General features: G+C 39.6%; 1 protein-coding gene across 3 annotated transcripts; it reads right to left on the bottom strand.

The window, feature by feature from the left end:
- Nucleotides 1-18651: 18651 nt before the first annotated feature.
- On the bottom strand, nt 18652-126787 carry WARS2 (tryptophanyl tRNA synthetase 2, mitochondrial). Of its 3 annotated transcripts, none has more exons than XM_049879961.1 (6): nt 126647-126769; nt 84661-84914; nt 40846-40926; nt 37007-37092; nt 23660-23778; nt 18652-21805 (listed from the first exon to the last, which is right to left on the bottom strand). In XM_049879961.1, exons 2-6 carry the CDS (start codon nt 84724-84726, stop codon nt 21357-21359), a joined length of 801 nt encoding a protein of 266 aa, XP_049735918.1. In that variant the 5' UTR covers nt 84727-84914; nt 126647-126769; the 3' UTR covers nt 18652-21356. The 3 variants fall into 3 exon arrangements, with proteins under 3 accessions (XP_049735918.1, XP_049735917.1, XP_049735915.1); XM_049879958.1 differs by having other exon boundaries at nt 18653-21805; nt 84661-84918; nt 126647-126786; XM_049879960.1 differs by lacking the exon at nt 40846-40926 and having other exon boundaries at nt 84661-84918; nt 126647-126787.
- Nucleotides 126788-139148: the final 12361 nt, after the last annotated feature.

Here is a 139148-nt window from a genome sequence, read left to right as displayed (position 1 = left end):
CTCCATCAATTTACGTGGATACTAACGAAGTCATCACAAAGGTTTCATCCACTTGGACACTAGTTTGGCCTTATTCCAGGCACATCCATGATCCCACATCCATGATAGCCTTTCCTAAATAAATGTGTGTTATTTGACCAAAGGAAACTTAATATATACTTATAATAGGTTTTTGAAAAAGTTATGCCAGTTAATTGGATTTTCCCATAGGAATCAAGGTATCATATAAGCTTATGTGCCTGTATCAGACTATATAATGAATAAGATACATAATATAATACACAAAATATAAAAGACTATATGATAAATAACCCACTTTCAAGGAGATTTCTGTTTTTCCCCTCTTTTTGTATTTTTTCATTGAAAATTTCCCCATAGCAAACATAGGCACTGGAAATCAGGTTGTCCGTCATTCCTTGTGAATTTCCAAACAGAAAGACTTTCTGCTTTTTTTGAGTTTCCATCTTTTTTGTATCTTGCACCCTCATGTAAAGCACCATACACCAGACTTTAAAATGCTGGCCTTCCTAGCAATGCATAGGTTGTTCATACTTTGATTCCTCATTACATTTTTGCTTTAGCATGTAAAAAAGGCTCAAATATTTGAACTGAATGTTTTGGCTAAATTAGAAGGCAGACAGTTCTGGGTTTGATTTACCAAATCAGAGGTATTTTCTATATCAGCCACACATCCTGCCTGTTATAATGGTGAATTGCAACTGTCAGGAGTCTTTTCTTTGATCAGTTAAAAATGTTTAAAGAATTCTAAAGGATCGAAAGCTGAGTGACTAGAAAGTAATGGGGCTGATATTTAAAAAACAAACATACCAGAATTTATTCAAATGAGAGTTGTCTCTCAAAGAAATTCCATGGAGTTCTATATCTTATTCAAATGATCACTCAAAACATTTTTGGAATACCTCTTTTGGAAATGCCTTCAGGGGCAGTTTACCATAAGAGATTCTGCATCACCACTAAGTTCAATCTTTTTTCCCCCTTTGCTGGCTAGTATGGGTGCATTGCCAGAAATCAAAGCTCTGCAATTGAAACTCCAGTTAACTCCAAAATTAACTCTAAAAGCCAGGAGTGTCCGGTGCAGAGCAGCATCTCCACCTAGAGAAATGGTGTCACTTCAGTGGTGTTGCCTTGACAGAATACATAGCAAGCAACCTAGTAGCCTAAAGCAACCACTGTGGGCTAGTCCCAACCATATCCAGCCACTCCAGACCTCAGGAACAAAGCTGACCCAGGAAATCAGAGGAGGTTCCTGGAGGGAGTACTTCTGCCCAGGGAGTCCCAGATATCCTGGGCCCCCTTATTTGAGACAGTGCTTGTTTCAGGATAGCACCCCTATCTAGAAGTTTCTGAGATATCCTAGGAAGGTCTCAGAGGAATTAGACTAAATGTCCCCTCACCTTCCCAGCCCCTCCAAACAAAAACAAACAAAATAAACAACAGAAACAAATACTTTAGAGTAATCAGACTTGTAGGGCCAAACAGTGAAATTGTAAAGGTTTGCTGATGGCTTAAATAATGACAGAGCATCTATAGATTGAGAAAAAACAGCCCAGTGGCCAGCCACATAATGCTCCGAACATAATCTTCCCAAGTGCAGACCAAGGAAAACTCCATACTCACTACCAGCACCAGCACAGGCCTGGCATAGTAGTCTTTATGGTCATATTGAAGTAAATGATCTTTATAATAGCCTAACCTCCTTGATCTTCTCTCCTTCAGAGACCATATTTTCCATCCTCCATCAGCAATCATTACTTGGGCCGTATTGCAAACTTTGTCATTATCAAGAATTATACTCCCATAGCCTTGAATTCAAAGAGTTCCTGGGTGGGGCAAACAATTAAGCACTGGGCTTCTAAACAAAATGTTGGCAGTTTGAGTCCCCCTCCCCCCCCAAGGTGCCTTGGAAGAAAGGCCTGGCAATCTACTTTTGAAAAATCAGCCATTGAAAACCCTATGGAGCACAGTTCTCTCACACATGTGGGGTCACCATGAGTCAGAATCGGCAGCAACTGGGTGGTTTTAAATCTTGAATTCAAGCACCCCACTCTCTGACCAACATTTTCTCTTTCTAGTTCACTCTCAATTCTTTGACACTACTGGAACCTTCAATCACTTTTCACTGCCTCCACACCACTCATATCCTCACTGCCCCCTCTTAGCCTGTTTGGATATCATGGCTCATTGACATACTCACATCCTAGATACACACTCAGGTCTTTTACCTCTTTGCTCTTTGTTGCAATCACCTGGCAAAACCGAGCTCTATTAAATACAACTTTGCCCACACTTTGCCTAAACTCACACAGCAGCCTGTGGCTGGAGCAAAACAATCAACCATGCTGACTGCTGTCATTTTAAATTCACGATCCCTAACCTCAGGAGAGCCCTAATGCTGCCTGGCAGTTCTACTACATTTCCACCCAGTTCATCCCCTTTCTCTCTTTCCTGGATGACTATTTCATACCTTCTCCTTCTTGCTCCTCAAACTCCAACACCACCCTCCTCCTAATTCTCTGCCAAGGACCTTGCTTCCTATTTCACTAAGAAATGGAAGCAATGAAGGGAGCTTCCACCTGCTTTTCTACCACGTGTAAAAATCTACCTGCATTTGTGTTCCTTCTCTCTTCTCCACGTTCCCATCTAAGTCCAACCTGTCCACATGTGCCCTGGATCCCAACCCTTCTCACAGATTCAGTAATACCTCCCATTCCTGCATCATCCAATTTCCCTCTCTACTGGACCACTCCTAACAGCACACAAACATGCAATTATTTTTCCCATCTTAAAGACCTCTCTTGATTCTATATCACTGTCATGCTTCTCTGCTTCCTTCACAGTAATGCTCCTTGGAAGGGTTGTCAAGGACACTGTCTCCAATTTCTCTCCTTCCATTCTCTTTTGAATCTATTCAATCCAACTTAATAATCCGCCCAAACTTCTTTGATCAAGATCACTAAACGCCCCACATTGTTAAATCCAACGGTTCTTTTTCTGTCATCACCTGACTTGACACGGATTAGTCTTTTCCCTGAAAATGGCTTTTTCAATTGGCTTCCAAGACACCACTCTCTCCTGGCTTTCCTTCTGTCGCTTTAGCCTTTCTTTCTCAGTCTCATTGCTGGATATTTCCCTATCTCCTTCTACCTCTAAAGAGGATCAGTCTTTGGCTACCACTTCTCTCTCTCTGTCACACTCACTCTTTTGGAAGTTTCATCAAGTCTCCTGGCTTTAAATGCTATCTATATATTGATGACACCCAAATTAGTATCTCTAGACTGGACCTTTCCCTGACCTCTAGCTTTAAATATTCAGTTGCTCACCCAACATGTCCACATGTTTAAAGGCAAACTCCTGATCTTTCCAAATTTGCTTCTCCTGTAGCCTTTCCTATCTTACTAAATATCAACTCCATCTTTCTAAATTTTCAGGTCAAAAAGCTTGGAGTTACACTTGACTTCTTTCTTTCTCCTAAGTATCATAACCAATCATCAGCAAATCCTATCATTTCTACCTCCAAAATGTATCCCAAATCTGACCACGTCTCAGCATTTTACCACTTCCACTGTTACCCTAGTCCAAGCCTCTTCTCTTGCATGGATGATTGACATACTCTCCTCATTGCTCTTCCCACCTTCCATCTCTGACCCCTATAGTCTATTTTCCAACACAATAGCCAGCATGAACCTTTTATAACTTAAGGCTACAATGGCTTCCCAATCCCATCACCCTAGAGTAAAAGCTCGAATTCTTTCAATGGCTTCTAAGGCCTGACTCCACTATCTTCCCAGCCTCATCTTTTACCACTCTCCCTCTCATTCACCCCACTCTAGCCACACTGACCTCCTTGCTATTCTTTACACAAGCCAAGCATACTCCTTCTTCAAGGCCTTTGTGCTCGATATGCCCTTAGTCTAGACTGGTTTTCCTCCAGATAGTGCATTGCTGGCTCCCTCACCTCATTCAGGTTTCTGCTTAAATTTCACCTCAGTAGAACCATCCTTTACAACCCTATTTAAAACAAGCACCCTGTTATGGATTGAATTGTGTCCCCCCAAAATATGTGTTGTAAATCTTAACCCCTATACCCATGGTTATAATCCCACATGGGAATGGGTTTTCTTTTTTATGTTAATGAGATAGCATTAGTGTAGGCTGTGCTTTAAGTCAATCTCAATCTCTTCTGAGATATAAAGAGATTAAACAAGCAAGTAAACAAGCAAGTAAGCAAGCAGAGGTGGGGGAAGAGAGATGCCAAGCCACATGAACATCGCTCAGTAGCAGAAGCTCAAAAGAGAGAAGGACCTTCCTCCAGAGCTGACAGGGAGAGAAAGCCTTCCCCTAGAGCCAGCACCCTGAATTCAGACTTTTAGGCTCTTAAACTGTGAGAAAATAAATTTGTTTTTTAAAATCATCTATTTGTGGTATTTCTGTTACAGCAGCGCTAGGAAACTAAGACACACCCCATTCCCATTTTCTTTATATTTCTACATAGCACTCATCACTTTGTGACCTATCATTTACTTCCCTTGTTTATTTGATTGCCTATCTCTCCTTACTACAGTGTCAATTCAAAGAGGGCAGGGATTTTTGTCTATTTTGCTCCTTGTTGTACCCCAGTGCCTAGAACAAAGCCTGGCACATAGTAAACACTGAATAAATATTCGTTAGATGATTTAATGAATTTATATACTTACCTGTCCTCTGAATCCACTTGAATTTACAACCCCTAGCCTCGCCCTCCTCTCAGAATTGTCCAGGCAGTAAGCATCTATTTAGCATCTACTCTGTAACCAGTATTATTCTCCAGACTATGAGTAATTTACAAATCCTAAAAACCTCCATCTTTTTGCAATAATTTATACTCAAAGGTACTTACAAAAAATATAAGGTAAAAAATAATAGTCATTTCTGATACAAACTGCAAGTGTAATAAACAGATTAGTTGGTGCCAAAGTACTCAGGGAAACATCTGTAAAATGGGTTTGTGAGGATGAAGCATGGTTACAACTTACCAAACACTTCTTCACATGTTAAATTAGGAAAAGATTTGAAAGTTATGAGAAGAAAGACAGGGGCCCCTGGGGGCCATATAAATTCCCTCATGGAATGCTCCTGAGGATTAAGAAGCAGTTAACCTGTCAGGCAGTGCCCAAGGTGTTGGGCCTGGTCAGCCAACACAAGCAGATCACAGTGATGTCATTCCTGTAACACGAATCCTTGCTGGGGGGTGGTGGTGGGGTTTGCTGGAGTCTCACAGAAGAGCACCTCTCCAGCCTGCCCACACAGCTCAATTTACTCTCAATAAAAATGCAATAAAAATCTCACTGGCCTCCAGGCTGTTGAACACTTTTGACTCCAAATTATTTGGCATAGAAATCTTGACTGACAATATTTTCAGAAAGAAGATGGAGGAAGTATCCTTAAAGGGAAAAAGGAGGGAAAGAAGGAAATAAAATGGCTATTTTCTTTTTTAAATCAACCCAAATGGTTGTTTAAAGATACTGCAAGATTTTAAAAATGTATGAACCGAGGCTCAAATAGTTTCTGGGAGAAAATGGCAGGCATGCAGAATGAATTCTGTGTTCCTAACAGTTGGCAGGTGAATTAAACCAAACATTTCTTCTAAATATTCACATAACTTTGGGGAAGGCAGGCAGCGCTGTTACCTCTTCATTATCACAGAGCCTGGATTCACTGCAGTCTCAAATTTGGCTAGTTTTTGGATGCACTAATGCTTCTACTATATGTTGGAGCTATCCACAAAGTGTTCAGCTCCTATGCCAAACACCTTCTATCAGTTTGCTATGTCTCGTTATTGTTAGTTGCTGTTCATGGCAACCGTATGCATAACAGAGCCACATGTTGCCGGGTCATGCACAATATTCACGATCTTTGATATATCTGAGCCCGTTGTTGAGGCTATTGTGTCAATCCATCTCATTGAGGGTTTTACTCCTTTTCACTGACCTTCCACTTTACCAAACATGATGTCCCTTTCTAGCAATTGTTCTTTCCTGATGATGTATCCAGAGTAAGCAAGACAAAGTCTAGTAAAAATACTTTATTTAGGTTTTGGATTATCTACACTTCTCAATTATCTGGGTTGTCTCATTAATAAGAATAATGGTGAACTGGCTTTAATATGGAATCCTAACAAATTCTTTTATGAATTGCATTCATTGTCTCCCTTATTTCCTCTACTTTTATCATCTATTAACTCTGGAGTGTGGAGAGGTCTTAAACAAAACACTCTAGTACAAGAGTCTTCCTTCAAAGGCAGCCTATTTTCCAGTCTATCACTGATACCACATTAGTCTAGTCTGGTCTAATCTACTGCTCTGAACACAGAAGATTATGATAATCAGGATGGTGACAGCAAAGATAGTATTTTCCTTCTATGATATTGATGTCAGAACTTTGAGAAATAATTTAAACATTCCTAACCTGTGGTTAGTACAATTTTATGACTTTCTCACTCATAAATTTAATCTGCCCTCAGCCGTTTTTATTTCTAGGCCATATAACCCTTTACAGTGTAATAAGTACTATAATTTTACTACCCACTGTGTAAAATAACTCACATTCTTATTTGTCTATCTTGGCTTCAGGAGCTCCTCATTAATCCTAATGTTGGCAATCAAATCTCTGTTCATTCTATCTACAAAAGTAACATCAATTCTTTCTCCTTTAAGGATTTACGTAGACCCAAATGACCAAAATTTTTAGGCTGTCTATAAATATTCATACTTGGAGCTCTGGTGGCATTGTGGTTAAGAGCTCGGCTTCTAACCAAAAGGTCAGCCGTTCGAATCCACCAGCCACTTCTTGGAAACCCTACAGGGCAATTCTACCCTGTGCTATAGGGTGGCTACGAGTCAGAATAGATTCAACGGCAACACTTTTTTTTTTCTGCATAAATTATCACATATATAAACAAAAACAATCTAAGCTAAATTATTTTAAATTAGTCTGATGAAAAAGCAGAGCAGACAGGAAATAACAGAAAGTCGAGACGCCAAGTATGTTTTCATGACTGATTATTTGCATCTCTGTCTCTCTCTCTGTCACTAAAAATGTAAACTTCTTGAGAGCAGAGGCTGGGCTTTATTCATTTTTTTTTATCCCTCCAAAAACAGTGTTTCTAAGACAGGGAACAGAGGGACCCCCAAATCTGTAAAGTAACAGGAAATGGGCCAGGGCACAGAAACAAAGCCATTCCCCAGAACAGTGGGGCACGGTATCAGAAAACAGCCCACGAACTTCTTTAAAAGTTGTCTTTCAGAATCAGCTCGATAAAACCAGCCCGAGGGACATGTGCAGAACATCTACCTGTGACCGCTGTGTGACCTTCCATCAGGGGCAGTGAGGGGCTGCAGCTGCAGCTGGGGAATTGAACCTGGGGAGCAAGAGACTGTGCAGGCGTGACACCCCATAATAAGTCCTGGTATGAATCCCAGAGGACAGGAACCATCTTAGAGAGCTGCCACGTGCACACTGTAGTTAACATATCCCCACCTGTGCCAATGAATAAACATGAATCTTTTCCCACCCAAGAACTTTTAAAAATCCAGGCAAGTCTTTTGTTCTGTGAGACAGGGGTAAGTGTAGCTTAGGCCCTCCTCATCTGTGCTTGCAAGCCTCTTCAATAAAGCTTTGCTCTTGTGGAAAACTCTTTGTCCCTTACCTGCTCATTCCTGACCAGTGAGAAGCAAGAACCTTATTTAATTAAAGGCGTAGAGATTGCGGCAACAGCTCTCAAACAGTGTATATCAGAATCACCAGAAAGGCTTGTTAAAACACCGATTACTAATCCCTACCTAGAGTTTCACATTCAGAGGAGTCCATGGATTTGCATTCTACCAAGTTCCCAGATGAAGTTTTTGCTGCTGGTCTGGGGATCATATATACATATATATATTTTAATTTTTATTGTGCTTTAAGTGAAAGTTTACAAATCAAGTCAGTCTCTCACACAAAAAACCATATTCATACTCCCAATTTCTCTCCCCCTAATGAGACAGCCTGCTCCCTCCCTCCACTCTCTTTTTTTGTGTCCATTTTGCCAGCTTCTAACTCCCTCTACCCTCTCATCTCCCCTCCAGGGAGGAGATGCCAACATAGTCTCATGTCCCCCCGATCCAAGAAGCTCACTCCTCACAAGCATCCCTCTCCAACCCATTGTCCAGTCCAATCCCTGTCTGAAGAGTTGGCTTTGGGAATGGTTCCTGTCCTGGGCCAACAGAAGGTCTGGGGCCATGACCACCGAGGTCCTTCTAGTCTCAGTCAGATCATTAAGTCCGGTCTTTTTACGAGAATTTGGGGTCTGCATCCCACTGCTCTCCTGCTCTTTCAGGGTTTGTCTGTTGTGTTCTCTGTCAGGGCAGTCATTGCTTGTAGCTGAGCACCATCTAGTTCTTCTGGTTTCAGGCTGATGTAGTCTTTGGTTTATGTGGCCCTTTCTGTCTCTTGGGCTCATCATTACTCTGTGTCCCTGGTGTTCTTCATTCTCCTTTGATCCAGGTGGGTTGAGATCAATTGATGCATCTTAGATGGCTGCTTGCTTGTGTTTAAGACCCCAGATTCCACTCTCCAAAGTAGGATGTAGAATATTTTCTTAGTAGATTTTATTATGCCAATTGACTTAGGTGTAGGGGGCCGTATTTTGGAAACCACTGCCTCAGCACATAGAAGGCTCTCACTAAATGTTGGTTGAATTGCATTGAAGTAAACTGATTGGAGGGAGGACATTAGACAATGAGGCTAATAACATTAGTGTGTCAGTTGGTATCTAAGGTACTGTAACAATGAGATCCCAAGATAAAGTGGCTTAAATATGATAAAGTTCATTTCTCACACAATAGTCCAGAGGTAAGTGGACAGTCCTGGGTAAAAAAGGCAGCTCTGCTTTCTGGGACAAGGAAGGTTGGCTCTGCCCTTCTTTCACTTGTGGTTTCCATCATGCATCCAATATGGCTATTCCAGGAAGTGGGAAGACAGCATCTTCCTTTAAAAAATATGTGACCTGGAAATTATACACAGTGCTTTAGCACATATCCCAGGGGCTGGAACTGATTCAGAGGCTTATACCTCACTGCAGGGGAGACTGAGAAATGTAGTCTCTATCTGGCACTACGTGCTCACTAACATTCAGAATAAGACTTCCATTACCAAAAAAGAAGGAAAGACTGGGCACTGGGTAACAGTAGTCTCTACCACTATAACTTTCATGACAACTCATGTATAGAGTGAATAAATGCATACAATAAATACAATAAGGGTTCTCTGTATGTTCCCGGGTGGTATAAATGGTTAAGTGCTTGACTACTAACCAAAAGGTTGGAGGTTCGAATCTACCCAGAGGCATCTTGGAAGAAAGGTCTGGCAATCTACTTCCAAAAGATCACAACCATTGAAAACCCTAAGGAGTGCAATTCTATTCTGAAACACACGGGGTCACCATGAATCAGAATTGACTTGATGGCAACTGGTTTTGTTTGGTGTGTTTGTACATATTGTTGTTTTGGGGGTGGGTGGGTTGGGGAAGCAATTATGGTCAATACAGAGGTTGTTAATTTGGTATTAAGACGGGTCAAAAGTCAAAAACCCTTCCTTTCACCTGGACATGTCAACATGCCAGTATGGCAAAGGGGCATCTGAATGTGCTTTCTACAATAAAGAAATATAGAGGAACTTGTCGGCTGATGAATAAAAAGTTGTAGAAGGTGTGAGAAATGGCATGGAAGTCGTGATAGTGGCAGAGGCAGAAAGGACAACGGTGCTGTGTGTGGATGGGACCGAGGCACGCGACACAGGGGGAGTTACTGCATAATAACCAGTTGCTGTCAAGTCCATTCTGATTTATGGTGAGCCCGTGTCAGAGTAGAACTGTGCCCCACATGGTTCTTGGTGGCTGATTTTTTGGGAAATAGATCACCAGGGCTTTCTTCTGAGGTGCCTCTGGGTGGATATAAACCTCCAATCTTTTGGTTAACTCTATTTTAGAATAGTGGGGAGGAAATAAAGAGGAGTACATGGAAGCTTGGACACAATATCAGTGAACAAATGGAGGTAGTTTAGGTAGTGTTAGACACCAAGGGAGACTGTGGAAGAGAGTAATAAAACTTACACAGGAGTCGGGGAAGATCTTGACAGGAGCATTTTATATGGTAATAAACAGTGTGCGTGGGAGTTATGAAACACTGAACTAGAAGAGTGCCAAACTTAAAGAGGTCTTAGGAAGAGATGTGTTTTGTTTGTTCCTTTAGCAACTAAGTAGAAAAATCAATAGACAAGAGAACTAGCCGCAGTGCCTGAATTGGGCATCAACTTAGATACGTAGGGAGAGGAGAGGAGAGCTGAGTCCCCAGTGCCCCAGAGGCAAAAGCACATAAATGTTCTGAATAAATGTGTATGCACACTAATCATCAGGGAATCCCTTATCTTTGTACTGAGTCTGGGGGAGCTTTAAAGATGACTAGCAAATACCAAGTAGAAAAGACAGGCACAAAAACACTGAAAAATAAAATTCACTGGGAATTAGCAATTTTAGAAATTCCACTGTTAGTTAATTTTTCCATAAGGAGCCCAGGAGAGGAAACCATCATAAAACAACTTGTGGCCTTGCATTCCTGTCAGTACTCACCTTCCTTTCTATTGCAAAAACTTTCTCCTGGAATACTGCTAAAGAACAATACCTTTTTACTAACCAGCTGTCTGGTTCGTGGTGGGAACACTTGGCTTCCAGGTCTGGTTTTCATGGTCATGTTTGGACAAACCACACCACGTTTTGGTTTTTTTTTAATCATCATGGGTATCCCACTGTTTTTTGGAGGGGAGGTTACTGCAAACTTAGGGTACTCTCTGGATAACCCATTTATTTAAACTGAAAATTGCTTTCAACGGGCTTCCCTGTGGGACAGACTAGTGCAGGTTGATGTGGTAGTAAATTCCAGGCCCAGCAGCACTTCTTTATCACCACACTCAGATACTTGAAGTGGGGCATGGCTTGGTTCCCAGGAAGAGTCAGTCTTTTAAAATCTTATTCTTAAAAGACATCAAGGTGGATAGGAGGAGTAAGACCTGAAACCTTTGCTGTTGAGTCAATTCCAAGTCCTAGCGACTATATAGGGCAGAGTAGAACTGCCCCCATAGGGTTTCTAAGGAGTGGCTGGTGGATTCAAACTGCTGACCTTCTTTTTTGGTTAGCAGCCGTAGCTCTTACCCACCGCACCACCAGGGCTCCAATGAGTAAGGCAGTAACTATGTGAAATGAGACCAGTTTATTTCAGATAAAGTCATATAAAAAGTGACATTATCTGCTTTTTGGAAACATTTTTTTTTTTTTAATGACTGTGGGCCTTGTTTGCCATGTGTGCACGTGTGTGAGGGTAGGGAAGGGATTAAAAAAATGAGCTTGTCTTCCATAGTCAACAGTTCTATAGCAAATATTAAATATTCTGTTTATTTGAGGGCCACTAAATGAGTGTGATGTCTTAAGTTCAAATAATTAAGAGTGAATGTCACAGCTGACGGACCCAGGACAGGTACAAGGCAACAACGCCTGGTGCTCTGCCCACACCGAGAATGCGTCAGAGTGGGAACAGGGTCACTGAATGTTTGGAAAATGATTCTGAGTTTGTGTAGTGTGCCCAAGTAAAATTTGTAAGGAAATACCCAGAGCTAAAGCATGTTTTTTTTCTCATAATTTGAGGCTTATAATGTGGCCATTTTCTAACAGAACACCTAGGAGACTTTGGGATACCTGGTCAGAAGACTGTGGTTCTACTTTCTATTCCAGCACTCACTGGCTCTCCATGTCCATCTCCTCATGGAAAAAAGCCTCATGGTAGACACTGTGTCTCTTTTCTAACTCTCAGCACCTAGAAGGTGCCTGGAAAACAGGCACTTCATAAATGCTTGTTGACTGAGTATTTTAGGCCGCTCCATCTGGAACTGCTACTTTTCTAGTTAAAAAAGATAATCCAATACAATTCATTGACAATTTCATATGGCTCAACTTAATATTTCCATTCTCATTTTGCCCACATACTGTATGGATTCACTTTTCCCTACATGCTTTCATATCTCTGCATCCTAGCTTTTGATTGAAAGCCCTTCTATTTTATTTCTATCGTATTTTTTCCCTGATCATCCTGGTTAATCACTCCTTCCCAGGCTCACCCAGCATTTGCTAGCTAAAATCTCCATGTGTCCTCCTCTAAATTGTAGGAATATTGTATTTTCCCAGTGCCTTTCACAAAGTAGGCCCGACATAAGCATTTTTCATAACCTTGAATTACATATTGGAGGACAAGTCACTAATGCTCTACACCCATTTTCTTCCTGGAGTAGGAAGATAATCTCTGCCTAGCCAATATAATATCATTGTTCAGAGTTAACAGATGAGAATTTAAAGTGATTTACAATAAAGCCTCTAGTTGTTTCTGCCTGTGGGGTATTTATAAATGGGATATGCCAGTGACAGATTATGCATTTTTAGCTCAATTTCATGGAGGGATTGACTCTTCCCACCCAAAGAAGTTGCAAAAGACTCATGCATTTGATTACACAGGGAGAATGCATAGTCAAGGAGAAAGCAGAGTACTTATGTTAAACAGAAACATGAGTACTAGTTTAACTATTAACACAACACTTGACAGAGCAAACTGGAGGAAAAACAAAACCTAAAAAGTAGAAAGTAACCTAAAGACTGTGCTGTGTGCACAAACTAAGAACTTTTGGGGAATAATTATAACACCATTAAAACAAGGGGGAGGGGGAAGAAGATGTAAAGGAGAGAGAGAGAGAGAGAGAGAGTGAGGAGGGCCAGGAGTATTATGAGACACACAGGAGAGGGTCACATATACTGAGAGAAGAATCTAGACTAGTCAGCAACAGAAGCAAAAACTCCCTTGGGCACATTGGTTAAGGGTATCACTCGGTTCTTCATCAGGAAAAATTAGAAACTGATAGTAAATGTGAGACTTTTGGCAAGTTGTTGAACCTTAGTTTTCTTATTTGAAAAACTGACATAATAGTTCCTATCTTACAGGACGGAAACCCTGGTGGTGTAGTGGTTAAGTGCTACGGCCGCTAAGCAAAGCGTCGGCAGTTCAAATCCACCAGGCGCTCCTTGGAAACTCTAATGGGCAGTTCTACTCTGTCCTATAGGGTTGCTATGAGTTGAAATCGACTCGACGGCACTGGGTTTGGTTTTGGTTTTTTTACAGAGCTGACAGAAATATTAAATGAAATACTGCATATAAACATACTTAGCAAAATGCCCAGTGTATAAACTCATTGCCATCCAGTCGGTTCTGACTCGTAGAGATCTTATAGGACAGAGTAGAACTGCCTCCATAGGGTTTTCAAGGAGTGCCTGGTGGATTTGAACTGCGGACCTTTTGGTTAGCAGCCATTGCTCTTAACCACTATGCACCAGGGTTTCCAATAGCAAGTACTTTAATACAATGGCAGCTCTTACTATTAAAGTATTGTTTGGGAAACTATACATAATTCTCATTTACAGTGTGATCTGTCATTCTCAACTAATCTTTTTGCTATCTTCATGAAATCACCAGTTCAAAAACTCTCTAGGGAGAAATCCTGAACTGTATGTACTTGGCTTATTACAGGCAAACCAGTAAACTGAGTGCCTTAAAGTGTCCAATGCCATTTCTGTGATGATGGAAATGTTCTATATATACACTGTCCAATATGGTAGCCACTAGCCATATGTGGCTATTGGGCACTGAAGATGGCTGTTGTTGTTAGCCGCCATCAAGTCGGTTTTGACTCATAGTGGCCCATGTACAACAGAATGAAACACTGCCCGGTCCTGCTCCATCCTGGCAATCATTGCTATGCTTAAACCCATCGTTGCAGCCACTGTGTCAATCCGTCTCATTGATGGTCTTCCTCTTTTTCACTGACTCTCTACTTTATCAAGCATGATGCCCTCCTCCAGGGACTGATTGCTCCTAACAACATCCAAAGTTATGTGAGATGTAGTTTCGTCATCCTTGCTTCTTAGGACCATTCTGGTTGTACTTCTTCCAAGACAGATTTGTTCGTTCTTTTGGCAGTCCATGGTATATTCAATATTCTTCTCCAACACCACAATTCAAAGGTATCAATTCTACGGTCTTCTCTATTCATTGTTCAGCTTTCCCATGCATAGGAGGCGATTGAAAACACCATGGCTTGGGTCAGGTGTACCTTAGTCTTCAAGGTGACATCTTGGCTTTTCAACACATTAAAGAGGTCTTTTGCAGCAGACTTGCCCAATGCAATGTGTCTTTTGATTTCTTGACTGCTGCTTCCGTGGGTGTTGATTGTGGATCCAAGTAAAATGAAATCCTTGATGACTTTAATCTTCTCCATTTACCATGATGTTGCTTACTGTTCTAGTTGTGAGGATTTTTGTTTTCTTTATGCTGAGGTGTAATCCATTCTGAAGGCTGTGGTCTTTGATCTTTATCAGTAAGTGCTTCAAGTCCTCTTCACTTGCAGCAAGCAACGTTGTGTCATCTGCATATTGCAGGGTGTTAACGAGTCTTCCTCCAATCTTAATGCCCTGTTGTTTTTCATACAGTCCAGCTTCTTGGATTATTTTCTCAGCATACAGATTGAATAGGTATGGTGAAAAGATACAACCCTGACACACACCTTTCCTGACTTTAAATCATGAAGTATTCCCTTGTCCTGTTGGAACGAATGCCTCTTGATCTACGTACAGGTTCCTCATGAGCACAATTAAATGTTCTGAAATTGCCATTCTTCCCAATGTTATTCATCACGTGTTATGATCCGCACAGTCAAATGCCTTGGCATAGTCAATAAAACACAGATAAACATCTTTCCAATATTCTCTGCTTTCAGCCAGGATCCATCCGACATCACCAATGATATCTTTTGCTACATGTCCTCTTCTGAATCCAGCCTGAATTTCTGGCAGTTTCCTGTTGATGTACCACTGCAGCTGCTTTTGAATGATCTTCAGCAAAATTTTACTCGTGTGTGATATTACTGCTATTATTCAATAATCTCTGCATTTGGTTGGATCACCTTTCTTGGGAACAGGCATAAATATGGATCTCTTCCAGTTGCCTGGCCAGGTAGCTGCCTTCCAAATTTCTTGGCATAGACGAGTGAGCACTTCAAGCACTGCATCTGTTTGGTGAAACATCTCAATTGATATTCAATTAATTCCTGGAGCCTTGTTTTTGCTAATGCCTTTAGTGTTGCTTTGAGCTCTTCTTTCAGTACCATCAGTTCCTGATCATATGCTACCTCCTGAAATGGCTGAACATCAACCATTTCTTTTTGGTATAGTGGCTCTGTGTATTCCTTCTATCTTCTTTTGATGCTTCCTGTGTCATTTATTATTTTCCTGTAGAATCCTTCAATACTGCAACTAGAGACTTGAATTTTTTCTTCACTTCTTTTAGCTTGACAAATGCCAGGCATGTTCTTCCCTTTGGGTTTTCTAACTCCGGGTCTTTGCACATGTCATTATAATACTTTGTCTTCTCAAGCCACCCTTTGAAATCTTCTGTTCAGCTCTTTTACTTCATTTCTTCAGTTTGCTTTAGCTACTTGACATTCAAGAGTAAGTTTCAGAGGCTCTTCTGACATCCATTTTGGTCTTTCTTTCCTGTCTTTTTAATGACCTCTTGCTTTCTTCACGTATGATGTCCTTGATGTCATTCCACAACTCATCTGGTCTTTGGGCATTAGTGTTCCACGTGTCAAATCTATTCTTGAGATGGTCTCTAAATTCAGGTGGGATATACTCAAGTTCGTACTTTGGCTCTCGTGGACTTGTTCTAATTTTCTCCAGGTTCAACTTGAATTGCATATGAGCAATTGATGGTCTGCTCTGAAGTTGGCCCCTGGCCTTGTTCTGACTGATGATATTGAGTTTTTTCACCATCTCTTTCTACAGATGTAGTTGATTTGATTCCTGTGTATTTCATCTGGTGAGGTCCATGTGTATAGCCGCTGTTCATATTGTTGAAAAAAGGTATTTGCAATAAGGAAGTCATTGGTCTTGCAAAATTCCATCATGGGATCTCCATCATCATTTCATAAAGATGAACAGTGTTAGTTATTACTTAATGATAGGCGTCTTTATGGTGTACAGCAGGAGGGTTTCTGGAAAAAAAATCACACTCTATTATGAATCTCTAGCTCATTTTTCTGACATTATTTTGATAAATTTTTATGAGGGATTACAAAGGGCAAGACATCACCACTGTGTACTCAGTGATCAGTCCTCCAAAGTGGACTTGAAGTAGGGTTTGTCAGTAGATGGAGCTACAGAGCACCAAACTACCTGACCATTATTATTACCATTTGAAATATTTTTCGCTATTTCAACTCTTTACAAAACATATGGAAAATAACGATTAAAACCACCTTATCAGACTAATAATATTACATGTGGACCTTGCCAGGTGGAACACACAGGAATCAAATCAACTCCATCTGTAGAAAAAGACAACGAAAAAGCTCAATATCACCAGTCAGAACAGGGCCAGGGGCCAACTGCGGAACAGACCATCAATTGCTCACACGCAAGTTCAAGTTGAAACTGAAAAAAATTAGAACAAGTCCATGAGAACCAAAGTACAACCTTGAGTATATCCCACCTGAATTTAGAGACCATCTCAAGAACAGATTTGATGCATTGAATACTAATGATTGAAGACTAGACGAGTTGCGGAATGACATCAATGTCATTATACATGAAAAAAGCAAGAAGTCATTAAAAAGACAGGAAAGAAAGAAAAGACTAAAATGGATGTCAGAAGAGACTCTGAAATTTGCTCTTGAACGTCGAGTAGCTAAAGTGAAAGGAAGAAACGATGAAGCAAAAGAGTTGAACAGGAGATTTCAAAAGAAGACTCTAGAAGAAGTAGTAAAGTATTATAATGACATGTGCAAAGACCTGGAGATAGAAAACCAAAAGGGAAGAACACAGTCAGCATTTGTCAAGCTGAAAGAAGAAAAAATTCAAGCCTCTAGTTACAATATGGAAACCCTGGTGGCATAATGGTTAAAAGCTACGGCTGCTAACCAAAAGGCTGGCAGTCCAAATACACCAGGCGCTCCTTGGAAACTCTATGGGGCGGTTCTACTCTGTCCTATAGGGTAACTAAGAGTCCAAATTGACTCGATGGCAATTGGTTTGGTTTTTGGTTAGTTGCAATACTGAAGGATTCTATGGGAAAATATTAAATGACACAGGAAACATCAGAAGAAGATGGAAGGAATACAGAGAGTCACAATACCAAAAAGAATTGATGTTCAATCATTTCAAGAGGTAGCATATGATCAAGAACCTATGGTATTGAACGAAGAAGTCCAAGCTGTACTGAAGCCATTGGAAAAAACAAGGCTCCAGGAATTGATAGAATATCAACTGAGATGTTTCAACAAACACATGCAGTGCTGGAAGTGCTCACTCGTCTATGAAAAGAAATTTGGAAGACAGCTACCTGACCAACCGACTGGAAGAGATCCATATTTATGCCTATTCCCAAGAAAGGTGATCCAATCAAATGCAAAAACTATACACCAGTATCATTAATATCACACACAAGTAAAATTTTGCTGAAGATCAATATTCAAAAGCAGCTGCAGCAGTATATTGACAGGGACTGCCAGAAATTCAAACTGGATTCAGAAGAGGACATGTAACAAGGGATGTCACTGGTGATGTCAGATGGATCATGGCTGAAAGCAGAAAATACCAGAAGGATGTTTACCTGTGTTTTATTGACTATGCAAAGGCATTTGTGTGGATCACAACACATTATGGATAACATTGCGAAGAACGGGAATTCCAGAACACTTAATTGTGCTCATGAAGAACCTATACACACATCAAGAGGCTGTTGTTCAAATGGAACAAGGGATATTTTGTGGTTTAAAGTCAGGAAAGGTGTGTGTTAGGATTGCATCTTTTCACCATACTTATTCAATCTGTATGCCAAGGAAATAATCCAAGAAGCTAGACTACATGAAGAAGAATGTGGCATATAAGGATTGGAGGATGACTCATTAACAACCTGCATTATGCAGATGACACAACTTGCTTACTCAAAGTGAAGAGGACTTGAAGCACTTACTGATGAAGATCAAAGATCACAGCCTTCAGAATGGATTACACCTCAACATAAAGAAAACAAAAATACTTACAAATAGATGAATAAGCAATATCATGATAAACAGAGAAAAGATGAAAGTTGTCAGGGATTTCACTTTATGTGGGTCCATAATCAACACCCATGGAAGCAGCAGTCAAGCAATCAAAAGATACACTGCATTGGGCAAATCTGCTGCAAAAGACCACTTTAATGTGTTGAAAAGCAAAGATGTCACCTTGAAGGCTAAGGTGCACCTGACTCAAGCCATGGTGTTTTCAATCACCTCCTGTGCATGGGAAAGCTGGACAATGAATAAGGAACACCTAAGAAGACGACTTGAAGCCTTTGAATTGTGGCACTGTTGAAGAATATGGAGTATACCATGGACTGCCAAAAGAACGAATGAATTTGTCTTAGAAGAAGTACAACCAGAATGCCCCCTGGAAGCAAAGATGGTGAGGTTATGTCTCACGTACTTGGGACATGTTATCAGAAGGCATCAGTTCCTGGAGAAGGATATCATTCTCGGTAAAGTAGAGGGTCAGTGAAAAAGAGTAAGACCTTCCAGAAGATGGAATGACACAGTGGCTGCAACAATGGGGTCAAGCATAACAACTGTAAGGATGGCACAGGACCAGGCAGTGTTTTGTTCTGTTGTATATAGGGTTGCTATGAGTCGAAACCGACTCAACGGCACCTAACAACAACAACATTAGATTAAAACCACAAGTTAGATTTTTCTCCAATTCTTCATTTCAATTAGAAAGATTGTACTGAAGCCTGTAAATGGTAAGTGGAAGGAATATGAAGATAGATTTAGGTTCTAGCCGTGGCTCTTTTATCAACTTCCTAAAGTCACCAGGCAAGTCTCTCAATCATGGGCTGATTTTGGACTCAGTGAGCCCTAAGGTCACTTTTGAGGAACATGATGTGTACAAGTCCAGCCTCATATCAGAATAGGCTTTGCTCCTTGAAGTTACTACAGTCATCTTGTTTTTCTTTTCTGATTTTTTCCATGGTGTCTTTGGTTCCCTAGAGAAAAGGTGTTACAAGGGGATAAAAAACACACAGTTGATTCGATAAAGCCATCTTTAATTTTGTCATTTTCCAGTAGTCATAACAGGGCTCCTTTGAAAGAAAAAAGAGGTTTGGAAGAAAGAGCTCAGGGAGACTCTAAAACTATAGACACCTCATACCAAGAAAGGATCCAAAAGGCAAAATGTTTCTTTTTCTGTAAGACAGGCTAGCTCCAAAATTTCTAAAAAGGGTCTTTTAATTTGGATCGTGTGATGCAGTGTTTTGTGAATTTCTATCTGATTTAATACAAGAATCATTCTTCTACTTGCTTCTCTTAAGAAACATGGGTAAAAACTCTTTGCCCAACACACTAATCTCTTATGTATAAATGGTGATCATGGTGCTCATTGGCAAAAAACCACACAAGCAATTTCTGTTTCAAAGTCAATTTTGTTAACAGGTACGGTAGGTCAGGATTATAATTTCCATCTTCAGGTGTGGGGAATGGAAGTGTAGGTTTCATGAAACTTGTCATTAGAGAGAATGAGGTAGAGTGAGATGAGAAGCTTCCACTCACCACTGGGAAAAACTGATTTGTCGGGCTCCACTTTAAAAAAAAAAAATTTTTTTTTTACTGTACTTTAGACAAAGGTTTACAGAACAAACTAGTTTCTCATTAAACAGTTAGTACACATATTGTTTTTGATATTGGTTAACAACCCGGTGATGGGTCAACATTACCCCTTCTCAACCTTAGGTTCCCTATTACCAGCTTTCCTGTTCCCTCCTGTACTCTAGTCCTTGCCACTGGGCTTGTGTGCCCCTTTAATCTCATTTTGTTTTATGGGCCTGTCCAACCTCGGGGTGACTTCATAGCTGAGCTGAAAGGGTGTCCAGGGGCCATACTCTCAGGGTTTCTTCAGTCTCTGTCAGGCCAGCAAGTCTGGTCTTTCTTTCTGAGTTAGAATTTTGTTTTATATTTTTCTCCACCGCTGTCTGGGAGCCTCAACTGTGATCCTCAGGCCTCACTTTTATTGTTGCCTGGCAGAATATGTTTTGAAGTATTTCCACAAAAAGGAGAGAGAATTTGGCATCTATCTTGGAGATTTTCAAAAGCAAATGAGATCAAGGTTAGCCAAATCCAGATTTAAAGCAGGCAGCTATTGGCCGAGTTGCAGATATAAACAGCATCAGTAGTTCAAGTTCTGTATTTTAGGGCCCAGCTTCAAAGTCAGAAAGTTTGGAGTCTCAAACACACTGCCTCTCAGGATTTTGTGCTATCTGCTGAAAAAAGCACTCCTCTTAGGAATAAGCAATAAAGGTTCTAATCTTGGATTTGCTTTTTACTTAGTGAGTGATACTGTACAAGCTAATTGTACTCTCTGAGGCTCACTTTCTTCACATTTAAAATGGCAATTCCTCTCATATATTTCACAGGGAGCTGGTAAGACTAAACTGTAAGACAAATGCAAGGAATTGTTAAGGAAATAATCCAGGATCTTGGCCTTCTGTGTAATTAACAAATCAAGCTGAAATGATGCAATCTTCTCAGAAGTTCATATCATGTATCTCTGAATAATAATAATAAACAAGTAATACTCGCTGGAGCAGTCAGTGTGGCCACAAGGAACACAACTTAAGCAGTTTACATAAAACGAGGCAGGCACCATCTCAGTGATAAAGGAACTATAATAATCAACTTATTTTCTTGAGATTTGAATACAAATTGGTCCAAATGGCAACCTGAGGATTACTAGTCTAAGACTTGTACCTATTATTTTTAAAAAGGGTTGGGATAAAGTGAGGATCTGTGAGAGAAAGTACTCCAGAGAGAAACAAAATGATTATCAGCATTTGCCAAATTACTGCTCACCTCCCTCACATTTGTGTAGATAAATTCAGGCTAAGGAGCGTGCCTCAAATAATCGGGGTTTCAGACAGCTTTCCCTCGCCCCGCCCGCCACCCATTCACAGCATTTTGTTGAGGGTATTTAGAACGTTGCTCTATTTGAAGGCTACAACGCATTATTCACCAAAAGAAGCCAATACTCAGGTATACCAAATTAAACGTCCCAACTAGAATATTTTGCTTGTGAGGAAAGCTGCCGTTATTGGCGTGTACAGACCACAAGATACAAACGCCTTTCAGTGGTTAGTTGAAAGTTCCTATAGAAACCCCACAAGTTTCTTCACCTCCTGGCACACGGGGTATGCTAACTCTTTGGCTTTTGCTGCCCCAAGGCGTAAAACCTTCTCTAAGTGGTCCTTGTCCATCTTCAGTTTTTCAATTTCATTCTTAATTGGAGCAAATTTCTCAATCACGGCATCTGCCACCACCAGTTTGTAGCGAGCCGTGTCGATCCCAGCACTCCGGCGGACAACATCGTCCACGGTGAGTCCGGTCACCGCGGCATGAATGGCAACCATGTTGGAGACACCCCCTCGGCTGGCTGGGTCGTAGGTGACCTCTGAGGTGAAGTCCGTCACAGCCTTGCGGAATTTCTGCACTATCTCCTCTGGGCTGTCTGTTATTCTGACTGTGGCCAGTTTGTCAGGGTCTGATTTCGACATTTTGGCAGCAGGGTCGCGGAGGGATTTTACCTTCTTCATTGACGCTAAGTGAAAATACGGAGACACACACACCAAAAAACAAAAAAACCCACCAGGAATGTCAGTGTCTAGATCTTAAAAATGTCAAGCACACTGAATGACTTATTATTTTTATCTGATTATGTAAATACCAAATCCTCCTTGTGGAAAATTCAAGCACTTTATATAAACATGAAAATAAAGGTCATCTGAAATAGCTCCACCTTATGAGTCAGAATCGACTGGACGGCAACGGGTTTGGTTTTTGGTTTGTGATAACTATTGTTAACACTTTGTTGACTGTATTTTCATGCATATATATATATATACATAAAAATTTATAATCTTACACAGATGAAACTATCAATCATGCTGTTTTTGCTGTGTACGCCCTTTAAAAAGTATGGTCTTTTTCTCTCCTCTGCTTCCCTTCTAGCTAATTATCCCTACTACCCTTAAGCTCTTCCTGCCCCCAAACCAATTTTAACAATCTGTGGCAGTCCTTCCATTCCTTTATCTATGATTATATGAGTATATGGCAGTACACACACACACACAGAGGTGAAGTGACTTGTTTAATGTTCTCACAGAATCAAGACGTTAAGCTGTGTGTGTCTCATCAACCAGTGTTATAATTACCTGAATATTTTATGGCTGTTTGAGAAATGTTTCTGTAATAGCCATAAAATAGGGTGAAATAGGCAAAATAATAATAGGCCAAAACATTAAAATATAACTTACTGCTAAAAGAAGACTGATTTCAATGCATGGGGTGCCCTAAATTTATTTGTATGAATGGTTGGAATAACTCAGAAATTCATACTTGTCTTATGTTTCTAAATTGATACTAGGCACATGTTATACTTTTTAAAAATGCTGTCAGCTTAATAAAGATGGACAGTGCTTAGGTTCAGTGATCTCTGCCGCTGCCATAAGTCTGCATTGCTACCAAAATGTTGATAGAGATTTACAGCTTCTTTCCTCAAGAAGATTCCAGACTAGCACAGCCTTGCAAGCTACAGTTGAGGTTTCAGATTCAGTAGGTGGACCGAACATTCCATTTCTGTTGTAGGTTTAAGAAGGTAGAATGTGAAGACTATCGATTCGTTCTTGTTTTATCCAGATATGATTCAGCAGTTTTCACTCTTATGGCTTTTGTTTTATTGTGAATACGGAAGGCAAGGTACACTGGCTTTGGAATCAGAACACGTGAGTTTAGGGCCCAGCTTTGCTACTAACTAGCCACATAACCTGGAAATAAAGTTAGCCTTGACAAGCCTTAGTCTCCTCATACACAAAATAGGGAAAAATATCTGCTCCACCAAATGAGATATGTTATGTTTTTTGTAAATCACATTAATATTTTATAAATGAAAATTATTATTACTATTATTACATATCTTTTTTTTTTTTTAAAGAGCCCTGATGGTGCAATGGTTCAGTGCTTGGCTGCTAACCAAAAGGTCAGTGGTTTTTTGAACCCACCAGTGGCTCCAGGGGAGAAAAGACCTGGTACTCTGCTCTCGTAAAGATTACAGTCTAGGAAACTCTACGGGGCAGTTTTACGGGGCAGTTCTGCCCTGTCACACAGGGGTGCTATGAGTTGGAATTGATCTGACAGCACACAACAACAAAATTATGGTTTTTGGGCTCCTCCATGCTTTTCAGACTTTTTCTGTTATTTTTTTCAATAACATAACCAGGTCTACTAATCTTACATTGCAAAAAAAAAAAAAAGATGGGGATTCTAGTTACAAATCCTGAAGACCTGTCCACGCAAAAGTCAAGTTTAGCCCCAAGAAAGTTCTAAGCTTCCACCTATTATTCAATCCTCTCTTCAAAATATGCCCTAATTTAACAATCGTACGGTTGGTACTTACTTAGGATGGACTTGGGCACTGGAAAGAACTCCCCATACTTCTTGTTAAAAGCTTGTGCTAGATCCTGAACTAGTTCCATGTGCTGGACTTGATCCTCCCCAACAGGAACGTGTGTGGACCTTTAATAAAAGACAGAATAACTCAGCAAGGCTCCCGCTTATACTGAAATGATATTGCAAGCAGCTGCGTTTCCTGTGCCTATTTCACTGTTGGTGTTCAACAAATGTTCACCAACTACAGAAGGAATGTTGAGACTCAAGTCTTTATCTGTATCTTCAGATAAATACCAGAGACATTTGTCTACTCTAGTTCTGCTTCTTCCACAGCAGAGGAATACAGCCATCAACACCACAGTGACAGGCTCTTGCTGGGAGAGAGGAATAGTATCTTAAATAGCATATGCCCTAAGCATAATTGTATTTTAAAACTACACCTCATTCTCTCACCTAGTCAGCACATATTCACCCAGCGCTTGACTAGATGCTTTTAACCTCAGAGCTCACACTCACATTTCAAAGACACCTCCAGCCCACTCTCACATCAAAGATGGTTGAAAGCTCTTCAGGCAAGTTCTTCTGCTCTGTCAGAGAGCTGTGGCAACTCAAGATTTGTTTGGAATATGTTACTTCATTTTCAAGTAAATTTTAATCACAGGGCAACTGATACGCTGCAGGGAACTTAAATGAATGAAATCTTAAGCACAACGTAGATATATCTCCAACAAAACAATGTGAGTGAAAAAAGCAAGTTGGGGAAGACATGTAGAGTATGCTGACATGTATGTATATTTTAAAAGTACACATGAAAATACTATATATTATTTATAGATATGTATATCTGTAGTAATAAGTATAAAAACATATACTGGAAGACTCCCCTTCTCCCAAATTCATGATAGTAACTGCCTCTAGAAAGGAAGGGAAGAGGAGGGGAGGGAAAAGTAGGGGAGGGGAGGGAAGGGAATGGGTCTGGGAAAAGGAACAAAGGGTACATCGATTTTATCTGTAATATTTTATTTTATTAAAAAATTAAAATCAACAGATGAATCGCTAAACAAAATGTGGTATATTCACACAATGGAATATCATGTAGCCATAAAGAGAAAGAAAGCTCTAATGTATGCCATAACAGAGATGACCTTTGAAAATGTTAATGCTGAGCAAAATCAGTTGCAAAAGGAAAAATACTATATGATTTCACTTATATGAAATAAGCAAACAGAAACCAAAGCTTATCAGTAGTTACCAGGGGTGGGAGAAAGGTAGAAAGGGGGAGTTTTAGTTTGGGGTGCATTGAGTTTATGTTAATGTGGTAGAATATTCTGGAAAAGGGCAGTAAGAATGGTGGCACAATGTGAAAAATGTAATCAATGTCATTGAATTGTATATGTGGAAGTTGTGTTGGCTAAAACAAGAAATTATCAGGATATAGAAACTCTATAATTGCATATATAAAATTGACAGTATTAGATCATATGAGGAACATCAAAAGGAGAGAGGAATGAACCACTATACGGAAGCCTTGATGGGAAAACATTATATTGAAGTGTTACTGGGGAAGGAGACATATGACTGAGAGTCTTTAATGCTTGGCTGGGGAATTTAGATTTGATAACACACTTAATAAAGTGCTACAGTTTCTTGAGGAAGGAAGTTTAATATTTGTCCTCTGAAAGAAGTAGCCTTAAACTAAACTTGTATAGCTAAATGATAATTGTACTTTTTGAGTGAAAAAATAACAGCTTTTCAAAAACAGTCACAGGAAAGGAAAAATGCTTGGAAACTACTTCACTTTGTCATAGGGAGGGGAGCCTACCCACAGCAGAAGTTAATTAATGGTTCTTGAAAAACTGGCAGAGACCTAATTACTTTCCTCGTGAATTACTGTCTACAGGCTGACTACTGGTCTATTTAACCTACTTGTCTAGAGCATGAAGTCAAGGACGTTTTGACCACCATAAAGACTAACACAGAACAATAGTTAAGAACATTAAATGTTTTTGAAAAATGTTTTTTTTGACTTTGAGTAAATCACAAAATTTCTATAATATACAGTTTTCTTGACTATGGGATTAAAATATTTAAATTATTACTAAAATCAAATATTATTATTTAAATTTATAATTTCTTGACTATATGATTAATAATATTTAAATCTTACTAATGGGATTAATATTTACCCCATGGTATTGCTGTAAAGGTTAGATGAGACAATGCCTATAAAGCATTCAGCACAGTGACTTAAACTTGTTAAGCTTTCAACAAACGGTAGCTATGTAGAGGACAGAAATTCCAAAAGGATATATTAATTTCAGAAAGCTCTTCAAGACACATCCAATAAACAACTAGAGGTTCACTTATTACCTGACTCTGATTCTAACTTCTGTCCAGGTTGGCCAGAAATTGGGACAGTTTGTGAGAAAAAACCCAGGGTCATCATGCGTCTTTAGCAAAATGGATAACGAGGACTTGGCTTAATATTTATTTGTTTACTTATATGTAAATTTAAATAGGAGAGTGAAAGGAAAATGGAGTCAATGGAGAACAATGTATTAGCTTGTTCTCCCCTTTTTGTACCCCAAAATTTGACATTTCTAAAAACTTAGTTTTGGCCTCTAATTCTCTCCCATCTTTGAAGAACTTATCAACTTTCATGCAAGTATCCACATATATCTTCTATTTTGTTTCTAGCCCCGTCATATCTTGGAAGAGTTAGGACCGTATCTCTGCCTTCCTACTAGATTTTGACATTAAACGCCCCATATCTTCTCCCAAACTGAACATTAAAGAATTGATGTTCCAGGTTTAAAATGATGTTGGCATTGTAGTCCAAGAGAATCTGTTTCAATTTCCTAGTAAAGTATCCATAAAGACAGAGGAGGAAAATTACTGAAAACTAGCATTAAGAGTTAAAACTAATAACAGAATTTGGGAATAATTTTCATTAACTATCTTATTGCTGCCGAGTTACTTCCGACTCATAGCGACCCTGTAGGACAGACTAGAACTGCCCCATAGGGTTTCCAAGGCTGTAATCTTTATGAAGCGGACTGCCACACCTTTCTCCCGTGGAGTCGCTCGCTGGTGAGTTCGAACCACCAACCTTTCTGGTAGCAACTGAGCACTTAACCACTGCTCTACCAGGGCTCCCAATAATTCAGAGTAAAAAGAAAAAGAGAGAGAGAGAAAAAAAATGATATGTTAGAGAACAGTCCAGTCAAAGATGATATACTACTAAGGAGGAAATCAGAAGCATTTAAACAGAAACAATGACCTACAACTACAGCTTTACTGAATTAAAAACAAACAACTAAATAAACAGATAAAACGGAGTATGTACACCGAAGGTGCTCAGCAAGTTCCAGGAAAAAATAATACAAGAGACTCACGCCTAAACACAACCCAGAAAAAAAATGTTTTTTGAATTACAAAGCTAAAGGAAAGACCCTATATGCTACAGTCTGGAAAAAAAAAAAAAGAAAAATGAGGTTGATAATACAATGAGACAGAGATTATAGGGCTGAGAGAAAAAGTATTAAAAAATTAGCTAAACTGTCTTTCATGTGTGAAACATAACAATAATTATAACAAAGTAGCTAACAGCTATTGAATGCTTCTTAAATGCCATATACTTTGTTAAGCATTTTATGGTTTATTGTAATTATATTTAATCCCATTTTACAGATGAGGCAGATGGAACAGAAATTGATCCTTGGGCATGCAAAGGAATGGGAAAATTTACCTGCTGACTAATTTTGACTACCTGAAGGATGAATCAAAACTCCCAACCCCAAACCCAGTGCCGTCGAGGCCATTCCGACTCATAGTGCCTGGTGGATTTGAACTGCCGACCCTTTGGTTAGCAGCCGTAGCACTTAACCACTATGCCACCAGGGTTTCCGAATCAAACCTAAGAACTCAAAAACAGAGATACTGAGGAAAGACTAGCTGTAAACACTAGAAATACAGTTAAGTCTAAATTTTGGTTACAACTCCACGGAAAAACTCAAACTTTCTTGAAGCAGTCGAAAAGTGTGATCCATAACCTGTTTTACTGCATGATATAATTTTTTACTTGGAATGATTAACAAAAGAATCAAAGAATATATTTTAAAAGTGAGAGGCTGAATATATGAACAGACAATGGTCAGACCATACATGACAAAAGAACTCTGGCCCAAAACCTCTGCAGCAACCAGCCCAGGAAGCCAAATCACAACTTCTGTAGCAATTGGACTAGAACGGTCAAGACTTGGTCAATGACTGCCAACTCCCTATTCTTTGCCTTTGTTTCCAACTCAGGACCAACTGGAAGTCAAATATGCTCCCCAAACCCATCACCCAAGATGCTCCACCTCATGTGAGCCTACCTCCAGCTTCCCCATGGCAATGACCTCTAATGAGAACATACCTAATGCCTTCCTTTTTTCACTATAAAGCTTCCCCACTTTGCTGCCTGCCTTTGAGTCTCTGCCAGACATGGCTGATAATGGCTGAACTCCCTTGCTATAGCAAGCTCTGAATAAATAGCCTCTGTTTGTTTTCATTTGGGTGGTCTTCATTTATTTCCACAAACATTTAAAGACAACCACTAGTAGAATTAAAAAAAAGAAAGTTCACCTTCCAAATCATTAGAATAGATAAAAGCAAATGCAGTTTCTGTAGCAAAAAACAGAAGATAAGAAAGCATGCAAAACAGAAATCATTTGATGTGGAAAAATATAAGACAAAAAACCAGGATGCAAAATATTTGGAAAATATAGTGCACATAAAATATAAATTCACACAAACCACCGCTCATCTGTCAGGTTGTCATACTGTGGTGGCTTGCTTGTTGCTAAGATGCTGGCAGCTATGCCACCAGTATTCTAATGCTAGCGCAGTGACCCATGGTGAACAGGTTTCAGGAGAGCTTCCAGACAAAGACAGAGCAGGCCGGAAGGCCTGGCAATCTACTTCCAAAAATTAACCGATGAAAACCTTATGGACCACAACAGATCAATGCTTTGGACACATTATCAGGAGGGATCAATCACTAGAGGGCATCATGGTTGGTGAATTGGAGAGCCAACAAGGGTGTGGGAGGCTCTCGGTGGGATGGATTGGCACAATAGCTGAAATGATGAACTCGAAAACGCTGTAAGGATGATGCAGAATGTTTTGTTCTGTTGTACGTAAGGTAGCCCTTAGCTGGAGTTGACTCAGCAACTAATGAGAACAATTCACACAGAGAGGAAGCCACTGTGGTTAGGGTGGGAAGTTTGGTATTGAGCAGCCCAGGGTCAGATCTCTGCTGTGCCACCTTCCAGCTGGTTGTTGCTGAGCAAGTTATTTAACCTCTTCAAGTTCGTGTTTTTTTTTTTTTTAATTTAAAAAAATTAGTTAATAATAGTTCCTACTCATGGGGTTATTTGAGGAGTAAAATAATGCATACAAAGCCCTTGGCCTAGAGCCCCCTACATCATATGCAAATAAGAAACACTAACTCAAACAACTAGTTTGAAGGAAATGCACCAATATGTTAAAAAGAATATTAATGGCAACAGTAATTTCGATTTTTTTTCCCTGTTGAATATAAGAAAAAACATTTAAACTATATTCCAAACCCGCTGCCGTTGGGTTGATTCCGACTCATGGCGACCATTGAAATCGGCTATTGAGAGACCGTTGACCTTCCTACTGCTAAAACCTAAAAGGTAGAAAAGCGAATCATGTACCCTGGTTTAGAATTCAAATGACTAAAGCAGGGCACTGGTGAACATACTGCTTCCCTATCCTACTAGAATGTGCTTCCCTTAGCTCTTGGCATGGCTGGCTCCTTTATTTCAGGTCTGAGCTTAAATGTCACCTCCTTAGAGATGCCTTCCCTATCCCCACTATCCCAGATTGGTTCCCCTCTTATTCCTTTTCATAATACCCTATTTATTTTCTTTATAATATTAATCCCAATCTAATTATTTTATTTCATTGTATATTCTTTTCTCTACAGCTAGAAAATAAACTCTTTGAGAGCTTGTCTATTTCTTTCTCAATGTATTTCCAACACCTGGTAGAGTTGCCTGATATGTATTAGGAGCTCAATAAATTATTTATTGAACAAATGAATACTCTTAAGAGGATGTTACTATTATCTAGTTTCATACCAAGGGAAAAATTGTAATAAAATCAGTTCACGGTCAGTATAGTGGATAAGAGCATGGACCTCAAAGCCAGATTGCCTGAGTTTAAATCATGGCTCCACCACCTACTAGACAAGTTTCTTTTTATCCTCCTTTCCAATTTATTTTATTATTATTATTTTAATTTTAATGTGCTTTAGGTGAAAGTGTACAGCTCAAGTTATTTTCTCTTTCAAAATTTATACACAGATTCTTTTGTGACACTGGTTGCAATCCCCACAATGTGACAGCACTAGACAAGCTTCTTACTCTTTTGGAGCCTCCATTTCCTCTGTAAAATGAGGATCCTAATGATGCTTATCTCACAGGATTGCTTCAAGGGTTAAATGAGGTTACCAAACATAGTAATTGATACTAAGAACTCAATAAATGATATTCATAATATGTATAATGATAATATATGTTCATTAGTATTTGACCTAATGAAAGACAGAATGGTGAAAGAAAGATGCTATAAGGGACCTTAATGTGGGTCCCTTTTTTCAAAGCAGGATTATTTTCTTTTCTGATAGGTGACTCACACCAACAAACATAAATGCCAACATATAATCCCAGATACAGTCACAGACCTGGTCACAGACCTGGGCAGCAATCCTGATATGGGTAGGAAACATACCTGAAACTGACAGTTCACATATCTGGTTAGGTAATCTCAAACTATAAATGGTATGTTACAGGAATTCTGAGAAGGCTTTTAATTTAGGTAGAACAGGGACAGAACAAGGAACGGAAAGACGAAATGCAAGGGCCATGACAAGGGATCAGGAAGTGGTGTCTCTCCTTCTAAGGGCAGTAAATGGATTTAGGAACGTCTACAAATCTGATTGTTAGGGCCATGTTCATTGCTTTCTTCCACACAGCCTGGAGTAGAAAGTCTCTGGCTCGGTGAGTGGTAAAAACGAAGTGTCTCTTTTTCTGTTTCCCTCTGTGCCCATGGTGGTGTAGCAGTTAAGAGCTACGGCTGCTAACCAAAAGGTCAGCAGTTCAAATCTACCAAGCGCTCATTGGAAACACTATGGGACAGTTCTACTCTGTCCTATAGGGTCACTATGAGTTGGAATCGACTCAACGGTGATGGGTTTGGTGTTTTTTTCCCTGTGCCCATAACCCTGCATGGTCCTCCTCTCTGAGGTGTCTGTGCACATGCCCCACCTCTGAACTTTTCTTTCCCTTGACTGGACTCTGCTACTTCTGTCTTGTAATTATGGTGAGGCCGACATGCAGAGGTCACCTCAATTCCCCCAAACCAAATTAGACAACAGGGCAGGTTAAAAAGCAATTACAGTAGCCCATAGGAAATCACAATGGACTGCAACTAACACAGAAAAAACAATTACCATAATCAATACACTTTAAGCACATCAAAATGAATATTTCCACATGTCAAAATGGTTCCAGATTCACAAAGCAACCAAACTAAACAGAAAACACATTTAGTTTTCATAATGACTCGGCATGCCTCTTTGCCTAACGTCGGATCCTTGCCTCTTTTCTGACAATTCTGTGGGGGTTTTGCTTTTTAAAAAGGATTAGAAAAATTTTAATTTTTTTCACCTGGCCCTCTTGCTCAACTTGGCTTTTGCATCTGATTTGAGTTTGTTTGTTTCCAGCCTTTCCTCCCTCTGCTTCTGCTGCTCCTTTCACCTCCTATAATTTATCTTGGCCCCTTTACTTCTTATCCATTGAGTTTACACTTTACATTAATTCAGCCTGTCTTTGATTCTGCTCACTGATGGGGCTTATTCTCTTCACATTTCCAACCTCTCTTCTCATAGTCCTCCTTTCATTTCAAATAATTTAGCGCCGTTCTTTTAAAATTTATACCCTACATAATGATATCCATATTATTTCTTCTTTTTTTCTCCACTTCCTTTTTTTTTTTTTTAACTTTCCCTGACTATACTTTCTTCAGACACAACATAAAACAAAAGTCTTTCACAATTTTGATTGTTATAACTTCTGTCATACAATAATGCGTCTGATCTTCTTCTTCGGTGACTAAACCATTTTTCTTTCGTTTAGTTCCTGGTTGCATCTACGTTTACTTGGGATCTACCCCACCCTTCTGCCAGAATTAGTGTCCAGATGAATAATCACTGCCTACATATATCTGCTCACAGATCTGTTCTCTTATTTTTTTCTACTTCTTTGGCTGTTTGTGAGTTTTCAATGCTGTTGCCTTTATCAGCCTTGCTAGCACAGGAGTTTGGTGCTGTTTTTCCTTTTGTACGGGATTAATTTACCATCCCTGGTGCTTGTTGGATATGCTGCAATGACTGGAAGGCTCCAAAATAGTTTTAGAGAGTGGATTATCTCAACAGTCCTCAATGGCAATAGTTTTATCCTCAGACATCATGGTGACTCAGCTCTTTTCTGGCTCTACCATGCGTGAAGTTTTCAATCAATCATCTAACTCTCTGTATACACTTTAGTTTTTGATTTGTTTGCTCAGAACTTCTGCCTACTCACAGTTCCTTGATACCTCTGTTTTCTCATTCTCCTATGTCATTTCAGCTTTTGTTCTAATTATCTTCTGATCCTCTCCCTATACTTCTCTGTTCAGATTCTTGAGAATGATAACCTGATTGGACAAATAATCACTCTCATCTCTATTTGGGTGGGCTTAGTGGTACCTCTCTAAGTCATTACTTCTTGATCTGTAAAATGGGGATAATGCCACTTACTTATTTTCCAGGGTTGTTGTGAGAATTGAATAGATAATGTGTATGTAACAGCTGGTATGGTGCCTGGAAAATAGTGTTCAACGCCTGTTAATTCCTTCCATGTCCCCAAGGCCACAGATAGTGCCTTTTTCTGGCTAAGTGGCATTACAGGTTCTTAACAAGTATTCGTTGTACAACAATACAAATTATGTGTGTGCATGTAGAAGGAAAACAGACACACACACATACACACACACAGAGAAAAATATTTACTCAATATATATTCAGATAGTTCAAGTGAGATTTTCAGGAAAATAATGACAAAAATTATGAATAGTTGCTATTTTGGGGATTTCTTCTCTCCTGAAATATCTGCTATTTTATTACACTTTTGAGCTTAAGATGGTTTCTGCTCTCCATTCCTGGGTTCCTTATCAAGTTCTGACCAAACAGTTACATACATTTTTCATACACTTATCTGGCAGGCTCCTCTCCCAGTCCCTTTCCATACATTTGTACTCCGCCCACCAGGTGCCACTCATTTTAATGTTGATTTTAACAAAAACAAAGACGAAATCTATACTAGACTTGCTTTGATGAAGAGAACACACAGATTTGCTGGTAGGAGAAACACAAATATTTTATCTGTCTGTCTATCTATCTATATTTATAATGTAAACACTCAGACATTCTGGCTATGAACTTTTTTAAAATCTGGAAATATCTGAAACAAAACAAGAATACCCCAGGTTTTTTTTAACTCTGCTACAGGGAAAACAATGGTACAGGCTAGAATTCAGAACAAAGCTCTAGTCCTGCCTTGAAACTTATCATTATCAAGCAATTGGGAGTTTCTAAACTTGAGAGGAAGCGTAATGAGACAGGTGAGACATGTATGTTAGCAGGGTAATTGCTGCAGCAAACTAGAGCTGATTTTATTGTACTTGACTGTGTACTTTTCAGAGGCCGAAATGCCACTCACACTCAAGATGTGGGATATATGTAGTGTGGCAACAGCACCCATGGGAACAGTCTGAAGGAAGATGGCAGGAGAAAAGAAGCCAAAGGTAAGGATGGAGTCTATGAGCTGGAGTGTGAGTGGCCAGCTGCAGCAGGCCCACCACGAGACCAGATGGGAGGGAAACATATTGCTGTGCCTCTCAAGGAGCATGCGGATGTTGGCACCTCATCTGTGATCTAATTTGGCATTACTGATAGATAGTTTCTGGACAGTCACCTTGGAAATAATTACCTAGTTTTATAGAAAAGAAACTTTTATCTGTTTCTTTTTAACAGAATATACATAAAATTGGAAAACATAAAATATCAGGGTAGATAAGAATCTGCCACTATTCTCTTTTAGTAAACAGAGAAAAGAAAGGCATCGTCTTATATCCTCCTTAGTGTATGTTGTAACCACCAATTAGGTCAGTAAGAGTTAAAGAAGGGATGTTTACAGTTGGGGAAACTCTTTGCTATTGGGAGTAGAATGTGGGACAAATGAGGCTGAAAAAGAATACCTTCTTGGATTAAATATCTTTATGTAAGAAGCCTGCTAGCTTGGATTAAATATCTTTATGTAAGAAGCCTCTCAGCAGGGAGAGGGAGACAAGCAAGAAACTATTAGGAAACTCTTAAGTCTACCTGTCCACATCTGAAATAAACAGACAGCAACAGTAATTATTGCTTTTGTAATAAAAGATGGCATTCACAGCCTCAGCCTATGCTCTAACCATGCCAGAGCATATTACAGATTTGGGGATCTTAAGAAGTTATTTTTGCCAATGTCAGCCTTTTTAATATACTCCTCTTGAACACTTAAAATTTTTAAATTGAGTATACTAAGTGATATAACTTCATATATAATTCATTTCTAATCTTCTGACTTATGCCCATTAACCAACTTTATAGATGAAAGAAACTGTAGTATTTGATCATTCTAACTATTTACACCATGTACTTTGGGCAACTGATAAAAATATATCCATCATTACCGTGGCATATATGACCTTATATTGTTCTGATTGTTTCAAGTGATAATCCTGCCTCCTAACATAACTACTGGCTCTTTTAAGAAGGACCAGCACCAGATTTGGGAAACCCATAATCGTGCCACGAAGCTCCACTGACCACTGACCAGCTAACAACTTTGAGCAAGTTGTTTCACTTCACAGGGCCTCAGGTAGAAAGCAAGAGAATAGAGGCAGAGGCTCTTTAAACTGTTCCTTCCTACTCTCTGGTCCATGGGTATCTCCAGAAGGGCAATCATTCTTGTTAAATTTTACAGCCCTGAACTCAGAGGACTCTCCCACTATGGCTCTTGAAGAGTTCAGGGATTCTACCGTGCTCACGTGCTTCCATATTCTGCTGCTGAAAAATCTCAGCCTTTGATTCTACAAAGAAGTAGGCCTTGAAAACAGAATTAAACATAAGGTTATAATCACCAAAGACAGAATTATCATCAATCATGACCAAGGGACAGCTCCCAGTCACAAGCACTGCCCACATTTCATTTCATTCCTTTAATAATTCTGTGCAGGATAATTAAATCCCTATTTTACACAGTTCAAATCCGACAGGCACTCCTTGGAAACTCTATGGGGCAGTTCTAATCTGTCCTATAGTGTCGCTATGAGTCAGAATCGACTCGACGGCACTGGGTTATTTTACACGTGAGAAAATTAAGGTTCTTCATAGGTTTGCTTTCTATAAATATACTACTTTGCTAGGAAATGTAATAGGGGACTTTGATCATACTTTCATTTGCCACATCTTGAAGAAAAGCATTCTAGACTTTCCCAGGAAAAGTAAAAAATCACCTATAAATTAGTCCAGGAGCCCTGGTGGTACAATAGCTAAGTGCTCAGCTGCTAACCAAAAAGTCTAAGGTTTGAACCTACCAGCTGCTCAGCAGGAGAAAAGACCTAGTGATCTGCTCTGCAAAGATTTACAGTCTAGGAAGCCCTACGGGGCAGTTCTACTCTGTCCTATACAGTCACTATGAGTCAGATTCAACTCAGTGGCACACAACAGGAAAAGTCCAGCATTCAAGTTAAGAAAACAAACAGAAACATAATCCCTATATATAAGTTTTAATCAGTATTAAAGATAGCCTGCATGTACTCAGGGGCATACCTGATTTGGAAAGCTAAGCTGCTAACCTGAAACAAATAATGTCATCTCCATGCCATTATCATTCTGCATGTAAAGAATTATAGTTTCTTTTTGGGAAGAATCCCTCTTGCTGGGCCAAGGATTTAGGCGAAAGGGTGAAAGAAGATTCATGGAGTGTCTCTTTTTCTTCAGAAGCTTTTATAGCTGCAAGGCTTAGGTTATGAGTGCCATCTGACTGGGAGAGTTTAGCTCTAGAAGAACAAATGAGCCCCAGGAAGGCTGGTGTGAGGAGACGGGGTAAGAGTTGGAAGAGGAGTGGGGTCAGAAGCCCCAGCCACCAAAAAGCACAGGGGTCGGCATCCTCTGGTGGTTTATTTTTGAGACCTTTAAATGGCACTAGTAGCTGACTAGATGGATATGGGTCCAGGAAAAGGGAGGGTATCCTACAGCATACTCTCGACCTGCAGTTCCAATATGAGGCGCAGTAGGTACAAGCTAAGGCATGGTACGGCTGCTAACCAAAAGGTCGGCAGTTCAAATCTACCAGTTGCTCCTTAGAAATCTTATGGAGCAGTTCTACTCTGTCCTACAGGGTTGGAATCGACTGGACAGCAATGGGGTTAGCCACATTTGGCTACTTAAATTTAAATTAACGCAAATCCAATAAAATTTAAAATTCGTTTCTTCCATTGCACTAGCCACATGTCAAGCGCTCAACAGCCACTTGTGGAAAGTGGCTACCGCACTGGGAAGCACAGCTATGGAACACTTCTGTAACTGGACAGCATTGCTATAGAGTCTAGGCTGTGTAAGAAACAGGGCTTCCAACTGGTTTGTTCTGGTTCGAGCCCCTGCTGAGAATTTGAATTTCTAACAAATTCCCAGGGAGTGATACATAAGAATCAGCTGGGGATCTTGTTAAACTGTAAGTTCTAATTCAGTACACATAGGGTGGAAACGCAAATTCTCAGCAGGGAACTTGTTAGAAATGCAAATTCTCAAAAGGGTTCAAACTGGAAAAAACTGGTAAGAAATTATCATTTAAAACATTTGCTATTAAAAAAATAAAAATTAAAAAACCAACAAACAAAACACTTGGAGTTTAATATTACTAGGAAACTAATAGTATAGGTTGTATAACGTTGTTGGGAGCACTTATAATGGTGACCAGCACACACAGGAAGAGGTATTTAAGTGTTAGCTCTCAACAGTATTACTTTCACACTGAAACATATCCCTATAATTTAGTAGGGGAATAGATGCAAACTGATTCACTTGTCTGATCGCTTCTGTGTCCTGCATCCTCGTGAGCCAAGTCTTTTTCTGGTAGGTTACGACAGTCTCTTGTCCTCATGAGTATGTATGAGGCTGTGGGTGAGCTCTGCTCCTTACTTGTACAGCAGAATGTCAGCCGCCTGAAGTACTGGGTACGTGAGCAGGCCCGCAGTTCCATCGTGTTTCTGCTTGGCAGTCTTTGCCTGGGGTGAGAGGGCAGTGAAAAAAGAGGAGGGGAAGAAATCAGACATGAACCTAGTTATACTGCTAAGGACAGGCAGTTTTAAAGCCAGCAAAATGTGATCTAAAGCTACCTATACATCTCCATTAATTTTAGCAATTTTAACCATCCTCTAGGAGTCCCTGGTTGGTACAAATGGTTAAAGTGCTTGGCTGCTAACTGAAAGGTTGGTGGGTCAAGCCTACTCAGAGGTACCTTGGAAGAAAGGCCTGGTGATCTACTTCCAAAACAAATCAGCCATTGAAAACCTATGGGGCACAGCTCTACTCGGATACACATGGGTTTGCCGTGAGTCAGAATCAGCTTGCTGGTAACTGGTGATGGTGATGGAACCATCCTCTGGGGGCTTGTCTTCTTTCTCCAGGCTTAGACAGGAACAAGGTCAATCCATTTCATCACTATCCCTTTAAAGGAGCCTGCACTGCTACTATTTCTCTCTTTTTTTTTTTTTTCTTAGAGTAAGGGGATAAAGGATTCCCAGGTTCTAAATCAGACATATACCAGTATTTCCCAGATAAGGTCAAAAAATATCAGCCTTTAGAAATCAATAAGAATTAACATCAAAAGCCATGTTGTTTCTCTTTGGAAGCCTCCCAGAAAGTCTCACACTCGTGCTTTTGATAAAATTGGAATGTTCTCTTAAAATCTCCTTTAAAAAAAAAAAAAAAAAACATAGTAATTAAAAAATAAAACTGAAGACAGAAAAATTTTGATCTAAAACCAAAACACCAAACCTGTTGCCATTTAGTTGATTCTGACTCATAGAGACCCTATACTCGAAAACCACATACATTGCCGTCGAGTCGATTCTGACTCATGGCGACCCTACAGGACAGAGTAGAACTGCCCCCATAGAGTTTCCAAGGAGCGCCTGGCAGATTTGCACTGCTGACCTCTTGGTTAGCAGCTGTAGTACTTAACCACTATGCCACCAGGGTTTCCAGACCCTATAGGACACAGTAAAACTGCCCCAAAGGGGTTCCTAGGAGCAGCTGGTGGATTCAAACCATTCACCTTTTGGTTAGCAGCTGAATGCTTAACAACTATGCTATCTTGATGTTTAGGTGATAAAGAATGCTGAAGCAGTGACGGTAAAGTAATTCTAATGAATAGTACAGGTTGTGTAGACCAAAATATTTCCTGAGTGGAGAAGTTAATAGAAAACCAGAGGTGATGTTATACAAATATTAAATAACCTGGTGAGCAATGGGTACCAATATAAACTACTAGTGTGTACCTAGTGAGCATGAGCTCTAGTGATACTACCTCCCTTCTGCAGATAAGCATTGCTGACACGTAATATGGTTTTCTGAGTAGAGCTACTTATTAGAAGGGAACGCTTTACTTCACTGGTAATTGCTTCCAAAGCCTGGGTATATCATCTCTTGTAATATAATAAGTAGATATTTTGGTGAGTCAATAAATCTGATTGGTTTAGTTAGTATGAATTACTTCCCTGAAGTCTGATTATTTCTCAATGAGCTGAACAACTGAATTTTACAAACCTGCACAATTCCAAGGACTAAACTCATGAGATCGTAACTCAGGCTTCACCCACGAACATGCAGACATATCCTTTGAGGCTGGGTCTGAAAAAGCAACAGCTTCTCTCTTTAACCATCTTAATTTCCATGTTCTATAATTTAGTTACAAATTTAACTTTTCTGGTTATATCTCAAGTAGTTTCTGGCTTATAGCAACTAATGTTATAGGCCATTCAAAGGAAATATGCATGTTTCAAGATACAACTCCTTCAGTATATTCCCTTATTATAATGTCCATGTGAAGGGCTATTTTGCCATTATTACTGGGTAAAGATTGTGAAGGTTTATTTTGGAAATAATCAAATTTTTAATAATCAACTTAAAAAAGTTGCTACCGTGTTAGATTTATATCTTTTATTATTAGACTACTGGGCCTTGAAATAACAAGAGAGGGGAGGGGATGTAGAGAACACTAATATTTAGCTAGTGCCTATTCTGTGCCTCAGATGTTTTGCATATGGTGGGGTCTCATTAATCTTCCAAACAACCTTGACCTCAACAAGTCTAGGCCCACCATTCTACCCTGTTGTTTCTGCTTCAATCAAAACCAAGCTAAGTGCTCTTATCAGATTCTCCCATAGCACTGGGATTCTTCCATCAAAGCACTTTTCACACTTTCTTGTTGCCTGTTTTATTGTGTTTTCCCAAATAGACTACAAGCTTCAAGGGAGTTAACCTCTGTCTTACACACCTGTAGGTCTATGGCCTCTCCCATGATGTAAGATTTCCAGAAGGCATCATTGTTATTTGTTAATGAGGGAATCACCCTGCAAAGCATTACTTGCCCAAGGATGAGGCTGGGACTTGAAATCCATGCATTTTCTACAAATACCACACCAAATCATGGACAAGTGGGAAGGTTTCCCCAGAATACCAGTGGATTCACTAGTCAGGTGTTATCAGGAGGCCCTGAGACACCACCTTTAAGTGGGAAACCAAAAAATAAACCAAACCTGTTGCCGTAGAGTCGATCCTGACTCACAGTGACCCTATAGGACAGAGTAGAACTGCCCCACAAGGTTTTCAAGGAGCAGCTGGCGCATTAGAACTGCCAACTTTTTGGTTAGCACCCTGAGCTCTTAACCACTGTGCAACCAGGGCTCCTAAAGTGGGAACCAAATCCCAAACCAAACCCACTGCTGTAGAGTTGATTACTGACTCATAGCAACCCTACAGGACAGAGTAGACCTGCCCCATAGAGTTTCCAAGAAGTACCTGATAGATGCAAACTGCCGACCTTTCGGTTAGCAGCCGTAGCTCTTAACCACTACGCCACCAGTGTTTCCAAAGTGGGAACGGTTCTCATTAAATTTGTATTCAGTTCCTACAAGGAAGGATTTCAGCATTGAACTTAGTGTTAGATTATGGTAAAATGGAAAGTCTTGCCTAAAACCAAAATTACGGTAGAGAACATTATAGAATTTTGCATTTAATTCCTGCCAAGTAATGACTCTGCAGCATTACTGATGCCCCTCTGCCACATTAAAGTTCAGTTTGTTTCTCTACAGCATATGCCAAGGCTTTAAAGCTTTTAAGGAATCCAATGGCCCTGAAAATATTTTCGAAAGAAGCCTGAAACTGAAATTAGTGTTGATGTAGTTATGGCTGCCTACCCTCAGGTTATCAAATTGCAAAAATAAATGCAAGTACTATGACTTATCCAATTTATCTTTCTCAGTTGCACTTCCTAGAAAACGTACAGCCTTCATTTTTCTGTGGGTTTGAACTGTTGCTTGGACTTAAATTGTTTAAATGTTAAATAAAATATGTTCTCTCTCCCAACAATGAAAAGATTCTTGCCTCACTGCCAGTTAATTCCAGCGCAGACAGGAGGCAACTTCAGGGTCCTGTGATCCGGAAATTGGGGACTGTTCGTTAATTATGATGTGGTAGGTTCAAAGTCATTAAGGAGACTATCCAAAGATAACTCTGATTCAACCATACACAGATCAAAACCATTTGTAAGATTTTAGAGCTGGAAGGAATCCTGGAGAACTCTTTTGACTTTCTGTCCCATACCTGGAAGTAGAGAGGTTAAAGCACTGTTCCAGGCCACTAAGTGAGTAGCAGACTGGGGGTAGTGGGGAGGACACAAAAACAGAAAAGGAAAAATAGCTATAATGGGGAACTTAGACTCCTTTCTGTTTATTAATCAGACCACCGGCATTTACCTTCCACTGGTGTAAGTGTTGTAATCGGGGTAGTCTGACCATGCAGGTAAGGATCCAACTTAATTGCGTGTGTTCAGACACCTAAAGAAATAAGGTAGAACGGTAACAAAGGCAGTCATGGTTTCATGCATACAAGACAAAACTAAACAGACAACAGGTATTATCTGAAATGGCTGAAAAATATCCCAAATCAAGGTAATTCAAAGGGGAAGGGAGCCTGGTTCTGATCAATGATGCATAGACTCTTACAGGTTATTATAGGGAATCTTAAAAGTTAACTAATCCAATTACTAGTCTCATGTTTAAATCTTCCTCACAACATCCCTAGCAAATGGATGGCCAGACTCTGCTTCAACATCTTCAGTGAGAGGGTTTCATTATGTTTTATGTTATTTTAAAAAAAAGCTGAGGTTATTAAGAAAACACATACACACATGCGTAATTTCTCCTTGCTTATTCCAACTCCTCTCTAAACAACTTCTAAATAAATGAAAACAGGTATCACACCTTACAAGTAAATGCTAGAGAAAGGTGTTGGACTTAAAAATTAAAGGTTAAATCCTTTAGTGATTTGAAATATAGGAATTACTTTATCATCTCAAAAGATTTTTTTTATAGTTTCTAGCTTCTCTGCTAAATCTAACAAAATGACCAAGTAAAGGAGAAAATGTCTTTTTTTTTTTTTTTTAAGAAATTTAGTCAACAAGAAAATATAAACTTTCCCTAACTTGTTTTTGTTTTAACCAAATTTAATCAAGTAATCAAATCTGGCAACAATTGGGATGACTCTTGGGCCCAGGCCAAATCCTAACTGATGACCTAGAATGTCAGACCTATACATCCCATTTTGGGGCCCTGGGGATTCCTAGCCCTCATTGATCGCAGCTTTGTGTGTCCATATGATTTCCTTAAAAAGCAGAGACTGCTGCCAACTCTGCAAAGTAGCCCCAAATGTGTTCTTTGTGGGTTTGGCAAAAGGAACCCAAAGGCACGGGGCTGAGTCAGCCCAGGCCTATTTTACTAGCAAGGAATCGCCATCTGGCATGAGATAGTTTCTCATTTTTTCCCTCAAGTCACAGAGAGGGAATAGTTGTTATTCACGTGTTTGACAAGGGATCGATTTTTAGAGTTTTGCAAGTCGCTGGGCTAAATCTGTCATCTTTCTTCCAAGAGGCATTGTGTTTCATTGAGGGCAATGGCTTTGACAGCGCTGCCCATGCAAATTGCTAACCGCTGCTGTAAACAGCTATCAGACAAAAACAGTAACTCTAGATGTAAGTAAGCAAGTGGATTATAGTTGCTTCCAATCATCAAGCAAAACACATTCCCATTAGAACTAATAAAACAAGAGTTGTTTTTTGGCATGAAGAAGTAAGAGAGGTTTTTTTTTTCCTTCTTTACTGAATTGGGGGGAAAGGAATGAAAACACAGCATAACCATGGACATATGGAAAGAAAAAAGATGACTCCTATTCTCGCTCAAGTGCTTAGCTTTGGTGATACGCAAAAGGCTACCACCATGTCTCTATGAAGTCAAGTATTTTCCTTGGAGTAGCTTTTTATTTGGACATATGGAATGAAACGGATTTAATATTCTGCAGAGATCTTCCTGGTGTTTCCAAAAGATGTGGCATGAAATTAATTCAAATTTTCCTCACACTGAGAAAAATAGGTAAAAGGTAATTACTTTTCACATTTCATTTTTAATAATTATATAAAAAAAAGAAGTACAGTTCAGAATTCGGTTCTCCTCATTCATTCCTATTCACGACAACTGCTTGCAAAGGTTCAGATTTCTATTCTGGGAAAAGTTAAAGAATTATATCCAAATATAATATTTGCTGACTTATGTTGTGAAACCACACAAAAACATTAACAATATGACCCTGTTTTAGCCACGAAGAAACAAAAGCATACAATCATAAAGTGGTCTGTTGGTCCTCCACAAACAAGTCAGCAATGATGAGTGGAAAATAACTGAATACTTGGTTAAGAGCTTAACTGCTAACCAAAAGGTTGGCAGTTCTAATCGACCAGCCACTCCTTGTGAACTCTATGGGGCACTTCTACTCTGTTCTATAGGGTTGCTTTGAGTCGGAAGTGACTCCGTGGCAACAGTTTTAATGCTAACAAGATTTGTGCATTCTTCAGTTATAGCAGTTTAATTTGCTATAAATGAACACACTGCTGTAAAACAAAGCTTGACACACTGTAGGTGCTCAATAAATACATGTTGAGTGTATGAACAATATGAAAGGCTAGAGAAAGAATGGTAAGGACCAAAAGGAATCCATTAGGTTTGGCAAGTGACTTTTTGGTGATCCAGGTAAAAGCAGTTTCAGAGGAGTGATCACAGAGGATTCAAAAGTGACGAGGAGGGAGGATATGAAGACAGACAAGATGCATAGCACAATGACTGAAGGCTCTATCTTTGGAGTGATGCTGCTTAGGTACGAATGATAGTTCCACTATTTATTAGTTCGGTGACCCTGGGTAAGTGACTTAGCATCTCTATGCCTCAATTTCTTTACCTATAAAATGTGGTTAACAATAGCATTCACCTGACAGTGCTTAGAATAGCACCTGAGCCACAGTAAGCAACCAATAAATGGTTATTATTACCATGGATAGCTTTTAGACTGACATTTGTTTTAATTTTTTATCTTGAGATAATTGCTGATTCCCATGCAGTTATAACAAATAACAGAGAGAGGTCCTGTGTGCCCTTCACCAAGTTTTCCCCAACAGTAAAACCTTGGATAAACATATAACAATATCACAACCAGGAAACTGAATGTGATGCAATCCATCCACCTATTTAAGATTTACCAGTTTTACATATTCTCATTGTGTGTGTGTATTTAGTTCTATATAGTTTTATCACATGTGTAAAATGTTTGTATTTTTAAGGAAGGATAAAAAAATAAAAGGAAGGATAGAGAGGGATAATTACCTGTGGATAGAGAGTCAAATTTTTGTTTTATTTTGTTTTGTTTGTAAAGGTGGTACCTACAGTCTATGTGCTAAGCAGGAGAAGAACCACTGAACTATATGAGAAGAGACAATTTACAGAACAATATTCCTGAAGAAGGAGATGGAATAAATCTAACATAGGTTAAAAGAACCTATGACTGAAACATCTTCCATTGAAACAATAGGAAGGTAAGTTAAGTATCTTGAGAGCTAGGAGTGGAGTACAGAAAGTTAGAGGACTTCACATTCTAATGGGCTCTCTTATCTCTGAAAATAGAAGACAGTCTGATTAGAAACAAATGGGGTAAGAAAAACACTCAGCAGAATTTCTGGGTTTCATAGGAAGGAACAAAAGATCTTCTGGAATAGAATTATCTGCAGTTTGAAGTTTTGTATATGGCATTGTGAAAAAAACAGGACAACGATTCTTAAAATATACACTTGGGGAAATACTGATATTTTTCAAGGGAGACTAAAATGCTTTGCCTAAATAATAATAATAGGTCCTTTAAAAATTTTTTGGAAAAAATTAAATCAGTTGATTGCATTTTCAATTTCCTTTGGTCAGTAGAATTTTTAACAGAATCCAAAAAAAAAAAAAAAAAAACTGCTAAACATAAAGCAAAAGCCCTTGGTAAATTAATCTACATTATAACTAAGAACTCTTTATGAAACATCACCACTTAAAGAGTAGTGAAATCACAAGCCACAGAGTGGGAAAAGATACTTGCAATACCAAAACAGAATATATTGGTACACAGACTATGTAAAGAACTACAAACTGATAAGAAGAAAACTCTATGAGAATTCGTAAAAAAAAAAAGAATATGCAATTTACACAAAATAAGATATCCAAATGGCAAATTAGTACATGAAGAAATACTAAACTTCATTAACCATCAGGGAAGTACAAAATAAATACATTAGATGCAACTTAAAGCTCAATGTGATACCTACCGCTACACACTTTACCAGAATGATTAATGTGAAAAAGCAAAAGAATGTCGAGTAGAGCAAAAATGTTGAGTAAATGGAACTCTCAGTTGAGTAAATGGAAATCTGCAGGTAGTAACTGGAAAGGGACACGAAAGGCATTCTGGTTACTAGTTATATGAGTGTGTTCAGTTTATGAAAATTGATTGAGTTATACACCTAAGCTTTTGCACTATTCTCTGTGTTTGTATACTTAATAAAAAGTTAACATCAAAAACAATTTAAGAAATATGAACATAAAAATTTATCCATGAAATAAAGAACTCTATATATGTGACAAATACTAGATTGGAGGTAGCTGAAGAGAGAACCAGAGAATTAGAAGACAGAATGAAAAAATTACTGAGAATGCGGTACAGAAAGACAAAGGGATAGAAAATTTGAAAGAGAAGCTAGGAGTCCTGGAGACTAGACCAAGAAGCACCAACTTACATCTAACAGGATTATCAGAGGAGAAAAAAAAGAAAATGGAAGAGAGGCAACACTGAAAGAGATAATAGCGAAGAATTTTCCAGAACTGAAGGAAATCATGAGTGTTCACTTTACAAAATATCACTAAATGCCATGTAATATGCTTTTCAAAAATCCCACTCAGTCATATGGTAATGAAACTGTGGAATATGAAGAAAAAAAGCTACTGAGAGAAAATACAATTAACTTACAAAATACTGAGAAACAGATTGATATCAGTCTTTCCATCAGTTAACAACTGATATCAAAAGAAAAGGAACATTTATTTAGAGTACTGAATTCCAAATGATTTCATTCTGGAGCTTCATTCCAAATGAAATCATTCTGGATTTCAGTGAGGGCAAAATGAAGACATTTTCAGGCTAATTAATATTAACAAACTTTATTACCCACTGTGATGGTTAACGTTGTGTGTCAACATGGCTGGGACATGATTCTCAGTAGTTTGGGAGTTATGATGTAGTTTGGCAGCTATGTAATGATGTGATCGCATCCATAATGAGATCTGATATAATGTAATCACATCCATGATGCGATATGCTGAGTAGCCAATCAGTACAAAGGGAGTTTTCTTCAGGGTGTGGCCTGAATCCAATGTGTGGACTTTCTGGCAAAGCTTGCTGGCTTTTGCTCATTCTGGATCCTTATCTGACCTCCAGTTCTTGGAACTTGAGCTAGCAGCTCACCTGCTGATCTTGGGATTCTTCAGCCTCTGCAGCCTGTGAGCCAGAGGCCTGCGTCTGACCTGCTGGTCTTGGGTTCGCCAGCCCGTACAACTACATGAGTCAGGCAGGAGAAGCCTCTAGGCTGATGCATGAACTTGGGACTTTCCAGCCTCTACAACCTTGACAGCCATTTCCTCGATATAAATCTCTCCCTCTCTCTCTCTACATATATACATATGTATACACGCTTCACTGGTTTTGCTTTCTAGAGAACCCAGCCTATGACATTTGGTGCCGAGAGTGGTTCTAGAGAAAATTATAAGGATGAGTTTTCTAAATGGTTCTCAAGTCTAGTTAGTCTTAAAGATGGTGAAGACTCTGCTTCCAGTAATAAAGAGGGCACTGCTAATCCATGGCTTGAGGTGGAAAGAGAAACATGTAAAGTATCATCACCAACAGATCAAGTGTTGGTGAGAGGCAAGGCTCTGGGTGATTGCATGCTTGATACATTTCTACAATTTTGTCAGAATAAAAAGTATAAGGAAGCTGGTTGGTTGGTCCTACTTTTGCTAGACAAAGTGGTGACAGAAAGAGATGAGCTCAGGGCTTCAGAGTCACAGCTCAAGGGCCACACTAATGACTTCAAAGTTTCCACTTGTGCCTTGAAAGAAAGCCTTATTTCTTGTAGTAACAGAGCTGATATTGCCAAAAACCAAACCCAGAGTCTTACTATAAAAGTGGCTGAATTACAATGCCAACTGAATTCCCAACATCAAATGGTATCTGAAATTAAAGTGAGGGCATCGATTAGGAAGAAATGGGATCCTGAAACTTGGGATGGGGACATATGGGCAGATAATCAGGAAGCTGGGGACGCTGAGCCCCTAAATTCCATTGAATCACTCCTGCCAACAGAACCAGCCTTCTCACTCCCATCTGAAGAGATTATTCCATCTTTCTCTGCTAAGCCACTTGTCTTAGTTATCTAGTACCGCTATAACAAAAATACCTAAGTGGATGGCTTTAAAAAAGAGAAATTTACTCTCTCACAGTATGGGAGGCTAGAAGCCTGAATTCAGGGTGCCAGCTCCTGGGGAGCTGGGGGAATGTCCTTGTCATCAATCTCCCCCTGTCAAGAAGCTTCTCAGCGTAGGGACTCTGGATCCAAAGGATGTGCTATCCTCCTAGCTCTTGTTTCTTGGTGGTATGAAGTCCTGATGTCTCTCTGCTTGCTTCTCTCTTTTACACCTCAAAAGAGATTGGCTTAAGACACAACCTAATCCTATTGACTGAATCCTGCCTCCTTAACACGTTGTTGCTGTTATTAGGTGCCATTGAGTTAGTTCCGACTCATAGCGACTCTATGTGCAACAGAACAAAACACTGCCCAGTCCTGCATCATCCTTACAATCGTGTTATGCTTGAGCTCATTGTTGCAGCCACTGTGTCAATCCACCTCGCTGAGGGTCTTCCTCTTTTCCGCTGACCCTGTACTTTGCCAAGCATGATGTCCTTCTTCAGGGACTAATCCCTCCTGACATGTTCAAAGTATGTAAGACACAGTCTCGCCATCCTTGCTTCTAAGGACCATTCTGGTTGTACTTCTTCCAAGATAGATTTGTTTATTCTTTTGGGAGTCCATGGTATCTTCAATATTCTCCAACATCACAATTCAAAGGCGCCAATTCTTTTTCAGTCTTCCTTGTTCATTTTCCAGCTTTCACATGATGTGACTGAAAATACCATGGCTTGGGTCAGGCACACCTTAGTCGTCAAGGTGACATCTTTGCTTTCCTACACTTTAAAGAGGTCCTTTGCAGGACCTTTGCAAATTTACTCAATGCAATGCGTCTTTTGATTTCTTGACCGCTGCTTCCATGGCTGTTGATTGTGGATCCAAGTAAAATGAAATCCTTGACAACTTCAATCTTTTCTCTGTTTATCATGATGTTGCTCATTAGTCCAGTTGTCCAACTGGTCCAATCCATACTGAAGGCTGTGTGGTCTTTGATCTTCATTAGTAAGTGCTTCAAGTCCTTTTCACTTTCAGCAAGCAAGGTTGTATCATCTGCATAATGCAGATTGTTAATGAGTCTTCCTCCAATCCTGATGCCCCATTCTTCTTTGTATACTCCAGCTTCTTGGATTATTTGCTCAGCATACAGATTGAACAAAAAAAAGGTAAAAGGATACAACCCTGATGTACACCTTTCCTGACTTTAAACCAATCAGTATCCCTTTGTTCTGTATGAACAAGTGCCTCTTGATCTATGTAAACATTCCTCATGAGCACAATTAAGTGTTCTGGAACTCCCATTATTCGCAATGTTATCCATAATTTGTAATGATCCACACAGTCGAATGCCTTTGCATAGTCAATAAAACACAGGTAAACATCCTCTGGTATTCTCTGCTTTCAGCCAGGATCCATCTGACATCAGCAATGATATCCCTGGTTCCACGTCCTCTTCTGAAACCAGCCTGAATTTCTGGCATTCCCTGTCGATATACTGTCGCAGCCGTTTTTGAATGATCTTCAGCAAAATTTCGCTTGTGTATGATATTAATGATATTGTTCTATAATGTCTGTATTTGGTTGGATCACCTTTCTTGGGAATAAGCATAAATATGGATCTTTCCCAGTCAGTTGGCCAGGAAGCTGTCTTCCATATTTGTTGGCATAGATGAGTGAGCACCTCCAGTGCTGCATCTGTTTGTTGAAACATCTCAGTTGATATTCCATCAATTCCTGGAGCCTTGTTTTTTGCCAATGCCTTCAGTGCAGCTTGGGCTCATTAACATAACTGCCGCTAATCCTGTCTCATTAACATCATAGGGGTAAAGTGTACAACACATGGGAAAATCACATCAGATGACAAAATGGTGGACAATCACACACACTGAGAATCATGGCCGAGCCAAGCTGACAGACATTCAATCCATGACACCACTCTCCCCAGTAAAACCATTAGCCCCTCGACACCACTCTCCCCAGTAAAACCATTAGCCCCTCCACACCTCTCTGATGAGATTAACCTAGCTGTTGTCTTAAGGGCCTTTGTCTGAGTCATCCCCTGGAGAGGCATCGGAGTCATTGCCTGGGGCATTACCTGAGGCAGATGCCTTATGAGACCTTGTTGAATGTTCTCAGAATACATACTACTACCATTTTTGCTTCTAGACACATAACTAGACTTAAGTCCCAGCGAGCCCCAAAAGGTGAAGTACAAAGCATAGCCCAGGAGGAGGTACTCTATACTTCAAAAGAACTGCTTGACTTTTCTAATATGTACAAACAGAAACCTGGGGAATATGTGTGGGAATGGCTATTAAGGGTGTGGGATAATGGTGCAAGGAACATAGAGTTGGATCAGTCTGAATTTAGTGATACTGGCCTACTAAGCACAGATTCTGCATTCAGTGTTTCAGCTTGTGAAGTTAGGAAAGGATCTAATGGTTTATTCGGTTGGTTTGCTGAGGCATGGATTATGTGGTAGCATACACTAAATCAAGTTGAAGTGCCAGGCCTATCTTGGTGTACTATAGAAGAAGGAATCCAAAAGCTTAGGGAAATTGAAATATTAGAGTAGATTTATCATGTTAGAACCACAGACCCACCCACGGAATGCCCAGAGGACAAACCTTTTACCACAACAGTGAGGAACAAATTTATGAAGGGAGCCCCGGCATCCTTGAAGACTTCTGTGATTGCTCTTTTATGTAACTCAGATTTGACAATGGGAATTGCCGTAACTGAATTAAGACACCTAACTACGATGGGGCTGATTGGACCTGGTGGTGGTAGGGGACAAGGGGCTGCACTCAATCGGCAAAGACAAGGTGGGCGTGGTTACAGTAATGGACAGTGGAGTCAAAGCTGTAATCAGAATAGTCCAACTTGTATGGACTTATAGTGTTGGTTACTTATTCATGGTGCCCCTGGGAGTGAAATAGATCAGAAATGTACTAAATGTTTGCTTGATCTGTACAAGCAGAAGAGTTCTGGGTCAAGTGAATGGCAATCTAACTCAAATTGCCAGAATAGTCATGGCTCCACAATCAATTCACAGACCTGAGCCAGTTTACAGACCCACAACCCCCTGAATGATGGGGAGGTAAGGTCCTCTTGATGAAGGACCCAACTACACTGCTAAAAATTTATACTGTTAATCTTTCTCCCAGCCTTACCCAAAAGGGTCTATTTTTGGCCTTTTATGAGAATGACTGTTCACTGAGGAAAAGGAAATAATCAGACTTTTCCGGGATTATTGGATACTGGCTCTGAACTGACATTAATTCTAAGAGACCCAGAACATCACTGTGACCCACCAGTCAGAGTGGGGGTGTATGGAGATGAGATTATTATTGGACACTTAGCTCAGGTTTGTCTCACAGTGGGTCCAGTGGGTTCCCAAACCATCCTGTAGTGATCTCCCCAGTTCCAGAATGCATTATTGGAATAGATATACTCAGCAACTTGCAGAACCCCCACACTGGATCCCTGACAAGTGGAGTAAGAGCTATTATGGTAGGAAAAGTCAAGTGGAAGCCATTAGAACTGCCCGATTACTGCCACCATCAAGGACTTGAAGGATGCATGGGTGGTGATTCTCACCACATTCCCATTCAACTCACCCATGTGGACTGTGCAAAAAACAGATGGATCTTGGATAATGACAGTGGATTATCATAAAATTAACCAGGTGGCTACTCCAGTTGCAGCTGCTTTTCCAGACGTGGTTTCACTGCTTGAAAAAATTAGTACATCTGATACCTGGTTTGCAGCTGTTGAGCTGGCCAGTGCCTTTTTCTCAATTCCAGTTTCAAAGGAACACCAGAATCAGCTTGCCTTCAGCTGGCAAGGTCAGCAATACAACTTCACTGACCTACATCAAAATCCAAAAAACTCATTGCACTGAGTCAATTCCAACCCATAGTGACCACCAGGAGCAAGGTCAGCAATACATTTTAAGGGTCCTACCTCAGAGCTATATCAACGCTGCAGCCCTATGCCATAATTTAGTCCACAGGGCACTTAATCGCTTTTCCTTTCCACAAGATGTCACATTGGTCCATTGCATTGATGACATTATGTTGATTGAACCTTGTAAGGATGAAGTGTCAATGACTCTGGACTTACTGGTAAAATATTTACATGCTAGAGGATGGGAAATTAATTTGACAAAAATTCAGGCACCTCCCGCCTCAGTGAAATTTCTAGGGGTCCAGTGGTGTGGCACGTGTCGAGATATTACTTCTAAAATGAAGGATAATTTATTGTATCTGGTCCTTCCCACAACCAAAAGGGAGGCACAACTCCTGGTAGGCCTCTATGGATTTTGGGGGCAACATATCCCTCATCTGGGTGTGCTTTTCCAGCCTATTTATCAAATGACTTGAAAAGCTCCTAGTTTTGAGTGAGGCCCAGAACAATAGATGTCTCTGCAACAGGTTCAGACTGTTGTGCAAGCCACTCTGCCCCGTGGGCCATATGATCCAGTCAACCCAATGGTGTCCCAAGTGTCAGTGTCAGACAGAGATATTGTTTGGAGTCTTCGGAAGGCCCCTATTAGTGAATCATAGTGCAGACTCTTAGGATTTTGGAGCAAAGCCCTGCCATCCTCTCCGGATAACTACTCTCCTTCTGAGAAACAGCTTTTGGCTTGCTACTGGGCCTTAGTAGAGACTGAACCATGGACCACCATGTCACCATGTAGGCTGAGCTGCCCGTCATGAACTGTGTGTTGTCTGATCCATAGAGTCATAAAGTCGGAACATGCACAGCAGCACTCCATCATTAAATGGAAGTGGTATATATGAGATTGGGCCTGAGCAAGACCTGAAGGCACAAATAAGTTACATGAGGAAGTGGCCCAAATGCTCATGGTATCCACTTATGTCACATTATCTGCTCTCTCCCAGTCTGCACCTGTGGCCTTATGGGGAGTTCCTTATGGTCAACTGACTAAGAGAAAATTTGTGCCTGGTTTAGAGATGGTTCTGCAGGATACTCAGGCACCACTCGAAAGTGGACAGCAGCAATACTACAGCCCCTTGCTGGGACCTCCCTGAAGGACAGTGGTGAAGGAAAATCCTCCCAGCGGACAGAACTTCAAGCAATCCACCTGGTTGTTCACTTTGCTTGGAAAGACAAATGGCCAGATGTGTGACTATACACTGATACCTGGGCTGTAGTCAGTTGTTTGGATGGATGGTTAGGGGCTTGGAAGGAATATGATTGGAAAATTGGTGACAAGCAGGTATGGGGAAAAGGCACGTGGATAGACTTCTCTGAATGGGCCAAAGAAGTAAAGATATTTGTGTCTCATGTGTGAATGCTCACCAAAAGGTGACTTTGGCAGAGAAAGATTTTAACAGTCAAGTGGATAGGATGACGTGTTCTATGGAAACCAATCATCCTCTTTCCCCAGCTGCTCCCATCATTGCCCAATGGACTCACAGACAAAGTGGCCATGGTGGCAGGGATGGTGGGTATGCATGGGCTCCACAACATGAACTTCCACTCACCAAGGCTGACTTGGCTATAGCCACTGCTGAGTGTCCAATCTGCCAGCAATGAAAACCAACACTGAGTCCCCAATATGTCACCACTCCTTGAGGTGATCAGCCAGCAATCTGGTATCAGGTTCATTACACTGGCTTGCTTCCATCGTGGAAAGCGCAGTGTTTTGTTCTTACTAGAATAGACACTTACTCTGGATATGGATTTGCCTCCCCTGCATGCAATGCTTCTGCCCAAACTACCATCCATGGACTTATATAATGCCTTATCTACCATCATGGTAGATCAGAACCACCTCAATTCAAGGGACTCATTTCACAGCAAATGAAGAGTGGCAATAGGCTCAAGCTCATGGAATTCACTTTTTTTTTTTTTTTTTACCATGTTCCCCATCATCTTGAAGCAGCTGGCTTGATAGAATGATGGAATGGCCTTCTACAGACACAATTATGGTGCCACTTAAGCAGCAATACCTTGCAGGGTTGAGGCAATGTTCTCCAGGAGGCCATATATGCTCTAAACCAGCATCCATTATATGGTGGTATTTATCCCTTAAGCCAGGATTCATGGGTCCAGGAATCAATGAGTAGAAATGCAAGTGACACTACTCACTATTACCCCTAGTGACTCACTTGCAAAATTTTTGCTTCCTGACCCCCAACCCCATGCTCTGTAGGTCTGGAGGTCTTAGTTCTAGAGGAAGAAATGCTCCCACCTGGAGACATATCACTGGTTCCACTGAACTAGAAGTTAAGAAGGTCACTCGACCACTTTGGGCTCCTCATGCCTCCAGATCAACAGACGAAGAGATTTACTGTCTTGGCTGGTGTGATTGATCCTGATTACCAAGAGGAAATCAGATTGATATTACATAATGGAGGTAATGAAGAGTATGTCTGTAATACAGGTATCCTCAGGACATCTTTTAGTACTATGATGCCCTGTGATTAAAGTCAATGGAAAACTATAGCAACCCAATTCTGATATGACCGATAATGGCCCAAACCCTTTGGGAATGAAGGTTGGGATCACCTGACTAGGCAAAGAATCATGACCAGCTGAGGTGCTCACTGTGGATAAAGAGAATATGGAATGGGTGTTGGAAGAAGATAGTTCAAAATATCAGCTATGATAACATGCCCAGTTGTATGTGTGCATCAAATATTTTTTTCTTCACTTATAAAATATAAGATGTAAACAGGGTTAGTGCATTTTCAGTTCTATGCATGTTAGTTGTGTCATATCAGGCACAAGTATGGCTTTATAATCGTCTTTATTTAGAGACTGTGTATGGCTTGGGGAGATGTGTACAGGTGGCAAGGTGACAAGGGGCGGACTTGATGATTAAGGTTGTGCGTTAACATGGTTGTGGTTTGGTAGTTATAATGCACTTTGGCAGGTATGTAATGATGTAATCACTTCCATAATGAGATCTGATATAATATAATCACCTCCATGATGAGATATACTAGAGCAGCCAATCAGCTTAAAGGGAATTTCTTTTGGGGTGTGGTCTGAATCCAATATACGTGGATTTTCTGGTGAAGCTTGCTGGCTTTTGCTCATTCTAGATCCTCATCTGACCTCCAGTTCTTGGGATCTGAGCTAGCAGCATACCTGCTGATCTTTGGATTCATCTGCCTCAGCAGCTTGTGAGCCAGTGGCTACCATCTTACCTGCCAATTTTGGGATTTATCAGCCTCTGCAGCCTGTGATCCAGTGGATTACTGTCTTATCGGCCAATTTGGGGATTCGCTGGCCACCGCAGCCTGTGAGCCATAAGTCTGCTGCCTGACCTGTGGATCTTGGGTTCACCAGCCCCTACAGCTACATGAGTCAGGCAGGAGAAGCCTCCAGGCTGACCCATGGACTTCAGACTGTCCACCCTCTACAACCATGTGAGCCATTTCCTTGATATAAATCTCTCTTTCTCTATATATACATACACATTTCACTGGTTTTGCTTCTCTAGAGAACCCAGACTAAGACACCCACAGAATCTCTATGAAAGAAGAGGTTTTTTTTTTTTCTATCAAGAAGAAATATTAACCAAAAAAAAGGGGAGGGGGGGGACCTGCAGTTATAAAGCAATATTACGTGAAGGAATAGGTAAAAAGGTTAATAAATCTAGCTATATTTGGTCTTGAATAAAATGGAATTAAAACTTTTTTTGGTGTTTAAAATAAGGTAGAGGGAACTGCAATGTTGTAGTAATGACCTCCAAAAATCTGCTCCTTCGTAAAGGCAATGAGAACACTAGAAAAATTATCAAAATCAACTTTTTCATAACTCTGGAAATTAGCCATAATCCAAAGATGTTTATTTGAGGGAGAAAAAAAAAAAAGAATTTCAGTAAAAACAGAGTTTTATGGCATTTTAACTTGCCTTATTCTCATGGTCCTCTCTCTAGATCTGTGGTATCCTTAAAAATTAGCAGCCTATTGGCCACTAGAAGGAGCATAAGGACTTTGGAGCTCTTCAGAAAGCTACACCCCCAAAGAACTGTCACTATTTTACCTGTCTGACAGCTCCCTGGAAAACCTGCATTTCCACGGGTTGTTGTTATTTGACCTGAGAGCTCACACAGTGAGAAAAGCCCAGTCCTCAGGATGTTTGTAAAAAAAAAAATGTCAGCAGCAATCATTTAACACTGCAGCTGGCTGAGGTGGTGATAACACTACGGGTAAACAAGCAGCTGGGGAATGAGATGTCTATAGGAGCTTTGAAAAGATCTGATATATTCATGGGGATCTATGTGCATGTCCAGGAAATACCTGAGAAGATCCTAATCTTTCACCTCTAAACCTGAGGTCATGTGAAAGCAGGAAGTGAAAGCTAAGGCCGAGTTGTACATACTTAAAGCACTGAAGTCATGCCCCAACATATATACAAAGCCCCTCAGCAAAGGGTTGAAGACTTATAGGATAAAGGCATTTGGAAAGTTCTGTTTAATTATTAGCTTACCATTAAGCTAACCTAGCACAGACTGCTGTGCCTACACGTAACAGTGAATACAGGCTTTACAGGATTACTCCAGGGAAGTCATTAAACAAGCAAAAGCAACAACAAATTCTCAGGGCAGGGTAGCAGGATTCTGATTTCCTGAATTACCACATTACATTATTTAATCAAAAACAAGAGAGAGAATTCACTCAAGAGGCTCAACAACAGATTTGAGTTGACAGAAAAATGAGCAAACTTGAAGATAGGTCAATTAAGATTGTGCAGTCTGGGGATCAGAAAGAAAAAAATAATGAAGAAAATGAACAGGAGAGAGAAAACAATGTAGAAATAATATTTAGAGAATAATGGCCAAAATCTTTCCAAACTTGTTTAAAAACATTAATCTACACATCTAAGAAGCTCAATGAATTCCAAGTGTGATTTCCAAAGAGATCCACAAAAAGACACATCATATTCAAACTGTTGAAAGCCAAGGACATAAAGAGAATCCTGAAAGCAGCAAGAGGAAAATGACTCATCGTGTACACTGGATTCTCAATGAGATTAACAAATGACTTACCCTCATAAACCACAGAGGCCTGTGACAGTAGAATGGTATATTCAAAGTGGTGAAAGAAAAAGAATGTCAACCAAAAAATTCTATATTCAGCAAAACCTTCCTTCAAAAATGAAGGAGATAAAAAAACTAAGAGAATTTGTTGCTACCAGAGCTTCCCTAAAGAAATATTAATGGGAATCATTTAGGCTAAAATGAAAGGACACTAGACAGTAACTTGAATCCAAAAGAAGAAATAAAGAGCACCACCAAAGGTAACAAGATAGGTAAACACAGAAAGCAGTATAAATGTATATTTCTGTATACCTCTTTTCTTCTCCTATCTGAGTTAAAAGACAACTGCATAAGGCAAAAAATATAAAACAGTATTGGTGGGCTAATAATGAATAAAGATGTGACTTGACTGACAAAAGTAGCACTAAAGCAAAGGGAGAGAAAGAAACTACACTGGAGCAAATTTTTTGTGTACTATTGAAATTAAGCTGGCATTAATTGAAACTAGATTATTTTTAATAAAGATGTTAATTGTAACCCCCAGAGCAGGCTCTAAGAAAATAACTAAAACAACATAGTAAAAGAGAAAAGGAAATTTAAATGGTACGTGAGAAAAGATTTATTTTAACATAAAAGAAGGAAGTAACAAAGGAAGAAAAGAACAAAAAAGACATAACACATACAGAAACGAATAGCAAAATGACAGGTGTAAATTCTACCTTTTCAGTAATTATATTAAAAAGTAAATGAATTTGAATTCAGCAAAGTTTCAGTATACAAGGTCAACACATAAAAATCAGTTGGGTCTCTATACACCAGCAATGAGCAATCGTGCAAGAAATTAAGAAAACAATTCCATTTATAACAGAATCTAAAAGAATAAAATACCTAGGAATAAACTTAACTAGGGAGGTGGAAGACTTGAACACTGAAAACTACAAAACATTGCTGAAAGAAAGTAAATAAATGAAAATACATTCCATGTTCATGGATTGGAAAACAGGATATTAAGATGTCAATACTACCCAATGTAATCTGTAGATTCAATGCAATCCCTATCAAAATTCCAACAGCCTTCTTTACAGAAATGGAAAAGGCAATCCTCAAATTTATATGGAATTTCAAGGGCCCCAAATAGCCAAAGCAATCTTGAAAAAGAAGAATAAAGTAGGAGGGCTCACACTTCCTGATTTCAAAACACACTATAAAGCTACAGTAATTAAACAGTCTGAAAGAAAAGAAAATCCACAAACAAAAGGAACTCAGCATAGGAAAGTAAGACGAACAAAGAAAATGTCAGCACCACAAAAAATTGCACAACAATATGACAGCAACAAACTCATATCTATTGATAATCACACTGAATGTAAATGGCTTGAATGCACCCATAAAGAGATGGAGAGTGGCAGAATGGATTAAAAACAAAATGACCCATCCATAAGCTATCTACAAGAGACACACCTTAGACACAAAGATGTAAATATATTAAAAATCAAAGGATGGAAAAAATATATCAAGCAAACAGTAACCAAAAAAGAACAGGAGTGGCAATACTAATCTCAGACAAGATAGAAGTTAAGGCAAAATTCACCATAAAAGACAAGGAAGGACATTATATAATGATTAAAGGGACAATCCACCAAGAAGACATAACTGTAATAAATATCTACACACCCAATGATGGGGCTCCAAAATATATAAAACAAACTCCAAAAGCACTGAAAAGAGAAATAGTTCCACAGTAATAGTAGGAGACTGCAACACACCACTCTTGGCAAAGGACAGAACATCTGGAAAGAAACTCAACAAGGATACAGAAGATCTAAAGGCCACAAGCAACCAACCTAACCTGATAGACATATATAAAAAACATCACATAACAGCAGAAAAGTATACATTCTTTTCCAATGCACCTGGAACATTCTACAGAACAGACCACATTTTAGGTCACAAATCAATGCTTAATAAAATCCAAAACTTTGAAATGATACAAAGCATTCTCTTTGATCACAACACCATAAAGCAGAAATCAATAACTGAAAGATCAAGGAAAAAAAATAATAATAAAGTACTTCAAAATGGAATAACACCTTGCTTAAAAACAACTGGGCAATAGAAAAAATCAAAGAGGGAATCAAAAAATTCCTAGAATCAAATGAGAATAAAAACACATCATACCAAAACCTTTGGGACACACCAAAAGTAGTGCTCAGAAGGCAATTTACAGCAATCTATGTTTTCTTAGTTTTTTTATGCACACATCAAAAATGAAGAAAGGGCCAAAATCAAAATGTTAGCCCTATAACTTGGACAATAGAAAGACAGCAGCAAAAGAAGCCCACAGGCTACAGAAGAAAGGAAATAGTAAAGATTAGAACAGAAATAAATGAAATAAAGAACAGAAAAACAATAGAAAGAATCAATAAGACCGTTGAAAAGGTCAACAAAATCAACAAACCACTGGCCAAGATGACAAAAGAAAAACAGAAGAGGAAGAAAATAAACAAATGAGGTGGGGAACAGTACAACAAATCCAACCAAAATAAAAAGGATCACAGCAGGATACTGTGAAAAAGTGTACTTCACATAACAGAGTTTATAAAGAAAATGTTTTACATTTTACTTTGGTGAATAGTGTCTGGAGTCTTAAAAGCCTGTGAGTGGCCACCTAGGATACTCCACTGGTCTCACCCCTTCAGGAGCGAGAAAGAATGAAGAAAACTAAAGACAGAAGGGAAAAATTAGTCTAAAGGACTAATGGACCACATCTAACACGGCCTCCACCAGACTGAGTCCAGTACAACTAGATGGTGCCCAGCTACCACCACTGACTGCTCTGACAGGGATCACAATAGAGGGTACTGGACAGAGCTGGAGAAAAATGTAGAACAAAATTGTGACTTAAAAAGAAAGTCCAGACTTGCTGGCCTGACAGAGACTGGAGAAACCCTGAGAGTTTGGCCCCTGGACAGCCTTTCAGCTCAGTAACGAGGCCACCCCTGAGGTTCACCCTGCAGCCAAAGACTGAACAGGCCCATGGAACAAAACAAGACTAAAGGGGTACACCAGCCCTGGGGCAGGGACTGGAAGATAGGAGGGAACAGGAAAGCTAGTAATAGGGAACCCAGGGTTGAGAAGGGAGAGTGTTAACACGTTGTGGGGTTGTTAACCAGTGTCATACAACAATGTGTGTACTAACTGTTTGATGAGAAACTAGTTTGTTCTGTAAATCTTCATCTAAAGTTCAATTAAAAAAAAAAAAAAGAGAGAGGAAAAACAAAAAGTTTAACCAGAGATTTTCATAATGAGCACACTCAAGTCATCTTATCTCTAGAGTCATTCTGAAACCTGGAGGTACAAATTAAACACTTGGTTCTTCACCACCCCCAAGCCCTCATCATGGGAGGGCAGGCCACAGCCAGGTAGCACATTTTGGCTTTGAGTAATGATGGAGTTTTGAGTGGAACTAGTTCTGGTGGGCAGTGAGCTGCTGGAAGCCCAAAATAAATATGGTTGCTACACTCATTTAAAACAAAAAAAAGCATACCCCAACAAATACGAAAACCTAGAGGAAATGGAGAAATTTCTAGAAACATCTTAGATACCTAAACTAACACAAACTGAGATAGAATCTGAACAGACCCATAGCAAGAGACTGAAGAGGCAACTAAAAAATAAAAACTGGCAACAACAACAACAAAAAACCCCGGCCTGAATGGCTTCACTGGAGAATTCTACTAAACATTCAGAGAACAGTTCACACCAATACTACTCAAACTATTTCAGAGCACAGAAAAGGAAAGAATATTCCTGAATTCATTCTGTGAAGCCAGCATAAACCTGATACGAAAGCTAGGCAAAAACACCACAAAAAAAAAAAAATTACAGACCAGTATCTCTTATGAATATAGGTGCAAAAATTCTCAACAAAATTTTAGCCAATAGTTAGTGGTCTCTGGGTACATCTAGCTCAATATGTATAATATAGTTTATAAAAAAAAATGTTCTACATGCTACTTTGGTGAGTAGCATCTGGGGTTCTAGAAGCTTGTGAGCAGCCATCTAAGATAGGTCTACTGGTCCTACCCATCTGGAGCAAGGGAGAATGAAGAAAACCAAAGACACAAGGGAAAGATTAGTCCAAAGAACTAATGGACCACAATTATCACAGGCTCCACCAGACTGAGTCCAGCACCACAAGACTGCTCTGACAGGGATCACAATGCAGGGTCCCAGACAGCTAGAAAAAGGTACAAAACAAGATTAAAACTCACACACACACACAAAAAAAAGACCAGATTTACTGGTCTGACAGAGAGTGGAAAAACCCTGAGAGTATGGGCCCCGGACTCCCTTTTACCTCAGTACTGAAATCACTCCTGGGGTTCACCCTTAGCCAAAGATTAGACAGGCCTATAAATCAAACAACACATGTAATTCAACCATGTATACAAGATTGAATGGGCAAACCAGCCCAGGGACAAGGATAAGAAGGCAGGAGGAGACACGAAAGCTGGATAAGTAGAAATGGGGAAGCCAAAGTTGAGACGGGCAGAGTGTTTTCTCTGTAAACTTTCACAGAAAGCACAATTAAAAAAAATTCTAACCGACAGAATTCTGCATCATATAAAAAGAATAATACACCAGGGCCAAGCGGTATTCATCTACTAGGTATGTAAGGACAGTTCAGCATCAGAAAACCAATCAACATAATCCACCACATACATAGAACAAAAGAAAAAAAATCACATGATCATCTCAACTGACACAGAAAAGGTATCTGATGAACTCCAACACCTATTCCTGATAAAAACTATCAATAAAATAGGAACAGAAGGGAAATTCCTCAACATAAAAAAGGGCATCTGTACAAAATCAACAGCCAACATCATTCGCAATGGGAAGAGGCTGAAAGCATACTCCCTGAGAATGGGAATCACCACTCCTATTCAACATTGTGCTAGAAGTCCTAGATACAGCAGCAATAGGGCAAGAAAAATAAATAAAGGACATCCAAATTGGAATGGAAGAGGTAAAACTATCCCCATTCACAGATGATATGATACTATACATAGGAACCCCAAAGATTCCACAAGAAAACTACTGGAGCTAACAAAGATTCAGCAGAGTAGCAGGACACAAGGTCAAAATACAAAAATCTGTTGGATTCCTATATACCAACAAAGAGAACTTTGAAAAGGAAATTAGGAAAACAATACCATTTATAATAGCCCCTAAAAAGATAAAATACTTAGGAATATTTCTAACCAGGGACGTAAAAGACCTATAAAAAGAAAACTACAACATTTTTGTCAAAAACTGAAAGAGACATACATAAATGGAAAAACACACATGTGCATGGACAGAAAGACTCAACATTGTGAAAATGTCAATTCTACCCAAAGCAATCTACAGATACAATGCAATCCCAATCAAAATACCAGCAGCAATCTTTAGTGAGATGGAGAAAACTAATCACCAATTTTATACGGAACAGAAAAGACACACCAGATAAGGAAAACATTATTGGAGAAAAAAAGAAAGAACAAAGGGAGGCCTTACACTACCTGATCTCAAAACCTACTATATAGCCATGGTAGACAAAATAGACTGGTACTGGCACAATGACAGACACATAGACCAATGGAACAGGATTGAGAACCCAGATGTAAATCTATCCATCTATGGTCACAGGCTCCACCAGACTGAGTCCAGCACCACAAGACTGCTCTGACAGGGATCACAATGCAGAGTCCCAGACAGAGGTGGAAAAAGGTGCAAAACAAGAATAAAACTCACAAAAAAAAAGACCAGACTTACTGGTCTGACAGAGACTGGAGAAACCCTGAGAGTATGGGTCCCGGACTGGACTTTGGGTTCCCTATTTCCATTTGTCCAGCTTTTGTGTCCCCTCCTGCCTTCTCGTCCTTGTCCCTGGGCTGGTTTGCCCATTCAATTCTTTGACAAAGGACCAAACCCCATTTAATGAGGGAAAAACAGTCTTTTTGCAAAATGGTGCTGGCAAAACTGGATATCAATCTGTAAAAAAATTAAACAGGACCCATACCTCACACCATACACAAAAACTAAATCAAAATGGATCAAAGACCTAAATATAACACATAAAATGATAAAGATCATGGAAGAAAAAATAAGGACAATGGTCGGGGCCCTAACACATGGCATAAATGTATGGTACACAAACCATAACTAACAATGCATAAACACTAGAAGAGAAACTAGATAACTAGGAGCTCCTAAAATTAAAACACTTACGCTCATCAAAAGACTTTACCAAAAGAGAACCTGCAGACTGGGAAAAAATTTTCAGCTATGACATATCCGACAAGGGTCTAATCTCTAAAATGTATAGACTATTTTAGTACCTCAACAACAAAAAGGCAAATAATCCAATTAAAAATGCGCAAAGGACATGAACAGACACTTCACCAAAGAAGACATTCACGCGGTTAACAGACACAAGAGGAAATGCTCACGATGATCAGCCATTAGAGAAATGCAAATCAAAACTAGAATGAGATACTATCTCACCCTGACATTACCGGCACTAAGAAAAAAAACAAAACAGAAAATAACAAATGTTGGATAGGATGCAAGGATACTGGAACTCTTCTGCACTGCTGGTGGGAGTGCAAAATGGTACAACCACTACAGAAAACAATATGGCGTCTCCTTGAAAAGCTAGAAATAGAAATACCTTAACAATATAGCAATCCCACTACTAGGAATATATCCTAGAGAAATAAGAGCCATTACATGAATAGACATACGCACATCCACGTTCACTGCAGCATTATTCACAATATCAAAAAATGGAAACAACCTAAGTGCCCATCAACAGATGAATGGGTAAGAAAATTATGGCGCATATACACAACAGAATAATACACAATGATACAGAACAATGATGAGTTCATGAAACATCTCACAACATGGATGAATCTTGAGGGCATTATGCTGAGTGAAATAAGTCAATCGTGAAAGGACAAATATGGCATGAAATCACTATTATAAAAACCCAAGAAAAGGTTTAAACACAGAAAAAAAAATCTTTGATGGTTACGAGGGTGGGGAAATCACTAACTAGATAGTAGACAAATGTTAACTTCGGTGAAGGGAAAGGCAACACGCAATGTAAGGGAAGTCAGCACAGCTTGACCAAGGCAAAGCATAGACCTTTGCTAGACACATGCAAAAACCTTGAGGTACCAAGTTACTGGGGCTGTGGGCTGGGAGCCATAGTCCCAGGGGACATCTAGGTCAACTGGTATAATACAGTTCATAAAGAAAATGTTCTACATTCTGCTTTGGCGAGTAGCGTCTGGGATCTTAAAAGCTTGTGAGCAGCCATCAACGATAGAAAGATTGGTCCTGTTCCATCTGGAGCAAAAGGGAATGAAGAAAACCAAAGACGCAAGGAAAATATTAGTCCAAAGGACTAATGGACCACGTGAACCACAGCCTCCACCAGCCTGAACCTAGAACTAGATAGTGCCTGGCTACCATCACTGACCGCTCTGACAGGCATCACGTAGAGGATTCTGGCCCAAGTGGGAGAAAAATGTAGAAAAAAATTCAAATTCACATGCACACACACAAAAAGACCAAACTTACTGGTCTGACAGAGGCTATAGGAACCCTCCAGAGTATGGCCCTTGGACACCCTGCTAACTCAGAACTAAAGCCACTCTTTTTTTTTTTTTTTTTTTTTAGCCAAAGATTAGTCAGGCCTATAAAACAGTAACATACGTGAGGAATGTGCTTCTTAGTTCAATCAAGTATACGAGACCAAGTGGGCACCACCTGTCCAAAAGCAAAGACAAGAAGGCAGGAAGGGACAGGAAAACTTGACGAATGGACACTGGGAACCCAGCTTGGAAAGGGAAAGGGAGAGAGTGCTGACACAATGCAGGGATTGCAACCAACGTCACAAAAAAAACTGTGTATAAATTTTTGAAAGGGAAACTAATTTGCACTGTAAAATTTCACCGAAACCACAATAAAATTTTTAAAAAATGGGCAAAGGACTTGAACAACCATTTAACTAAACCCCTCCCCAAAAAAACCCCAAACCCGTTGTCGTTGAGTCAATTCCAACTCATAGCGATCCTATAGGGCAGAGTAGAACTGCCCCACAGGGTTTCCAAGGAGCAGCTGGTGGATTTGAACTGCCAACATTTTGGTTGCGGCCATAGCTCTTAACCACTGCACCACTAAACAAAACGCCACTGAGTTGATTCTGACTCATAGCGACCCTACGGGAAGGAGTAGAACTGGCCCGTAGACTTTCCAAGGAGTGCCTTGTGGACTCAAACTGCAGACCTTTCGGTCAGCAGCCATAGCTCTTAACCACTACATCACCAGGGTTTCCACTGCACCACCAGAAGATATAAAATGGTCAGTAAGCACATGAAAAGATGCTCAACCTCATTAGTCATTAGAGAAGTACAAGTCAAAACTACAGTGAGATAACACTTCTCCCCCGCTAAAATGGCTATTAATAGAGAAATAGAAACTAGGTGTTGGTGAGGATGTGGAGAAATTGGAGCCCTCGTGGCATAGTGGTTAAGAGCGCATAGAGTGTATAGAGACCAAATGTATAGTGGTTACCAGCGGTGGAGGGGGATGGGAGAGTCATTGCTTAGGGGGCATTGAATTTCTCTTAAGGGTGATAGAAATTTTCAGAAATGGATGGTGGTAATGGTTGCACAACAAGCTAATGATTACGATGAAGCTGTCATCTTACTTGACATATTTAGCAGCATTTGACACAAGCAGTTATTTCTTCTACCTTGATACATTTTCTTTACTTGGCTTCCCAGACACAGCATTGTTACAGTTTTTCCCATCTCAACAGTTTCTTCTGCTCTGGCTCGTTTTGTAGGTTCCTCCATTTTCCCCCTGATCTCTCAGTATTGCTGATGACCAGGTTTGAGCCCTTGTTTATCTACTTCTATTCTTTTCTACACTCACCCCTTTTGCAACTTCATCTCATTTCATTGGTTTAAATACAATCCATATAATGGGTGACTTCTAAATTTATAACTCCAGCCAGATCTCTCTGCAGAACTTCAGACTCATATATCCAACTCTCTATCCATCACCTTTATTTGGATATCCAATGGACATCTGAAGCTCAACACATCCAAAACTGAACTCATGATCTTCCCTCCAAACCTGCTCCGTCCATAGTTGTCCCATGTCTCTTGATGGCAACTCCATCCTTGTAGATGCTTAAGGCAACTTGGAGTTATTTTTGACTCCACTCTCTCATACGGCAATCTAATCTCTCTGCAAATCTTGTTACCTCTGCCTTCAAAATATATTCAGAATCTCACCACTTTCACTACCTTTACTGATACTACTCTGGTCTAAAGCACTATCAACTTTCACCAGGATAACTACAATAACCTCCTAACTGCTATAGTCTATTCTCAAAACAGCAGCCAAAGTGACCCTTTAAAAACAAATCATGTCATTTCTCTGCTCAGAATCCTGCAGTGGCTTCTCATTTCCTCAGAGTAAAAGTCAAAGTCCTTATACATGTAGTCCTCAACTTATGGTGTATTCAAGTTAACACAAACCGTACTTACGACGGTCTCTCTTTTTTTTTTTTTTACATTTTATAGTTAGTAATATGTGCTACGTACAATGCTGCGGCGTGTAATTTGCTGATGTTATCATTCTCAGATGTTCACCTGCAGATGTTCAAAAACTGGATTTATAAAGATTCTGATAATAAAAGGCAATAGTAATGAAAACTAAAAAAAAAAAAAAATTATTCAACTTACATCAAAACCAACTAATGACAGAGTCGTTGGAATGGAGCCCTGTCCTAAGCTGGGGACTATCTGTGATGGTCTAAAAGAGCAGGCATGATCATATGATAGCATCTCTGGTAAACCTACCCCCCATTCAACCTGTAACCTCTGTTATGCAAATCCTACTCCTCTTCCTCTTTGTTTCCTCTTCTCTAGCCATGGTGGCCTCTCTGTGTTCCCTGAGCACACACGGCACACTTCTGCCTTGGGGGCTCTGCACTGGCTCTTTTCTCTGACAGGAACTCTCTCTCCACATATTCGCCGGGCTAAGTCCCTCACCTTAGTCTGTGCTCAAATATTACCTTACCAACGGGGCTTACCCAGACCACACTGTTTAAAAACAGCAATCTGTTCCCCTCATCTCCAATCCCAATTCCCCTTACTTTTTCCCATAGCACTTATCACCTTCTAACATACTTTATGTTTGACTTATTTATTATGGTTATTACTTATTGCCTGTCTTACTCCAACAGAATGTAAGCAGCACAATGGCAAAGAGTTTTGACTGTTTTATTCATTGATATGAGTACCTAGTACACCACCTAGGACATTGCGTTCAATAAATATTTGTTAAATGAATATATGAATGAAATTAAAGATGTCCCACTAATAGGGGGACATGTAAATAAACGTGACATGTTTATATAGTGGCATACTATACAACAAATATGGGAGTCCTGGTGGCGCAGCGGTTAAACATTCAGCTGCTAACCACAAAATTGGCAGTTTGAATTCATCAACCACTCCTTGGAAACCCTGTGGGGCAGTTCTACTCTGTCATACAGGGCTCCTGTGAGTTGGAATCGACTCGATGGCAACAGGTCTGTTTGGTTTTTTTTAACACAACAAATAAAAGAAAAATGAGCTAGATTTATACATATCAACAAGGGTAGATGACAAAAACATACTGTTGTATGAAAAAAGAACACTGCAGGAAAGCACTACAATATGATGCTGTTTATGTAAAACAATTTTAAACCACATAAACAAAAATATTTGATATTTGTTCATGGATATTATAGCTGAAAACAAGTATGGAAAATGGATTATATTGATACATAAGAAATCGAAGATTTTTGGTTGCCTGTGAATAGAGGAAAGGGGTGCAGGCAGTAGAAGGAAGGGAAGGGGAGTAGGCAAGGGAAAGGATGAAAGGGACCTTCAATTTTATAATTGTTTAGTATAAGAAAGTCAAAGCAAATACAATAAAATGCTAACAATATTTATCCTGTGGTAGAAACGTGAATGTTTATTATATTTTTCCCTGCATATTGCTGTTTTAAAATTTTTTTCCAAAATATACAATTAAAAAAATAAGTACAGAATAACATGATTCCAAAAGATATAGTTAATAGGTATCAATCAAACTCATTCAAGCAATCAGCTGGTTCAACAAATCCTTAATCAAATCGCTAAAATATCCTTAGTGTCCTTCGGATTTTACTGTTTCCCGTGCAAATGTATCTTCCCAGGAATCAGGTTCTATAAGGTTTGGTTAGGACACTTGGAAGACTATTCAGGCTCACAAATTCCCATTTATTGCTTCCTCTTGGAAACTAGCAATTTCATGCTAGTTATTTTTTATTAGACTCTTACCATCCCCATGACAAATCCCCTTTAACAGGAATCTTAATAGGAACCTGGTTTTAATTAAAGGATCTCTGTATCAATGATAAACTCTTGCTCTCTTCAGCTGGTCTGCCTCCTGTCTGTACTTGCTTTTGCCAGTGAACATCCGTCTGTACACATTTGGACTCCCCTACGCTTTCTCAGTCTACTACTTTCAAAGCTAAATCAGTAGCCTCTATCAGTACATCCACTGATGTGGGTCTTATCATTTGCAGGTGAGCTGTCACCTGGAGGGAAAATGGTTCTTGGACCGTATGGGTACTGCTAATGTGGACTGCGTGGTAAGGACTCCCGCTTAAAGGAGCTGCCTTGCTGGCAAGTTGAGGTTCTTGTCCCTTACCCTTCTAAGAGGCTGGGGGCAAGTTTGGTGTGTAGTAGTCTTGTGATTCTAAATATTTATTTAAGCCTAAGAAGACACCCTGGTAGCTGTTAGAGACCAACAATTAAAACAGTGGTCTCTGAAATGGAATTTATGAACCTCTGAGGATGTACATTGGAGCACAGTGAGAAAATATTAGAACCTTTATTTATATTCATTTAAAAAAATTTCATCCTGTTTATTTTTACTTCATATGTAAGTTTTCTGATGTGCATCATACACATATCTTAGGGTTAAGTTCTCCAAAACATTCTACCCATAGATGTGGGCAATCCACTCCCAATGCCCACTTTTCAGAAAAAGATTAGACAGCCCTATAAAACAAAAATAACACACATGAGGAACGTGCTTCTTAGTTCAATCAAATATATGAGAGAAAATGGGCAACTCCTGCCCAAAAACAAGACAAGAGGGCAGGAAGGGATGTAAAAGAGGAGAGTGCTGTCACATTTTGGGGATTGCAACCAATGTCACAAAACAGTATGTGTATAAATTTTTGAATGAGAAACTAACTTGAACTGTAAACTTTTACCTAAGCCACAGTTAAAAAAAAAGGGGGGGAGCTCACTGAATTAGAAAATACAAATTATTTTCAAGCATACGTAGAACATTTATAAAAACTGGCCACTTACTAAGGTCAATCTTAAAAAATACCAAATAAACCACAGATCAAAGAAAAAATAATAATGGAAATTATAGATAATGAAAATATTGCGTATTACAATTTTGTGGATGCAAACGAACAGAAAAAAGAAAGAAACTTATTGACTTGAATGTCCATATTAGAAGAGAAGGTTGAAAATTACCGAGGTCAGTTTAAGAAGTTTGAAAAAGAACAACAAAGTAATTTCAAAGAAAACAGAAGAAATAACGCAAGTAATAAAATAGAAAACAAAGATAAAATAGAAAAGCTCACAAAACCAAACGTTTGTTCTCTAAAAAGATTAATAGCATAGCCTCTAGCAGAACTAACTCATCAAGGGGAAAAACAGGAAGGGCACTTAAGGAAAACAACCCACAGAATGTATTGCTAATGATAACATTTGATCGAAGATTAGAATTTTGAAAAATGTATGCCCATCACCGTGTGCTAGACAGCTTCTCAATACTTAAAGACTTTCTGATGAGATCTGTAGTGATATTAATTTTTTTATATTATAAAATCAAATGTGCCAAAATTTATAAGATCTACGTAACTCAGTGAATCTCAGTGTAATAAAGTAATGCATGTGTAAAAAATGCATTCAATAGATTCTAACGTAACAGAATATAAAAAGTTCACTGACCTGGTTTTAGATCCCACATTGTGACTAAACTTTAAGAAACTATACTTTGTAGATTTTGGCGTGGCATCAAACAAGAATATCCACAATTAATCGAAAAGATTACTATAATAATACTTCTTCCTTTGCCAACTACGTATCTGTGTGATCCTGAATTTTCTTCACATACAGTAAGTCCTCAGGTTATGAATTTCCAACTTACAGACAACTTCGCCTTATGTAAATTTGCCCTCACTTTAAAAGGACTGAACCAGCGCCTACTCACAACAAAGTCTTCATCACAATCACCTTCGCTTGCTGCACTCGCATCTTTTACCTCATTACAAAGTCTTCGGAGCCTTTTCTTTGCACTGAAGTAAGGCTAAATAAGGACCATATGCACTTGTTCCGACTTACCTACAAATATGACTTAAAGACATGAATGGATCTTGTTCATAACCCGTGGACTGTCTATGGTTCAACCAAAGCAACATTTCTCAACAGACTGAATGCAGAAGCATATATGAGAATCCACCTGTCTGCTATAAAGCCAGACATTAAAGAGATTTGTAAAAATGTAAAATCATGCTTTTCTTCTCTCTGAATTGTTTTTGTTTGGCGAAATATAGTTGTTTTGTTTTTTCCTCATGAAGATGTTCTATTAATATGTAACAAGTTTATTGTTTTAAAATGAATTAATAAATACTTGAAACATTTCTTAGTTTTAATTTCTAATATGGTAAAAACATCAATAGATAAAACCTACATAAACAAAGCTCTGGTGGTGCAGTGGTTAAGAGTTCAGCTGCTAACCCAAAGGTGGGCAGTTCAAATCCACCAGCTGCTCCTTGGAAACCCAATGGGGCAGTTCTACTCTGTCCTATAGGGTCACTGTGAGTCGGAATTGACTTGATAGCAATGAGTATTTTTGGTGTGTGTGTAGGGCGGGGGGAGAAGGGGTTGAGAGCTCACCCTAGCAGATATCAAGACTTTTACAAAGTTATGAAAATTAAGAAAACGTCGTACTGACACAGAAATAAACAAACGACCAATAGAAAATAGAGCCCAGAAATAGACACATGCTGACATAGAAACTTGATGTATGACAGTGGTAGCATTACAGACCACTGGGAAAAGATGTACCATTATGCAAATGGTCTTGTTATAATTGTTTACCAGTGGGAAAAAATGTAAAATTTTCACTCCTCACCCCATCCCCAAATACAAATGCCAAGGGAATTAAAGTCTTAAATGTAAAAAGCAAAACTTAAAAACATCTAGGAGATCATAAAGAAGAACTACTTTATGATGCAAGACCAGAGAAGAATATGTTTAAAAACACACCCAATAAACACAAAACCATAAAGGAAAAGATTAAATTGAATTTCATTAAGATGAAAGCTTCTGTACCACAAAAGATAGCCTTTAAAAATTGAAAAGACAAGCCACGGACTAAAAAAAGATAATTTATAATAAAGGATTAGTAATCAGGATATGCAAAGAACTTCTACGAATCAGTAAGAAAATATAAATAATAAAGAAGATACAAGCAAGCGATTCACAGAAGAAAACAAAAAGGTTAAAACGTAAAACCATTTTTATGGTTTATTTTACCAGTTATCAAGGAAATGCAAATAAAGGCAAAAAAAAAAAAAAGCTAACATATTCTATCCTTTACAATGACAATAAAATGTCTAATAACACTAAACATTGCCAAAGACATGGACCAAAAGGAACTTTCCTGCTGGTGGGAATGCAATTTGGAATACTAATTTGGACAGCAACCTGGCAAAATCCACTAAGGTAGATGATGTATTTATTACATCTTCATAATTCCACTCTTAAGTACTTCCAAAAAAAACCCCAAACCTGTTGCTATCAAGTCGATTCTGACTCATAGCGAACCTATAGGACAGAGTAGAACTCCCCCATAGGGTTTCCAAGGAGTGGCTGGTGGATTTGAACTACTGACCTTTTGGTTAGCAACCCTTTCTCTTAACCACTGCACCACCAGGGTTCCCTTAAGTACATACCCCTAGAGAAGTTCCTTCATATGCTTACATAAGGCATATACAAGTGTGCTCACTACAGTATTGTCTGTAGTGACAAAAAGTTGGAAATAAAAATCTAAATATCCTTTTCCAGAAAAATAAATACATTGTCACAGAATTACACAATGGAAGACTGTACAGAAGACAAAATGAATAAATCTCAACTACATAATGTTGCACAAGAAATCAAAGATGCCAGAAAGTATGTGCCATATAATACCATTTATATAAAGTAAAAAAAAAAAAAAAAAAATTTTTTTTTTATATAAAGTTATCAAACATTCCAAACAATACGGATTGTTTATAGCCACTTTATATGTAACAGAAGTATAAACGCATAAATGGGAATGATAAATATGAAATTCAGTATAACTAAACAGGAAGTTTCTAATATACCTACAATGTTTTATTTCTTAACAATAAAAACTATACGAAGAAAACACACCAAAAGGTTAACATTTAAAAAAGTTAGGTGGGTAATTTGTCTTCATACTTTTCTGAAAGTCTGAAATATTCCTTAAAGATCTCCAAAAACTTTCAGTAATGAATATACTCTGAAAACCCTACTGAGGATAAAGAGAGGCATCATCATTAATTTGGTCTCCCTTAGAATCCCACTCTACCTTTACACAAATCCTCTACAATATCAAGGAGCCTGGAGTGTGGGAGTGTGTGTGATAGGATAAGGCAAGACAATGTTAACATTTGCCAAGCATTATGTTGTTGTAGCCATTAGCTGCTGTTGAGTCAGCCCCTGACCCATGGCTAACCCATGCAAATGGGATCTGATTATTGCGGTCCATAGGGTTTCCACTAGGTGATTTTCAGAAGCAGATCACCAGGTCTTTCTTCCTAGTACATCTTAGTCTGGAAGCTCTGCTGAAACCTGTTCAGTGTCATAGCAACACACAAGCTTCATTGACAGATGGGTGGTGGCTGTGCTTGAGTGCAATGGCCAGGAATTGAACTCAGATCTCCCACATTAGGCAAGAATCCATTCACCCAATTCCTGTTGTTTCCTGCCTTTTCGTCTTGCTTTTGGACAGGAGCTGCTCATTCGATTTCACGTGTTTGTTTGAACTGGGAAGCACTTTCCTCACATGTGTTATTTTATAGGCCTACCTATAATCTCTGTTTGAAAAGTGGGCTTTGGGAATGGTTTCAGTTCTGAGTTAACCGTGTCCGGGGGGTCATGGCCTTGGGGGTTGCTTCAGTCTCTGTCAGACCAGTAAGTCTGGTCTTTTTTCTTTCTTCTGACCTCAGGCTGGTGGAGTCTCTGGTTCATGCAGTCCTCTAGTCTTTTGGGATAACGTTTTCCCTGTGCCTTTGGTTTTCTTCACTCTCCTTTGCTCCTTTCAGGATGGGACCAACAATTGTTTCTTAGATGGCCACTCGTAAGCTGTTAAGACCCCAGATGCTGCTCACTAAAGTGGGATGTAGAACATTTTCTTTATGAACTATGTTATGCCAATTGACCTAGATGTCTCCCGAGACTATGGCCCACAGCCCCCAGCCCCAGGTGTTTGGTCCCTCAAAGTGTTTGGATGTGTCTAGGAAACTTCTATGCTCTTGCTTCGGTCCAGTTGTGTGCTGTCTTTCCTTTCACCAAAGTTGGCACTTATCTACTATCTAGTTAGTGACTTCCCCTTCCCATTCCTCCCCACCCTCATAACTATCAAAGAATGTTTTCTTCTGTGTGTACACCTTTTCTTGAGCTTTTATAATAGTGGTCTCATACAATATGTCCTTTTGTGACTGACTTATTTCACTTGCATAATGCCCTCCAGATAAGAGTTCCAATCTCCCCACAACCTCTTCAACATTTGTTACTTTGTGTTTTTTGGATTACTGCCAGTATTATCAGGGTGAGATGGTATCTCATTGTAGTTTTGATTTGCATTTCTCTAATGGCTAATGATCTCCTCATGTGTCTATTGGCCATCTGAATGTCTTATTTAGTGAAGTGTCTGTTCCTATCCTCTGCCCATTTTTTAATTGGATTATTTGCTTTTTGTTATTGAGGTGTTGAAGTACCTTGTAGATTTTAGAGATTAGACCCTTGTTGGATATGTCACGGTCAAAATTTTCTTCACAGTCTGTAGGATCTCTTTTTATTGTTTTGGTGATGTCTTTTGATGAGCACAAGTGTTTAATTTTTAGGAGCTCCCAATTATCTAGTTTCTCTTCTGGAGTTTGTGCATTGCTAGTTATGGCTTGTATACTATTTATGCCATGTATTAGGACCCTAGCATTGTCCCTATTTTTTCTTCCATGATCTTTATCGTTCTAGATTTTATATTTAGGCCTTTGACCCATTTTGAGTTAGTTTTTGTGTATGGTGTGAGGTATGGATCTTGTTTCATATTTACACAGATGACATTCAGTTATGCCAGCATCATTTGTTAAAGAGACTGTGTTTTCCCCATTTAACAGACTTTGACCTGCTGTCAAATATCAACTACTCATAAATGGTTGGACTTATGTCTGGGTTCTCAATTCTGCTCTATTGGTCTATGAATCTTTTGTTGTACCAGTACCAGGCTGTTTTGACTACCACGGCTGTATATAGGTTCTAAAATTAGGTAGTGTGAAGCCTCCCACTTTGGTCTTCTTCTATGTAATGCTTTACTTATCTGGGGCCTCTTCCCTTTCCATATAAAGTGGTGATTTGTTTCTCCATCCCGTTAAAGAATGCTATTGGAATTTGGATCGGGATTGCATTGTATTTGTAGATTGCTTTGGGTAGAATTGGCATTTTCACAAGGTTGAGTCTACCTATCCATGAGCATGGTATGTTTTTTCCACTTAGGTGGGTCTCTTCTGGTTTATTGTAGTAGTGTTTTGTAGTTTTTGTTGTTTTTTTTTTTTTTTGTATAGGTTTTTTATGTCCCTAGTTAAATTTACTCCTAAGTACTTGATCTTCTTGGGAGCTATTATAAATGGTGCTGATTTGGTGATTTCCTTTTCGAAGTTCTCTTTGTTGGTGTAGATGAATCAAATTGATTTTTATATGTTAACCTTGTATACTGCTACTTTGCTGAAATCTTCTATTAGTTCCAGTAGCTTTCTTGTGAATTCTTTGGGGTTTTCCATGTATAAGATCATACCACCTGCAAAGAGGGGTAGTTTTACCTCCTCCTTACCAATTTGGATGCCCTTTATTTCTTTTTCTTGCCTTATTGCTCTGGCTAGGACTTCCAGCACAATGTTGAATAAGAGTGGGGATAAAGGGCATCCCTGTTTGGCTCCTGTTCTCAAGGTGGATGCTTTCAGTCTCTCTCCATTGAGAATAATGTTGGCTGTTGGCTCTGTATAAATGCCCTCTATTATATCAAGGAATTTCCCTTCTATTCCTACTTTGCTGAGACCTTTTATCAGGAATGCACGTTGAACTTTGTCAAATGCCTTTTCTGTGTCGATTGAGATGATCGTGTGATTATTTTCTTTTATTTATATGGTGGATTATATTGATTGATCTTCTAATGTTGAACCATCCCTGCATACCTGGTATGAATCCCACTTGGTCATGATGTATTATTTTTTTGATATGCTGTTGAATTCTATTAGCTAGAATTTTATTGAGAATTTTTGCATCTATGTTCATGAGAGATATTGGTCTATAATTTCTTTTTTCTGTGGTGTCTTTACCTGGTTTTCGTATCAGGGTTATGCTGGCTTCTTAGAATGAGTTCAGGAGTATTCCTTCCTTTTCTATGCTTTGAAATAGCTTCAGTAGTATTGGTGTTAGCTCTTCTCTGAAAGTTTGGTAGAATTCTCCAGTAAAGCTGTCTGGGCCAGGGTTTTTTTTTTTTTTTTTGGTACACATTGTTTTATGACATTGGTTAACAGCCCCATAACATGTCAACACTCTGCCTTCTCAAACTTGGGTTCCCCATTATCAGCTTTTCCTGTTCCCTTCTGCCTCCTAGTCCTTGCCCAGGGCTGGTATGCCCCTCTAGTCTTGTTTTGTTTTATGGGCCTGTCCAATTTTTGGCTGAAGGGTGAACCTCAGGAGTGACATCATTACTGACCTGATAAGGTATCCAGCAGCCATACTCTTAGGGTTTCTCCAGTCTCTGTCAGGCCAGCAAGTCTGGTCTTTCTTTTTGAGTTAGAATTTTGTTCTACATATTTCTCCAGCTCTGTCCAGAACCTCTATTGTGATCCCTGCCAGAGTAGTCAGTGATGGTAGCCGGGCACCATTTAGTTGTATTGGACTCGGTCTGGTGGAGGCCGTGGTAGATGTGGTCCATTAGTCCTTTGAACTAATCTTTCCCTTGTATCTTTAGTTTTCTTCATTCTTCCCTGCTCCCAAAGGGGTGAGACTAGTGGAGTATCCTAGCTGGCTGTTCATAGGCTTTAAGACCCCAGATGCTACTCACCACAGTAGAATGTAGAACATTTTCTTTATTAACTATGTTATACCAATTGAGCTAGATGTTCCCAGAGATCAGGGTCCCCACAGCCCTCAGCCTAGCAATTCAGTCCCTGAGGGAGTTTAGATGCATCTACGGAACATCCATGACCTTGTGGACCCAGGCTTTTTTTTGTTGGGAGTTTTGTTTGTTTTTTTACTACCTCTTCAATATTTTCTTCTGTTATGTGTCTGTTTAGTTTAAAAGAACTCTTCTTAAAGGTATAATTAAGACATAACCTGCTGTTATGGTCCAGGATGCAGGTAGCACAAATATGTCGACTTGTTCATCAAGTCACATAGAATTTTAGATCTAGGCAAGGAAATGATATTTGTGGAAACTTTTTAAAGAAGAAAATACAGGAGGGGTTTGATTATACATTGATTTTCTTGACTTCTTGTTATTTATAAAATAGGTCATTTAAGTCCTTTACCTCCTTCTAGAGACTCTGAAGGTGATACCAACTGTATGAATAAATTCTCCAAGTCTTTAATTTATACAGATGTTTGCTCTCTTCCCATTATGAGTTAAATGTACACTTGTAGCCAGTAGCCTAACAACTCTGAGAATTCAATAAACATAAATACATGCTCGAATACATTTCCAAAAACTACCAGGATAAATGTAAACACCAGACACTGTCCAATTTTAGTCTTTGGTTTTACACCTCTAAGATAAGGGACAACGGCCAGGTATAATTTTGTTTGCACACAGTTAGCCAAGATTCATGTAGTCAGTTCCTTTAGCCTTAATTCAGAAACCACTTTCCCCTTAGCCTGCTTTCCTTTATTATTATTGTTGATTTTCGTTTCCTGGGAAACAGAATGTAACTTTAATTAGAGAGCGAGGCCACATTCCAAAGCTGCAGATTCCATTCCCCTCCCTCGACTTTTCCCTGAACTGTTTTGGACCCTTTGTAACATGATGTCTGATGGTCTAAACCATCCTTTTCCCCCGGTCTCGGCAGAAAGCCAGTGTCTAAAGTTATGTCCTCCACCTTTTATCTTCCATCTGCACGGTGATTAGATCGTAGGGAAAGTAACAACTAAAGATGTGGAGACATGCACTTCAGAGACAGCTGTGGGAATCAGCTTGGATCTACACTCAGGCCTGCTGGAAATAAAAGACCATTGACTTTGGCACTGGGATGGAAACCTCTGCCAAACACACACACCGGTGCGCTCACACACACATTCACACACATACACACACACACACACGCACACATGTACCTTTCAGAGGAGAGGTTCTGTAAAATTCCCCACATATGGCAAACATATTTTAGGGGAAGCACCATGACTAGAGGCCAGTGGGAGAGAAAGAAAGAAAATAATGAGAAAAATCTTCAATAAGTCTAAATTGTTCCAGTCAGACTGCTGAGAAAGAATGCAAAGGATTGGACATGAAAATTATTGGTAAAATCAGCATTATAACATAGCTAAACTCCCTATTTCAGATGATTACTAGGACCTAGTCTGAGGTACAACACTAGCACATGGGGAAACAAACAGTCTTTAAAGTTCAGTTGTAGTACTTCACTAAAAACAATAAATATACATGAAAAGAACATATTATATAACATAAAAAAAAAACTTTTTTCTTTAATTCACATTTACAAAAACCAAAAAGTTTTACTTGTGAATAATTGTGGCTCGGGGGCAGGTGCTAGTAATTTTAACTGGCATGGATTACCAACATGTTTGTTAAGTGTTTTCTAAACTCTAATCTGCTCAGTTACATACTTAATGTTCAGTTCGGCACTTAAATGCCCTACAAAACTCCTAGTATAAAGGAATGAACAAAAAATCTTTTCAAATGTAGATAACTGATCTCTAAATTAGCTCTTTCATAAGAATGGATTTATCAATTTTTCTCAAAAAGAAAAAAGGGAAATAGTGCTTCAACTTTTGCCTTGAAGACTTATCAGTGAAAGCTAATCAGATCATCTGAACACAAAATAAGCCGACAATAAAAAGCCTACATAACTGAGTGGTGTTGTGGAAAAAATACTAGCCTGATGTTCTCAGGGGTCTCACGCATGAAGGACTTTCTGGCTACAGTGAGTTTAGATTTTTAGCCTGATGGCTGATGTATTTTAAGTAGAAAGATGAACTGGAGCTGCAATGTGGGGAATGGGCTGGTAATGGGTAAGAATGAGGCAGGAGTTAAAGGGTAATTTAATTGTCCAAGCAAGAAATAATGAGGGCCTTGAGGTCAGCTCAGGCCTCTGGGTGGCGCAGTTTGTTCTCAATTACTAACCTAACACTTGGCGGTTCAAACTCACAGCTGTGCCACAGAAGAAAGGCCTGGCGATCTACTTCTGAAAAGAATACACCCAAGAAAACCCTACGGAGAAGTTCTACTCTGCAACACATGGAATCACCATGAGTTGGAATCAACTCCGTGGCAATGGGTTTTGGGGTCTCCCCATAGCCCTGAGGCAAAGCATGAGGGGAGGGGTGGCAGACAGGCAAGGGAAAGAATAGGGTCTCTCCCCATGAGTATATCTTCCAAATGTGATACCTTAAAAAAAAAAAAAAAAGAGTCCTGGCTTTGCCATCTGCAAGCTATATGGTTTCAGGCAGATAATTAAGAAGTTACATTTGTTGAGCATTTACAAAATACCAGGCATTTACCAGGGATGGTTTTCAGTATATTTTCTAACTTACCTAATCTTTTCATACCTTAGCTTCTTATCTGTAAAAGAATGATAACTGTAATGCCAATCTCATATGGCTGTTTTCAGGAATAAAAGAGAGGTCATATACGTGAAAGCACTTCAAGCCAGAAAACCCACTGCCCGGTCAAGTTGATTCCGACGCACAGTGACATTATAGAACTGCCCCATAAGCTTTCCAAGGCTGTAATCTTTACATAAGCAGGCTGCCACATCCATCTACCCTGGAGCAGTCGGTGGGTTCATACCACTGACCTTTCAGTCAGTGGCTAGGTGCTTAACCAGTGTACCACCCAGGCTGCTTATAAGAGGGCTTAGTAAACTTTAAATAATAAATACTAGTTTTCTAATAAACATGGCTTGCAATTTTTTTTTGAGATTTAAAAATGCCGTGACTTCTTTTCAACCCTCATCTATTGAAGTTGATAAATACGGTTGTTAATGATTGATTTTGTACCGCAAAACAAAATAAGAACACTTAGATGATTCTTTCACCAACTCAAAACACAAATATGGGGTTCTGTGTTTCAAATAGTAACTGTTTCTGAGAGACTAGCTTCTTTAATTGCACTTCTATTTGAGCATGGGTCTAAGAAGCAAAACCAGCACAGGCCTTTCCGCTTTCAAGATAAAACCTGTGGAGAAACTTCCCATCACCATCCACGAACCAAACCAAACCAAACCAAACCCAGTGCCATCCTGTCGATTCCGACTCATAGCGACCCTATAGGACAGAGTAGAACTGCCCCGTAGAGTTTCCAAGGAGCGCCTGGTGGATTTGAACTGCCGACCCTTGGGTTAGCAGCTGTAGCACTTAACAACTACACCACCAGGGTTTCCCTCTATGATCAAGCGCAGTTTCTATTCAAACTAGTGAAAATGGCGATGAGCAACTTTGTGGGACAGCAGTTATAGCCACTAAACCTCAGCTAGCACAGATGAGCACAGGGAAACAAGGAAAAATTAAGGTTTTTGTTTTATGTTCTGGAGATTAACTTTATAGCAAATAAAAGAAAGCTTGACCAACATATCAAAGACATAAAAAAGGAGCATAAAATCAAATTTTTTATTCTTTTTCAGCATCGAAGAACCAACTTTATTATAAAAGTTGGTCAACAAATCATAAAGCATTAAACAAAAAAAGACACAGAGAGAGAAACTTCAGAGCCATAATCAAATGTAATGTGTGGATCTTAGGGTCCTAATTCAAACAAGTCAAGTATAAAAGACATCTTTGGGATAATTAGTGTAATTTGAATATGGGCTGGGTATTAGAAGATAGGCTTGCTGAAAGCGAAGAGGACTCGAAGCACTTACTGATGAAGATCAAAGACTACAGCCTTCAGTATGGATTATACCTCAACATAAAGAAAACAAAAAATTCTCACAAATGGATCAATAAGCAACATCACAATAAATGGAGAAAATAATGAAGTTGTCAAAGATTTCATTTTACTTGACTCCACAATCAACACCCATAAAAGCAGTAGACAAGACATCAAATGACATATTACGTTGGGCAAATCTGCTGCAAAAGACCTCTTTCAAGTGTTAAAAAGAAAAGATGTCATTTTGAGGACTAAGGTATGCCTGACTCAAGCCACGGCATTTTCAACTGCCTCATACGCGTGTGACGGCTGGACAATAAGTAAGGAAGACTGAAGGATAATTGATACATTTGAATCATTGTGTTGGCGAGAATATTGAATATACCACGCCAGAAGAACAAATAAATCTGTCTTGGATGAAGTACAGCCAGAATGCTCCTTAGAAGCATGGATGGCAAGGTTTCTTCTCACATACTTTGGACGTGTTATCAGGAGGGACCAGTCCCTGGAGAAGGACATCATACTTGGTAAAGCAGAGGATCGGCAAAAAAGAAGACCCTCATAGATGGTGCCCGGCTACAACCAAGGGCTGCCCTGACAGGGAGCACAACAGAGAACCCCTGAGGGAGCAGGTGAGCAGTGGGATGCAGACCTCAAATTCTCATAAAAAGACCAGACTTAATGGTCTGACTGAGACTAGAAGGACTCCAGTGGTCATGGCCCCAGACCTTCTGTTGGCCCAGGACAGGAACCATTCCCAAAGCCAACTCTTCAGACAGGGATTGGACTGGACAAAGGGTTGGAGAGGGATGCTGGTGAGGAGTGAGCTTCTTGGGTCAGGTGGACACTTGAGACTATGTTGGCATCTCCTCCCTAGAGGGGAGATGAGAGGGTAGAGGGGGTTAGAAGCTGGCGAAATGGACACGAAAAGAGAAAGTGGAGGGAGGGAGCAGGCTGTCTCATTAGGAGGAGAGCAATTGGGAGTACGTACCAAGGTGTATATAAGTTTTTGTGTGAGAGACTGACTTGATCTGTAAACATTCACTTAAAGCACAATAAAAATTAAAAAAAAAAAAAAAGAAGACCCTCAATGAGATGGATTGACACAGTGGCTGCAACAATGGGCTCAAATATAGCAACAACTGTGAGGATGGCCCAGGACCAGGAAGTATCTCATTCTGTTGTACATAGGGTAACTCTGAGTCAGAACCAACTCGTTGGCACCTAACAACAACAACAACATTAGAAGATAGTTTGGAATTGCCATGGATTTTGTTAGGTGTGATGACACTGTGTTTATGTAAGAAAATTTCCTTAGTTTATAGAGCTGCACACTGAAATATTATGGGTGTGAAATGTCATGCTGTATGGTATCTACTTTAAAATATTTCAACAAAGAAATCAACACTGATGAGATAAATCATCAAATATTGAATCTAGGTGATGGACAGTTGAAGAATAGCGTACTGTTCTCTCTACTTGTATATATTTTTTAAATTTTTTCTTTATTAAATATATTAAAAGGAAAAAAATCTGATAAAATATCCAGTGCATTCATGGAGTCATAATAAGGTTGGTTACCTGAGTCAAAGAGTGTTCTGGTGGCACAGTAGTTAAGTGCTCGGCTGCTAACTGATAGGGTAGCAGTTTAAACCCACTCAGCGGCTCCGCGAGAGAAAGACCTGATGATCTGCTCCTGTAAAGATTATAGCCTAGAAAACCCTATGGGACAGTTCTACTCTGTCACATGCGGTCACTATGAGTGGAAAATTGATTTGACATACCTAACAACAACACCCGAGTCAAAGAAGGAAGTGGCCCAGATCGAGATGTCTTGAGGTCAGAAAGACAACTGAGGAAATATTTCATATTGTCTTTGTGGGACACGTTGTAGAATGCAGGACAGATGAGGACCTCTCCCAAATTTTATTGGCAAACCATCAAAATTCCTCACAACGGAGCTGACATCAGGTCAGGGAGGAAGGGAATTGTGAGACAGCTGTGGAGATGCACTGAGGCCACTGGGGAGCCGGGCATAAGCCAGTCAACACTGGTGACCTCTTTTCTCTGACCTAGACCCACAGCCACCTGGGGAACCAATGAGCTTGTTAGATACTGGAAAAAATCAAAGGGAAGGTGACTTTTACCATCCCTTACTTATAAAGGAGTCCTTATAAAGTCTCCCATATTGTGGGTTACTCTTTCAATTGCTATTTCAAACAACAAAGTATCATACAGGAGAAGATACTAGTCTTTCAGACTAACGACAATCATTGCAAATTTTGGATGTTTATGGAGGTCATTGCCAAAAATCCTTTACAAAGAAGAAAAAAATGTATAAAACTGTAATCGGTCCTAGAGTTATGAGCTCAAAGTGGAAGTATCAGATGTGGTTTTAAATAAGTCTTTAATGTTAAAGATCATTAAAAAAGCAATCTGGTAAGTGGTTGCTTTGCGGCGATTGGACACACTCACTGACAAGAGGCATGGAAATAGGCGCTCGTAGCTGAGGATAAAATTTTTAGAACAGTATCACATAAGGATCTGTAAAAGTGGCACAACGTCAGAGGTCCTCTAACTTCACAAGGAGGGGAAGACAATCATCCTCAACATCAGCCCAAGGCTGATTCCCGTGAGGCAAAGGTCAGACATACCTCCACTCTCCAACCTTTTTTTTTTTTAAACCAATTCTGACACCAGTCTTCCCTCCCATGGCACTCTCTCCTTCTCTCCTGGGTTTGATAAATCATCGCAATGGCCACACAGAACTCACAGACTACACTCACAGTTACAGGGTTTATTAGGAAAGTAACAGGGTACAGTTCAGGATCAGGAACAACTGAGGATATAGTTCTTCAATCAGGACAGCTTCTTCTCGATAGTGCCCGCGGGCAGGCCTCTCTCTCCACCCTCAGCCTGGCCACTGCCCTGCTTGGGGAAGTGTTACAGCTTTTTAGCTCTGCCAACAAGTGCCTAGAGACACCCTACTTGACCAAAAAGCCTCCTGCCTGAAGGCACTCAGCTCTCTCACTCCAGGGGTTGGTATCCCACTGTAGCCACCTCGCTGTATGGGCCAGGAAGCCCATCTAACTGTCTTGTGCCAGTCTCCTGGTTCTTGCTGCTCATGCCACTGCTGCTCTTACCATGCCATCTCTCATGGCCTTTAGTGTTACAGCTCTCTCTGTGTCTTGGGTCTAGGAGGTTCTCAGTTCAGGGACCCCCAGTCCAAAGGACACACTCCACTCCCAGCTCTTCTTCTTTATGGTAGTGAACTCCCCCTTTCTAGCCTCTGGGATTGGCTCTCTTTAAACCTAGAGGGATGTCAAAACTGACCAATCCCCTGGTTAGGGCTCCATACACCTTATTTGCATGGTCTCACCACACCCCCGCAAGGGTTCCAGACACCTTATTTGCATTATCAGCAAGGTGTCTAATCTCTTCGGTAGGCCAAAAGCACCATTTTTGCATAGCCCCGCCAAATCATTTTATGGGAGTCACAAGACCATAGCTAAAAGGGCCATATTAATAATTTGCTGCACTGCAGGATCTAAAGAGATCTTGTATTAAAAACAGTTTAGATGGAGTGAACATTTAGATGGAGTGAACATTTAGGTGGAGTGAACGTTATCTTGTATCAAAAACAGGTTAGATGGAGTGAACACCACAGAATCTAAAGAGATTTTGTATCAAATCAGTTTAGATGGAGTGAACATTGATGCCTATGTAATTCAAAAAGTGACACTAATGATGACCAGCACTCCAATGTCAAAGATGGATATAAAGAGTATGAATAAAAACTGCTTCAAAAAATAGGAGAGGCACGTTCCCTTCAGAGAGTAGGTGAAACCTATAGGGTAAGGATCTGTTAGGTGAGGACGGTGTATAATAAATCCCTCCACGTATTTGAAGAGCAGTTGTGTGGAAGACAGAATTGACTTATTGTGTATTTTTAGAGTGCAGAAGTTAAATCAATGGGTGGAAATTATAGGGAGGCAGATTTTTGTTCAATATAAGCAAAGACTTTGTAACAATTAGATCTGTCTAACATTGAACTTGAAAAGTCTTGTGTAAGTAAACCTTCCTGACCAACCATAAGGAAAGGGAGGTAAATTCCCTTTATGGTCATTTTAATGATCAGGTTCTATTATTTTAGCAAATTATGCCAAGCTAGCAACAAGCTCAAGTTTATAACTCCATTTATTTTTTGAAGACACCCTTTTCATTTACTAAATATTTATTAAGTGGTTGCTCTGTGTGAATCATTACATTTGGGGCTGTGTGTATGAAAACATATAAAATCTAACCTCTGATCATCATCAGGTAAGATAATGTGTCATGCATAATAATATATACACGTTGGCATGTACCATAGTATGTAAAACATACCTTTCCTTGGCTGAAGCTTTGTCACATGGTTAAAGCAGGAATGTAACGAGGGCATGATCCAGTTAAAATTTTCATCTGCTTTGCTAGGGCGTCTCTTAATTGCCCTGTCTCTGGGTCAGGCTATCTGCCTGTCCAAGAGTAAATTGATTCATCCATAGTAAAAACATGAGTCAAATATCTTGGCTTTGCTCTGAAGCCTTTCTTGGCTTGAACACAAGACAATGGGACTTTGTCTTCCAGTTTCCCAGCTAGTTCTCTCAAATCTTCTCAAAAGCTATTATACAAAGACTGAACAATGGGAATTATCCAATTGGCCTTAAAAATATCATACTCAGTAAAGCAACATTGGAATTACATACGACCATTGGTTACTAAATTTCTTCTATCCTTGATCACAAGGAGATTAGTCAACGGCATGAATTCATCAGTTAAATGCAATCCACTATAGAAAAACAATTTCAGAACTAGAAATACTAATGAGATACAACTGGTTGGTACATCGAGGACTATAAACTCACCAAGTATAGTAAAGACATTAATGCATTGAATACGAATACGGAGAAAACATTAAAACAAAACAATTGCTTTTGATGAAGTCACCCTTGAACAAATAAAAAAAATTACCAAGAGGGGCTGTATGAACCATTTCAATTTTTCTTCGAATATTCTGAAAATAAAATGCTCTCAGTTCCAATCTAAGAAGCTGACCTGAGACTGTTGAAAAAGGATGCTCTTCTCTGGGTTTATGCCACAGGCCAGAAGAGCAGCAGTCATGTCCAGAATGCTCTGCCGAAGGGTGGCTGGGTCTTGTGGGACAGTGATGGAGTGGAGGTCAACAATGCTATACAGCACAGAGCCATACTCGTCCTGTAATCTCACCCAGCTCTCAATGGCTCCCAGGTAATTGCCCAGGTGGGGGATTCCTGTGGGCTGAATGCCAGAAAATATTCTCTCCACGCCATCTTTCTGGAACAAAGGAAAACAAACATATTTGCCTTTGAGGCTGAATTGATGAATCCTATTGCCCATATTACTGTAGCTATTTTTTTTATGATAACTAGTCCTATTCTTTTAAATTGCAATTTGACAGTCATCATCAGTATACTTTTATTTTATGCCTGCTCTGTCTAAAGCACTATGCTAGGTGCAGAAAGGGATATTAAAAAAAAAAAAAAAAATTTTTTTTTTTTGTACCCAAAAGTTTACAAAGTCATGTAGAAAAAGGTCTTGCACCCTTAGGAGAATATAATCTAATTGGAGATAGAAGACATATTTATGAAAGGGTAAGTCATACAATGCAGCAATATGACCATGACCCATCTGGAAATATAAACACGGGAATGGGCAGGAATTCCCAAGAGAAAAAGATGACTGTGGTCCGGCGGTTGGTGAGAAAGACTTCAGACAAAGAATCAAATTTCATTTGTGATTAAAGGGGTCTCAAAAGTTTTTCATGTGATTTCATTCATTTTATAGTTAAGGACATGAACCCCATCACAATAGGACCAGAAGTTACTATTATTTATGTAATTCAGTTTTTAAAAAATTGCTGGTATTATAATTTAATGTGCAAGATTTGGGGCTAGAAATTAGAAAACCTAAACTCTATTCCTAATATTACTTCTTGATCAAGTCATTTAACTTTTTCGTGCTTCAGTTTCCTTTTACTTTTAATGAATTCATATTTGGTTTTTCTTTTTTTTTAACAAGGAATAAAGAATGCATAATTTTTTTAATTATAAAATCATTTGGTGCCTACTCATTTATATATATACATATATATTCTTTAAAGTTTTATCTCTTAACATTCAGGTCTGTATCCACTAAGAGTTTTTCACATATGGTGTGAGGTAGAGAAATAGTTTTGTTTTTTCTATACGGATTCTGGTTGCTCCAGCGCCATTTATTGAAAATGCTCTTTCTCCACTGCTCTGGAATTCCATCTCTGTCATAAATCAAGTATCCATATATATGTTTGGGTCTATATCTGGGCTTTCTAATCTGTCCTATTGGCCCATTTGTCTATACCTGCACCAGGAAAACACTCTTTTTAGTAAATCCTGGGACATGGTATATTTTTTTCTACCTTCTTTTTCTTCAAAAGTGTTTTAGCTATCCTTGGCCCTCTACACTTCCCAAAACACTTTAGAAGTGTCTTGTCAAGTTCCAAAAACACTCAGAAAACGAAAAACCTATCGGTTTTTTTTTTTTAAGTGGGATTACATTGGCTCTATAGATTGCTTTGAGGAGAACAGCTGTCTTATAATATTGGGTTCTCCAATCCTCAACCATACAGCATATTAAGTCGTTTACCTTTACATCTCAGGCTAGCTCCTGACAGCGAATCTACTTTAGATATGTGACCACCAAAGCTACTTAGGATTTGCCCTTCTCTTTCCCCTAAAATTCCAAATCCTATAAATACAGTGCCTATTTGTCCCATATCTGTTCATTTTCCTCTCTACTCTTAAGAAAACCAAAAAAACCTCTTAAGAGGATAGCTTTAAAATGGGCTGCTACCTCATAAACCCATGGAACAAAATTACAAGTGATCCAAGCAACCAGGATACCCCAAAGATTTGTGGTTTTGAGGATATGGAAAATGTCTTTTAAATAACTCAGAATATAATCTTAGCATTTAAAATCGCTCACACACACACATATTGGCCTTCAAATGACTAACTTCCAAACAATTTAGATATAACATTTAAAAAGCATTTTCTAGTTGAGAAGCTGAGGCAAGTGGGGGTGGGCAGGAGGGAGAGAGGGAGAGGGAGAAAAAGGAGAGAGAGACACAAAGAGAGAGAGAGTGAGAACCAGAATGAGTACATATTTAGTGAGCCTTCCTCCAGGACCTAGAGGCTTCAACCAGCTTTGGGCTCCTGATATGGGAATAAGCGAAGGAGCTTTCAGTGCAGTAAAAAATGATTAATGGGCTTTAGGGACTGATTGATGAAGAGAGAAAGCAAAGCAGAAAAACAAACTCTGAACTTAATAAATGGAAGAGAAAAAACATCCAGAAATCCTTGACCTAGAAAGAAGAGGGGCTGTTTATGGTAATGTAAAGCATTATGAAGACTAGCAACATTAAGCTAAAAAAAAAGAATGTGAATATTTCCACATAAGATCAGGAAATTCCTCCATGGTCAAACTAAGGAATTATTCCCCTGGAGAAATGGAGGAAACTAATTCTTGAGAAAACTAGAAGAAAAAAGCACTAGAGGACAGACTAGGGGATGGGGGAGGAGGGTGGGAGCAGTGGGAATGGACGAGACATGATCTAATATATCTTTTCCATGCTCTAGTTTCTGTGATTCTATACATTAGTGCGAGGGGATGATGCTATCAAGAAATAAGAGCAACAAAAAATGTATTCGTCTATTTTCAAGGAGCTGTTAAAAAAATACAACCTCTAAATGAGAACTGGATTTCTGGTCTTAAAAATATACAAAGAGTCCCGGTTTTCTGTGGTGAGTTTACGTTCCTGTCTGTTCCCCCTGCAAGAGTCAGCAGGCGACATGAAGGCATGGCAGGGGAGATATGCCTGGTACCATGAAATCACAGGGCTGGAATGTGGCGTTTGGGTGATGGAGGATGGGGGTTCTATGTTCAAAAGCGCTAGATTTGGAAAAGAATGAAAATGAAAGGAGCAAGAGCTTCCCAGTAGGCAGGAGGCAAACCACAAAGAAAATAGCTTCAAGGCTAGCCCACTGGCATTCACTCCATTGGGAACTCTGCAGCGTCAACCTAGAATTCTATCACTGTGTACAAAGGATAAAACGGAGTATTTTACAAAGTAGGCCTTGGTTTTTATTTCAGGTGTATTTCTCTAACAAATGCTACGTCCAATTAATACATTTCTTGGCTCATTTTGTAACAGAACCAGCCCTACCAATGGGCAACATTAGCCCTGGGATTTGATATATTCCAGAAGAGAGGGTGGGTGTTGGAATCAAAGGTAGAATATACTTACCAATTTAATGGACGTAGCTGAAACTACTTCCTGGGCTAAGGCAGTGAGCATATCCAAAATTCCTAGTTATCGTAATTTTAATAACTGCATTCAAAAACTATGAAAAAATCCCAAAGTGCTAACTGTGGCAAAAGACAATTTTTATGCTTAGCTAAAGAGAACTCCTGTCCCTGATCTCAAGTGAATAAAATATGTAACAGAAAGCTACTGACTGGAAAATACATCAAAGAAAACACATCAAACCTACTAGCTTTGAAACATTTCTAATTTTGGTACAGTGGTAGGAATAAAAGATTTGAAAATTTTAAAACTCCTATTACAAAGTCTCGTTTGGAGTAAGCTGTACCATCAATTGTTCATTCATCACATCTATTTTTTTTTTTATTTTTATTAGTCAAAGTTAAACAAAAAATTTTGGCTAAACTATGGTTCTGTGAATGGCATTTTATCACAGATTGTCAATAAAAAAGTAATCACCAACAACATTACCAGCTAATTGGAAAGGAAATCTCAGTAAGTCTGTTTATCTTTCTGAGTATATATTAAAAATATATTTTAAAACTCTTATTCTTATTTCTCTAATAAACCAAACAAACCCCATTGCTGTCGACTGGATTCCGACTCATAGCGACACCATAGGACAGAGCAGAACTGGGTTTCCATTGGGTTTCCAAGGAGTGGCTGGTAGATTCAAACTGCCGACATTTTGGTTAGCAACCGAGCCCTTAAACCACTGCACCACCAAGGCTCCATTTCAATCCTAGGCTCCTCAAATATACCTCCAAAAATTTCTCAAAAATACCTCTACTACCAATTAATGATTGAGGAGCTGAAACAGAACAGACCCATCATAGAGGAACAGCATTTAGCCCCGGCTGGGGGGTTTGGGGGGGAGCCAGGTTCTTCTCCAAAGGCTCTGAACAAGTGCAGCCTTGTTCTGCCAGAGTCAGCAATTTCTTCCAGAAAGCACCCAGAACTCTGGCTCTGGAGAGAGAATGCTGACTCAGCACCAAAAAAATGGGTCCAATTCTATTTAGAAATGAAACCAGATGCTCAGACCTGGGAACCACTACAAAAAAAACAAAACCAAGCCCATTTCTGTTGAGTCAATTCTGACTCACAGCAATCCTATAGGACAAAGTAGAACTGCCCCATAGGGTCTCCAAGGTTATAATCTTTCCAGAAGCAGACTGCCACATCTTTCTGCCACAGAGCAGCTGGTGTGCTCAAACCACCAACCTTTCAGTTAGCAGCCAAGCTCTTAACCACTGTGCCACCAAAACTCCCTGGTACCAATACCAAACCAAACCCAAAACACACTGCTGTCTGGTCAATTCCAACGGATAGCAATCCTACAGGACAGGGTAGAACTGCCCCACAGGGTTTCCAAGGCTGTAATCTTTACAGCTGTGGACTGCCCCATCTTTCTCCCACTGAGCGGCTCGTGAGTTTGAACAGCTGACCTTTCCGTTAGCAGCCAAGTGCTTAACCACTGCATGATAAGCACTTAATACATATTGTTAGGCCAGTGCAAGAGTTTAAAGGGAACAAACCTGATTTTTTAAAAAGTTTCCTGCAACCTTATTTAAGCCACTTCCAAATTTTGAGAGCTATGCATCTACTTTCCCTAAGTGCACCATGTTATGCTTTTTATCATATGATGGAATGCCTTTGCAGATGTATTTTGCTTCTTACGGTGAACCCGGCACTTTACATACCTCGTCTCATCTAATGGAGGTAAGAATTATTGGCATCACTTTTCAGGGGAGAAAACTGCAAGGTTAAATAACCTGCTCAAGGTCACAGGCAGGTGTGCCAGATGCAGATCTGAGCTCTTGCAACTGGACTCAAGTTCTGTGCTCCTCCCTTATACTGTGCTATTTCCAACTTAGAACTCTTTGACTTCAAGTTTGGCTTGGCCTTTAAGCACCCCCACAGTCCCCAACATCACCCCTCAAGCACATCTGTCAGAAGAGGAAACTGTGCCGCAGAGGTATTCACTAAAAAGCCAACGGCCCTAGGCTAATGGCAGACCATAATTCACAACTCCAGAGCTCTGCCCATTGTTGTTGTTAGGTGCTGTAGAGTCGATTCCGACTCATAGCAACCCTATGTACAATAGAATGAAACACTGCCTGGTCCTGCACCATCCTCACAATCACTGTTATTCTTGAGCCCATTGTTGAGGCCACCATGTTACTCCATCTCCTTGAGGGTCTCCTCTCTTTCACTGACCCTCTACTTTACCAAGTATGATGTCCTTCTCCAGGGACTGATCCCTCCTGATAATGTGTCCAAAGTATGTGAGATGTAGTCTCGCCATTCTTCCTTCTTAGGGCATTCTGATTGTACCTTTTCCAAGATAGGTCGGCCCACTAGACCACATAATTTTCTAACCAGGTTATACGCTTATCATGTTCTGTTCTTCTGACAAATGTCCCTTTTTTTTTGTACCTAACTCTTTGTTGCTTATTTTCTTTAGGCTTTTGTTTGCCGTCTCCCACATCAAACAGTACCTCAAACCAACCCACCTACCCACCCACCTACCTCAACCAGCCAACCAATCAACCAACCAACCAACCAACCAGCCCCCATCAGAGTTGATAAAATATGAAGTCATGGGTCTTCAGTTCCCAGACGACTGTATCATCACTTCAGGGCAGCTAAGCTACATTTAAATGCAAAGGGTATATGTACAGGTAAACACTGAATAAACTGACAAGTCACTTGAGTTTTTATTGGAAAGGGGATAAAAACTAAATTAACATATCATCTAAACATAACACAAATAAGTACAACATGATTGTACTTCTACTGATTGTCTGAGAACATTTATCCTTTCATCAACAGCTGAGAGATTTGGCTACCCACCCCAAAGTCCTCAGTACAACGTAAGACATAGTTTTAATTCTTGAAGATAACACTGCTTGCTAATCCAGATCAGCAAGGGTCACATTCTTGACATAAACATCTTCAACCATCACCACTGCATAATTTATTTTTACATTGAATGGGATAGTCAATACAGGCAAGAAGTCAAGAAATACTAAAATTTTAAAAATACCTCATCTCATCTGTTGGTGAAGAATAATCTGAGATGTTTAAGAAAAGATTTGTTTCTCCTCATAAGGAAATGCTAACACTGACCTTTAGAGAGATGAGCTGGGAAGATACGATTTTACCATTACCTCTTGTAGCCAAGCAAAGGCTCATCCTATCAGCCGTTATCACTGTTCACACATTATCACTGTATCAATGCCTGTCTGATGTCCCATCTTCCACTGATTGTCTGAGAACATTTATCCTTTCATCAGCAGCTGAGAGATTTGGCTACCCACCCCAAAGTCCTCAGTCTGCTATTAAGTGTGTGAGGGTTAGACTACACTGATTTCAAAGTTTTTTTTTTTTTTTTTTAAAGTCAGCGGCCCTTAACAAATTAAATATTCTTACTAGACATTCCCAGTATGTATAAGAGTTCAAAGAAGGGCTTGGTAGGTGGATGGAAAATGGGAGAGGTCGGAGAGGGGACCCCCAGTCAGCTCGTCTGCCCTCATCCCAGCCAGTCTGAGGAGGCTTCCCAGAGCACAGTATGAAAACCACTTAACTAAAGATACATTCAAGTGTTAATATTTTTATGAAAATTAGAATTATTTTCCTAAGGGTAATGGGAAACACAGAGAAAAAAGTTCTTAAAAAAGAAAGTCTGGGATAAAAGTGCAAACACCATATAGAGCAACATAACTCTATGTATAACTCTTCATTTCTTCCTCTGGGGTAAGTTCCAGACTTCATGTGATAGTTAATGTCCTTCCCAGCTGTCCTCCATCAACCTATACAAAGAGCCAATCTGGTTACTTGCCATTTTTGTCTAGCTTACTCACCTTTTCATTCAAACTGTTCCATTTTCCCAGAAGGTCCTACACCTCTTCTCTTGGCTTTTAAGGCCTAACGATGTGTCCCCGATTCAAACGTCTTAAACACACCCCTTCTGCTTATCAAACATGCACGGGCTCTTACTTTCACCTCGCTACTTCCCTCCCAGTAGAACAGATCCACCTTTCATCAGTTCTTCGTTATTGCATATTTCTCATTGGCAACATAGTAAATATTCTCTTATTTGCTTATTAAATATTTTCCCACCTGGCATATGAGCTCCTCTAGGACAGGGGCTGTCTCTTTCATCTTTATACCCCCAGTATATAACTCAGTGCTGGGTACATTGTAGGCACCTAATGATTTCATTTTACTTGGATCCACAATCAATACCCATGGAAGCAGCAGTCAAGAAATCAAAAGAGGCATTGCACTGGGCAAATAGACTGCAAAAGATCTCTTTAAAGTGTTGAAAAGCAAGGACTAAGGTGCTCCTGGCTCAAGCCATGGTGTTTCCAATCACCTCATACGCATGCAAAAGCTGGACAATGAATAAGGAAGACTTTTTAAGAAGAATTGATGCTTTTGAATTGTGGTGCTGGTGAAGAATATTGAATATGCCATGGACCACCAAAAGAACAAAAAAATCCAGCTTAGAAGTACAACCAGAGCGCTCCTTAGAAGGGAGGATCAAGAGACTACGTCTCACATACTTCAGACATGTTATCAGGAGGGATCAGTCCCTGGAGAAGGATGTCATGCTTAGTAGAGGGTCAGCGAAAAACAGGAAGACTCTCAAGGAGATGGACTAACACAATGGCTTCAACAGTGGGTTCAAGCATAGCAACAATTGTGAGGATGGCGCAGGACTGGGCAGTGATTCATTCTGTTGTGCACAGGGTCGTTATGAGTCGGAACCAACTTAACAACAACGTTAACTGAGGAGCCCTGGTGTCATAGTGGTTAAAGTGCTCGGCTGTTAATCCAAAGGTCGCAGTTTGAACCCACCAGCTGCTCCTCAGGAGAAAGATGTGGCAGTCTGCTTCTGTAAAGATTACAGCTTAGGAAACCCTATGGGGGCAGTTTTACTCTGTCCTGTAGGATCACTATGAGTCAGAATTGAATCGGCAATGGGTTTGGTTTTTGGTAATGTTGACGGAATGCGTGACAAATCTTTTCTTCCCTACTTTGGCTCCAAATGTAAAGGGAAAAATGATTATAAACAAAATGAATCAATGTTCTAATTATAGCCAGTCTCTAAACAAGTTATGTTTGAGTTTGGCTGAAACTGGTTTCCTGAAATTCAGAAACCCAATTCTTTAAATGGCGGTTAGGCTCCTGGAGGACAGCCACCAAAGCCTCATCAAGCCCACAGTGTTCCTAAAGAATGGTTTTAACAGCAAGATTTCAGCTGTACCTAAAAACCATTCATAAAATTGCTTCTGTAGGAAAGCTAAATCCAAACTCCATTTTAGGACACCAGCAATCTACCCAGTGGTGGCTCCAATTTTGAAGTAGAAGGGGCCTCAGGTATCTGTTATGAAGAGGTGGCTGAACTGACATATAGAATAAGCTGTTTTTAATTAGGTTGCATAATTACTTGGAGGTAGGACAATATGCTAAAGCTTCCCCCAGCATTCATTAGCTTTTCTAACACTGATATTGTGAGTACAGCCTGCCCTGGAGGCAGTTGCCACAGCCACCACTAAACCAAAACTCAAACCTGTTGCCATCGAGTCGATTCCAACTCATAGTGACCCTATATGAGAGAGTAGAATTGCTCCATAGGGTTTCCAAGGAGCGGCTGGTGGATTCCATCTGCCAACATTTTGGTCAGCAGCTGAGCTCTTAACCACTGAACCACCAGGGCACCACTGGTGGGAAAGAAAAAAGAGTAGAAGGAAGATGAAAGAAAGGGACTAGAGCAGAGGTTCTCAAAGTGTGTTTTGTGTACCAGCAACACCACTATAACTTGGGAACTTCTTAGAAATTCAATGTCTTGGGTCCCAACCCAGGCCTGCTGAATCAGAAACCCTAAGGATGAAGAAATGAGAAGAGTTATGTAAACTGTGATTTAATGAGCCTTGTAGGTGATGTTGATGAAGCTAAAGTTTGAAAATCAGTGGATTAGGGGTTTTTTGGGCATTAATAACCTATTCAACTATAAAAAATGAGGTGCAGATAAAAAAAAAAAAACCACCACCACCACCACGAATGAAAAAGAGAATATAACTTCTAAGCCAATAGTTCTCACTCTTAGTTGCTCGTTACTTACCTGAGATCTTTAACAAAATACCTATGTCTGAGTCTCGTCCATAGAGATTCTGATTTAATCAGTCTAGGACTGGCCTGAACATCAGGAGTTTTAAAAGCTCCCCAGGTAACTCTAATGTGTAGCCAACACTGAGAAACCACTGTTCTAAGCCAACTACAACATAATTACAGGCAGTCCCCAGGTTATGAATGAGTTCTTCCTGAAACTCTGCCTTTAAGTTGAATTTGTAGGTAAGTCCAAACAGGTGTAGACCGTTCTTATTTATCATTGCTTTAGTGCAAGAAGGAGCCCTGGTTGCACAGGGGTTAAGAGCTACACCTGCTAACAAAAGGGTCAGCAGTTTGAATTCATCAGCTGATCCTTGGAAATCCTACAGAGCAGTCCTACTCTGTTCTGTGGGGCCACTATGAGTCCGAACTGACTCAACAGCAATGGGTTAGTGCAAGAAAAGGCTCAAAGCCTTTTCAGTGATTTAAAAGCTGCACATGCAGCAAGCGAAGGAGATTGTGATGAAGAATTTGTTGGCAGTAGGCAGTTGGTTCAATTGTTTTAAAATTAGGGCAAATTTACATAACATTAAAGGGCAAGGTGAAGTTGTCCCTAAATCGAACATTCATAACACAGGGGTTTACTGTGTTCTCCAAAGCTGCCAACCTAGGAATCATGAACACACACACACACACACACGCAAATAAAGGGGCTGAAGAAATGTGAAGAGTAAGTTTACTTGTTTACAATTTCCACTCTGAGGGAATAAAATCCCTGGGACATTTATTTATTAATGTATAGTCAGAGGTCCCTTTTGGCTCCAGACAGTTTTGATATTAAATTTGCAGCCACAAAGGTTAAGCAGATTATGCGAGTGTGGTTATGGCCTCGTAGTTGATGAGAAAAGATATGTATGACAACAAATAAGCATACCATCTTTGATAATCTGGTAGATTTACCTGGCAATGTCTAGTTCCACAAATCCTGAAGGCTCAGGGATTCAGGAAGTATATGAAGCCTGAACTTCACCAGGAAAATAATCCCACTAAGAAGTTTTTGTCATCAGCATGAACAGAATACAAAATTGTCTGTGCCTAGAAGGCACTTTTCCATTAATGTCCCTGCCTGGCCCACTCCCTCTGATCCTTACCACAGAGTTTGGATTCAAACATCAAGCAGCTGCCGGTGGGGTGCATAGTTAGCTGAGTTGGTTGACTGAAACCTGCACTCACAGTTGCAAGGTAGGAATGAACTCCACGTCTACCAGAAGTGTTCTGAATCTTTGAAAGAGATACGGTATAAATGTCTTACAAGGTTTTTACACTACTATTTCTTAAACTACAAACAGAAAAAAGAGAAACTAACCAAGTTATGTTACTGGCATAAAGACAGTTCACAGAAGAAGCATTTCTTTGGCTGCCCTGAGCACTAATAGGTGAAGTAAGTAAAATTTCCAGAAGCCCACGGCTCCCTTCCTCATCGTTAACTTGTATGCAGGCTGATACAATCACTGGGGTCATTTCAACAACCTTTGGATCAGTTCAGCCCTCTTGTCATCTCATATTGTTAACTTTACAGTAAGTTAGAAAAATGACAAAGTCAAGCAGTAACGTATGATTATAATGAGTTTTTGGTTATTAATCATGGTTAAAAATCTGGCCTAGAGCCAGACTGCCCGGGTTCAAATCCTCTATTACTTATGTGGCCTTGGGCCTCTGCAAAATGGGAATGATAACAGCATCTGGTGGTGCAGTGGTTAAGAGCTCAGCCGCTAACCAAAAGGTCGGCAGTTTGAATCCACCAGCCGCTCCTTGGCAACCCTATGGGGTAGAGTTCTATTCTGTCCTATAAGGTTGTTATGAGTCAGAATTGACTCAGAGTCAATGAGTTTCCAAGTTTTCATATGTGGTTAGAAGGACTGTGATGCGTTTATTAGTACAAAGTGCTCCGTGCCTGGCGTGTAATAAGTTCTTTGCCCATTTACAGAGGTCAAAATTCTAAATGCTTCTATATTTTGACCCAACCGCTCAAGCAGAGACATCTGTCCTACAGAAATAGATACATGAGAATGAAAGGCTGCATGGATTATTTAATGACAAAGAATCACAAGCAACTAAGTGTCTGTCATTGGGGAAAACAATGGAAACATTAAGTAAGTCATCATATTATTTTATACTATGCAACACTACAGAGCAGATAAAAAGAATGGGGATACTTAGGTAAGTAGTGAGAGACAGCAGAGAGGGAAGGTGAAGAACCAGGCTTTAGAACCAGAATCTACAAGTCCAATACCAGCTGTACCGCATGCTAGTTGTGTTTCCTTGTCTAAGACACTAAACCTCCTCATCTGTAAAATGGGAATGACAGCACCCCTTCAAGGGCAAAGAACAACACTTAGCCCACAATAAACACTATGTACGTTTGTTATATAGGTAAATGCTGACAAGGAAGGGAGGACACACAGCTCACTTAAGAGTGGTTACCCCAGAATATGAGAGTAAGGACTCACTTTTTGAAGCTTTTGTATTAGATTTTTTTAAGGGTATGAATTATTTCTATAGCCAAATTTTAAAATTATGCCTAGTTTTCCCACATGCGGCCTGATTGTGTTAATTGACTTACAAGAGTCTCATACTAATAGTTATTAGCATTTCATTTTATATAATGGGAAATAAAGACAAAGTTATTTATTATGCTCACAGGTGAAATTATTTATAAAACTGGACCTGAACAATATATTGTAATAAAAAGGGCATGAGTTTTGGGGATCAGACAGTGCTCGATTCAAACTCCTTCTACACCTACTAGTGCCTTGGACAAATTATTTAACATCTCTAAACCTCCGATTTATTCTTTGAAATAGGAGGTTAATAATACCAAAAGCCAAACTCACTGCCGTTGAGTTGACTCTGACCATAGCGACCCCATGGGTTACAGAGTAGAACTGCTCCACAGGGTCTTCTTGGCTGTAATCTTCTTCCACGGCACTATTCCACGGCACTACCGAGTAGACTTGAACCACCAACCTTTTTAGTTTAGTAGCTGAGCACAAACCACTCGTGCCACCCAGGGACCTTTATAATAATAATTGACATTTATTGAGCACTTACAACGTGCTGGAAACTCTGGTGATGTACTGGTTAAATGCTACAGCTGTTACCCAAAAGGTTAGCAGCTCGAATCCACCAGGCGCTCCTTGGAAACTCTATGGAGCAGTTCTACTCTCTCCTATAGGGTCGCCATGAGTCGGAATCGACTCGATGGCAACAGGTTTGTTGTAATTTGTTTTGTTTTTGGTACAATGTGCTAAGCACTATAGCGAAACCTATGCATATCTCATCTCATTTAATCCTCACAAGAACTGTGAGGTAGGCAGTACTATCATCCTTGCTTTTCAGATGAGGAAAATGAGGCACAGAGCGGGTAGGAGAGGTACATAGCTAGTAAACAAAGGAGCCAGGACTTGAACTCAGGTAGATCAACTGCAGCCATACAGATTTCAGAGGATTCAATGAGAACATAGTAAGACACAAAAGAAATAATTTTGCTTTTATCCATTTGAACTACCTAATGATGCTACCTTCTGGTATGTATGAAATCTCTTTTAATTTCATGTTATAATAAACTTCCAAGGGGACATGTGATTCTCTCTGTTGTACCGCTCATAATAAAGATAACTGCCCTATGTATTTGTTTTCATTTAGAAGTGGTGGCCCATACCAGGGCAGGTGACAAGGACAGTGGCTCTTATTCATCTGGGCAGCAGCTTCAGTGCTAATTCTAAACACAGGTGGTGAGAAAGACAGCCAACAGGAAGGGGGAAGGAATCACTGCTGACATGTGCAACCAGGAAGATTGATGGTTTCCCCCTCTCTTTTTCCCCAATGCGCCGGCCTGGGGGCAGAGACGCAGGAGCCGCTGTGCTGGGGACAGAAAAATACACAGCACAGTGTCTACCTCACTGCAACACTGATTAATGAGACTGAAATGACACAGAAAACAGGCAGTGCTGCGCAGACAGAATTCACAGGCATTTCTTTCTTTAATGATTTCAACAAAAGCAGTTCCCATAAACTGCCAGGTTTGAACTGGAATACCCCGTGGTTAGAACAAGGCAGAGGTATATTTGGTGGAATGCAAGGAGCAAAGGGTAGTGTGAGGGAGCTTGTAATGAAGTTCATCTATGATTGGGTGGGTACAAATTCTTCATGGATTCCTGTCCTCTATTCGCTTGACCAAAAAATTTCACAAAGTTCCAGGTAACACAGTTATTTACCTACCTAATGTAAAAAAAAAAAAATCTGTTGCCATTGAGTCGATTCGACTCATAAAAGAACACGAGACTACATCATCACAAAGAATTTCACCCTTTAAAAAGCACTCTTGTTTTTTAAGACTAATAGATACAATGACTAATTTTTCATGTTTGACCATAGCTGCATAATATGTCAAGACAACACTCTCTCTATTGAGAAAAGATGACTTTCAACACCAGATATTCTCCGTAGTACCTACTATCAACTATCCATTTGGTTTTCCACTGGCAGCTCCTCAAACTGAATACTACAGTGAAACCTGTGAGAGCTGGAGCTCAACAGGGCTGCCTTGTTTTTTCCCAGACTCAAGAGTTTTTCGCCTGCTACAGGGTGCAGTCCTGTCACTTTTCTATCACTTGTTTAAGGGGAAAATATTTTACTTTTCCTTTTCTGACAGGTTTCTGTCTTACACAGGTTCCAGTTTTTACAGATTTTATTGTATATCTAAAACTAAAACTTCTGACCCATGACCTCCTCCTAGTCAACTTCCCCCAAACCTGCTCTGTTTCTATGTTCTCAATCCTGATTAATGGCCCGACCATCTACCCAGTCTCCCGATATTAGGAAAAACAAAAAACAAAAGAGTTGCCATCAAATCAATTCTAACTCATGGCGACCCTATGTGAGAGTTATCCTCAAATCCTTACTTTCCTTCATCAGGCTCCATGGGTTCGAATCCTGTCTCGTCCAGTTACTAGCTATATGATCTTTGGCAAATATTCATGCCTCAGTTTCTTCATCCAAAATCATGATTTTAATAGTGCTACTAGATAAGATTACTGCAAGAATTAATAGAGCTGGTACATAAAAGGTGTTTAGGACTGTACCTGGCACATACTAAGTGCTCAATAAATACCTGCTATTCTTATTCTTTTATTCTTATTATCATCATCTAATCAATTAAGAAATCATCAGAGCTATAACCCAATACAATTTTACTTCTCTATTTCCACCAGTGTAGCCTAAACCTAATTGTCTTACCTGTGCTGTTTCAATAGCTTCTATCTGACTTTTATGTCTTCTACACAAGCACATGAAATATCTTTTTAAAATGATGAATCCCCACTAGTTCTTCCTTTCCTACAGGGTCAAGTACAAATGCCTTAATTTAGTAATTAAAATCCTTCATAATCTGTCCTTACACACATACAGATTACCTAGACCTGATAGGAATAAGTCTCTCCATGAATAAACCTTAATTAAGCAAATGAGAAGTCTTATAAGAAATTTGGGGTAAACATTTTACATTTAACAACATACTATTTTTCTTGAATCATCCTAGCACTACCAAAATCATATCCAACTAAAACCAGAAGAGCAATCTTTAGAATCTATAATGTTCAAAATGTAAAAAATATTTATATACCAACTGACCAGGTAAAATTATTTTCATTGACTGGCTAATGCAGTAAACCTCAGGATCCATAATTTGGTTACCATTCCTGCCAGTGAATCGACAGCCAGGCCACTGACCCTGTCGTCCAGGGTTACACAGGCCCGTGTTGGGTCCATACGGGAAGAACCCAGGCATTCCGCATTGGCTATCGTGACTGGCCAAACCACAGTCCTACGGAGGTAGTGGTGCTGAAACGCAAGAAGTATTATTGGGTAGACCACGTCAAACAAACAAACAGCCAAGATCGACTAATCATAGATGTAATCATAGATGAAGTCACTGTTACTTTGTTCTGGGAAGAATCAAGTACGAGGATCATATATGCGCTGATTACATAAAACCGTTGCACATGGTTGGCTGTATTTCATTTCTTATTCCATTTAAACAGTAGCTCTGAAATTTTTACTATGCTACAATCACTCAGAAAAACGTAAATTTAAATTTAGCAAATATAGTGTTTCCTTTAGCAAAAAAAAATTAATGATATTTCATTTTATTGATGAAGTAGTACAACATGCACTATTTGAACTGCCATGATCTACTGTTGTTCTCCTCTGAAAGGACATGCTTTTTCCTTTGGAACCTTAAGAGATTTTTTTTTTTTTTAGCATAAGTATCCCAGCCCAAATGGTCTTGAGATGCAGTTTTTCTTAAATAATAAATGGTGAACTATTTCTTTTAATTTTAATAACAGATGGCCCGACCATCTACCCAGTCTCCCGATATTAGGAAAAACAATTGAAATTCTTTAGAAATAATTCTTGTGACATTGTGTATGTCACAAACAAACTTGAAAAAGAAAAATTCAAATTTGGAAACCAATCTCAACTAAACAGTAATTCACTGTCCCTCTTTATACCTGAAAGATTATTTTAAGTTCTCAATCACACAGCTCATAATAAAACCAAAAACCAAACCCACTGCTGTCAAGCTGATTCCGACTCATAGGGACTCAATAGGACAGAGTAGAATGACCCGATAGAGTTTCTAAGGAGCAGCTGGTGGATTTGAACTGCCCACCTTTTGGTTAGCAGCCATAGCTCTTAATCACTGCACCATGAGGGCTCTATATATATTACATTCATTATCTAACTTAATTTTATGTTTTATTATATTTTTGGTGAGTTTACACAGCAAGTTATGTTCCCATTTGACAATCTCCACACAAATTGTTCAGTGACATTAGTCACACTTACCACAATGTGTCAACATCCTCTTTGTGTCCTTGTTGTTCCATTTCCAGTACTCTAGTTTCCCTGCCCCCAGTCCAATATGTTTTTGACATGCTACCTAGCTTCCTGCATGTTACATCTTTGAGTCTCTGATACAAGTTTTGAAAAAAGTAGCAATCTATGTGCAGAAGCACAGATGGTTGTTGTTAGTAGCTGCTGAGTGGATTCAGATTCATGGCGACCCCACATGTGCTGGGTACCAATGTGCCGCACAGGGTTTTCAAGGCTGTGATCTTTCGGAAGCAGATCACCAGAGCTGTCTTCCGAGGCACCCCTGGGTGGGTTTGAACCGCCAACCTTTTGGCTGGTAGTCAAATATTTAACCATTTGTGCCACCTGATCTTGGCTGTTGCACAGGGGGTGTTGTCAAAGAACTGTCAATACTAGAGGCGTTTCAGAGTCTTCAGTTCCTCAAATTTATCAATAAACCTTAAAAGTTTACACAATCCTCAGCTCTCCCTCTAAAATTCTACCACCACACTCAATTTTCTACTCATGTTTGGTGGTGCCATCATGATTCTGACTTCTACTTGCTGCAGTGTGTGTGTGGCGCGCGCCTGTGTGTACGAGCATAAAATAACAACTTTACGTAGTCAGTTGTCTCATTGAGCCTAATAAAGCCCAAGAACATTTCTTAAATTGAGAGCCTTTCCTGATTTACACAAATTGACAATTTTTTCAGTGTTCTTGTCTCGTCACGTATTGCTGAGTAAGCTAAAGAAACATTTATTTCATTTATAAGGCGATCGGCATCTTACCTTAGTTTCCCTAATTTCAGTGACTTCATCTGGAATTTGTACATTCTTGTAGTGATTAACTTGTTAATGTATACATCAAAATAACTATTTTATATTTCAATTTGATTTGTAATTCCAAACACCTGCCTTTATTCGCCAATGAAATACTTATGCCCCCTCTGCAGTAAACACTGCTTTTCAATAAACCACTTTCAACTCTAATGTTCAAGTATATTCTATTTTTGTAAATATGTTTTGAGCCAAAAATAATTTTTCAACAATAGTTTCACCCCAAAATTAGCACATAATCTCAATATGTAATGATTTTAAATGTAATTTACTTCTGAGTTTTCAGGAACCCTCAACCCCAACTGGAAATTCTTTATCTTGTACATGATTCTCCTCCAAGAGTAAATTTTAGTAGGCAAAATTAGCATAAATAATAGAATATTGCTCTTATTTTCAACACTTCCATACACATTTGAAAGTGCATGATTTCTCACCCACTTAGATGACACATTTGGAGCCCTGGTGGTACAGTGGTTAAGAGCTTGGCTGCTAACCAAAAGGTCAGTAGTTGGAATCCACCAGCTGCTCCTTGGAAACCCTATGGGGCAGTTCTACTCTGTCCTGTAGGGTCACCATGAGTCAAAATCGACTTGATGGCAACTGGTTACATCACACATTACTGTACACTGAATAATTATTGACAAAATACTTGGTACCACAAGTGACAGCACTGCTTGCCTCAACAGGCGAACTCTTAGATGTTTTTTGTGAAAAAGGACACTGACTTTTACTTATTTTTTTAAATTGTACTTTAGATGAAGGTTTACAGAACTAGCTTCTCATTAAACAATTAATATACATATTGTTTTGTGATACTGGTTACTAGCCCCACGACATGTCAACACTTTCCCCTTCTTGACCTTGGGTTTCCTATTGCCAGCTTTCCTGTTTTCTCCTGCCTTCTAGCCCTTGCCCCTGGGCTGGTGTGCCCATTTAGCCTCATTTTTTTTTTTATGGGCCTGTCTAATCTTTGGCTGAAGGGCGAACCTCAGGAATGACTTCATGACTGAGCTAAAAGGGTATAGGGGGGCCATACTCTCGGGGTTTCTCCAGTCTCTGTCAGGCCGGTAAGCCTGGTCTTTTTTTGTGAGTTAGAATTTTGTTCTACGTTTTTCTCCAGCTCTCTCTGGGCCCCTCTATCGTGATCCCTATCAAAGCAGTTGGTGGGGGTAGTCAGGTACAATATAGCTGTACGGGACTCAGTCTGGTGGAGGCTGTGGTAATTGTGGTCCATTAGTCCTTTGAACTAATCTTTCCCTTGTGTCTGGTTTTCTTCATTCTCCCTTGCTCCAGACAGGGTGAGACCAGTGGAGTATCTTAGTTGGTTACTCCCAAGATTTTAAGATCCCAGGCGCTACTCACCAAAGTAGGATGTAGAACATTTTCTTTACAAACTATGCTATGCCAATTGAGTTAAATGTTCCCCGAGACCATGGTCCCTACAGCCCTCAGCCCAGTAATTCGGTCCCTCAAGGAGTTTGGAAGTCTCTATGAGCTTCCATGATCTTGCCTTGGACAAGCTGTGCTGGCTTCCCCAACACTGACTTTTATTTTGATGTTATTATCAAATAACCATAGTCACTGAAAAAGTAACTGCAAATGCTCCCACCTAAACCATCAAACAATTGAAGAAGAGTACCAAATGTACACAGCAAGTAGAACAATGCTGCTCTGTTGAGGAGACAGGCAGAACACCAGCTGGGTAAAGATGATGCTATTGAAATGTCATCAGCTGAGTTATACTGAAGTGGTTTTCCTTCTCTCTGGATGAGAAATTATGTGAAATATTTAACACTGTGGCAGAAAAAAACTAGCCCAATGACTTACCAGATGATACATGTAACAAGGTATTTTGTAAATTCTCTCCTGTTTCTAACAATTTTGACTCTTTTTCCTCCCCCCACCCCCCGCCCCACTGCACTACTGAGCTAGTAAGGATCAAGTCTACTTTTTAAGGCTTTTCCTTCCACCAGTCCATTCCACGAATTGTATGTTTATCTTGGTTCCCTGAAAAAGCCATACCCTTTCTAAATGACAAGCCTTTGCACACGTAGTGCTCTCTGCCTGGCGTGCCCTCTAAAAAACCAACAAATTTCAATGTGTCTTTTAAAAAGACCCAGTTTAAATGTCACCATGTTTGTGAAGTTTTCTCCTCGAAGCACCTGCAATGCTTTGTTCTACCCTGTTATAGCACGTGGTTGTACTGTAATTTACTCTTCCTACAAGTCTACCACCCTTACCAGCCAGTGAAGTCCTCAAGGGCAAGAATCACGTTTTCATCCCCAGCACCAACAAGCTGGGGGTTCAAGATATGTATATAAATAAAGTACAAATAAATACTACGTGAGACTTACAAAGTATAGGAGCTAGAAGGTCTGGACTTCAAACCCATTGCAGTCATGGCCCCAGGGGCAAGGAAGATAAAGGAAGGACATATACCAAGACTAGTAGGGGGCATTTTTTGAAATATCTTCGCCCAGGCTACCTCTGCAAATGCTAAAAAAAAATTTAATCGATAATACCTGCAATTATCAGAACACTTTTTCAAATTCTTAATGTATTGTGATTTGAATCTATAATCAAATGCTCTTAGAATAAAAGATGCTGAAAAAACTATTTTTATAAACCCCCTAGAAAGCTGTTCAACTCCCTTTAGAATACAAGCAGTCTTACCTTCAAGTTCAGAATGGATTTTATGTGATAATTTCCTTATATTTTATTTTAAGAATGTGATGTTACAGAAGCACTCACGAAGATACAGAGAGCTCATAGTATAAATTCAGTTCGATTTCTGACTAGTTCTGCTCCTAGGGAGAGTGTGTGTCTAACCTATCATACAGAGCCATTTCCTCATTTCTGGAAGGCAAGTACTACATGCACCCCACCAGGTACCTAGGAGCACTCGTAATTCGGCCAGGGTGGAAACAGAACAGAACGCTGCAGGATCAGGATGTTTTGAGTTGTGTTAAGGGATGGGATTTATGGGAACACTGAGCGGAACCATGTTTGTTTCTTTAACCTGAATATTTAAAAAGAATAAATTAAGAATCTCACAATCAATGTCAGATGTTGCGTGATAACTTCAGCATGACAAGTAACATTTTAAAACAAAATATTTTGAAATCTAGTTCCTTCTTTGCTCACCTGCCGCTGCCATGGTTCAAGGGGTCAGGGTTTCCACTGTGACAATTCCTAACAACCAAAAGCAACATGGAGAAAAGCACTTTGATCCTGATAGTGTCCCTCATAGCAACAGAGAAACAGCCAGCACCTAATATTAACTGGTATATGCAGGAGATATGCAGGTTTTAGCGCCAGAATAGTTTCAACTTTCCTTCATCAGGAAATGACCAGTTTAGATTATCAGTTCACCGATTTCAAGGCACAGCCAGATCCATTATGATTTTTATGAAAAATAATCACATTTTTCTTCCCAGTAAACAAGTCACATTTTACCAGCCTCACCTTGAGGAGATTTCCCCTATATACTATAGGTGCTCGACATAGAATCTCTGAGTGAACGAGTAAATGAGAGCGTTTCATCACCAGTTTCCTTTTTACTCTCACAGAAAAATAAAAGGCCAGAATTCTTTTTTTAATTCTTTTGCAGCAGTGTCTGTCCTTATCCTTCCTTCTCTTCAAAGTCTTCTACTGAAGTAAAGACGCATGCCATTAAATCTGTAATCTTGGTGTTTACTTATCATCTCTAACATAGGGCTCCTGAACATGGGCTCCCAGGCTGCCCGAGCATACACACTCCTTGTTCAGTTTTAAACAAAGACATTTGAATTCTCCCAAGGTTACTGGAACCTCAGATGAGAAAGCAAGTGCAGAAAGGCCTAGCTTTTGAAACCGCAAATAAAATGGGCTCAATCATGACATTTCTGAACTTGGGCAGATTCCAGGGCTACAAGCAGCAGATCTAACATATCTTTTCTTCCAGCGTTGCCCAAACAAAATACTGCTGCTATCCTTATCCCAAGTAAAAACAATGCACAAAGTTTGAGTTTATGCAAATCATACCATTTCCTTTTTAAGTCCTGTTTCCAAGCTGCAGACTGTTATGGGGTTAACTCGGCTGCTAACCAGAAAGTTGGCGGTTTGAACCCGCCAGTCGCTCCATATGAGAAAGATGTGGCAGTCTGCTCCTATCAAGATTCACAGCCTTGGAAACCCTATGGGGCAATTCTATTCTGTCACATGAGGTTGCTGTGAGTCAAAACTAGATGGCACCCAACAACACACTGTATTTTAGGCTCTCTGGTTTCTCCAATTTTATCCCTGTTGGTGCCTGTGTTCTATTCTCACTCTCTAAATGTCAAAGCAACAGTTTCTGACCTTTTTTCTGCAATGACAGGAAATGTTTACTGAAAGGGGAGCCTTTCTCTTTCTTTTTCCCTACTTTGATAAAAAAGAAAAAAAAAAAAATTGCTCATCTAATTGATTGGCTACAATAACTTTAATGATCTCCTTACCTCCAAACTCTTCCTCTTGAGAATCACAGGACATGGAAATATGCAGAATCAGTACGTCAAATGGCAACACATTTCTGATGCAAAAACTGATATCTCAAGAGATTAACTGACTCCTAAGACCACTAAATCAGTGTGAGAAATAGTTAATTCATTCACTCATTCATCAAGTATTTCCTAAACAGCTATAATGCAATCCAGGTATTGCGGTGCTTAAATTCCAGGAAGACACCTAAAACAAGAAAGTACACAAGTAACAGATGACAATGATAATTACAGATGTGATCAGTGCCATGATGGAAAAACAGGGCAAAATAATAGACTAATAGGGAAATGCCTACTTTAGATAGAATGGACACAAAAAGTTCCTTGGGGGAGATGACACTTAAACTGTTACCTGATGAATAAGAGAACCAGCTATAAGAAGAAGAAAGGCAAAAATATTCCAGGGGAAAAAATAAAAACAGCGAAAGTAGAGAGGAAGCCAGTGTTCCTGGTGTGCCGTGTGCAAGGGGGAAAGACTAACAGGAAATGAGATTGGGAAAGCAGACAGAGAGCAGATTACAGAAGGCCTCGTAGGCTATGGCAAGGAGCTTGGATTGAGAATTGATAAAAAGATTTTAAGTAAGAAGTGGCATGATCTGATTTACATTTTATAAGGACCATTCTGGCCTCTAGATCAAGAAAGGATAGAAGCTTGACTTGGTAATTTAAAACTACGTGGATACCACTTGAATTTTCCAATTCTTGTATTTTTTAAGGCATAGTTTAATATTCCTATGAGATTATAAATATAATTCAAAAGAAAAAGAAAGGATAGAGGCAGTCACAAATGGAAGCAGAGTGATCCCTGAGGAGGACAGGTAAGCAAGGACTATGGTTTTATTAGGTTCTTGACAGGAAAATAGAGAGAAGTTGCCAGATTTCTAAAAAATTTGGATGGGCAATCCAGTAAGACTTGCTGATAGAATGGATCTGTGCCTAAGGAACAAGGTGGTACCAAGGATGGATCCTAAGTATTAGTTGGAGAAACTGGGTATCATTTTCTACGATGTAGGGAAACAGGGAGAAGCATCATTAAAAGTTCTGTGTTGGACAAGGTAAGTTTAAGATGTTTGCTAGTCTTCTATGTGAGAATGCTAATTAGGTATGTAGGCTTATGCACAGGTGAGAGCTGGAGCCGTAACTTTGTCATCAGCATATTTGTAGTATTTAAAGCCATGGAACTAGATGAGCTCACTCTGGAAGAGAGTGAGGTAAGAGAAGGGGAGAGCTCAGGACATAGCTTAGGTGTCACTGACAGAAAGGTGGTGGCTGTACATAAAGGGCATTGGCCAGAATGGAACCCAGGTCTCCTACACAGAAGCCTAGACTTCTACAGCTGAACCACCAATGCCTCAACCTATGACAGGCACCATTATTATTCCCATTTTATAGATAAAGTGACTAAGGCACAGAGGGCTTAAGTAACACAGGTAGGAGGTGGCAAGGGCCAGAAAGTCTGGCTTCAGTAATGACTTGATATCACAGATGTTCCTCCTTAAAAAAAAAACAAAAAACAGAGAGGGGATCTGACAGCAGGTAAACACTAGAGGAGAAACAAGTCACCAACCTACCAAAAGGGATAGGCTAGCCTGAAAGTGTCCAAATAGAAGCTACAAGTGTGTGCATACATTTTAGCAGGTATAATGCTGCTATGAATTGTCATCACTGCATTGCTGGATTTACAGTTTGGAGGGATTTTGTTTTTCTTAATCTAGGAAAACTACTTGTCGTTTCTCAATTCCAAGAGATCTGAAGGGAGAAAAGGAGAATGGGAAGATTCTAAAAGTCCCTGAATCATAAGAAGAAGGAGCACTGATAGTAACAGTTTGGAACAGAATAAGGATGTCACTTTGGATCTACTGGACAATGTGAGTAAAATACAAAATCGGAGTGCTGCTGTTCATGACGGCCCTTTTAATAAGCTGGTCAGAACCCAGCAGTGTATCTCCAGCTTCCTAGGTTGGCTCAGGAGAGTTGGGGGTGGCCCCAGTATTTAGCTGCACCAGCTTGGGGACCATTTTTGTCCACAAGGAAAAGTAATATTTGTGGTTAGGATTTGGCAACTTTTCCTGCTGTTCCATCCCTGTGTAAGAGAGATGGTAATTTCCCTACAATTTTACCTACTGGAGAAGCTATAAGTTCATCCCCAAATAGATCCTGCGATGATTCAAACCAAAGCCTACTTTATCAGAGCTTTGAGTTAGACGGCCTCCAGCTACCTTAAAATGCAGCCATATGCCTCCTGATATTATAGATCCTATTATGTGAGGCTCCTCCTGGATCCCAGTGGAGACCAAACAACATGCCATTGCTGTTGTTTTCAATCCATATTTTTAAATAACAGAATAAAAAAAATGAAATAAAATAAAATCCAGCCACAATTGGCTCCAGTTGGTGTGAATAATGAGATGTGGTTGTCAGATTCCTGGAAAGCCGCCAGCACGATCATTAGGTAGCCAGATACTGGGCCCTGCTCATAAAGAAGATAATGAATACGATTTTAAATGAAGTCAATCTTAAGAAGATTTCAAATTTGGGATTTGTGTGTGGGATGAAACAATCTATGAAGTAAAGTCCTTGGGGTAAGCACTCTTCATAATAAAGGGGACAGATTGGGATGAGTGGAGATGGAACTTTCTCAATTTTAGAAATCAAGCTTTGCCCAATTAAAACCTGGTCCCTTTTTGAAGTATGTGATGGAAGAATTCTAGCTTTGACAAGTTGGCAGTAATCCTTGTGAACTATTTTACTGGGATATATATTGTCACTGCAAAAATAAAACATGCTACGAAACTGGAGAGCAGACCCTGCCTGTGATCATTAGAGAGACTAGACCAAGTGCCTCAAGCCTTTGATGCCCCTGACATATTATTTTCTGGATGGTGTCCAGCAACCCAATGCAGAATAGCTTTTTCTCTACTGTATCCAGATGGCAAATGGAAGAGATCAAATTCAACAGTTTCAGGGCTAACCTTAATGGATATGAAAGGCTGGCTCCTCTACGAGCTTTTAAGGGATCTACAACACAAAGAGAGACCTTTGAACAAAGAGACAAATAATTGGCTTTTTTCTCTCTCCCTCTCTCTCCTTCAACTCTCTTCAAAACTAAACCATGGATGTGGTAATCTGGTTCAAACCCATCTTCTGGTTGAAAAGGACAGCCAAATATCTGATCAGTTCTAATTACTGATGCTGTCCTGACACTTTCTGTGAAGTTCAGATGGGGTGTTGCTCTTGATATTCTGGACAGCTCTCCCCACTCCCCTTTCAGGCAAATATTTTCACTCTTACTCTATTTCCTGTAAAACTTTAACCAAGTATAGAAATATATTTATACACACAATTTTCATGCAAATAACACACGTCTTCTGTTTGTTTGCCAACCGCACACTCCCTCTGCAAGGCATTTTCGTAAGTGCTGCTATGCCAATTTTTTTTTTCATGTCGTTGTAAAAAAAATTAGTACAGTGCACTTATAAAAATACCTGGGGGAGGGGGGACGTAGTTGGCGAGCCAATGTAGAAGGTGTATATTATTTGCATAAAAATACGGGGTGTGGGTGTGGGTGTGTGTGTGTGTGTGCTCCTACATGTTTAGGCGGCACCATCTTATAGCAAGATTCTCACACCTTAAGAGGCTGAATTTCAGAATTGCGTAGTATGAGTCTTACACATTTATGTTGTCTGATAAACATCCACTAGAACTTCATATAAAGCCATTTGTCCAGGAAGGAATGTGGCATGAAGGTTTGCCTCACTCTCCAGACAAGGTTTTACTTACTGAAGTAGCAGAAATAGCTCGTTATAAAACAATTTCACATAAAAACCCTATGGCATAGATCTGAAGACCAGCTTTGTAGTTAGAGGTAGAGGAGGCAACGAGAAGAGAGTTCAATATTTGAAAAGAAAGAAGTAAGTTTATCTTCTGTGAGTCAGTCTATAAAACATATAGGTCAACTGAAAGCAGAAATTTTTAACCTGGGTTTATGGATTTGTGAAACTGTACACGCAATTTTGAGAGTGAGTGTCCACATTTTTCTGGGTAGAAGGTCGACATTCTAATCAGAGGAACTAGTGACCCTCCCTTCCTCCACCTTCCAAAAATACAAGAACCCTGAAGACAAGACTTAATAGGAACAGGATTAGATACATGAACATATCTAAAGAAAGAGTATGCCCCCTTGAGGGATGGAAGCTTAGAAAATGAAGCTTTATTGGGAAAATCTTCACCATGTGTTTTATAGAACTGTCTAATGAAAATCATGCTGTGATACAGGCCAGGAATACGTTGCCCGAGGAGCAGGTACGTCCTGTACTAGAGATGGACCTTTGGGTTACTGGCTTGATAACACTAGCCAATAAGGTGATCCAATGAATCCCCTAATGCTACCCACTAAGCTACCTCATTTAATAATTTGACTTCACAATTGAATGTTCCTGCAAGTAGAGGCTATGGTAATTAGTGAAGAAAAGTATCTGGTACTCCTCATCTTACTATCTTCATATACAATATGTGGCGTGTGTGTATGTGTGTGCGTGTGCCATACGTGGGTGTGCACCCAAGTTAGTCTATAAAACATTTTCCTCATTTGGTTTCTAGGATGTCACCTTCTCCTATGCTTTCTTCTACCTATCTGGCTACTCCCATCTCGGCTGTTCTTCTCATCATCTCAATCTCTTAACGTCAGAATGCTCACAGGCTTAATACTTGGACTTCTTCTCTTCCTAACACACTCCCTAGAGGATCACACCCAATCTCATGGCTTTAAGCAGTCTATACTGCACAAAGTCTGGACGCCCAAATTTCTATCTCTAGTCTAGACTTCTCTCCTCAACTCTAGTCTCATATATCTGTTTACCGGACATCTCCACTTGGATGTTCACTAGGCATCTAAACTCAACATGTCTAAAATCCAACTTCTGATCTCTGCCCCCCCTCAAAGTTGTGTTCCTCTTGCAGCCTTTACCATCTCTAAAAAAAAAAAAAAATTTTTTTTTTTTTTTTTTCCAGTAAGCGGCAAATTCATTTTTCTAGTTGCTTGGGGCCAAAAACCTTGGAATTATTCTTGACTCTCCTCTCTCTCTTTCATCCTACATCTAAGCAGTCAGAAAATCTTATTGTCTCTACCTCTTACAAAATAAATATCCAGAATCTGGCCACTTTTCATGAAACCGTCTCTGCCACTCACCCTAGTCCAAGCCACCATCATCTCTGCCTTGAATTTTAGTACTGACCTCCTAACTGCTTCTATCCTTGCTCCCCTATATTCTATTTTTAACATAATAGCCAGAGTGAGGTTTTAAATTCTAAGCCACATCATGTCATTCCTCCACATGAAGCCTTCTAATTGTTTCATTGTAAAAGCCAAAAGTCTCTACAACTGCTTATAAGATTCTACCCAGTTGACCTCCTCATACCCACCTTCTTATCAGCCATCTTATTTCACGTCACGCTACTATAACAGGTAGCGTAATGCAAAACCAGTCCGAGGTTCAAATCCTGGCTCTTCACTGCTTTAGCTGTGTGCATTTTGTTGTATGTGTGACAAGTTATATCTATTTTATGAATCCTTACCTACAAAATGGAGCTAATAATAGCACTTCCTTATTTTTATAGGGTTGTTATCAAATGAGTTAATATTTACAAAGCATTTAGAAAAGCATCTGATATACAGTAAATGCTATATAAAAACCTCTTACCATTGAGTTGATTCTGACTCAAAGCGACCCTATAGGAAAGGTAGAACTGCCCAACAGGGTTTCCAAGGCTGTAATCTTTACGGAAGTAGACTGCTACATCTTTCCCTCCGCAACTGGTAGGTTCAAACCACCGACCTTTCGGCTAACTACTGTTTAACCACTGCACTTTTAAATAAAGAAAATGCTCGTTCTGCCCCGGTCACACTGGCCTCCTTGGTGGTCTTCAAACATGCCACGTAAGCGTCCACCTCATGGCCTTTCCGTTCTTGTTTGCTCTGTCTGTATGCTCCTTCCCCGGATATTTACCTTGTACGTATCCTGCCACCTTCAGTTCTCTCCGCAAATGTCACCTTCTTGGAGGCCTTTGCTGAGCACCCAATTTAAAGTTACAATACCCCTTGGCTGTCCCCATTCACTGTCCCTGCCTTATTTTTTCCTCTACATCACTTATCACCATCTAACAAAACATATACCAGTAGTTAGACGGCATACATGTTTATGGCCTATCTCTCCCACTGGAACATAAGATTTTCATCTGTGTTCTTCATTGCTCCATCTCTAACACCTAACACATAATTAATGTTCAATGAATATTTTTTAAATAAATAGATACATATAAAATACTCATGACCTTATTGCTCTATGAATTAGATATGAGTACGAATTCACGAGGGTAACATATCCAAATATTACTCTATTGAACAAGGTCTTTTAACAGCTCAGGAAACACAGAGTACAAATGGTCCACAATATCCTACCAAACAAAAAAAAAAAAACCATGGCTGTTGAGTTGACTCATAGCGACCCTACAGGACAGAGTAGAACCGCCCCATAGGGTTTCCAAGGAGCAGCTGGTAGATTCAAACTGCCGACCTTCTGGTCAGCAGCTGTATGCTTAACCACTATATCACATGACCATATAAAAGGGAAAGAAGTAGATGTTTACACTTATTCAGCCCCTTCTCTTTGTGGTTATCTCCCCTCCTCTTTAACGCACATAGATTCAACATGAGTCAGAATCAAGTCAATGGCAACAACAACAAATTGATTAGAGGCTTAGAAAGCTGCCTCAATCTTTTTCCTTGTACCCCAGTTTGTGCCATTATCCAATAGAGCTTGATGATCAAGTAGCATCAAACGCTAGCATCAAACATAGTTGCTTGGTATCTTCAACCTCAGCCACCAATTCTCACGGTCATTCCCTGGACCTTATCACCATCCAGAATTACTCCATTTGGGTAAATGTCAATATTTTACTCAGCCTGTAACTTCCTACCTTTCAACTTTCTCATGCTTTGATTTCTACTGTACCTGTTCTCTGAGCTCATTTAGAAATATGAGCCTCTCCATTTCTAATTTCTCCATTTCTCCTGGTGCTACAGTCTCCATCTGGCCCCTCTTCTTTTCTACCCAACCTAACCCCCAAGACTATGCTCACTTGGACTATGCTCTCATTAGCAATCTCAACTCCCTCTGGCATTATGTTCCAACAGCCAAAGAAAACTCCATTTCACTTATATACGTTTACAGCTGAGCACTTTTGGCAAAAAATCTCAAAACAGTGTAGAATCTACCACCTCAAATGTACGGTTTTTAATCTCAAATTCACCCCCGACCCCATCAGTTTGTCACACTGTGATGACACGTGTTGCTATGACGCCAGAAGATATGTTGCCAGTACTTCAAATACCAGCAAGGTCATCCATAGTGGACAGGTTTCACTGGTGCTTCCAGACCAAGAAGGCCTAGAGATCTACTTTAGAAAATCAGCCAATGAAAACTCTTCAGATCACAACAGAATATTGTCTGATATAGTGCTGAAAGATGAGCCCTCTAGGTTAGAGGGCACTCACGGTGGCCACAACAACAGACTCAAACATACCCACGATCATGAAGATGGTGCAAGACTGCGCAATGTTTTTGTTGTACGTGGGATTGCCATGAGTTGGAGCCGACGTGATGGCAAGTAACAACAACAACAATCTCAATTAGGCTGCCCACACTGCTGATCAAACCCTTTTTCTTAACTTATGCAGTTCTCATAATGTGCCTGATACCGTCCTAGAGACGTATAAGTACTAACTCATTTAATCCTCATAACAACCTCCTGAGGTAGATACTATTGTCTCCATTTTACAGATGAAGAAACTAAGCTAAGGCACAGAAAGTTTAAGTGATTTGTAGGTAAGCATCTGGCCCCAGAGCCATGAGTCACACTGCTATGCTAGTAAGTGGTAGAGCTGGGGTTCAGACCCTGGCAGTCTTGCTACAGAGTTCAAGCTTTTAACTCCATGCTCTTTTGCATCTTAAAGATGAAGAAAACAAGATATGGAGAGGTTTAGTAACTTGCCCAAAGACACTTAAGTATCAAGGGGAAGAACTTGGATTTGAACCCAGGCGATCTGATTTCAGAGGCCACACACTAAACTACTAATCTATGTCATCTCCTCAGGACTTAAGCCCCCTGAGAAAATTGTGTCCATCAGGTTTTGAAGTTCCATAATTTCCCATTCCATTCGTGTCAAACTCATCTAGACCCACACTCATCTCTACCTCTGTCTCTCAGCCTCAGAGTGGACTTGTCTTTCTCCTAGTGCTCATTCAGTTGCTCTGGATTACATTTCTTCCCTTCCTTTCCTGTATATTCAACATTTCCATCTTTACTGACTCTTGTAAGCATGCTCAAACTCTCTCCCATCCTAAAAGGCTCCACCCCCAAAAGATCTCCTTTGTCAGGTCATTCTTTAAAGCTCCCTTCCCCCATTTCTGACACTTCCTTCTCATTCAGGCTTCTCAAAGGGGCACTTCTCACCTCCTCATCTCCCATCTCACTATAATTAGCTTTAATATTAGTGACATACCAGCTGCAAAATCTAATGGTTTTTAGTCTTTATCTTATCATACCACTATCTTGCTCTCCATTTCTTCTTCCTGAAATCCTGTACTCCCTTAGAATCCTCGGAATCCACACCTGAATGGTTGGTTCTTCTTCCACCTCTGTATCTTTTTTGGGTTCTTCAACTCTGATTTCTCCCTCAGGCCTTCAGCCTAGGCCTTGATTTTTTTTTTTTTTTTTAAGTTTGTTTTTTTCTACTTTACATGCTTTTTTTTTGGTGATCTCCCTAATAGAGAACACCAATTTAAGTGCTATTCAGCTGACAGTAATCCCCTCAGTGGCCATGGCTTTTCTGTTCCTTTTTGGAAACCCTCTCTCTCCCCATCCGCTGTAGCATGTGGCCCAATGGAAGCTGGATGATCATATCTCCATGTGGTCAATCTAAATATGGGCATCTGACTTTCAAGAAGACACGTATAATGAAGCCTGATTAAAAAGTCTACCATTTAGACAAAAAATAAGACTGAAGGACAAACTGTCTCTATTTGAGTCATAGATATGTTAATATATTCCTAATCAAAATTAAGGACAGATGGTCTGCCAAAGAATTTCTGTTCCATTTTAGAATGTGAAAAGCAGTGTGGGAGACATCATGTGGATGCTGAAATGTTGGAATTTCCAAAATACTTTAAAGATTTATGGGTACAACTGGTCCTAGATTTTGTAAGATGCCTGGCCACTGTACTCAAGGATTTATCAGAAAGATGCTGCAATTAATCCCTTCTTTCTCACGGACATAATATTGTGTGATAATTCAGTGATTATGCAAGGTTGATTTTTGGTTTTATTAAGCATATAAATGATAAATTGGTAAACAAGTATAGCAATAAAACTTTTCTGATCAACTAATAAAATGCCACTTTAAAAGAAAAAAAAAAAAAAAACCATAAATTCTCTATAATACCTTGGTCATAAGAGGGTCAGCAGAAAGGAGGGAAACCCTCAATGAGACAGATTGACACAATAGCTGCAACAATAAACTGAAACACACCAAAGACCATGAAGATTGCGTAGAACCAGGCAACGTTTTGTTCTGTTATACATAAGATTGCCATGAGTCAGAGCAGACTCAACAACAGCTAACAACAACACAGATACAAATTCTGCTTGAATCATATCACTCTACTCTTATCATTTAAAAAAAAACCTGTTGCCATCAAGTTGATTCCAACACATGGCAACTGTCCCAAAGGATTTCAAAGTGGTGGGTGGATTCGAACTGCCGAACTGCTGACCTTTGGGTTAGTAGCCGTAGCTCTTAACCACTGTGCAACCAGGGCTCCACTCTTATCATAGTGCATAAAATTGCATTAGATGGGAAGCTTACAAATGGCCTTACTGTCTATGTCGTGTAATGCTGCAGTGAGACTTGTGGTTGTTTTCTGTATCTATGTACAGCATACTAATATAGAGTAGAGGGGCTAGGCAGGTTGCTTTAAGAGACTTCAGATGGGCAAGTGAGCAAAAAGGCAGTATAGACACACAAGAAAAGTTTTTTATTTCCTTCATGATTTGAAGAAAGCAGACTCTGGATTATTAAAGAAAAAAACTCGTCATTTGTGTAGATAATATAGCACACTTACCGAACCAGTCTCTTGAGACAAAACTATGCTTCAAATAAAGTTTTCTTTTAATCCTGAGTATGTCTCAACACTTTTCTCTATACAGAAGCAACAAACTCCAGTATAAATAATACAGAGGTAGCAAACTCCAGTATAAAGAGCTGTATCTATGAAAAATAAAATTAGGGCTAGAGTGGCAATAAAAGGCAGTTACAACAGGTTGGAAATTCATAGCCTACTTGGAAAATCATTCAAAATAAAATCAGTATTATCTTCCAATCATTAAAAAAAAAAATCTGGATACTGGAACATTTTTCAGATTGCTTACTAACTGCAGCAAATCTCTGAGTATCTTCCTTAATTAAATACATAAAAGTACACACAAAAACGATGGTTTAAATTCAACAATCTGCTCGATGCCAATGCTCGTCACTCTCTCATGTATTATTTCACTGATTCTATTTTTCATTGAATTCCTTCACTCAATAAATATTTATTGAGCTTCCTGGACAGGAATTTTTATGCCAAGGACTTAACAGTAGTAATTAACTCATTTTCTTGCACATATAGTTATCACAGCCAAGGCTCAACAAGAAGGAGCCTGCCTGCCTTGTCTTTCACAGCTGATGATGGCCTCCAGGAACACACTGCCTGCTGAGTGAAGTGGCAGCCTCTTGCTATACCTGGGAAACAAGGTATACAGAACAGCTTCCTGCTGGTGTGTTCACAAAAGGTCTAAATAAAAAAGTACACACTCTTCCATCCACCCTTAAAGCAAATGTCCACAAACAGAGACAGAATACAAGGAAGGAGGTGTTCATTTCTATGAGCAAAGTGCAAAGTCCTACAGAATTTCACAATGGGAGCAACATCTTCAGCTTTAGAACCAAAGCTTTCTGGAACCTATATATGGGTTTTGTTGTTGTTTGTTTTGTTTTTAAATAGTCTAACACGGACAGAGAGGATGAGAAGAAAGGCCTTTCCAAAAGAGATAATGACAGTAACAAAGGAGTAAAAGGGAACAGCTATGAGCTAACTTGGAAATTTATGAACCCCAAGGCAAAGGATCTATGTAAGACAGCAATGGGCTATAGAGAGGTGTTTTGCAGCCAGACTGTGGAAGACCTTGAATGTGGGGCTATAAAGAGTCTAGACTTTCTGAGCTGCCTCCAAAAGTTTCTGAGCAAAGGAGCAACATAATTAGAGCTGAGGGTTTTTTGTTTTTTTTTTTGTGGGGAGGGGGAAGGTATGGAGAAAGGGGGTCCTATTAAGACAGATAAGTTTAGAGGGAGAAAGGTTGCTGAGTAAAATTATATATTACTGAAGAAATAATTATTATCAAGTACTGACGACCCATTGGGGCTGTGGACTGGCCAAGGGACTTTATATATATGGCAGGACCTCAAATCCATGTAATATTCCTATGAGGTAAGAATTATTATTAACACTTTACAGAGGAGAAAACTCCGCTTTAGTGAGGTCAAGTAACTTGGCCGGCATCACACAACTAGTATGTGGTAGAGCTGAGCCTGAATAATCCGAAGTCACGTGCCTTCTGCTTTACCACACTTCTCTAAGATGACAAGTATAATGTTCGTGTGAATGTTCATATTCTATAAACTTGCTTCCCTAGTTACCGAGTCTGAACGTTTCACAGCTTGGCAGCATGGAATTGGCTGGAAAGTTACCAGCCATTGGAGAGGCCAAGGTTGCCTCTGGAGAGGTATTTTCCTTCACAACCAAGATGGTGAGGTAACTAGTATCCACAGGGCCAATCTGGCCCTCTCACCAGGACTGCCAAGTAGCCTGATCCTTAACATGCCCTCAGATCTCCACCTTCGTAATGCACACTCAGCCCTAGCTCAAGAGACCTCTTCCCTCTTTTAGCAAATTTATGAACTGGCTGCTGAGACCACTCTCCCCATGGGAGGACAGAAATCCAGATCAGGGATTTGGGTAAACAGCTTCATTTCCCTTCGCCATTACATTCTGCTGTTTCCCAGAAGAGCTTCAAAGTAACATAGCTTGTAGGGTGTGGGGCGGAATGAATATAAAGTAGAACGGTCCATGCAAAGTCTTTGCTCATGGGGAATATAAGTCCAAGTTTATGAAGAGCCCTTCGTTTGGTGTATAAAATAAGTTTTACTCAATGCCGCCAACTTTAAACCTTCACGAGCATCCAAATTAATGTACTAATTGGTAATAATTCATTTTTGTCATCTACGATTAGTGAATTAAAGACCTCTTGAAGAGCTCCTTGGAATGAGAATCCTTTAGAATAAAATTCTAACTTCTCCCTTGCATAAAATGGCCCACAACGCTAACTACTTTCATCTCTTCTATCTTTCCACTTTGCACCTCGGCTACCTCTTGAAGAAAGTACTCTGGCCATAAATCCCAGCTAGACCCTAGATAGTGGTCCCCTGGTCATCCATCAGCTTTGGCACTCACCACCTCCCCTCTGCCTGCAAGGCTCTGCACAGGTTGACCTTTTAGCTATAGACTGTGTATAAACAGAACTTCCTACATGCACCTTGGGACTCATGTGTTAAAAGCTCTTATTTTACACAGGGTAATCCTAGTGGCAGTAGCCAAATAGAGACATGGAGATAAATTTACAAGACAGCTTTGCTCCTTTCTCGTAATTCATCAAGCCAAACAAGATGTAGAAACAGCAACAACAGAGTATGATTTATAATTTCTACTGTGCATGTTGCCATGGCAAGATATAAAAACGGCCTTTGTGAAACAGATTTAAAGGTTGTAAGGCAGTTAGTTATCAGCAAATTAATACATGGAATCTGTTTCAGAATTTACCGTTGTTTTATTGTAGTTAGTACACAGGGTTTGGAATCAGTCTACCTGGGTTTACATTTTGGCTCTGACTTGTTAGCTATGTGACCTTGGGTGAGTTATTTACCTTCTCAGCTTTTTTAACTATAAAATGGGGCTAATATCAGCACCTACTTCATTGCGCTATGAGGATTAAAGGAGCTATTGCATCTCGAGTGCTTAAAACCATGGTTGGCACAAGATAAGCAACCAAAAAATGTCTGCTATCATTACCACTGCCCACCATCATCATGTTTAATAATAACTGAAATTATCCCTGCCCTATCAGATCGGGGCCCCCAAAAGAATTCAACATTAATTTTAGTACAAATAAGCCCCATTCAGCTGAACTTTAAAGAATACTGATATTTACTTATTTAGCTTCATCATCACTATAAAACTGGTATAAATGGGAAGGCACAATGAAAATGTAATCAGTGAATAAAACTTGTAAATGGTTATATTATGAAACTTTGTGTATGTTGTACTCAAGATTAAATGAGAACACATATAGCAATTGCCCAATAAAAATTTCCATTAAAATAGTAAAAAAAAAAAAAAAATACATAAAGCATTTTGGAAACTGTTACAAAGTGCTACATTAAAATAAGGTATTATTACTGATGACTTGAAAATGGTTTAAACAGTACAGCTGGCTATATTATGTGTTTAAATATCCTGATGAAAATTCTACAATGATCACCTCAAGGAACTGGGGTAAGAGGCGATGTAACCCACTCATTCAGCAGTGGAGTTGCCTAGCATTGTAATGAGTCAGTCAGAACACCAGGACAAAAGTGGGGAGGACAAACTGATATTCTTGAAAACTGGTTGGTGTCCAGGCACAGAGTGGCTTGATTCATTTTTTTTTTTTTTTTTTTTAAACGAAACAGAGGGGCAGTCAAAAATGCACTTCATTAGCCAACAGAAGTAGATTTAACTGGACATGGGCAGTTCAAGTGAAGCAAGGAAAACTAAAAAAGAGAGAGCTAAAAGATGAAGTCTGGTGAATGACCAGAGGACCAACAGAACTCAGGTGACGGGGCAGTAAGAAGACTTAGGTATGACCTTACCTCACTCGGTAAGCAGGGAAGTTAAGAAAAAGAGGGTTAGGCCTCAGACTGTGGATAAAAGACAGGATATTCCTAGGTGACGCTATGGAGAGAAAAGGGTGAATGCCTGATTGGAGTTTAATTAAGTCAAGCTGGAGTCAGTGTAGCATCCTTGTGCCTATAAATTATCTCCCTCCGTCGTGTTTCACATTGCAGCACAGCAGCTTCTACCCTAAACGGGTAAACGTCTCCCATGGAAACTCAGGAGGAAGGTTGTCTCTAGAAGAGAAGCCCCTGAGCCCCTGAGTGGTGCTGGCAGAAGAGAATCAAGAGCAGAACTGGAGTGACTGTCCTTTGTGAGTGGGCTCGAGGCTAAGTTTAGTTACAATAGTGACTCTGAGAGTGAATCCATAGCATCATCTTTATGCACAAGGATTAGCGTATTATACAATAATAAACTGTGTGGGAAGAAAAAAGAAAGTAAGAAAGGAAAGAAGGAAGGAAGGCAGGGAGAAAGGGAGGAAGGGGGAAGAAAGGAAGGCGGGAGGGAGGAAGGACAAAACTGACTCTGTGTACCTCACATACTTATGTAGCCTAAGATAAATAGAACAAATATTGCATTTTAATTATAAAACACATACATATCAAAGTAAATACTCCTAAACTACTAATTTACAGGGCAACTCCTTAAAAATAATCCATCCATCATATGTGGTACTGAGACAACAAACTCACTTGCACATTAAAGGAAGCTGCAGTGTTTTCCAAACTACATTTAAAAAAATCCAAGATTGTCTGGCACCATCTCAGAGGCCCCTGGAGTGTCTGGTATGGCGGAAGAGAGGCTGAAGCGGGGGAAGAGGGAAGTCAAGCAAGCAGTGCTGTGGATACTCCTCTAATTCTTAAATCAGGGAAGCCCTGCTTTTACCTGTTTTCTCTAAAGAGATTCACACAAGATTTTATTTGATAATAGATTACCAAAGGGCTAGTGGGAAAAACCACCCTCCACCTATCAGTTTATTGTTCTGTGGAGGCCTTCTGTTGCTGTGATGCTGGAAGCTGTGCCATTAGTATTTTAAACATCAGCAGGGTCACCCGTTGTGGACAGGGTTCAGTGGAACTTCCAGACTAAGACAGACTGGGAAGAAAGGCCTGGCTATCTACTTCTGAAAATTAGCTTATAAAAACCCTATGGATAACAGAATATTGCCAAATATACTTCTAAGAAATGAATCCTGTAGGTTGGAGGACATTCAAAATACACAGTGACAACAATGGACTTGAGCATACCCAACAACCAGGCAACGCTTCATTCTGTTGTACATGGAGTTACCATGAATGGGAGCCAACTTCACAGCAACTAACAACAGTGGGAAAAGCACAGGCTTTGGAGTCAGGCAAGGCTGGGTTTGAATCCTGGAACTGCCATTTACTAGCTTTGTGACTTGGAAAAGTTACCTAAGCTCTCTGAGCCTTATTTTGTCTTTTATAATATGAATATCATTCATTGGATTGTTCTGAAAAGTCAGTAAGATGAATGTGTATAGCACATAGCATGACACTTTAGCATACAGCTGGCACTCACTCAATGTTAGTTCCTTCTCTGAAAGACATACACATTTTAAGCCTCTACAAATGGTTCTTCTGTAACCTGAAATTAAATCTATCCTAACAGATATACTGAGAAAAGGTTTAGGGGTCAGCAGTATCATGGCCATCACCATTTCCTAGCTGTAGCAGCTATGACAGTTGCTAGGCCAGCATCTGCAGCATTTATCTACTGTTCCATCGCTATATTTCAGCAGTTATCATCGGTAGTTTCCATTAGCTACTCGAAGACATTTTCAAAGAAGAGTTTCTAATAAGCTAAGTCCGTTCACAAGGCAACTGACCTAAAGAGTATTTTAAGTAAATGGACTCACAGACTGAGCTTAAAAGGACTGTAGAGTTGATTCATCCAACATCCTTATTTTCCATGTGAGAAAATGACACACAGAGTGAGTAGCCTGGTCAAAATGACACAGTTATCAACTAGCAAAATTTTCAGATGGCTATAACCAGTCGTTCCTGGTAGCCTTCCATGCTGATTAGCTCATGTTGCACGTTGGATGGACAATACATGGAAAAGAAAAGCTAAGAGAAAAGTCACTGGGAATACCACTCCAACTCAATGTTATGAAAATCATAAAAACCTATGATAATAAATAATTGTGAAATATGAAATGCCAATACTAAATTTTACCATCCAAATCCCACCATTAATTAGCTGTGTGACAAGGGGCAAGTTACGTAACTAAAGCCCATTTCCTCATCTTTAAAAACAAGATGTTAATACCTGCCTTGGAGACCTGGTGGTGCAGTGGTTGAGTTCAGCTGCTAACCAAAAGGTCAGCAGTTCAAATCCACCAGCTGCTCCTTGGAAACCCCATGGGGTAGCTCTACTCTGTCCTACAGGGTGGCAATGAGATAGAATTGACTAGACAGCAATAGCACCTGCCTTAAAGCCTTGTTATGAACAACATTTCGTCTGTGGTATTTTTGTCAAAAATCTATAACCTCAGTCTAATCATGAGAAAACATCAGACAAACTCAAATTGCGAGACATCCTATAAAATAACTGACCAGTATTCTTCAATGGTACCAAGATCATGAAAGATAGAGGAAGTGTCAAAGGTTGGAGCAGACGAAGGTGACATAACTACTAAATTGGCCATGTGAGATCCTGGATTTGATCCTGGACTGAAAAAGGATCTGTGGGAAAACTGGTGAAATTTGAATTGGATCTGAGTTAACACTATTGTGCCAATATTAATTTCTTGGTTTTGATAATTGCTATGATTTTACAGGAAACTCTGGCGGTGTGTTGGTTAAGAGTTCGGCTGCTAAAAAAGAGGTCTAAGGTTCGAATCCACCAGGCACTCCTTGGAAGCCCTATGGGGCAATTCTACTCTGCCCTATGGGGTCGCTATAAGTCAGAATTGACTCGACGGCAATAGGTTAGGTTTTTAATGACTATACAAGAGGAACCTTGATAACGGGTTTATAGGAATTCTTTTTACTATTTTTGCAACTTTTCCGTGAATTTGAAATTATTTTTAAAATAAGCGAGTTTAAAAAAAAGAGAGGTTAATAAAACAACAACCTTGCTGTGATTCTTTGCAGATATCACTTGGACTAACGGCTATACTTAGTGGTCATTAACAGTAGCAACTATAGGTTAATATGGACCAAACCCACATTGAGGGCATCTAATAATGAAGAGTGCTGTTCATTTGCAATAAAACATGGACATTTTATATTTCAACTGAATGGTTACAAAAATTCTTGAAAAAGTTTATTAGCTATCAATATTATACTCTTTGCACAATACGATTACAGGTTAATGCTTAAAGAAGTGTGGATTTTGTGTTTTGCCAATGATGACAGCCTTAAATTTATCTAATGCCTTCGGCATTTCAACGTAATGTCAGATATTCATTCTTCTGACTCTCTGACTACTCTCATCTTGTCAGACTTCAACAGTTTTCTGTCAGGCAACACCTGGCAAAATAAACCATTTTCATATAAACTGTAGATGTTCTGTAATGAGTAGGCCTTGATACACTGCTATTCCAGTTCTCTTATTTTATTTTGAACTTAGCCTTGAGGGACAAAAACCTGCCACAGAGATGACTAAAGTTCTCCAATACCAAGCTTATTACCCAAGATTTTGCTTTTTTAAGAAAACAGTGAAATAACCTAGGAATCACAGTACTGTATCAGTCAAAGTTTTTAATAAAGCACTGCTATGGCTCATCGACGGCACTAGGGTTGGGGGGGTTTATGGCTCATCTACTTTTGCTTCTCACCTCAGGAGGCAACTGCACAGACAAAATTAATAATAAACAACATCGCTATTTCTTGGTATTTGATAGACTCGTCCATATGATAAATATATATTTCTTTCTATTGTACTAGTCTCATGCAAAATAATTTTTGTTTTCCACAAAGGTATGAGATATCATAAAAATGTCTAACGCATCTGGTTTAAGAACCGAATTCTTCCTTCACATATTTCTGCATCTGTTCACAGAATCCCCTTGACTTCAAAGGAAACTTTTCAAGAGGAAAAGAATATACATACAGGAAAAGTGGCCATAAATTTTCAGTAGTCCTTTTCTAAGCCATTTTAATAATATTACTGTTGGGTAAGTATCTCTCTTGGAGAACTAAAATATGACAGATGATATTAAAACTACACATTTATATAGAGATTTATGCTTCAAAAGCTTTTTTTCTGAGTATAAATGTGATATAGCCTCAACACAGAACATGTGCAAAGTACAGAAAGTCTAAAAGAGACAAATAACTTTTAATTAACTATTTAGAGAGATCAAAGCAAAATAAGTTATTTCCTTCCAGTCTTTTTTTTGTGTATGTATTTATATAAACTTTACATACAAATAAGATACTGAAATCACAATATAAACATAATTTTGTTTCTCTTCTCAATTCTTTCAAAGGACTGTGACAGGCTTTCAAAAATTTTTAATGGCTGAGAATATATATAGATTTATGCTTAAAAAATGCTCCCACTAACTTATCTTATTTGATTGTTACTGTACTCAAAGCAAAATTAAAGGTTTGAAAATGTTAATTTGTCCTGGAAATTCTACATCTTGCAACAATTGAAATTTAGTTGATTAAGAGTAACTCCATTTATTCATAATGGCACTGAAACAACAGTAGAGGTTTAAGAAATCTTTTAACATTTATGATTTAGTGCCCTAAACTTCCCTGAGGAATTACTAATGGATTCTAGTTTGTGTCTCTTTTGATTTTCCATTCTCATGAAATCCTCAACTGTTGAGTCCGGAAGGGGAAGTTTGGGTCTAAGGCTTAGTTACTTTGGAAGCAAAAGTTTTAATGTGCTACTACTAACTACAGTAACGAATCAGCAACATTTGGGTGGTTTTGCAGAATCAAACCCTCAAGTATTAGAAGTACTTGATGAGTTTACCTAGTTTTCAATCAATTCTTACATTGTTGCCTAAAATATAAAAATAACATTTGAATATTTGTTTTGTTGACAAAGAACTTTCCAGTACGTTATCTCCCATATAGAAAAAAAAAATTTTTTTTCTATCCTTACAAGAATCTTGTGAAGTCCATACAGATGAAGAAAACTGAAGCTCCGAAAGTTAATATACAAGATAAGAAAAAATATGTTGAACTTCAATATTGGTTTTTATAATTAATCTCATTGGTTTTAATTTAGTTTCATAATCATGATTTTCCAAAGTCTGAAGGAACATTACCTGTCAGTCAGTCCCCTCTCTGTCCCATTTTGCTAAGGAAAATAAACCCAGAGAGATTAAGTGACTTCTCACATTACACAGCTAGCAAATGGCAGACAAAGCCCTTGATCTCTGATTTCCTAATTTCCTGTCTAGTGTTCTCTGCGATATACCAGAATACTCACACCTATGCATTATGACAATGAATATGCAAGGATGCAAAGAAAACACCTACTAGTCACAGAATCTTAAATTTCTAATTCCCAGAGGTGTCTCCCTAGATAATGTATGTCTAAGTGCCTACCACTGCGATTATACTTTGAAGACGTTTAGAAAATGTCTGAATAAGTGAAAGGGGGGAAAAATATGTGTGTAATTTCCCTTTCATTCAAACATTTTTATCTCTCTCTCTCTCTGTTATGAGGGTAAAACCTCTCATATTGATGCACTAATAGGCCATGCCACGGTCCCAGCACAAGACTAACGGCAGCAACAGTGCTGCCGTGCCCAGGATAGGACGACGCAATGTGGCAGCCCACTGTCTACACTGCCCAATCCCTAACGAGGCGTCTCTCCTAATTTCTTGGATGGCCTCTGGGCCTGCTGTTAGGAAAGGACGTTAAACATACTAACAGAACCAGGAGAAGGAGAGCAGTACAGGAATGACCGAATCTTGGGTCTGGGATAACTTAACTCAACAGTCTGGCTTCCCGCGTTGCCGGGCAACCACGGCGGTAGAGCGAAACCAAGGCAAGAGGCGGTGACTATGTGGCAGATAGTGGCGCACTTCTCCCACCAGGAAGACGTTACGTCAACACGCACCCTTGCAACGTTGCCACGCTCCAACTAAGACCAGTCTAGGCGAGTCGACCCTGGTTAAGAAGCGGCTCGGTACTTTCCCGGGGAAGGCGGGAAGAGAGAAGTTACTGGAAGGAGGGGAGGGGAATGAGAAGGACTTGACAGGGTAAGAAGCCGACGGGAAAAAGGTAGCCTTCGGTTACCTGAAGAGCAGGAGCAATTTTGGTTGCTGTATGAAGTGCCCGGATGAAGCCCCAGCACCCACGCGTCTTCCGCGTTAAGTGCAGCGCCATCTTGAGGAGGGCGGAGCTGTCTTGCCTTGATTGACGTCGGCTCGGGGAGCCAGTCCTAGTCCCGCGGCTGCCTTTGCTAGCCGCGCATGCCCACGGCTTCCGGGCGGGGTTCGTGCGGCAGCCGGGGGAGTGCAGTCTTAGCAGAGCAGGTGGAGCCAGGAGAAGGGTGGGGATTGGTTCTTGTGTTTTCGAAGAGACCCAGTCTTTTTGCAAGCTGTCCTGAGGGAGAATCCCTTTCGAGTATGTTAGTAGTAGCGCTTTAGACTGGAAGAAAGTCTAGTAGGTTGCCTTTTGATCTTAGCCATCCAGAGGCAGCTTTTAAAAAATTTCTTAGGAATGTTGTTAAGTGCCTGATTCTGACTCATAGCGACCTTGTGTACAGCAGAATGGAACACTGCTCGGCCCTTCACCGTCCTCACAATCCTTGCTGTGTGTGAGCCCATTGAGGCAGCCACTGCCAGTCCATCTCATTGAGGGTCTTCCTCTTTTTCGCCGACCTTCTACTTTCCAAGGAGGATGTCCTCCAGGGACTGGTCCCTCCTACGAACGCGTCCAAAGTATGTGATAGGAAGCCTTGCCATCCTCTCTTCCAAGGAGCACTCTGGCTGTACTTGTTCAAATATAGATTGGTTCGTTCTTCTGGCATTCCTTGGTGTATTCAGTATTCTCCCTCAGTACCATAATTCAAAGACATGAATTCTTCTTTGGTCTTCCTTATTCATTGTCCAGCTTTCACATGCATATGATGTGATTGGAAATAGCATGGCTTGGGTTAGGCACACCTTAGTCCTCAAAGTGGCAACCTTCATTTTTAACGCTTTAAAGAGGACTTTTGCAGCAGATTTGCCTAATGCAATATGTTATTTGATTTCTTGACTGCTGCTTCCATGGGCGTTGTGGATCCAAGTAAAATGAAATCTTTGACAACTTCAGTATTTCCTTCGTTTATCATGATGTTCCTTATTGGTCCAGTTGTGAGGATTTTTCCTAGGAATAACCATTGCGGTGGAGTTGATTGTGACTCCTAGTGACCTTCCAGTTCTCTTAGAGGGCAGCCAGTGGTCTGTTGGGATTTCTGTGGCCTCACTAATTCATTTAGCCTGCAAAAGCTTGTTGAACCCTACCATATGCCAGGCACTGAAGGTATAAAAATTAGACACATTTCTTGCCTTCAAGAAGTGTACGGCCTACTGAGGTAGGAGACTAATAAATGATGCATTGTTTTAGGTGTTATGACAGGAGCAAACAAGTTGAGAGGAAGGGAATTAGCATGTTCCAACATAGTCCAGGGGAGAAGGTGATACTTGATGGAAAATATGCTTTTGAGTTAAATTATGAGAAATGTTACTGCAGTTCTGCTTCTATTAATGCACTCAAAAAACTCACAGACAGGTAAGAACCTATCAGTAAAAATACAACCAGAAGAGATTCTTCATAATTACCCTGTGTGTTTTGTTACATTCATCCATTGAACAAATACTGAAAATTAACAGATTTGAATAGAGGGAGAAAAAATGTAAATTAAAACCATACAATAAAATCTCATAAGAGTGGTACAAAGTACTGGCGACGTTCAAGCAGAATTGGTGTAATTTGAAGTGAGCAGGGAAAGAATTGTAGGGAATGGTGGGGCGGGGGGGAGAAACCAAGAAAATCAGTCTCGTTCTGGGACAAAACTGATCAGTTCGGTTTTGTCTCTATTAAATTTGAAGTGCTTGTAGCATATCCAAATGTGATGCCTATTAGGTAGATCCATGGGTGTGGAGCTTAGGAGAGAAATCTAAACTACAAAACAGATGGCAGTTGAAACCAAGAAAATCCTTGAGAGCACCACGGAGAGTTTGTGCAATAAAAGTGGCCTGAGAATCCAAATAAAAGGGGAACCCAAAGAATGTATTTCTGAAGCCAGGGGAAGTGATGATTGATCTTTATAAAGATATATGGTATCCTGTGTGTCTTAGGCTGAGTTCTCTAGAGAAGCAAAACCAGTGCAGTGTATGAATATATATATAGAGAGAGGGAGATTTATATCAATTTATATGAAGGAAATGTCTTACGCGATTATAGAGGCTAGAAAGTCCTAAGTCCGAGGGTCAAGCTAGAGGCTTCTCCTGACTTACGTAGTTGCGTGGCCTGGTGAACCCAAGATCAGCAGGTCAGACAGCAGTCCTCTGGCTCACAGGTTATGGAGGCTAACGAATCCCAAAGTCAGTGGGTAAGCTGCTTGCTGAAGTCCCAAGAACCAGAAGTCCAATGAACAGGAGCCAGCTGCAGAATCCAGAGCAAGCAAAAGCCAGTGAGCTTTGCCAGAAAGTCCACACCCCCCAGGAAACTCCCTTTCAACCAACTGGCTGCTCATAGCAGATCTCATCGTGGAAGTGGTTACATTATATCACATCTCATTATGGTAGTGATTACATCATTACATAGCTACCAAACTACATCATAACTGCCAAACCACTGAGAATCATGGCCCACCCAAGTTGACATACAACCACACAACCTTAACCATCACAATTTGTAAAAATGCAGGTTTATAAATGCCTTAAATATTCAGTATTCATATATACAGCAAAGCATTACAATGTAGTTATTTTCAGATAATGTTGTAGCTAATTCCTGTGATCCTAGGAAAATGTTGTTGCTAATTCCTGTGATCCTAGGAATTAGCAATATTTTGTTGTACGTAGGATTTTTATTGGATGATTTTCAGAAGTAGATTGCCAGGCCTTTCTTCCTAGTCTGCCTTAGTCTGGAAGCTCCAAGACAGCAACTAACAATAACAAAGAATAGCAAGATTAGATTTCTGACATCCTCAGAATCCAAGTTCTGAGGTAAAATGTAGCGATAAGACTGCACTGTAGGCACTAAAAAAAATAAAAATAACAAATGCTGGAGAGGTTATGGAGAGATTGGAACTCTTATACACTGTTGATGGGAATGTAAAATAGTAAAACCACTAAGGAAAATGGTGTGGTGCTTCCTTAAAAAGCTAGAAATGGAAAAACCACATGACCCAGCAATTCTACTCCTAGGTATATACCTTAAAGAAATAAGAGCTGTGACGCAAATAGACATATGCACACTCATGTTCATTGCAGCATTATTCACAATAGCAAAGAGATGGAAACAACCTAAGTGTCCATCAACAGATGAATGGGTTAACAAACTGGAACATACATACAATGGAATACTACACAACAATAAAGAATGATAAATCTTCGAAACATCTTACAACATGAATGAATTTGGAGGGCATTATGCTTAGTGAAATAAGTCAATTACAAAAGGGCAAATATTGTATGACAACAGTATTATAAAGAAACAAGAAAAAGTTTACACACAGAAAAACAAAAAATTTTTTTGATGGTTACCAGGTATGGGGGGGAGGAACGAAAAATTACCAAATAGGTAGAAGACAAGTGTTAATACTGGTGAAGGGAAAGGCAATACAGAATATGGGGGAAGTCAGCAAAACATGACCAAGGTATGGGAGGACGCTGAGAGGAACACAAGAACAAAGTCGGGGGTGGGGGGAGGGGGAGGCAGCGGACCAGCAGAAAACTACCAAAGACCGTATCTACTTTATTCCCTCCAGCAGGCCTTAGCCTTTTATCTGCTAGGACTCATGACTGGAAATATTTCATGTGCAATATTTCTAAGATATATTCTCACTGAAGAAAGCATATCAGAACACAAATTTAATCACTTCGGTATCTGTAAATTATTTGCAAAACTTATGGCTTTTTTAAGGAGCCCCAGTGGCACAGTGGTTAAAGCACTTGGCTGCTAACTGAAATGAAAGTGGTTTGAGCCCACCAACTGCCCTGCAGAAGAAAGATGTGGCAGTCCGCTTCTGTAAAGATGACAGCCTTAGAAGCCCAATGGGGCAGTTTTATTCGGTCCTACAGGATCGCTATGAGTTGAAATTGACTCGATGGCAACAGGCCTAAGGCTTTATTAGAAGTAATAATTGTGTTTTCTACCACAGTGGTGACCTGGCGACTCTTGAATGCCACTTAGCCAGCTAGGTTGTTCGTTGAATAAGGACTATAGATTATCTTGCATATATTTCTCCCAGCATCTAGTACAGTGCTTTGCACAGAGTAGACACATCTTTTAAGTTTAAATTTGATTTTGACAAGTTACGTAAGTATTTGTGAGAGGTTGATGTGTTTTCAACAGTCAGGAGGGTCTGGGACCTTTTGGTATTGGGGAAAATACCACTAAAAAGCTCACCATTTTCTAAAAAGAGCTGTATATTAACTTATTTTAATAAGTATTTTTCATAATAGTGACCCTGAATCATCAGGGAAATGATTATATATTATTAAGTGTATTTTTTAAAGAAAAACTGCATGATATACTTTTGAAATGTTTCCATGCAAAATGGTTAAAAGTTAAAAAGGTTTGATTATGTAGAGGTAAGTTTAGGGATCTGGGAAATTCCCTTATGAAATGCTCTGCTCTCCCACTGTCAGTTAAATGAAGCACCACTGGGTTTAATGGCAGTATTTTACTGCTGCTGTCATTTGGGTAAGCCAAAGAACTTCAGTAAAATGAGATATAAATGTCACATCGAAAGGAGACTTCAGATATACTTAAGAATAAAAACTTTTATAGTTGTATACTTAGAGCGTTCACTATGTGTCTGTATATATGTATTTTTCTTATCACAATTTTGAACACTTGTTTAAAATTCGATTCCTCATCAACACTTTTATTTTACGGTAAGTTCTGGTCATTTTGCTGTCTCCTCCACGTTTCCTGCAGATCCCATCTTGCTAGAATCAGTAGATTAAAACCAGACTGGCAGTTGGGGAATGGTTTCTATTGCAACCATGTGTGTCAGAAGAAAGGATTAGGTTTCCTTGTCCAAAGAACATCAAGGGGAACCTCCACCTCTGCAGAGACACCTCTATTCCTCAGTAATGGAGAGTTTATACCTAGTTAGATTTAAATGGGATAAGGAAAGAGTTTAAACCCACTCTTAGCTCTAGTAGTATAATCAGCCCTCAAGTCTCAAAGTATCCAATTTTGTTTCTCTAATTTAATTCTAAGTGTCAGGTTGGTATTAGATGCTGATCAAGGTAATGGAGAGTTACTCTACACGTTTATTCACTTAAAGAAGAATTTTGCAGATTGCAAAGACTAGATGGCATCTGTGTTCAAAACTTACTCAAAGCAAAATCAGTTCACGTCTGATCTTTCCTTCATATTGAATATGTTTTTCAAATATAGGGGGGAATTTCTATGATGAAAGCAAAGCTTTCCCTTCACAATTTGGGGTGCAGCTACAATTCTTGGACTATGCTGTGTATTCTAGACCTATTACAAGAACCCCAAATCAAAGTGAGACAGAGTCCACTCTTGAGTAGATAACTTCCAAGAATCATTAAAGTGTGTAGGAAACCATAATAAAAATTTGGAGATTGTTCTGTTTCACATCTGGTTTAATTCCAGTTCTACCCCTCATTTTACAACTGAGGAAACTAGTCCATTTATATTAAGTACTTTGACTAAAATCACGCAGCGAGTAAGAACAGGGATAGAAAGAACCTTAATCTCCAGACTACTTTAAGTGACACTGCTGTAAAGCTGAAGGAGCTAAGGCTATGGCTGTCCAAGTGGTAGAAGTCCTCAATAAAGCCCAGTCATTGTGTCAGGACTCCAGACAGGGCAAGCAAATGGCCGATTTTTAAAAGGCTGAAGCTCTTATCTTCCTACCCCTAAGATTAAAAGATGCTATCTTTCTCTAGTAGTTTTGGGGGGAGTAAAAATTACAACATTTTCTTAGTATGAAGACAATAATCAAAATGCTTGTCTTTTCTTTGGGAAACCTACTTAGGAGTTTTGAGGGGGTGTCACCATCACTTTCGGGAAGTTTCCATCCAGCCAAATCAAGCAGAGACTTGGTGAAGTGGATAGCAGAATGAGATTTTTCTTAGAGTATATTTTCCTTAAAATTAAGGGGCAAGGCCACAGTTTTTGTGTTGTCAGTTTCAACTTCTCGCCTTAAAGACTCTTTTTCCTACTCCTTTACAACAATGAAGACATTTTGATCGAGGTTGGGAGAAAGGAAGTGGGTGGAGTTAGAACGGAAGTTAAGTGGACTGTCTGCATGCATTGATCTTCAGGGAACTGTTTCTATTACTTGTAGAGCCCTTAGTATCCAGTACCAGAAGGAGAACTGATTGTTTGGGAATCCTGCTTGTATTTATTGTTTTCTCTCCGTAAGATTTTTCAAATTGTTGTTTCAACGTTGCAGTACAGGCCTTCAAAGAAGACAGAGAATTGCTCCTTTACTTGAATATTGACCTAGAATGGGGAGAATAATTTTGGAGAAATGTAAGAGACTAATTTCAATATTCCCATCCTCTCTATTCACCCTCGTTCTCAAGATTTAGAAATTAACAAAGTTAAAACTTTTCAAAGAGCATTTTACTTTGTTGTCTCTCTTTGCTTGCTGTAGCTTTTCCCTAAAGACGGGATATATATTTTATCTATAAACTCATTCTATTTTAAATCGCCATCCTTTGCTCTCATAACTGCTACTTCATAACTGGGATGAGCAGGCCTCCCACTTCCCAATTTGCCTTTTATAAAATGAACTTTTGCAAGGTTTCCAGAAAGCTTCCTGGAGTGGCTTTTCTAAACTCTTTTGATGAGTGTAAGTATTTAATATCCAGGAGGTCCCAGTTTTCTGTCTTCTGTTGTTCGTGAATTTGTAGTTGAGTTTTAATTTTTTTTTTTTTTAATTAGGTCCCATAGTTTTCTCCGTATGTTATCTTCCAGGAACTTTATAGTTTTAGCTTTAACATTTAGGTCTTTGATCCATTTTGAGTTAGTTTTTGTGTATGGTGTGAGGTATGGATCCTGTTTCATTTTTCTAAAAATGGATATCCCGTTTTGCCAGCACCATTTGTTAAAAAAAAATTATTCCTCATTGAGTGGACTTTCACCCCTTATCAAAAACCAGCTGCCCATAGAAGTATGGATTTCCATCTGGGTTCTCAGTTCTATTCCATTGGTCTATGTGTCTGTCATTGAACCAGTACCAGGCTGTTTTGATTACTGTGGCTGCATAGTATGTTTCGAGATCAGAAAGTGTGAGGCCTCCTACTTTGTTCTTCTTCATGGTGTGGCTTTTAGATAGGGTTTTTCTGTTTTGTCTATGTCATCAGGCTACATTAGATCCCTTCCCAGACCCAACCTTGGCAAATAGTGTGATGATGTGTGATAGGATCCTAGCCATGACTACGGAAAGTCAAAAGAGATCTTGATCTCTAGAATCAGTGAGAGTGTTAACCTCACTATCTCAAGAGCCCTGGTGGTGAAGTGGTTAAACATTTGGCTGCTAAACCTTATCCACCAGCTGCTCCAGGGAGACAGATGTGGCAGTCTGCTTCCACAGAGATTACAGCCTGGGAAACCCCATGGGGCAATTCTACTCTGTGCTTTATGGTCCCTATGAGTCAGAATCAACAGGACAGCAGCAGATTTGCTTTGGTTTATTTATCTCAATCAAATTTCATCCCAGTCAGAGTCCATTGGCATTCCTAAAACCCATTGACTGTTGCAATCAGCTATATTTTCCTTTACTTTTTGTCCATAATAAGTAGAACCAAACATGGACTCAGAGAAAACTTGAATGTTAGCCCCATCACTGATCTTGGTGAACCTTTAACCTTTGTGTGCCTCTTCTTCCTTAATTGTAAAATGAGTAAAACATAGGAGGGCTGAACTACATGCATTGTAACTTGTGGTTCTGGGCACTAGTTTCTGTTTGGTCCTAAATCAGATTCATTTGGAGCTACAGAGATAGATATATTCCAGTCAGGATCCACATTCCAGAGCACAACCCCTGGCCCCATGTCCAGGCAGATATTGAGGTATAGATACTGAGAATAAACCTCAGAATTTTGCTCAAGACCATGCACCAGGCAGCTACTCTCAACCAAATAAGATACTTGTAATCCTGTCATGGCAGGTTTAGGTTTATGAAAGACAGAAACTGTGAACCTTTTCTCAAATAACTGTGAAAATGAGGTAACTTTCCATAGATCTCTTTTCCAAGGTAAGTAGGAAGTGTATCGACATTTTCCATTCTCTCTACTCTAGGTAGCAGTTGCTTTCCTTTCCAACTGTATTGCTTCTTGCTTCTCAGAAATACGAGTATTTTGTAATTGGCAATCGCGAAGATTTATATGACAGCTATTAACTCCAGAGAAAGTTCTAGGAAAGGGTGACCTAACAGGAGCTGTGGCCTCAAAGAGAGGAATGCAGCCACTGTCAACCCACCGTTTGGCAGGTAAGGGGAAAAGGCTGGGGCCAGGGAGTAAATACTACTGCCCCCTCTCCTCCCACCCGCTGATCTTTTGGCTCCTCTCATTTGCTGAACGCAGGGCAAAGGAACACAATTTAACTGTTCTATAAAAGTCACTCCCTCCTCCTACCACCTAGGGGCACAGAACAGGGCACAAAATGGCAGAGGGTGATCTGGAGGGCCAAATGGAAATATCCAGTACAGAACTAGAAATATAACTAAAAATACAAAACATCTAAATTTTCTAGGGACGATTTTCTAACCAACCATTAAATTTCTTTCTTGAAGGCAAGACCTTATCTTCATCTTTGATGCAGGAGAGTGCTTGCTACATCATAGAGGGCTTGATAAATATTGGCAGAATGATTAAATGAACAAATGAATACATGTGAGAAGAGAGAGGCTGTGCAGTGTGATATTTTAAAGACAGAGAGTACAGGGAATTGCGAGAGAAAAAATTGAGCCCAAGATAAACCCTGGAAGCATTTTTAAAATCTCAATATATGCTTGCTTTCTTGTGGTTTGCTCTTTCCACTCAAAGCAGAATGCATAAAATATTCTGATTAGTTTATGATTATTACTTAGGTTCCAACTAACGTCTTATGCATAAATCTAAATGACTACTCTCACTCCATTCTGCCTCTCTTTCTGTTTGGCCAAATCCCTGTGGGAGAGAGTAGCATTCCTGTGGTGGGTAAAATAATTTTTGTGGAAATTATTTAAATGCAGGTTCTGTGACTGCTATGTGAAGATATGATTTATTTCTGGATTCAACCCTCGTGCTTGTGTAATCTCTCTATTTATCATCAAGTTCTCTGTTTGCCAATATCTCTTTCTAAGGGTCTGTCCATGTCAGTTGTACACCTAAGAGGATAAACTTCTATTAGGAGGCTTGAGGCCATGGGAAACGAAGAGAAGAGATCATGTTCTAGGAGGGAACGCATGCAGTGAAAAGAACACTGGACTTCATTTCTAGTCTCAACTCTGCCGTAACTAGCAAAGCCTCATTTAACCTCTGAGCCTCAGTTTCTCATCTGAAAAAAGAGGTGTGTGGGGGGGGATGGTTGAACCAGATGGTTCTCAAGATTCCTTCAGCGCTTAAACTTATGCTCATGTAGATATTGCATCTTTACAGGATATCCCCATACTTTGGTACACCTACAGGGTGGAACTGTTAGCCCATTTTGAGAGGTGATCCCACTGGGACTGGAATGGTTCTTTAATTTTTACGTTCTGAATCTGTGGAAGAGGCAGACACTCTGTTTTGTGTAGTTTAATCTTGGACTCCAACCAAACTGTGACTGACTTGGAGAGAGTATTATTAGTGAGAAAATCATTAGATAATAAACTCAAAACAAAAGTGGAATAATATTATCATATGAATCTCCTCAGCGGTGGGGGGAATTTGGGACTGGTGCCAGAGAAGACAGCCTGAATTACGCAGATTTTCGCATAACACCCTGGTCTTTGGAACCTAACCATGTCGATAAGTGTGAAGTGGGTGTATATATATGCCTACAGCTACACCTATATATGCACATGCGTATACTCTCAAATGCCTTCATATATACATGTATGCATCCATATCTACCTATGTAACCACACACTTATTTTGGGGCTGTTTTTCCTGTTGTTGCAAAATGTATATGTTATAGTATTTTCTGAAATTGTTCTTTTTTCTCACGTACTTCTTAGTGTCTTTATTTTCTTTGGTCAGGTTTTCTGACTTCACCCATATTTGAGATTGCCTTTCCCATCACCAAAAGTTAATAAGTGTCTACTGTCTGGGAAATGATTCCCTCTCCTTCTCCCTCACATCCCTGGTAACCGTCAAAGAACTTCGATTTCTGTGGGTATATCTATTCTTGACTTTTTATAATAGTGGGACCATACAATATTTGTCTTTTTGTGATTAATTAATTTCACTCAGCATAATGTCCTCCAGATTCATCCATGTTATAATATGTTTTATGGACTCATTTTTCTTCATAGTTGAGTAGTATTCCATTGTATTTATGCACCACAATTTGTTTATCATTTTTCCATTGATGGGCACTTAAGTTGTTTTCATTTTTTTGTTATTGTGAATAATACTACGTGAACATAGGTGTGCATATGTCTATTCCTGTCACAGCTCTTATGTCTCTAGAATCGTCTTAGGCTGGATTCTCTAGAGAAGCAAAACCAGTTAAGTGTAAATATATATAGAGAGGGATTTATATCAAGGAAACAGCTCACTCGATTGTAGAGGTTGGAACGTCCCAAGTCCTTGGATCAGGATAGAGTCCTTTCCCAATTTACGGAGCTGCAGAAGCTGGTGAATCCAAGATGAGCAGGTCGGAAAGCAGGTCTCCCGCTCACAGGCTGACAGTGGAAGAATCCCCAAGGTCAGCAGGCAAGACCACAAGGTTTCTCCTGAGTCACATAGCTGCAGGGGCTGGCGAACCCGAGATAGGCAGGTCAGGGAGCAGGACTCTTGCTCGCAGACCGTGAAGGTCAGAGAGTCCCAAGGTGAACAGGTAAGCAGATAGCTCAAGCCCCAAGAACCAGAGGTCAGACAAGAGACGGTTACTGGATCCAGAACTAGCCAACAACCTTTGCAAGGTGAGCAGGAAGGAAGTAGGTGGCAGAAGGCAGAGAGATGAAGGCTGAGGGGGTGATGAGCCACCCCAGACCCCACCTCCACTGGTACCACTCAGCAGATTCCATTATAGGGGTGATCACATATCAAATTTCGACAGGGAAGTGATCACGACGTTATATAACTTCCAAAACACTGAGAATCATAGCCCAGCCAAGTTGACACACAATCTTAACCATCACAAGGATATATACTTAGGAGAGGGATTGCTGAATCATAAGGTATTTTCATTTCTAGCTTTTTGAAGAAGCACCATGCTGTTTTCCATAGTGGCCGTACCATTTTACAATCCCACCAGCAATATAAAAGCCTTCCAATCCCCCCACAACCTTGCCAGCATTTGTTGTTTTCTGTTTTTCTTTTTTGATCACTGTCATTTTTGCAGAGATGAGATTGGTATCTCATTGTAGTTTTGACTTGCATCCCTCTAACAGCTAATGATTGTGAGCATCTTTTCAGGTATTTGTTGGCAGCCTGAATGTCCTCCTTGTTGAAGCGCCTGTTCATGTCCTTTGCCGATTTTTTGATTGGATGGTTTGTCCTTTTGTTGCTGAGTTGTTGAAGTTTTCTGTGTATTTTACAGATTAGATCCTTATCAGATATGTCATTGCCAAAGAGTTTTTCCCAGTCTGTATATTCTTTTTTTACTCTCTTGGTAAAGTCTTTTGATGAGCATAAGTTTTTAATTTTTAGAGGGTCCCAATCATCTATGTTATCTTCTGTCATTCACGCATTTTTAGTTTTGTGTGATAGACTATTTATGCCAAAAATTAGGTCCCCTAGTTTTCACTGTATGTTATTTTCCAGAAACTTTATAGTTTTAGCTTTAACTTTAGGTCTTAGATCCATTTTGAATTAATTTTTGTGCATGATGTGAAGTATGGATCCTGATTAATCTTTCTACATATGGGTATCCAGTTTTGCCAGCACCATTTGTTAAAAACACTGTTTCTTCCCCTATTGAATGGATTTAGGGCCAGTGTCAAAGACGAGCTGCTTGTAGATGAGTGGGTTTACTCTGGGTTCTCCATTCTATCCCAGTGGTCTATCTGTCTGCCATTGAGCCAGTACCAGGCTGTTTTGATTACTAAGCTGCATAGTAAGTTTTGAGATTGGGAAGTATGGGACCTGGACTTTGTTTTTCTTCTTCAATATTGTTTTTGCTATTTGGTGCCTCCTTCCTTTTCATATAAAGTTGGAGATTAGTTTTTTCATTTCATTAAAGGTTTTTTTTTGGATTTGGACCAAGGTTGTGTTATATCTATAGATGGCTTGTGGTAGTCACATTTTCACAAAGTTAAGTCTTCCAATCCATGAGCATGGAATGTTTTTCCATTTATGTAAATCTCTTGTAGTTCCTTGCAGTAGTGTTTTATACTTTTCCTTGTATAAGACTTTGACGTCCATGGGTAGGCTTATTCCTAGGTTTTTTATTCTTTGGAGGG

This window comes from Elephas maximus, chromosome 3 (assembly GCF_024166365.1).
Source record: "Elephas maximus indicus isolate mEleMax1 chromosome 3, mEleMax1 primary haplotype, whole genome shotgun sequence".
NCBI classification, from domain to species: Eukaryota; Metazoa; Chordata; class Mammalia; order Proboscidea; family Elephantidae; genus Elephas; species Elephas maximus.
This window is presented reverse-complemented; position numbering and strand designations above follow the sequence as displayed.

What these genes read in the sequence shown, in the direction of transcription:
- WARS2 (XM_049879958.1), bottom strand. Translation starts at nt 126,736, where the DNA reads ATGGCGCTGCACTTAACGCGGAAGACGCGTGGGTGCTGGGGCTTCATC. An exon ending in GCTGACATTCTGCTGTACAA is followed by an intron (nt 23,779 to 37,006) that starts GTAAGGAGCAGA and finishes CTTTTATTAAAG; the next exon opens with GTCCACACACGTTCCTGTTG. An exon ending in AGTGCCCAAGTCCATCCTAA is followed by an intron (nt 21,806 to 23,659) that starts GTAAGTACCAAC and finishes ATTTTCACTTAG; the next exon opens with CGTCAATGAAGAAGGTAAAA.